The 144,179-nt window shown below is 40.7% G+C and overlaps 1 protein-coding gene across 3 annotated transcripts; it reads left to right on the top strand.

Annotated features, from left to right (window-relative positions):
- Positions 1-47,162: 47,162 nt before the first annotated feature.
- On the top strand, positions 47,163-121,733 carry CHL1 (cell adhesion molecule L1 like). Of its 3 annotated transcripts, XM_065408166.1 has the most exons (26): positions 47,163-47,253; positions 50,315-50,420; positions 52,316-52,506; positions 61,719-61,841; positions 63,244-63,414; positions 66,628-66,675; positions 69,943-70,063; positions 73,553-73,737; positions 80,482-80,613; positions 82,420-82,557; positions 83,580-83,691; positions 84,144-84,310; positions 86,153-86,318; positions 87,917-88,041; positions 91,615-91,716; positions 91,945-92,142; positions 93,254-93,324; positions 97,798-98,020; positions 101,457-101,572; positions 101,733-101,937; positions 102,311-102,433; positions 103,874-104,053; positions 113,729-113,890; positions 114,591-114,722; positions 117,143-117,215; positions 121,517-121,733. In XM_065408166.1, exons 1-26 carry the CDS (start codon positions 47,163-47,165, stop codon positions 121,731-121,733), a joined length of 3,678 nt encoding a protein of 1,225 aa, XP_065264238.1. The 3 variants fall into 3 exon arrangements, with proteins under 3 accessions (XP_065264238.1, XP_065264239.1, XP_065264240.1); XM_065408167.1 differs by lacking the exon at positions 66,628-66,675; XM_065408168.1 differs by lacking the exon at positions 113,729-113,890.
- Positions 121,734-144,179: the final 22,446 nt, after the last annotated feature.

Below are 144,179 nucleotides of genomic sequence, written 5' to 3'. Positions count from 1 at the left end.
CAGTCTTTCACTTGCTCTTAAATTTTTAAACGTGGTATCATAAAATCATGTGAGTTAGAGATGAAAAAGACCTAGGTGATCATCTAGTCAATAGCCCTGCCACTGTAGGATTGTTCTTTACGGTATGTTGATATTTCTTTACATTTCTGTAATTCATATGTATGTAAACAGATATTAATATTGCTTTGTTTTGATTTAGACAGAGTAAAGCAATAGCAGGCTGTAGGAGCCCTCAACATAATTAATAATACAGTCCAACTAACCAAAAAAAGCCCAATTTTCCAGGGCCGCCCAGAGGATTCAGGGGGCCTGGGGTCTTCGGTGGTGGGGAGCCCCCGCCGCCGAAAACCCGGCGCTTCGGCGGCGGGTCCCGGAGCGGAAGGACCCCCCCGTCGCCGAATTGCCGCCGAAGACCCGAAGTGGAAGAAGCTCCGGGGGCCCGGGCCCCACGAGAGTTTTCCGGGGCCCCCGAAGCGAGTGAAGGACCCTGCTCCAGGGGCCCTGAAAAACTCTCGTGGGGGCCCCTGCGGGGCCCGGGACCTGGGGCAAATTGCCCCACTTGCCCCCCGCCCCCGGGCGGCCCTGCAATTTTCTCCACACCACAAAAGCCCGTTTAAGTGAAACCAAATTTTGCCTATCTCAGAACTCCCCAAAAAGAAATCCCCTCGGATAAAGATCCACATTCCCAAGAGAAGTCTCCAGCCTTTCCCGACTACCTGCCCCAATAGATAAGATTTTCAGCTTACTCTAAAAGTCAACAAATTTCAGCTTAGTCTGAGCAAACACAGGGAGTGAATTCCAAAGGAGGAGGGCCCTCGTAAAGCAAAGGAGCAGCAGCTTTCAGTTAGCCAGGTTCTATGTCATTTAGGGTATGTCTACACTGCAGCTGGGAGAGAGCCTCTAACCCCAGGTAGATGGACACACACTGGTGGGGCATTAGCTAGTGAGCTAATAATAGCTGTGTAGATCTTGTGGCTCCAGCAGAGACTTTGGCTAGCCACCTGAGCTCAGACCCAGAGAGTCGGGTGGACTTGCAAACCCGAGCTGCTCCATGGGCCACAACCATCTACACAGTTACTAACCTTAGCCCCACTAGTGTGAGTCTGTCTACCTGGGCTGGGAGGCTCCCTCCCAGCTGCATGTAGACTTACCCTTGGGGCCTGATCTAACTCCCATTGAAGTTGATTTCAGTGGGAGTTGGAAGACCCATAGGGTTTAATGAGTCAGAATCAACCCTTTGAACTCCACCTGGAAATTAACAGACAGCCAGTGAAGATTTTGGAGTCATGTGCTCATGGCATGACACACCATTTAACAGGCAAACTGCCACCTTCTGCACTAGCTTCAGTTTTCAAGCTGAATGAAAGTGCTGCCCCACAGGGTATGTCTACAGTGCAATCACAGGGTGTGATTGCGGTTTGTGTAGACATAGCTGAGCTAACTTTGATCTAGCTGGCTTGGGTGCCAGAGCAGTGAAGTTGCCGCAGCATGTGTTTCAGCACAGGTTGTTCAAACCTGCCTGGAATTCTGGGTAATGAATTACAGGGGCTGGTCCATGATGAATTATGTATTGCTGCCGCTTCACTGCTCCAATACCCGAGCTAGCTAAATTAAAGCTAGCTTCGGTATGTGTCGATGAGCTGCAAGCAATGTAGACATACCCTCAGTCAAGAAAGAGAGTAGATTTGAGTTTAATTTACTAAATTATAAAACTTTTCTTCTAATATGAAAGAAATCTAAATCAAATCAGTTTCACTGTTATTAATCAACTGGCTTCAGAGGAGTTACTCTGGATTTTCACTGGGGAAATGGAGAACATAATCTGGCCTTTGGTTTTTAATAAAGCATTATGTTTAATGTCTTGTAAATCCTTCCCAACGTGCTCTATTATAAATTACCATCATAACTGAAAATAGTTTCCTTCAGTGGTTTTATTTATTAGGAGTTTGCTGCCTTTTGGTAGACCACAGAAGCAATGAACTGAAGGTACAATGGGTATGTTTGCTATTAAAAGAAACTGGAAGCTTTTTTTCAATTAGGTGTTGGTTTAAAGGGGCCCGGCAGTAAAGTTTTCGAGCCCAGTCCTGCTTTTATGGATACAATGGGAGTTTTGCCATTGATGTCAAAAGGAGTGGGATTGGACCCTTTGTTACCCTTTAAAAGAATCTTTTAGAAAGTGCAGTTTAATAAAGCATGTAGTACAATTCTTATTACTACAGAGGAAACATTAAGAGGCACAAAAATGGCAATGTTAAGAAAGTGCTTCTAAAACTTTTCTCGTTTGTGGCACAGTATGCCACCATTCACAAGTGAAACCAGCTCTAGATGCCAGTCATTATTAAATGCTTTCTTTAGCAAATGGGCTTGAAGACAAGCATAGCCACTCATCTCCTTCTATAATGCTAATGCTTTTGACATATTTTTTGTCGTTCCCATGTAGAACTGTAGCCAGTGGACTCCTTGTAGTTTACTGGCAATTTGTAGACCTGAAACTTTATTTTTGTTTTGTGCAAAAAGTATTAAAACGTGGGGAGGGGAGTGGGAAGGTTAGGAGGGGATTGTTCAGCATTAGACTTAACTTGAGCTTAATTTTCCTCTTCACCCTAGTCCATTTTGTGTTCTCACACTTTAAAAACAATGAAACTGTCTTTTCAGAGTCAGGAGTTTGAATGAATGAGCCTGAATTCACTCCTATTGAAGTCAGTGACCAAAGTCCAACTGCCTTCATTGGGAGCAAGAGGATGCCCTGAGGAAGCGCATACATATTGTGCCCTCAGTCTATAAAATATATCAAAAAGAATCACTGCTCAGCCAAAGTAATAAGAACTGGAGAATATGGTTGACGAGGAAAGGTTAAAGAAATTGAATGTATATAGGTTTTTGTTTGTGAAAGGATGATAGATATTTTCACTTCATGCTAATAGTGACACAAGGAGTAAAGGACTTAGGTTATAAGAGGACCCAGTTAATGCCCTGAATTCAGTTGTTTGACACAGATTAAAGATGGTATATGGGATATCAAGAAACAAAGATTGGTCTGGGATGACTTAGGCATCTTCCCAGTCCCCACCCCATAGTCTGAAGCAAACTCTGACCTGATAAACACAGGTTCATGTTTACTCCACTCTTTATATAGTTCAGCGGTCTTTGAGCTGGAATTCACCTGCTCCTGGAATTAATAGACAATGAGTTTTCCTCCCCTGGTGGTAGCTTGAAAAGGGAGGATTTGAAGTGGGTCATTTGCATTCCCCAGGTACTTCCAAGGAAATCCATTTCACAGGTATTGTTCCAAAAACTCCTTTGGAGTTCCTAATACTGTCCTGATATAATGCACTACACAACTGCATTCTTAATACTGTGGGCTCCAAAGATGTTAAACTTAATTAGATAAAGTTCATTCAGGATATTGCAAGTTATTGTCAGTCTGTCACAATAGGTTCGGTGCTGATTCAGCTGGAGGAGCGACACCTACTGCATCAATATCAACACTTCCATCAGTATGTTTGATTTTGCTCGTTGGTGACTCAACCAAATATTGACCAGAACCCATCATTCTTAAGTTATGAAATCTAATTTTAAGACCCAGGTCTAAGTGGATATGGGTTTATAGTCAAGATATCAGACCTTTTAGGCAGTGTATAATACAGGACATGAAATAGACAGTCTATTTTTGATATATTAAAAGAAATCTTTGAATAGAAAAAATACAAGACTCATTTAATATCTTTTATTTGGCCCTGATTTAGGGAGGCAAAGGAGGAATCTCCATAGCCATTGTAGAATTCTTTATATTTTCAGATATTAAATCACATCTGTCTCTGATAACATATATTTCACTTCCCCATTTCACAGCCTGGAATTCAGATATTTATACAGAAGATCGCTTTACATTCTGCAGATGTATGTTTACCATAGTACTAATAGAGTATTTTCCTCCTGCAAATTACAAGCAGAGAAAATTGCTTCAGATACATTCTTCTTCATGGAAAACCCATTAAATGATGCTTCAGGGCCTTAATCTCAAGATAAAAAATTGTCTTTTCTAAAGGTTAGATGTCAGTAGATTTTCACGTCTTAGGAGAACTGAAAGCAAAATCAGCAAGAATAATTTCACTTTATAGGAAACTGAAGAGAGAGAGGACGACCTAAGAACATCTATGCACAAAGTATTCTGCATTATTTTGCTAGTTTGGGCAAAAGTAGTGTCTGAGCAAACCTCCAATCCTCTAAACAGAAGCCAAATCTTTGGATCACATCTTCTCCAGTACTTGCTGGACCTCCCTACCCAATCCCTATGGACTGCCCCCCACTCACTATGAAGTCTCATTCTTTCTGCCTTTGGCCTCATAAGATTGGGAACAAGGGTGTTACAGCAGGTTTGGAAGCCTCACTGTTGGCCAGAATACACCACTTACTGTAACTCTCAGTGTGCCAAGACTGAGAGTGTCAACCCCTGAGGCCAGGTGGGAAATCTTGGGTACTGTGGGGATTTCCTTGAATGTTGCAATGCAAACTGCTATCAAGTAGCTGGGATTTCAGAGTTTTGTGACTGGTATTCATACCCCTCCTTGGGCACACACTAAGTGGTGAAGTGGTTAAATGTGAGTTAGCATAGGGTTTGGCATTAGAAGGAAGAGGCATGCTAATAGCAATGGTTTTTGAATGTGAGATGGGTTCTGTGTCCACTGGGATCACATTTGGGTTCTGGGCGGGAAGGAAGAAATGAAGTGGTTTCTGCAGGTTCTGAGCATTGGCTAAGCTGTAAATAATCAACCAAAAATTTCATCACTTTTTTAAATTTGTCAGTGCCAATTTTAATCACTATACACTATAAATGATCTTTGATCTTCTCGCTTAGTCCATGTAGTATGTCTCTAGCGCAGTTCAGGGGAGTCCTTGTTCCTGTGAGCTAGGGATTGCACATTTCTGTGACATTTTCAGCGGGCAGCCTCACATCCTATCTAGGAGAATAATCACCTCTTTCTCTGCATTAACATTTTGATATGCAGTATCTCTCTGTGAAGTCAAACTTACTAGATGTAAGGCATAATGCAGCATTCTAGCACAACTAGGCACCTGGATGACATTCATTTTTCTTATGCAACATTCACAGAGAGAAAAAATTGAGGTTACAGATACAGTTCGACAGAAGAGCGTGTGATCAGTGTATAATTAGTTTGCATTTCTTTGTGTTTCTCTTTGAGGCAGGGGAATTGCATAACTTAATTAATGTGAGTAATACTAATTATTTTGGATCTGTCAGTGCACATATGATGATGAATAATACAGAGACCACTTTGACACTAAATATGTATTTTTTATTTTTTTCCTTTGTCTTTGCCTGAAAAATCTTACTTGAATTCTTATGAAATTGGATGACATGGATAAACCTGTATTCCATAATTGCTTTTTATTGTAATAGCACTTCTAGAAAACACTGAATTGTGCATATTTCTCCATGGAAAAGTAGTTCAGTCAGTTTTCTATTTTTCCTATAAGTTTAATACTATGCTGACAATTCTCCACTGAGACAACAAGATGCAAGTGGTGAGAAGCTTCTTTAAAATCCTATGCCTAGGCACATATATGTGTGCATGCTAATGGCCTGATCCTACACCATTGGATTAATGGGAGTCTTTCCATTTACTTCCATGGAAGTAGGATGAAGTCGTATGGCTAAGGAAATACCACAAAAAATGCCATGACTATTTAGTTGATTTTTCTTAAATCACTTTGCTTCACTTTCCATGAACATTGGGACAATTGGGTTTTCTTCACATGACTGCTTGTAGAAAGCAAATTTAAGCTCGCATGTGTGGGTATTCACACTTGGTATATTTTATATGGCATGGGGACAATGTTTGACACAACAGGGTTCTCAGTTCCCCACCAGAAACCTATGCACATAGTCATCTAAACATAGAGTCATACAGAAAAGTTACAATAACATAGAATCCTCACACTTTTGTACACACTAAGCAAGCACAGTAACTTAATGATGTACAGAATAATAATGTACAGAACAATAATGTAAAAAAATATGTGTATATTCAGGTTGGTTCTCTGAGTTAATTCCTGGATTAGGACAGATCTGGACATAGCGAATGCAATCCAAATCTAGATTAAAAAAAAAAAAGCAAAAATCCCCCTTTGGGCATTTGCATCTTTTGTTATAAATTTAACATTGCTTGACTGCAATTTTTTTCTCTTTGACTGTTGTGTAATATAAAACTGTGCAGATATGGTTTAGGGGTGCCTATGAGTTTTGTGGGAGATCGAAGCCATCAGGTCTTTCACAAGGTGTTTATTTGTGACTTCTTGTGAACCCCATTCGGCTTTCCAAACTTCATCAGGTTAAATGCATGGGTCCAAAAGGGCTTACATGACTTCAAGCGGTGGTGAGGGACATTGTTAAAGTCCTGGTGGATGGGAAGTCGTTCATTTTCTACAATCCTCTGGAATTCCCAAAGGGTTGCAGTATCATGGCAACAGCACTGGCAACCAAGGTGTTGGGGTTGACTTGCGGGTTCCAGTGATGCACCACATTGCAGTATTCAGTTGGACATCAACAAGTCGAATATGGCTATTTCTGATCCATATTGGTGCACAATATTCGGCTACAGTACACAAGGGCCATTTCTGATGTCTGTAACACTGATACTGATGCTCCTCAGATTGTGCTTGCCAGTTTCTGGACCAGGTTGACCCTTGTCTTTGTCTTGGCAGCTACCTTCTTCAGATGGTCATGGAAGGTTAGCATGCGAACCAGCTTTACACCGAGATAGGTAGGAGTGGGGTTGTGTCACACATTGTTGCCACCGAAGGTCACTTTTAGGGTGCGCTTAGCGTTCCTGTTCTCAAGATGGAATGCAGTGACTGTTGTTTTGTGAGGATTTGGCTTGAGCCTCCATTTCCAGAAATATTCCTCCATGAGGAAAATAGGGGGGAAAATTAACTTATAATAAAGACCTTGGTAGAGTTATGTTACAAATCCAGCTAGACACACATCCATTTAAAACAAAATATGTAATATATTATTTATTATTTCTTTTGTATTGAATGGGTGTGTTTCTAAATGGATTTGTAACATTGCTCTACCAAAGGCTTTATTATACATTAATAAATTCCTTTTTTTCCCTATTAGTGGTTTTGTAAACTAGAAGTTTACTTCCTTTGCCCTTTTTTATGAGGTATAATTACAGACCTACTTTTCAGAGACAGCGCTGAATTTTCTCTAAAATATGCTGCTTTTCAGTTTGATAGTGAATTTTCAAACTGCTGAAACATAAATATTCATACGATTAATTGAAATATGATCTATCTATCTATGTTTAAAAGAGAGATTAAGGACTCAAACCTATGTGACCTCTCGTAGTTTTATTGGTGTAAGGACTGCAGGACCTGGGTTTAATTAGCATAAAAATGTTAATTAGGCTATTAGTGTATTAAGAAGTATTTCTAAGAGAAAAATAAAGATTTAAGCATTAAGAAATACAATGTAACCACATTTAAAAGAAACATTAAGGATAACTTAAATGCACAGTCAAAAAAGCAAACATTGATTCAATAGTCTGTTAATACAAATAAAATAAATTATTAGGGATTAGAGACCAGTTTAGTAAATATAGACTCCAAATGTAGAAAGCTTTCTTGAATTCTGTTATTACTATGTCTTATACTCATCAAGCCTGTCTCCTCTGTTGAAGCAATGAGAGTCTCCAGGGACATCTTTGGCCAAATTAGTCCATAATCTCTGGTAATATTCTCTCTAGAGGGTCTTATTACTAAATGCTCTTACATTTAATGGTATATGCAAAATAGATCTGCACTCCCAGGTTTTGCCACATAATAAATAATCAAGAACTATAACTGAACAGAAGTACAGTACCAGAAAACCTTGATTATCTGAACCAAAGTTACTAAAATTCTTGCTAATCTGAAATTCATTTACATCCCACAAGGCTTTCTTATCAGCATAACCTCTGCTTTTTGAATGGCTCTTTGGATCAGGTCCATATCATTTTTGTGGCTGGGGGCCTGGGCAGGAGGGGGAGGGCAGAGAAAAGGCTTAAGAACTGAGGAACAGCAAAAATCTTCGCTCTGCTTGATTGTCAGAGCAGAGGGTGAAAGAGATAGCGAGGAGCTGCTACATTATCAAGGTTCCCATAAAGCTATTGACTGAGGGCTAGAGAGTGGTACCTTTACTCATCTTTGGTAGTACCTTAATCCATGAATAGGCCTATTGACATGAATGGGACTTAACAATGAGTAAGGTGCAGGCCAATGTGAGTACCACCACATTGATAGTGACTCTGAGGAAGAACATGTTAGGTAGGGAAGAGAGGAGCTCCTGCCATCCCCCCTGATTTTCTGTACTTCCCTCCTGTCTCCTCAGCAGCAGTGGCTCCTTTAGAAATCAGAACCCCCAAGATTTTCAGCTAAGCAGTGTCGTGCTACATGTGGATTCATAGTCACCCTTTAGCAGTAATAAGTATTAGGAGCCTGAGTGGCTGGTCATGTACATCTAGTTTTAAAATGATTTTTGATAAGCACCTCCAGTCACACTTGGGCCTAATAGAGGCCCAGTACAAATTAAGGGCTGCTGGCCCATGAAAGTGATGAAGTTTCAAAAGCTACTCCTCCACAGAATGCTGCATTATAGTTGTTCCACAGTTGCAGGGCCGCCCGGGGGGGAGGCGGGGGGAGGGGGGGGCAAGTGCGGCAATTTGCCCCGGGCCCCACAGGGGCCCCCAGGATAATATAGTATTCTATAGTATTGCAACTTTTTTTATGGAAGGGGCCCCCAAAATTGCTTTGCCCCAGGCCCCCTGAATCCTCTGGGTGGCCCTGCAAAGTTGCTTCTTTACCAAGAGTATACAATCTACTCTTTCATATGGATGGATGCTGGTCTCTGGGGAAGTGGGAATGATACTGAGGTACCACTTCACATGCTGAAAATAAGAGCTGTATTGCTCTCTTTTTCCAGGAAAATTCACATTACTGAATATTCTTAATTCTTCTTCTTATTGCTTCCAAGTCAGTATGCTCTTCTACAGATCCATCTGTTTACAGGTCACAAAAGGAACACAGACATCAACCAGCCTTTCTTTAAATCTCCTTGTAGTGTTAACTGCCTGTGGCAAGGATGATGTCATGATGTACATATGCCAATATTTTAACAAATGTATGAAATGTCATCCTTTTATTTGAACATTAAAGGGCCAGATTTTGAGAAATGGTAGGCTCACAGGATGAAATTCATGAGGTCTATACACCACTTAAGTCCCATTTCATTAATCAAATAAGGCTGAAGTGGGACTTGTCATTATTATGTATTATTATTTATTATTATTTACAATGGCCCCTAAGTGTCCCATTGAAATTTTGACCTCATTGTATTGGACACTCTACAGACACATAGGGTATGTCTACCCTGCAGCTGAGAGGTGTAATTCACAGCTTGATTAGACGTATATGTGTTAGCTCAATCAGCGGCGTGGTCACAGCAGCTCAGGCCAGCTGCTCAAGTATGTTTCTAGCATCAGTTGGCCACACTGCTATTTTTAAAGCATTACCTTGATCATAGCTAGCATGTGTTCATTTACCCACGCTAGGAATTATACCTCCTCGCTTCAGTGTAGATGTACCCATAGTAAGAGACAGGCCATGTCCTGCAGTGCGACCAGTCTGAATAGATAAGACAAGCAAAAGGTGGGAGAAAAGTCTATAACACACAAGCAGAAGATGGGAAACTTAGGCACTAGGAGATTAAAGGACTTCCCAAGGTCACATAGGAAGTCTGGGTAAGAGCAGGGAATTGAATTCAGCCTTCCCGAATCACAGACTATGCCTTAGACACAAGAAGTAAAATCTTCAAAAGCACCCAAGTGATTTCGGAATCTAAATGGAACTTAGACTCCTAAGTCATTCGGGCATTTTTGAAAATTTTACCCTAGATCATCCTTCTCTGTAGTAGTCTTGAGCATACAAGCAAATTTCACTTGGATATTGGATAATTGCACTTGCGAATGACCACAGCTGGATGCATATACATAAAGTTACCCAATCCAAGAAGAGCGTTTGTTTTGGTCCTATTTACAGCCTTTCTGCTTGCACACCACTTATGTGATTAGGAATTATTGGGCCAATTTCCTGTATCATTATAGAATGTGCAATAACACATTAAATGGATTGGAAATAATGAATATTCAACTTCCTAGCTATTAATATGCAGTAACTTGAAAAACCCTCTTTCTGCTCCACATTTCTCTGAATTTGAATTTGATTTACAAGTTAAGGGTACAATGGGTGTCACTTCTGGTCCATTCAGTCCCCTACTTTCTTACTGAAGTCATACATAGACATGTATAGGCTTGTGTATGATCATATATTTTGTGCATACAATTAGAGTTCTAGATGGAGAGGACTGTCATGTCGTCGCCTAGGCCAAACCTCCTCCAGCTGCAGGGCTTTTCCCTACAATATATCTCTGAGAACTATGCCCAGCATAAATTTAAATGGCTTATGTGATGGGGCTTCCAGCAGCAAGTCTGGTGACATATGAATGTGAACAGACAGCCTGGCATAGCAGAACATATCATATTTTCTATGTGCATATGTAATCAATTCATCAGTTTGTCTTACATGAGAGGGCCATGTTGCATATTAACCAGTGGGTTAAACATATGTATAGATGGGACAGGAGTGATAGTGGCATTGGATGGGGAAGACAGTGCAGTGCCATAATGACGTTCTAGGCGGTGTTCACACCCTTTAATTATCTATGGATGGTTATCTCAGTCCTTCAATTCTTCATAGCCATATTTCATTTAACTTTTCATCTTAAATCCTTCCCATCAGATTGTGAATGTTGTTTGATTTGAGGTATTCATATTTGTCTGTAGGTAAGTGCAGGGGAACAGACTGTCCTATTGTGTCAGTACAAAGTGATTTGGACTACAAAGTATAGTCAAATGCTACCTACAGTTTTGAGGCATGTTTCCACAAGATGTAAGCAAAAACCATATAATCACATGCATCACAGTCTGAGTCAGTTCTGTAATAGCCTTACTCAGAAAGCAGTCATAACTAGTTCTTGGCTATTTGAGAGTAAAATAGCATGATTGTTCATTTCCTGAGCTGTCACATCTTGTGTTATATATGTTTTTAGTTATACTGGTGTATAGCAACTCCATTGAAATCGATGACATTACATTGAAGTAAACCCTGTGTTCATGAGAGGGCTATTTCCTATAGATAGTCAAATAAAGTGTGAAATTTTGAAGTTCTCTTTCAGTTTTTTTTTTAACCCTTTCTCCAGCATTAGTTCAGTGAGAATTTTGCTAGAGAAAGGGCTGAATAAAAATTGAGTAAAGACTTAATGATTTGATCCAAAGACGAACAGTTAGGGGAAAATATTGTCCACTGATACTATGCAAGAAATAATTAAACATTAATGCCTGAAGATCAATATAAATACAACTTGTTGGCCTAGAACTATAACATTAAAAACATTGGGTCTTACAACATTTTATTATGCCACACTTTTTCTAAGCATATCTGAGCTTCAGTTTCCTCATGTCAAAGTGAAAAAGAATTTCTTATTAGTTTTTTGATCTCCACATAGGGAGGTTGCACATATTGCTTTCTGCAGTGAAATATTTCACTACTGTACAGCAAACTAACAATTTGGTTTTGTACAATGGCTTGCTGCAGTACCGCAGACACTTAACTAGGTTGTTGATTCCTTTATTCCAATGGTCTGACTTGTTTCTCGGCATACTAGTATATCAAATGGTAAAATTAATTAACTTGTCACTATTGATATATCCTTGGACTTTTCTTTTATGTAGAATGGAGGATATATTCTTTCCAAGTAAATTGACCATCCACAGACGTCTACATTTTTAACATAGACCAGAAGCAGCAAATACGTACTATTCCGCATGGTGTTTACTACCACAAGTAGTGCTATTGACAAATTAAGTTGGCTTCAGTGGAACTACTCATGGTAGTAAGCATTATGTCTGGTACTAAGCCATAATAACAGTACTTCTTGAAATAAGTTATATCATTTGATGAAACATACAATAAATAAATAATCAAGTATTAAGTTAAGGGTTCTCAGAGATGGAGAATTAATATTAAATAATTTATTGTGACATATTAATAAAATTAATCATGTGATTACATATATACTATGGAGGCATGATAGCAGCTCCACAGTTAAGTCTGAGTCTAGCATTTTTGTTCGGAATTTTTGTAACACGTCTGACTTATATCATCTAGTTTGACTTCCTGTTTAACAAAAGCCATAGAACTTCTCCAACGTAATTCCTAGAGCATGTCTTTTAGAAAAATTTCCAATCTTGATTTAAACGTTTTCAGTGATGTAGAGTCCACCATGACTCTTGGAAGTTGCTCCAATGCTTAATTACTTTCACTCTTAAAAATGTACACCTTATTTCCAGTCTGAATTTGTCTAGCTTCAACTTCCAGCTCTTGGATCATGTTCTAGCTTTCTCTGCTAGATTGAAGAGCTCATTATTAAATATTTGTTCCCCGTGTAGGTACTTACAAACTATAATCAAGTCACCCCTTAACATTCTCTTTGTTAAGCTAAATAGATTGAGTTCCTTGAGGCTATCACATGTTTTCTAATACTTTAATCATCCCCATGGCTCTACCCTGAAGCCTCTCTGATTTTTCAACATCCTTCTTAAATTGTGGTCACTGGAACTGGACTCAGTATTCCAGAAACAGTTGCACTGGTGCCAATACAGAGGTAAAAATAACTGCTGTACTCCTATTTGAGATTCCCCAACTTATGCAGCCTGGGCATCCCTGCACTCCTTGATGGGAAATATCCCTGAAGTAATATTTGGCTGACTAAGTAGAAATAATATTTGAGCTCTTTTGGTAAATTTCCTATATGATTAACTCATCCCTGGTGATAAGTCACCATGATAGATGTTCATACTGTCCTAGTTAACCTGTCTGCATGGTAATGTAATAAATGCAGAGAGGCAACCCCCTTTTTTATATGAGCCATACTGCTGCACATGTATGTTTAACAGATATTTCAACCTTTTCCCTTTAAATCCATCTTCATATCAGTGAAGATACTTCAGTTTTGAAAACATGACTTTTATGCCCCAACCTTCAGAAAGACCCTCCCCCCCCCCCAGTCCTCATGTCCACTACTACTTTATTTCAACTCTAAGGAAGAATTGCAACATTTTAGACATAAAACTGAGTCTTTTATTCAGCAGTTCCCCTAACATTCCTGAAAACAGGCCAGGAAGAAAATTTGGACTTGTGAGAAGATCCAAAGAGACTCCAGTGTTTTTGCTTGTACTCAAATGCCACTGATTGCTGGCATCAAATGTTTCATGCTTTATATTATCTGCATTTTCTATCGTAGCTTGGTCATGGGGATACGTGACTGGTATGTTGTTTGTTGCAGCTCATGTTGCAATCAGTTATCATCTATCATTTGCAAAACACACACAGAATCACTGTAACTCTAAATGCTCACATCTAACATTCCATCATCTAGAAGTAAGACCTTTTTGATCTGAAGTTGTGAATACTACTTCTTTTACTGTAGCAGGATATCAGGACGTTGGGAAGTGGAGATGGTTTGAGGAAGAAAATGCAGTGAAACACAGAGATGGCTTTGGGGAATAATACTGTTTTCCTTATTCTAATAATGTTCCTTGTTCAGTGTTAGAGGAAAGTGACTTTTCTGTCAGGGTTTTCTTGCATAAGAGTCCTATAAGGAAAGGATTTTTTTGAAACTATGAATGATGGGGAAAGTGGAAGCATGTAGCCTGATAAAGCACAGTAAGGCATGTGTACACTATGATGGGGTGTCATTCCCCTGCTTGTGTACACATTCTCGTGCTAGCTGGTAGCGGCAGCGGACGCATGGCTGAGCCATGCCAAATACATGCCCACTGGTTTCAGGCGGGTTTGTACTTGGCACATGTGTTATGGTAGTATGCTGCTATTTATACTTGCACTGGCTCAGTGAGAACTAGCGTATGTGTGTGTATACGAGCAAAGGAATCACACCCCAGCTCGAAGGGTAGAGGTAGCCTTAGAGTAATCGGATGCAATGCAGTATTAACATAACTGGCTATCAGACAAGCTAATTTATTCTGAAATTACATGCCTATGCATACATAAACAGTAGATAAAGATAAGCAATTTCTCATATCTTTGATTTGTAATGGGCTTACATGCTGGAAACATTAATGGAATAGTGTACAATAAGATATGAAGAATTAGATGTATAATATGAAGAATTAGGTTTAAATGGCAATTAGATTAATAAAATCTCATGATCACTTCTGTCATTTACTAAAGTTTATGCTTTGCATTTTGAAGAATGTCAAAACCAGGCAACAGCCCTCATTACCGATCATGTTGAAATAGTGGTGAAAACGAGAGATGGATTTATTACAATCAAAAAGAAAAGAAACAAAAAAACCCATTTTCTTTGAGGTCAACATTCTTTATCTCTTCTGCTTTTAAGGGACTTGACCCAAAGTCTGTGGGTTTTGTTGTTGTTGTTTTGTCTCTGCCTGTGCACGCCACAGCATTAGAATGCAAAAGTCTCTTTATAATTGGAATATTGAAAACAAATAATTCAGAATTTTTATGCCACTGCTCACTAGATCTAGTTAGAGAGGCAGAGAGAGTCACAAGTAGCCAACGGCATGAAACAGTGGATTGCCCCTCCCCTCCCCCATGTGAAAACATAACGAGTCCTAATCAAGTTTCCTTCTAAGGAGGAAACAGAAGTGTGGGGCAAATTTCCCAATCCCCTTTGAGCAAGTGGAGCACTTGCAGTACCTCACTGGTGCACAGGAAAGCAATTAATCATTTAAACAGCACTGCAAAGAGACAAGATTTCAGTAGCTCTGCAGGGGTGAGCTGACGGCCGGGATTAGTGGAGGAGTTATTTTCTTTTCTTTAGATGAATGCAGCTGTTTATTTCTGTATATTTAATATTTGGCATAGGTGGCAAGAGGACTGGATAGGCAGCTTACTCAATGATGAGACAAATCATAATAAATTAACAATCATCCAAGAATCATCTATTTCAAACATAAGTCGGTAATATCATAGTAAGACCTTTATTAGTCAAGGGAAATCTTCATCCAGTCCTGCAAACTCCCAATGGATTTGCTGTTGAGCCCTTTGGTGAAGACATCATTATGTTTTGGGTTTCTTGTTTTGTTTGGGTTTTTTGTATGTCAAAACTGCCTTCTTCTTGGTCTGGAATGTCAGGAACTTGGAATTTCATCAAAGAAAGTTTTGACATTTTGAAAACCATACAAGGTTGTTCTGAGGACAGTTGCACATTGAAGTGTGTATCTCTTTTTTGGGTTTTGGTTTTGTTTCATCAAAAAAGCAGGCTGTGCTTTTCACTGACATGTCAGAGTGTCTCCTGACTGTACCCATATTGCTAAAAGGACGTTCATATTTGACATTTAGATAGGAAGAGATCAGTGAAATATGATCTTATCAGGATAGAGCAGTTTAAGGAGTCCCATACTATGGTGGTGCTACAGCAGGAGCTGATAATCAGAAAAAGAGCAGTAAGCTGTTGATAGGCAAACTCATAGAAAATAGCCCTTTATTTCACCTTACATTTTTGTTCTTTGGTGGGAGAAAAAAAATGCTTCCATTTTTATGAACAGTCTTCTTCCTTGAACAGGCCATGACATGTGTGCTGAGATGTGCCTACTTATAGATTCTTCAATTTCTTTGAATTTTCATATATTGATTTGATCTTTTCAGATGTAGTTTAGTTTATCTCCATCATAGCAGTTGCTTATTACGTGAGGGCCAGGACTAGGTGGCAAAATGCATTAGTGCTCTACCCCTTTTATCTTTTGAAAGTTGAGATCAATCCTTAATTTTGTTCACAAATGAAAATGAAACAGGTTATTTCAATCACACATATGCACAAATTTGACTTGATTGGCAGTTTCTAGTAGCCTAGAGCTGTGCTAGCAAGCCTGTACAATGACTTTGTGTGTGTGCCTAAAGGCAGTACTATTAGTCCTCTCACTTTAGTAAGCAGTACATTTACTCACCAAATTAAGAAATAAAAATAAAATTGTATGCTTTCTATAACTTGGCATTAGTTAGATTTGATGCACATTCTGAATTAAATATGCCGTGTAATGATGCATCCTACGTTAGCTGGCTAAGCATATATTGTAGCCAATATTTTTTTCCAAAGATGGATTTGTATTGTATCACTGGTTGTAAAACACCAAGACCTTTCTTGGTCACTCTCCCACTAAAGCTAGTTAGAGTTTTTTACCAATAGGGACTAAGACAATCTTCGTAATTGGGCAGGGCTAAAACACAGAGATTTATTCCTAAAGAATGTGTTTTCTAGAGAGTTTGTATGACTTTGGAATAATACAGGCCTTTCTAATAAAAAGAGTAGTATCTTATTTATGAAGCCAGCCAGTGCACAAGCCAAAAAGAGCTTGGAGCAAAGTAGGTGTATGTGTGCACTAAAGAACAATACGTATTCATACCCCATTGCAAAAGTTAGGACAGTTGCAAATTGAAGAGTGCATATGTTAACACTGGCTTGAGTTAGAAACATCTTAGGCTAAGTTGTGCTCTGGATCCCCATCCCCCCAATCCCCATATGACTTCAATGTAGTTGCAAGATCTTAAAGCAGGGCAGAATTTGACCTTTGGTTATGTAATTCTGTTAGATATTAGCGTCACCCTGCTAGTCAGCAGATGTGGGGGGAGCCCCATTTTGAACACTCTCTGCTAGCAGAATCTCTCCCTACCCAATGTTTTACTCCAATGAAAGGTCAACATCGGGGTGCACTTGCAGGAATTGAGCCCCAAGTCACTAAAAATATCCACCTACACAGTCTAATTGCTAATCACTGTGTGAAACAAGATTAACTTTAATGTGTAAAGATCCACTTAAACCAGCTTACTGGACACACTGATCAAATGTTCTGCTCACAGGGAAGATGGGCTCCTGTGCTATCCATTTCTGGGACAAGTCTCCAATATAGAGCTTTTTCTAGTGATCAGAGCAAGCACTTGGATACTATGGAGACAGATGCTGGTACAGAATCCAAAGAATAACAGAGATATTAATAAAATGAGCTTATTAAAAGGGGGGGTGTAGAAGGTTTGTGCCGGGGCTCGACCCTCCTGGGCAGGAGGGGAGCCACACCGACTCACTACTCGTGGAACAAACAACCAGTTAGTTCAGGACTCAGGCCCTCTGGTGCAGGGGCTGAGCAAACAACAGATAGTTCAGGCCTCAGGCCCTCTGGTGCAGGGGCTGGGCAGCCAAGCAGTTGAGGAGCCCAGGCCCTCTGGTGCAGGGGCTGGGCAGCCAAGCAGTTCAGGGAGCTCAGGCCCTTTGATGCAGGGGCTGAGCAAACAATCAGGGAGGGGAGGCCCAGGCCCTGGATCAGGGCGGGGCACAAACAGTCACAGCTCAGGCCCTGGGATGCAGGGGCTGAGCAGACCAACAACCAGGGAGGCCCAGGCCCTGGATCAGGGCGGGGCACATACAGTCACAGCTCAGGCCCTTGGATGCAGGGGCTGAGCAGATACACAGTTAGGGAGCTCAGGCCCCCTTGTGCAGGGGCTGAGCAACACTCACTTGGGATAAGCCCTGGCTCCGACACCAGAGCGTTGGGTGGGTGAGGGGGAAGCCTGCCACCCGTGAGCGGGGGTGGCAGGGGGGAACGCAGGCCCTCCCACTCCACTGCGTTTCAGCCCGGGGCCCTAGCAGCGGTTACTGCCGCTGCCGGTCAGTGGGGTATCCTGACCGAAACACACTGACATTGGCTCACATGCGTCTGCAGCCTGACCGGGGTTGGCTACCCCCGGGCTACTTCCAGGATCCCCCTCAGGGCCTACCTCGTCCGTGGCACCGGGCCCGGTCCAATCCACCAGCATGGGCTCCTCTCGGCCAGGGCTTGGTGGCAGGTCCGGCAGCTCCGTGGGGAAATTCGGCCAATTGCACTCGGGCGGCTCCTCCGGGTAACAGCAGGGGCGGAGGGGTTCTGGTGCGGCCTCGCCTTCGGGTTGGGTGTGGGGGAGTTCCAAGGGCTCCTCCCAACAACAGGAGCGGACGGGCTCCGGCGGCTCCTCCTCGTAGTGGGCTCGGGGCAGCTCCGGCCAGCTAGGGCAATGGCCTCGGGCCTCAGAGGTATCCCGGCCGGGAGCTCCCGGCCGCACGTCTGCTCCCTGCGGTGGCCGGGGTCTGACTGAGCTCCGGCGGCCGGCTTTTATACTTCCTGTCCCGCCCCTTGACTTCCAGGGGGCGGGAACAGGCAGCGGTGGCTCTGCCCACTCGGGTGCCTGCAAGGGTGCTCCCTCTTCTGGGCAGGAGGGGAGCCACACCGACTCACTACACACCCCCCCCCTCAAGACTGGCTCCCGCGTACCGGGGCCAGGTCCTTCCATTTCCCCTAGGCGGGATAGGAAGTCCGCGTTTGCATGGTCCTTGCCAGCCCGATGCTGAACCGTAAACGCATAGGGCTGCAAGGCCAGGTACCAACGCATGATGCGAGCGTTATTGTCCTTCATATGCATCAGCCACCGGAGGGGGGCGTGATCCGTGACCAGGGTGAACGGTGCCCCGAGGAGGTAGAAGCGGAGGGCATCGCAGGCCCACTTCACGGCAAGGGCCTCTTTTTCTACGACTGCGTAATTCCTCTCTCGGGGGAATAGCTTCCTGCTGAGGTACAGCACGGGGTGGTCTTTTCCATTCACTTCTTGGGATAAGACCGCCCCCAACCCCACCTCGGAGGCGTCGGTCTGAAGGATGAATTGGCGATTAAAGTCCGGGCTATATAGAACCGGCTCCTGGCAGAGGCACTTCTGAAGTGTCCGGAAGGCGGCCTCACACTCTGGGGTCCATTGTACCTGCCGGGGGTGGTCTTTAGTCGGATTTAGTCCCCCACATATAGAGATTTCAGCCTGTGTGGTACTATGGCAAACACACCATTAAAACATCTTTTTAACCCTTTATTAAAGATACAGAACAAGGAAAAACAGTTAAAGCATTTAAAATGTAAAGTATCAAGTAAGATTTTCATTTTGACAAAATCTTTTGTTCCCTTTTCCTTCAGCTGGAGAGTTTTTTATTTTTATTTTTTTAAACCTGTCTGACAATCTGTTAAGATAGTATAAAAGATGGTGACATTTGTCCTTCTGTGAAAAAGAGAAGAAGTTAGTTGAGATGGGCAGGCACAGTCGTTGTTGCTGTTGTTGTTACAGCCCAATTCCATTTTCTAGGAGAAAAAACAAGACAAATACCCTCAGAAGGAGAAAGGAAAGAACAGCAAAGAGGAAATGCAACTTTTGGTTTTAGTGTTGACTTTCACTTGCATTTACTGCTGGAAAAACATAGACACAGCCACTCCAAGATCTGGCAAACTTGTGCCAGCATTGGGCTGTTTAGGGCATTGCTTTTAGTTGCCTCTTTCTTACAGCAGTGTTACACATTGCTGCTCTGAATAACAAGCCCTTAGTCTCTGTGTTATATGTACAATTGGGATACTAGCACTTTCCTATTTCACAAGGTTGTTTGTAAGGATAAATACGTTAAAGACTGTGAGAGGCTCAGTATGAGTATGTGAGATAGGTAAAGTTACATTGAATGTTCTAATTTCAGAAGAAATAGGATGGCTCTTAAAAGTTTGTTATTGAACACTGTTTTTTAATGCAGTTTTGCGGGGGGGGGGAGGGGAGGGGCGTTTCTATCAATCTCTTATATCTTTATACAATAAAGAGCTGAGCAGGAAACTGTTGTTGGGACCATGGAGAAAGCTTGGTAAGTGCCTTATTTCATGGTTCTGCTTCCACACGTCATGGACAAAATACAGAGGACAAAACAAATAAACTGGGATTTTCAAAAGCACCTCTGCAATTCGGGTGCCCAAGCTCCCATTTATTTTAATGGGAACTGGGTGTCCAAATCCCATCAATATCAGGCCTAATATTTTTCCATGTAAAAAATGGTAAGCTCCCTCATCACACATCTCGGACACCCTGGAAAAAATCCTTTAGAGCCTGCTACTGCTCCCATTAAAATCAAAAGGAGTTTTGCTGTTGATTTCAATGGAAGAAGACTCTGGATCCTCTTCTAGGCCCTGATTCAACAAGATACTTAAACAAGTACTAACTTTAAGTCTTGCTGAGTTGGGGTCCTAGAACCCAGCCAAGTGCCCAGGACTTTGGACTAAACATGGGAACCGTCTCTGAACACTGCAAAAGGAAGCACTATATTAGCCAATTAGATTAGAGAGTCTTGACATTTATTCCACCTTTCTGTCACTTGACACTAATAACATCAGGTGCTTTGCCGCTCTCCACAGGTCTCCTTACATATTCCATCTGAATGTTTCACTACCTGTATGTTTTAATATACTTGATCAGGCATAAACCATTCCAGACTGTTATACACTAGGGCATCAGTGCCTTTTTTTGTACAGTTTTATGTCGCACAGCCTGTTGGTCTTTTGATCAATACAGTGGGGTGTTTTGTAATGGGGCGAGGCATGGATGTTCTATTTCTTGCAGAATCTCGGAGGATGTTCATTTTATTTTCACTATTTCATTTTTCTTTGCTACAGAACTGATCTCTTAAAAGACCAGATCAATTCAAGGGTTAATTATAAGTCTTAGCCCCAAATGTGTATCTTGAAACATGTAAAGGTATAAATCAGGATCTCAGAGTGATCTGGTTAGTATTATATGCTTAGGTGAAGGTTTTAAATTATGATAGGTATAATTTTCCTACTTGCTGGTTGTCCAGGTCAGCTGTAGCGAGACTGGTAATGCTAGTATTCTAGCCCTGTATAAAACCAGGAAATTAAACTAATTTAGGTAAAAAGAAACCACAGATAACCGAAGATTCTCTTCTCAGATCCAGCTCCTCTGCATCACTCAGCTGGCATAAAACGGCTGGACTGCGGCTGAAAATTGCCAGCAAAAAATTCCCTTCTCAGAAAGGAGCCCCCCTCCTGGTATATCTGTGCCACTCTCCAGGTCTATATCTCTGCCTTGCCCCTTTCTTCTGTTTGAGTTGGGGGGGGGATAGGGGCGTGGCAAAGCTCCTTAACGGACATTAAAGGAGTAGTGCAACTTAGAGCAGCCCAGCAGCTGCTCTGGGTCACATCAGGAACAACCTGGCTCTGAGAAACCGCTCCCTGTTGCTCGGGCCACCCCTCTGTGCCCACTGGCATTCTAGTGCAGGAGACAATCTGCCCCAATATCTCTATCTTAAATCTGGAACACATTTCTGTCTCATTTTAATTGTCCTTTACTGCATGGCTAGTGTCAGAGACCCCAAAATGCTTTTATCAACTGACTTGACAAACTACAAACAGTTTGTAGGAAATCACTTTACCCAATACTGAAGTGCAGCCACCTCTGAGGTGAAATGCAGTAGCTGCTTTAACAGCACTTTGCAATGCCTATAGATCTAATCAAATAAATCATTAATAAGAGAGCCTCCTGATTACATTGGATCATGAAGCTATTCTTTAGAGTAATACTTCTAAAACCAACATTTGCTGGATATAAAACCTTCTAAACCCATTCTGTTTGCTTAATATTTTGACAACAGATGAAGAACATGCAGTAGCTTTTGGCTTATGCTTTGTCAAAATGATTGTCAGGGAGCTTAATGAGCTTTATGCCAGACCAATAGCTTTAGTAACATATGTCTCCAGGAAAAAAAAAAAATCTTACTCATGCTGGCTGGCCATATAGTACTTCTCAGCAGGAAAGCAGTATCTCTTTGCTTAGTTTATAAATTTAACCTTTAAATGTTTCAAGCTACCTATTTCAAGCTAGGGCTTAATCACCCTTGAATTGAGCCAGTCCATTAAAAAAACTGTTCTGTACTGAATAAAAATTGGAAGTGGTTTCTAGTGCAAATTGCATGAAGTGAGTAAACTGCCTCTTTTTTTTACTAATTTGAACTGTCTTTTCTTGCATTCGTTAACAAATTCCCTTACATTAGCAGATACTGAAATCAGAATTTTGAAAACTGCCCCTTTAAAATAAAAACTCATGAAAATTCTTTCCTTCTCCTTGCATCTTTCACAAAGAACAATTAGTAGATTACATGGTAACTAATTTCAAGGCAGAACAATTACTCTACAGGTTTGCAATATAGAGTGATGTGCTATGTGGTCACTGTTGTAATTTAAAATGGATTGTTTCCCTGAGATGTAGTAATTGCAGATTAAGTGATATATAATTTTGTGAGCTACTTGATAATTCTAGAATATTATGAATGTAATTACTACAAACGTTTACTTGACTTTATCACATAATATTAGTGTCCTAGCTAGTATGATACAACATAGATATTTGAGCCTGATAAAATAAAGTAATGGTGCAGTGGTTACAGAAGAAAACTGCAAGGCATCCAAATATTAATGTTCTCCCTGCAAAAATAAGCATTTTTAATCCATAACAAATGGAAAGCTATGCTAATGGGGTTTTTCCTGACATTTTCTAAGGTTTTGTTTATAAGCATTTATTCTATCTCCCGCTGGTTCTTTGTTTTGTAGTAGTTGTTTCACACATGCAATTTAATTCTCCTTCTCCAAACATTGACAGTGTTACAGTCAGTGTGTCAGCAGTTTGAATAGCAATTCTCTCGACGTGGTTGAGTATGCTGGGAGGAGGATGGCATGATTGACACATATTTTAAGCCTTTTTTGTGCCTTAGGATTAGTAAAACATTAACTGGAAAATCTGTTCAAATGAATAGTATGCAGGCTTGCAGCCACACCACTTCATGCTGTGATCATCTCAGCTTTAGGAGCTAAGTGACCTTGGGCTTGGTACCTGGATGGCAGATCTATAAGGCCAAACCTAGGTGTTTCATAGTGGTTTTGTGATTCACTAGGTGGCATTCTTCCCTGTGAGTCAGTTCTGAACCAGTGCTCCAGTGAGACTTTTGGGGGCAAAGACAAGACTATCTTTCTGAGGAAACTTAAAACCAAGATCCTGACTAGTTGTAATTAAGGAACACATGACATTCTTTGTAAGTATGGTGGTTAATGAGAGTTCTGGCCAAATTCCAGCACAGGTCAGTATCAGTTGGCTACATTGTTCTTCTCTCTTTCTCCTATATTGTGAAGCATTGCTGTGTGCTGCTAACCAGTTGTCATGTTTAGATTTCATTCCTTGATGATGTGATTTCCTGTGCATAGTTTAAATGTAAGTTTTTATCATGTGCTAGCCTCTTTTACAATGAAAGGTGACCTACAATTTTATTGTTATTTCTATGGCAAGTCTAGTAAGTCTTAAAAGTGTAAATATTTGTCTAAATTAGTGTTAAATGCTAAAATACTAAATAAATGGAATGCTATATTATTTTCATTACTTCCTTATGCTGCATAACACTTACTGGGGGGGAGATGGTAGCTGTTTGGTACAACAATACAGGTGTCCCATGGAAGCACTGGATCAGACTCTCCTCTCACAATGGTGTCAATCAGGAGTATCTACTTTGAAATCAAAGGAGATGTGCTGATATAAACATAGAATAGTTGAGAGCAGAATCTGTTCTGTCTGTATGTGAATTTTGTATACATTTGTATTTTTCATGTAGCCTGCTTATATATACACGCATCCCTGCTTGCTACAACTCAGCCTATCTTCGAAAAATGATTATACAATATATCCATCAATTTGGAGAGCTTTAACCTGTGCAGAATGCTCAGCTGTATTAAACAATCTGCTGCTGTGCTCTGCTTCAATGAACCCTCCTTCTCTTTGGCTCCTGGAAGACTTCTGCAGCTGTGTTGGGGATCTTGATACTTTGAGCCTCTTGCTTCTCCCTGATTCTTAATTTCCTTTTAGTTTAACTCCAAATGACTCTCATTGCCCCTTTCCCTCCACATGACTTACCTGCTGTTCTGACCTCACTGCCTTTCCTCTCCCTCACTCAGTCTGTACAGTCCCATGCTTCTAAATGAATCTGCCTCTCCTGCCATTTTGACCACTTCAGCCAGCTTCTGGGACCTGTTCACCAGCTCCCTGTCTTTCCACATCTAATTAAGGCTGCTTCAAAGCCCTACAGAGTAACAGCCACCTCTGTGGTCTCTGCTCTCATTTCCTCCTATGTGCCATCTGGCTTCTTCTTTACCTGCACCTCCTTTTCCCATTCTGAATTATGCACTCATTAATGCTGCTTTATTGCTTGGGAATACCTTCCATACTTCAGTGTGCCACACATCCTATTTCCTACTTTCTGATTCCTCCATTAAATGGCGTTATGGGTTGTTAGTTGTCTCTCAGTGCCCATAACCAGTCATTTTACCAGCAAAAAGACCAAAAACCAAAACACAAGAAAACATCCAAACTGTCTATCTTGCAGACAGTCTGTGCTCTAAGGGTATGTCTACACTACGGGATTAATCCGAATTCATATAATTCGAATTTAGGAAACCGATTTTATAAATTCGAATGTATTCGGCCACACTAGGCACCATTAATTCGGTGGTGTGCGTCCAAGCTACCGTAGTAGCATCGATTTCCAGAGCGTTGCATTGGGGGTAGCCAATAACATCTAATTGCCAATAACATCGAATTGCGGCCACACTAACCTTAATTCGGATTAACAATACCGATTTTGACGCTACTCCTCTCGTCGAGGAGGAGTACAGAAATCGAATTAAAGGGCTCTTTAATTCGAATTAAATGGCTTCGTTGTGTGGACGGGTCAAGCGTTAATTCGAATTAAAGCAGCTAAATCCGAATTAAAGTCGTAGTGTAGACCAGGCCTAAGAGACAAGATGAGGTCCTTCCTTCTTTCTCCCATGCCATCAGCAGGAATGAACGCTCTGCAGGCCAAATTAAGACCCGATTGACACCTGGTCAATCCAGTTGCCTTCAGAGGTATAGCTGACTGGAACATAGTAAACAATTCTGCTGATGCATGTGGTAGTCAGCTCAGTCATTTGTAGGTGGGTTAGCTCTGCAGGCCTAACAGGAACACAAGAAAGTGCAAACCTATGTTTGTCTAAAATTTAAACATGTGATTTTGAATACACACAGGGCACCAATCTGTTGAGTAAGAGTGAGCTATTTCTGCTCAGTCATTTTTCAGGAGTAGAACTGTGTTTGAAATCCAGTTCTCCTGGGAATGCTTCCTCTCTTGTTCCTCTCACATCTCTGTGCTTCTCTCCACACCATCCTGCTCCCAAAACTGTCGTGTCTCCTCGTATTGTCTTGAATTGTTTGTCTGGTGTATTTTATATCGTAAGTTACCGGGGAGAAGGAACACATCTTACTCTGTGAAGGGTTGTGAAAATGTGCAGTGCTGTAGAAATGATTTGTAATAATAATTAGTAAAGTTTAATTATGTAAGTGGCATTTATCATTATTAAATTCAGACGAGTTTTGTTTCTTGTCCTTTGTGTTGATAGATTTCTCTGGTAGCAATTGACATACTGCATATTTTAAGAGAGAGGCCTTTAAGGCAAAGCCAGAGGATACTTGACAGACCTGTTATCTTCACAAGAACAAATGCTGTTTGCAAGGAAGATGGGGATGTGGGGAAGAGGGAGGGTGAGAGAGAGCACCCCGCACAGCAGCAAATATTTAATTAAAATTGCTGCCTAGGCTGACGAGTCATAGCAGCAGCTGCTTAAACAGAGATTTGTCCTTTAAATAACTTCAGTTAAATAAAAGGAGAAAAAAAGGAGTATAGATAGAAAAGCTCAAAGGACATGTGCTGGGGAGCCTGGCCTTCATGCCCATGTGGCAATGGCTCTAGCAGTCAATTGCTCCTTTTTTCACCAACTGCTTTCATTCTGTACTGGAAGGCAGGGCCCTGGGCTGCGGGGAGAGAGTGAGCTGCATGCTGCGGTGAACTGCAGGCTGTGTTCTATATTGTGTAATCTTTACATAAAAAGAATCCATTTGTTAAGTCAAGCTTCTGTGAACAACATACGTCCATGGCTATTTATAACTCATCAGCGTTGTCAAAATCTCATGATTTTGTCGTGAGTCTCGTGATAATTAATGCTTTCCTTAAAGCCCCAACTCCTGGAATCAAGTGGACTATGTGATGATTTCAGCCTTCATTCTTAAATAAAAAGTAAGTTTTTAGCCCTTGTGGTTGTGCAGAAAGTTTCAAGATGTTACCCCAGTCCACTTTAAAGGCTCATAAAGCAGAAGGCAAATAAAAAGAACACCAAATCTATTATTTTGTTACATAACCTTATGATTTTAAAGCCAATCTCATGATTTTTTGTGAGCCTGACTCATGATTTTTGAACATTTGGGGTTGGCAACACTGCTCAATGTACCTGATGCTCAGAGTCTTTCTGGGCCAGACCCTCCAAACTGTTCAACACCTCCTGGAAGTGGATCCATTCCCCCTAACTTCCTTTGAATCCAAATAAAAGAGAGGGTGGTTGGTATCTTACAGAAGGTGCTAATCACCTTGTAGGATATGTTTTGGGATTACATTTGCAACCTTGCAGCCTGATGCTTTGGGGAGCTGAGCCCTGGCAGCACCTTTGAAGTCAGTAGGAGTTGTTAGCATTCAACATCTCTCAAGTTCAGAGATAAATTAAAGGTCTATTTGTCTCAAGGTTTTTGTTTGTTTGTTTTTTTTAATCATGTTTTTGTTTTATTCCCTGGCATTAGGGAGGTTCATTGAATGTCCGATTGTCAGAAACTTGGGGACTTGGGCAGTCGTGGCGCGTGAGTCATGTCTAGGGGTTACAAGAGGAGTCAGATAGACAGGAATCGGTGCCTAGTATCCGAGCTGGAGTTAAAGGTCAGGAATCTGAGCTGAAGTTCCCAACTAGAGTCAGGCCAGATTTAAGAGTCAGATGTCAGGAATTGGAGCCAGGTTTATGTAACCCACACACCTCCTGGGTGTGGTGTTCTGTCTCATCTAGTGGCACTGGGACCACTTAGAGAGAGATTAATGAGTCTACTCTACAGCCTTAGTTAAGAGCCACCTGGCTTTTAGCTCATGCAGTAGAGGCTCATGCATTTCGCTCCAGAGGTCCCAGGTTTGATCCCACACACCGACGACCGGGGGGGTCTGACAGCATTACAGTTAGGAGCGGGATTATCGGGAGAGAATCAAGGCAGGGGCAGGGCTAGAAATAAGCAGGCACAAGAGCTATTACAGTGAGGGGCAAATGCTGATCTCGTTTGCTGGTGTGCTGACTACCTTCCTACCAATCAGGCAGCCTAATGCAGGCCAGCTGCACTCATAACGTTGCCCAGAGACTGGATCTGCTGCAGGCCTGATTCCTGACGCTGACAGTGCTCCAGAGTTTTCCCATTTAATCTCCCTCCTTCCATTTCAGTGCACACTGCATATTAAGAACACCATCATGCAAATATAAGCTCCTGGTAAAATCCATGTAACATTAGAATAGGATACAATCTAAGGACTAGATCAGGGATCGGCAACCTTTGGCACGCAGCCCGTCAGGGAAATCCACTGGCAGGCCGGGACGGTTTGTTTACCTGCAGCGTCTGCAGGTTCGGCCAATTGCAGCTCCCACTGGCTGCAGTTCGCCATCCCGGGCCAATGGGGGTGGCGGGAAGCGGCGGCCAGCACATCCCTCAGCCCGCGCCACTTCCCACAGCCCCCATTGGCCTGGAACAGTGAACCGCAGCCAGTGGGAGCTGCGATCGGCCGAACCTGTGGACGCTGCATGTAAACAAACCGTCCCGGCCTGCCAGCGGCTTTCCCTGATGGACCGCATGCCAAAGGTTGCTGTTCCCTGGACTAGATTCAGACTTTTAGAAAAGTCCTGAGGAAGGGGATGTGAAAGCTGCACCAACTGTGGAGTAATCCCTGAGTCCCTTCTGAGGGTATGTCTACACTACAAGTGGTATAGTGGCCTAGCTGCAGTGCTGCAGCTATGTCACTGTAGTTCAGCAGTGTAGACACTTACTACAACAGTGACGGAGGGTTTTTTTCCATTGCTGTAATAAATCCATCCCCTTGAGAGGCAATAGCTAGGTTGACGGAAGAATTTTTCCATTGACCGAGCAGTGTCTCTGCTGGAGCTTAGGCTGGCTTAACTTTTCACACCCCTGAGTGACGTAGCTAGGTCAACTTAAGTTTTAGGTGTAGCCTGACTCTCAATTCCATCCCTGCCTTCTCCTGAGAGCCAAGGGTTTACTGCTGGCCCCTAGCAGCACCAATCCCCCATGCCAACCAGTAGGGGAATAGAGGTAAGGCTCTGTCAAGTCCCCTCCCATTGTCTTCCCTTCCCTACCCATCTGATCCATGCAGCGGGTAAGCAGGTGTGTAGCCCTGTGTATTTCAGAAAGCTTCTAGACTCAATAACTGGGTAGTCTGTATAGTGTATTTGACTTCCTCTTAATCCTTTTTGAGGGCAAGTTGTCTCAGTCAAAAATCTAGTAGTAAATTTAATAAATAGCATAAAATACCTTGTCTGTGAATATTCCCATATACACCCACGTATACAGGATAACAGCACCTGAAAACAAATCAGTCACTGAAAACATTTCACTTCCAACTCTTAGTGGAAGGGGGCAAATGAATAGTGATCCAGTCAAATTATTTATTTAGAGACGCAGAACTATGAGCAAGTCCTTTTCCTTTCTCTGAAAGATACTGTGTTCATATTGCATGGAAGTCCACCAGATTTCTTCAGCTTAACTGATTGATATCTGATACAGTACTTTGAGGGCAAAGGCATTAATGCAGAGCAATGTTGGGGGTAGTGGGTAAATCAGAGTAAGTTTTGGAAGACACCTTCATCATTAAAATGCTAAACAAATACAATAAAATAAGCCTAAACAAATAGTTATTACTGCTGATGTTCAGAATTAATTTTCATCTTATCAACTATTCAATTCCCCTGAAAGCCTCGAAACAAAATAGGTCCATTAACACCAGCTATTGAAACAAGATGATGACCTGATAAATTGTAATATTATACTACTTAATATAATATCTCAGACTCTTCCATTAAGATTGTATACACTGTACTCTGCTGAGATGTCTGTTGTACCATAACACTTCCTCATATACCTCCTCTGAGATCATAATGGCTCTAAAAGAAGATAAATGCGATATAATAGTGTCATGCACTCCCATTATGTATGGTTATTTTTGTTCCTTATCCTTTATTTTTAAGTTTTAAAGATGTTCCTTGATTTAGAAAAAAACCCGTAAGCATCTAACTTACAACCACAAGCAAGGAAATGCAAAAGCTGAGAATCCATCCTTCATTCAGTACAATATTACATGTAGGTATTAAAGATTTCTTACCTAAGAAGTTGAAACCACCTGGGCAAACTTGCCCAAATTCTGCATTTTTTTTACCCATGGTAAAATTCCTTGTATTTCTGTATATTGCAGCTCCATTGAGATGAATGGGAGATCCACTCATAAAAGAGAACAAAAATCTCTGAGTTGGGCTCTGACATACTATTTGAGGCTGGTGGAAGTGTTGATAGGGAAGGGGCTGCTAGCTTGGGGTTGCTCCTCATTCAGACAAAATTCACTGGGATTAGCCTAAATAAGGAATGAATACGGACTGCAGTATTTGGCTTAATGTGATGTATTTGAAATTTAACTTACACCGTTAAAATATTTTTCATATTATTTATATGGTTAAATGATTAATTTCCATTTGATTTTGTTGAATTAATCCCTCATATCTCTTGTAGTGTAAGAAATGATGGAAGCTTGATGGGTTTGACTTATCAGGAAATGCAAGCACTCTAAAAACCTCTATGAAGCTGGAAGAGCTAATCTTTCGTTACATAGAGATGGGGAAAAATCAGAGGAAAGAAGTAAATACACAAGACTGTTGTCATGAAACCTTCCATTGTTATGAGTGAGTGAATGCAGTTTAAATTAGATCCAGGTGGTGTCTTGGTGGATTTCACTTTCCAGTAACAGCATTACCTTTAGATAGAAGAGTGCTATCCGTATAAGCAGAGATTTGTGCCGATTTTTGATGTTAAGGTCTGCTTTGTTTTAAGATTTCAGAACTAGAAGCAGCCAGCATTTTCCTCTCAAAATCCTCGGGGAATGTGCTGAGCTTGCTTATTCATCTATTTCGTTGGGGGGAGGGAAAGGTTGTGAAAGCTACTTTCATATCACAAGACAGTAAATTCAAACTCAAGACTCTGATATAAAAGGCAACAAACAAAACCTGCTGCCACCAGAACAATGCACCTTGCAGATAAGACTGCCTGCCTGAGTTATCTCAGAAACAACTAATATCTAATGGATCACATGGGAATAATAGCTATTTTCTATGGTTTATAGAGGTAATTCATTTGTAATTAAATACCTTTTTCTCCTATAGTCAATGTCATCTAGTTGCAAGTGCAGGGAACTCTCGAATGAACACAAGCCCCATGCTGTGAAAATCACTACACAGAATGGAAACCTCATTGCTGTACAGTGGTTACCACCACTGGAGTCAAATGATTTTCATGGCATCAGAATTGTTTCCATACTGTGAGTTGCTATGTATTTTAAATGGAGAGCTTATGTATTGCACTTTGCTATTTTATTTTTCTCATTTATTACCTGATAAAGTACAATGTTCATCTTGTGATGAACTTACAATAGATAACATATATGCATATGGGAGGAGAAAGTATGCTATTTTAAACCAAACTTTACACTGAATGAACAATTAAATCTGACTCCAATACTGCAAGAAGTTATGCACAGGTATACCCTTTTCACCACAGGCACCAACTTGGTCCTTTCCTGGGGGATGCTTGACTCCTGTTCTGTCCCAGGCCCCGCCCAACTCCACCCCTTCCCCAAAGGCCCCACCTCTGCTCTGCCTCTTCCCGTCCCCTCCCCTTCCCACCCCTTCCTCTTCCTGCCCCTGCCCTGCCCCCTCCCCTGAGCGCACCCCACCCTCACTCCTCCCTGCCAGTGCCTCCTGCACGTCACTAAACAGCTGATCCGCAGCAGGTGGGAGGTGCTCAGAGGAAGGGGGAGGCATTGACTGGCAGGGCCCACTGGCAGGTGGGAGGCACTGGGGGAGAGGGGGAAGAGCTGATAGGGGGGCAGCCAGTGAGTGCTGAACACTCACCATTTTCCCCTGTGGGTGCTCCAGCCCCAGAGCACCCACAAAGTCGGCACTTACGCTTTTCACTACATTGTGAAGACACTGGAACACTTCATTTCTGTCTGCCTAGTGAGCATCTTGTAGAGTATGGGTCTTAATGGCTAAAACAAACTGTGGGAGCTTAAAACCTGCTCCTCTTACTCATGCACAACTCCAAATAAAGCAGCATGTTACTTCAATATAATATATTTATTTTTAACCATAGAAAGGTTGCATTGTCATAATTCAATGCAATTAAATGTACTGTGTTTTAAAAAGCAGAGAGACTGGGGAGTAGGAGGGGACAATAAGAGAAAATGCCGTTGACAGAAATTTATTTTCCGATCATGACAGTTTGCATCAAGTTCATTTGGTAAAATCTGTTGTTAACCATGTCCGTTGGAAAACAAACTGCAAACTGTTTTTATCTTCTGTGCGCTGTTGACATTCCATCATTTCTAGTCATCATGCCCTATTGATACTTTACTTTGTATTATACTTCACGGTTGACCTATGAGATAAAATGCTAATCGCTGTTGAAAATTTCAATTAACATAAAACTAGTTTCAGCCAGAAAGGTTGTCAGCTCGCTTCCTCGATGTCATATTATAAGTCAAAAAGTAATAGCAAGAGAATAATGGAACACATTTATATTTTTAAAGGCGGAATGTGCTCTCAATTATACCCACAGAGCTCCAATTAAGGCTGTGTTGGTATCACTGAAGGCACAATCTGACCGTCCATTATTTGTAGGCTTTTGAAAAAGCCAGGTGTGACGGGGTTCCTAACGGGATCCCCGGGGTGCAACCTGGGACTGTGGGACCACTGTGCCCCCTTAATCCCCTTAACTGGGCTGTCTCTCTCAGTGCTTTGCTAGTGACAAGCAGCAAACCCCTCCAGGAGCTGTTATCACTCAGCACACCAACATGTGGAGCCCCACACCCAGCTGGATTGCATGAATGCTCCCAGAGCCACTCATGAATCACACAGAGAAAGGCACCAGCCAAATCCCTGCAGCTTCCAGCCTTGTACCTCAGGAATATACCGTCTTGCACTGCTCAAGATGAGCAGTGCAAATTTATTAATTAGTTTACCAATTCATCAATGGAAAATGGATTTACATCAGCCTTTGCAAACCTGTGCAGATTTACCACACACTTCAGGTAAACTTGCTGGTAAAGATAAACAATAAAAGAAGTTTATTGACTACAAAAGATAGATTTTAAGTGATTATAAGTGATAGGCAAAAAGTCAGTGGTTACTAAAATAAAATAAAATATAAGCACGCAGTCTAAATTCTCAACCCTATTAGACTGGGCAACATCTAGATTAAACAGTTTTTCTCACCCCACTGGATATTGCAGTTCATAGTAAACAGGTTTCACCCTTGAAACCTGGGCCAGTCCCCTCTGTTGGAGTCTTCAGAGTGTCCCTGTTGCTTGCAGCATAGATGGGGACAGGAGAAAGGCCAAGCATCTGGCCCCTGTGTTCCATTTTATACCCTTAGTCCAGGCATTGCTTGGAGAACACCAGTCCAGGCATTGCTGAGTCCCCAGGCAAGGTTGAGCAATTCCCCTGGTGTGGCCTTATGCAGGTGAGTCATGGTGGACAATGGCTGTTGATGGTTGTTTGATACGCGCCCGGGCGTTAGTTACTTTCCTTGGCATTGTCTCTGGAGAGCTAGTGTCTGGGCACTTCCCAAACCCACAGCATATTTTTGTGACAACCATAAAACACATTCTCATAACTTCATATGCATTGATGATATACATATTTAGATGCAACAATGGGTTTCAGCAGATCGTAACCTTTCCCATGATACTTTATATGGCATGATTTATATTCAATATCACAATTATATGTAAATGAGGAATATGGGGGTTACAGGGTGCTCTCCTAAGGTATAGAATGTCGCATCAGTTTGATAATATTCCTTTTTAAAAACTATTGTCCAATCACTTACTGTATGTTTCAAACAAAATTAAAAACTCCATGCCTGTACATTTAAATCTAATGGGCCAAATTCTTCTCTGGTGAGTTTCACTGATTTCAACAGAGTTACACCAAAAATGAACTTATCTCAATATCTTTAAAACAATGTGATACAACAGATATGCTGTGTATTGTATAATTAATTTACAGCTGAGAATTATATTTGTAATCATGTATATATTTGGCATGGAGTAGTTTTTTTTATAAGAAGTTGTGTAAGTACAGATAAAATGTATATTGTGCCTCCATACTATAATTTAAAATATCTCACAGTTACTGTACACTGGGTCTTTATTTGAACTGGCTTCAGGTACCATAACATAAGTGTTAATCAGCTGAATACAAATCAGCTACATACATATCTATCAGAAGCTGCAACAGATACATGGGTCCCATTTACTCAATGTCTCAACTGATTTAAATGGGACTACTTAGTAACCTAAGTTTATGCACATGCTTAAGTACCTTTCTGAATAGGTGTCTCTAATAGCAGCATCAGGGAGAATTTGGCTGCAAAGTATTATTGTGTTTCAGTATAATCTTAATAACTTGGATATCTACCTCAGTGGAGGTACACCTATTTATGCCATTTATCACCTGGCCTCCTGTGTCATAACTAGTGTTACATGAAATATTCACAGTGAACAATATATTTCTCAAATTTTACCTTTATTCCTATCTGTGAATATTCCTAATACAGATCCTGATTTCCATGTGTTTGTTTATTGTTTGAAATTATTCAGGGAATGTTCTATGGTGACATGTTTAAGTGAATGGACTGGATGTTGTGACAGACCCAGACCAGTGGGGTACAGGAGTCTGGTAGAGGGCAAATATACTGGCCACTGGATGAACAATGTTCTGTTCCCTGAGTGACCGGAGCAGGGGCTGCCCTAGATCAATCAGGAACCTGCTAGAACCAATTAAGACAGGCAAGCTAATCAAGACACCTGGAGCCAATTAAGAACTTTCTAGAATCAATTATGACAGGCAGGCTAATCAGGACACCTGGTTTAAAAAGGACCTCCCATCAGTGGGGGGTGGGGGTGTGTGCAAGGAGCAGGGAGTGAGAAGGTGTGCTGCTGGAGGAGTGAAGAGTTCAAGCGTGATCAGGCTTCAGGAGGAAGATCCTGCAGTGAGGATAAAGAAGGTGCTGGGGAAGTCCATAGGGAAGTAGCCCAGGGGGTTGTTGCTGTCACGCAGCTGATACAGGGAATATTGTAGACAGCTGCTATCCACAGGGCCCTGGGATGGAACCCGGTGTAGAGGGTGGGCCTGGGTTCCCCCCATCCCCCCAACTCCTGATCGGACACAGGAGGAGTTGACCTGGTCTGTGAGAAACACCAGAAGAGAGGGTCTAAATTGGAAAAGGATCTGGCCTGTCCTCGACCCACTAGGTGGGACACAGAGACTGTGGGGATTGTTCTCTGTTTCCCCCATGCTGGCCAGTGATGAGCTTAGGGTAGGTCTACACTTACCCGGTAGTTCGGCGGCGAGCGATCGAACTTCTGGGTTCGACTTATCGCGTCTTGTCTGGACGCGATAAGTCGAACCAGGAAGTGCTCGCCGTCGACTGCGGTACTTCTGCTCGGCGAGAGGAGTACCGCGGAGTCGACGGGGGAGCCTGCCTGCCTGCCGCGTGTGGACCGAGGTAAGTTCGAACTAAGGTACTTCGAACTTCAGCTACGTTATTCACGTAGCTGAAGTTGCGTACCTTAGTTCGACTTGGGGGGTTAGTGTAGACCTGCCCTTAGCTGAGTGAATGGCAGGTTTGAGCCACTAGCAAAAGTGGCCAAACTGAGGACTGCCGTGAATCTCTGAGGCAAGCAAATCCGCCTATAAGCGCAAGACCCACCAAGGCAGAGGAAGAACTTTGTCACAATGTGTATTGTTTACTGTGTGTATAGCTTTTACGAGATGATGCTTCAAACTCAAGCTGTTGTGACTGGACACAGAAAGTCAAATGTTATTCTTCTGATCCATGATAGCGTGAGTGTTACTCTTAGAATTAGGTTTCCAGTGTGAATGTCCATGATTGAAAATTTGACATTTGCTTTCAGTAAATTACATGAAATACATGGTTAAAATGTACTGCTTTGTCAAACATTCCGGTGCCCAACCCCTTGCTCCATATTCATGGAAAGTAAGCATAAAAACAGGGGAATTTATTTAAAATCAGATTGAAGGACTACTTATGAATTATTCTTAGCAGTATTGACCCAGATCCAATCATAATACACATAGCATTGTTTGGTCAAGAAGACTGAGAGGCCCAAATCAATACTGACTGGTTTTCTTTATAAAATTATCATCTCAGCAGCGATCATGTGTTGCCCGGAATGTTGCCTACTGCTGCAGTTCTTAGGGACACAAAACCCCATTGACTTAAGAGGAGTGAGCAAGCTGAAAATAAGGGGATGATTTCCCACTGAAGGGGTAACTTAAGTTACTGGAAAAATATTCCAAGCCTTTGTCATTTTAAGACCTGATCCAAACCCAATCGAAGTCGATATAAAGAACTGCAGCGGATTTGGATCAGGCCTGTAAAGAGAAATAAGTTATTTTTGCAAAACCAAAGGTTGTGTGCTCTTTCGGAACATGCACTCCTAGTCGCTAATGAGGACGGGAGACTACGTATTGTCAATTATTGTAAATATGAAAAACCAGTCCATTAGTGATCATTAGAATCTGTGTTTTCTGAGTCATTTCTTTAGTTTTCAATCACCACGGGTGTGTAAAAGGCATGAAAGGCCTTAAAAAATAGGCCCCTTGTAGGTTGTAATTTAGCAGTGCAGTGATTCAGCTCATAGATGTCCCAAACAAATTAAATCACAGAGGCTGTCAGAGGCAATCATAAGGGCAGAACAGTGACCACAGGAAAATATCAACTACTGTAGACAGCTTTTTAGTAGATTGAAAGCATAGGTTGCAGTATACTGTGAGCCTTTATAAGACTTCATTTTAGGATTATGTGCAATGAAGAGATTTAAATGCACAGCAACAAGTCACAAACATACCCAAACATCTCCATTACATAGTCAATGACTATCATCAAGATATTTATATTTTTTCTCTTAGAGACTTGAGATGAGTAGGCAGTCGCAAAGTGAAAAAACTTCAGGAGTGGTATATGACATTATCTGAAGTAACTAATGAACACACTAAAAGGCACTGAATTTGCCATGGTAAAATTATAACTATTTATGGACATAGGCCCAAATTTTCAATCCAGTCTAACCAGGTCTCTGGTTTTGTGCCTGTAGTTTGATTGGCACAAAGTTGATTGGCACAGATATCTAAGGCCAAGATGTGCAAAAATGGGTGGTTAATAGGGTTGCCAACTTTCTAATAGTATAAAATTGAACATCCCTGCCCCGCCCCTTCTCTGAGGTCCCGCCCCTGTTTGCTCCATCCCCCCTCCCTCTGTCGCTCGCTCTCCCCCACCCTCACTTTCACCGGGCTGGGGCAGGGAGTTGAGATACGGGAGAGGGGACTCTGGCTGGGAGGGCAGGCTCTGGGGTGGGGCCAGGGATGAGGGGCTTGGGGTGCAGGAGGCGGCTGGGGCAGGGGATTGGGATGTTGGGGGGGGAGCAGGCTCCAGGAGGGAGTTTGGGTGCAGGAGGGGACTTGGGCTGGGGCAGAGGGTTGAGGTGCGAGAGAGGGTTAGGGGCATGGGGTGCCGGTGGGGCTTATCACGGCTCCTGGGAAGCAGCCGCCAGGTCCCTGCAGCCCCTAGATGCATGGGCAGCCAGGAAGGCTCTGTGCGCTGCCCTTGCGCCCGCAGGCACTGCCCCTGCAGCTCCCATGGGTTGCAGTTCCCGGCCAATGGAAGCTGTGGAGCTGGCCCCTGGGGTGGGGGGCCAGCACATCCCTCGCCCACGCCACTTCCCGCCGCCCCCATTGGCCCGGGACGGCGAACCGCGGCCAGTGGGGGCGGCGATCGGCTGAACCTGCCGCGTCAGCAGGTAAATAAACTGGCCCGGCCCGCTAGGGTGCTTACCCTGGTGAGCCGCGTGCCAAACGTTGCCGACCCCTGATGTAATATATCTAGACTTCTGTAAGGCATTTGACTTGGTACCGCATAATATATTGATTAAAGAAATAGAAAGATATAAAATTAACATGGCATACATTACATGGATTAAAAGCTGGCTAAACAATAGGTTTCAAAATGTAATTCTAAACAGGAAATCATCGTTCAACTGGTGTGTTTCTAATGAGGTCTTGCAGGGATTGGCTCTTGGCCCTACGCTATTTAACATTTGTATAAATTACCTGAGGAAAAAACATAAAATCATCACTGATAAAGTCTGCAAACAACACAAAAATTGAGGGAGTGGTCACTGACAGAGCAATCTGGTTTGCTTGGTAAGCTGGGTGGAAGCAAACAATGTTTTATTATGGCTAAATGTAAATGTATAAATCTAGGAAGCAAGAAAGTCGGCCATACTTAGATGGGGTACTCTATCTTGAGAAGCAGTGACTGAAAAAGATTTGGAGGTTGTGGGGGTTAGTCAGCTAAACATAAAATCCCAGTGTGATGCAATGACCAAAACGACTAGTGCAGGGATCGGCAACCTTTGGCACCTGCAGGTTCGGCCGATCGCAGCTCCCACTGGCCACAGTTCACTGTTTCGGGCCAATGGGGGCTGAGGGAAGCGGTGCGGACCGAGGGACGTGCTGGGCACTGCTTCCTGCAGCCAGCATTGGCCTGAAACGGCAAACCACTGCCAGTGGGAGCTGTGATCGGCCAAACCTGCAGACACTGCAGGTAAACAAACCGTCCCAGCCCGCCAGCGGCTTTCCCTGATGGGCCGTGTGCCAAAGGTACCCAATCCCTGGGCTAGTGCAATCCTTGGATTCATAAAGAGGGTGATCTTGAGTAGGAGTAGAGAGGTTACTTTGCTTATGTATCTGGCACTGGTGTAACCATTGCTAGAATACTTTGTCCTGTTCTGGTGTCCACAATTCAAAAAGGATGTTCATAAATTGGAGAGAGTTCAGAGAAGAGCCATGAGAACGATTAAAGGATTAGAAAGCATGCCTTATGAAGATAGGCTTAAGGAGCTAAATCTAGTTATAACAAAGAGAAGGTTAAGGGGTGACTTGATTATAATCCATAAGTACCTACATGAAGAACAAATATTTAATAGTGTGTTCTTCCAATGGCTGGAAGTTGAAGTTAGACAAATTCAGACTAGAAATAAGGTGTAATTTTTTAACAGAGTAATTAACCATTGAAACAACTTTCCAAGGGTCAGGGTGGATTCTCCATCACTGACAAATTTTAAATCAAGACTAAATGTTTTTCTAAACGATATAAGTGCTATGAATTAATTTGGGTAAGTGCTACTGCTTGAACTATGGGAGGTCAGACTAGATGATCAGAATGGTCCCTTCTGGCCTTGGAATTTATGAATTTATAATAAGAAAGGATGGTACAAAAATTTAAAAAATATAGAAAACATAAGAACTTTATATATTCTAAATACTTTGTGCTGATTTTGTTAAATCTTTAAAAAATGTTGTTTGGGTAATTGTTCTGAAAACTACTATGATGTAGGCGGAGATAGATGGAGTTTATAGGGCCACCCGGCAAAACAGTTTTCTGATGGTTAAGTCATGCATTGACTCTAAGTGAGAAATCTAGTGAGACATCAGTGGCCACAAGAAAAAAAAAATTCCCTTAAATACTTAATTCCAGGAATGACAGAAAGGATCCTTGGCGCTTATGGAAATATGTTCTCTGCCTCACACCTTGGACTATATTTCTAATTTAGAGGAATATTTTAACCTCCATAAGAATTTACACCATGAATTGTTTTCAGAAGACTGGCAATATCCAAAATAGGCATTGGATATAGTGTCAAGTGAAGGTTATTTTTCCCTAGCATTGATATTGGATGTCTAAAAGCTTTCAGGGGAAGTGGTCCCTATGATATTGACAGTTGAAGAAAGAGTCAGCATGGAGCTCACCTTCCACCCTTGCCAAGTGTTTTTTTTTTAATATTGTAGCTACAGAATACAGTAAAATCCTTCCAGCTGTTGCATTACAATGCAGCCAGTGCTTCACTAGCATATTTAAATCTCTCTTGCTCTCTCTCTTAGCTAATGGGAGCTCACAGGCCAACACGACATCTCACCTGCTCACTGCATGGAAAAATGCCAACTTAATGACCTACACATGCTCAATGGAATTCTCTTTTCCAAAAGGCCCAATCCCCCATAAGGGTCATTATCAGTAGAGTTAAACTCTGTGTGTCCCCCTGAATCATGGTCTTTAAATATACTTGTTCCAAGCAGCTAGTGTGTGAACCAGTGAGGGGAAAATCTTGCCCAGTGTAAATATCCAAACTTCTTGACTTATTGAAATTATCCAAACCACTCAGATTGTCTTCAAGACCTGATTCATCCCAGGGGCGGCTCTATGTATTTTGCCACCCCAAGCACTGCAGTGAGGCGGCTTTCGGCGGCGCGCCTGCGGGAGGTCCGCCAGTCCCATGCTTTCAGGGTACCCGCCGCCGAATTGCCGCCGAAGTCACGGGACCGGCGGACCTCCTGCAGGCATGCCACCGAAGGCAGCCTGACTGCTACCCCCACAGCGACCAGCAGGCCGCCCGCCGCCGCTTGCTGCCCCAGGCACGCGCTTGGTGCGCTGGTGCCTGGAGCCGCCCCTGGATCATCCCTCACCCCGCCACCTTCCATACAACAGACTTCTTCCAAGAGGCCTTTTTTCCCTCCTCCCCCAGCCTGTTCACCAAACATGACCCACTCCCCCTGTTATTAGTTCTCAGTTAACCTCAGGCCAGGAATCATGCACAGAAGGGGCAAACGTGATTGGGGAAGGACCAACATTGTATAGTGTGTGGCAGAGGTCAGTTGAGAAGCAGAACAAGTCGCAGTGCAAAGTGCAGGGAGTGTGGGGCAATTAGTCCATTTTAATGGGTGGAGTGGAGCAGAAGGATACTTCAGGCACTTCATGAGGGGAATTGTGGAGGGAATGGAGGCAGAGGAGCTCTTTTGTTAAAGTGAGGAATAGAACAAGAGCTAGAAGGCTGGGGGCAGGGGTGACTCTGTTTGAGGATGCAAGCCGTGGAGAGGGAACATTTGTCCTTAATTCATTCTAAGAGGTTGTTCAAATCTAGTGTGCTCTGGGACTATTCTCGTTAAGCACATGAGATTTGAGTTAAATGGTAGTCAGTGCCCTTTAGAGGGGATCCCAAAATTGGTGGGGTCACAAAGAGATACCCAAAAGATACAAGAAGGAGACTATATATAAAAACGTCTTCTAAAACTAGCCACAGAGTGGGCAGGATATGTGTATGATTTCCCAGCACATCTGTGCCACTGTATTTGACATAACTGAAATTCAGCACTAGTTTTCTTTTGAGCAGAGAATGCTACTGTTTTGTGATTTGGACAAATGTTGGCTGAAGCAGCATTTTTATCTCTTCTGACTATGGTCGTACAGGAGCGCCACCAGCTTTTCTGCCGCCCTAGGCGGCGGAAGGTCCTGCCCCGAAATGCCGCCCCCCACAGAGGCAGCGGAAGGTCCCACAGCCGAAATACTGCCACGGTCGCCGCCCCCCAAATTGTAGTGCCCTAGGCGACCGCCTTGGTCACCTAATGGGTTGCGCCGGCCCTGTGGTCGTGTCTAAGAAAGAGCAACAGTAGCTCATTAAGCGCCTGTGGCATATAGTCCTTTATCTTTCCACATATTGTATAACTAAATAATCAACTTCCTTCCTTTCTATTACTCTCCCATCTCATATCTGGGGCCATGCCTGAAGGCGGTACTTTCTAATTACTGATGACTTTTATGTATAAACCTTTTAACATATAAGTTACTGGTAAATTAAATCTGAACCTCGCTAACAAAAAGGTCATCTCTGAAATTAACCATTACTAGGCTTTGGGAGTCCAGTAGTTTCATTAATATTTGCTGTACTGTACAGAACTTAGAGATGGAAACTTAAATATTTTAAAAGGAAACAAAGTTGCTGGGCTGATGATGGATTTAGCTGTACAATATAATTTCATTTGGTAGCTGTAGAGCAGTAATCTGAGTTTTTTTGGCTGTCACTCTGTTAGTATTTATGAACTATTTTAATACAGTAATTACATGTAGTGAAAATTACTCCCTAGGTTTAGGAGACAAATGGAAATTTAATATTTTCTCTCATTTGATTGCCCAATATTTTTACTACATGCTTTTGGAAAGGGTCATATACAATACAGGAATCTGACACTGCATGGTTCCTTAATAAAACTGGTATGTTGAAAGATTTGTTCATTGTAAGTAAAGGACATCTCATTAAATAAACAAATGAGCTGTCCTTAAAGCAATCAGTATTTACTATTAACTGAACAGCATAATAAATAATGAATTGCAGGTAAGGAACTATGGATAATTATCTGAAGTGAATTCAAATTATCTACTTTAAGCCTCGGGCAGAGAAAAGAGAAAATAAAGAGAGACACAGAGAAGAGGCTAAGGCCTAGAATATATATAATTCATATACAGAGCAGTCATATTGTATTTTGTTGTGAAGAAAAGTAGCTCTAGTGGGTTTAGCCCTTTAGTCAGTGGTAACGCAATGGGTTCCTTTTCCTCCAAGTCAGCCCCTTCTGAGCAGACTCCTGAATAAAACTCATCACAGGGGAAAAGGGCAGCATGATACCACTTTGACAAAAACACATTTCCAAGGCAAGCACTTTGGGGCTGCTCTAGCTACCAGCTTGGTGAATTGAACTGTTAATTTTATCAAGTCCTAGATTTTGCAAATCCCTGCTTAGCACATAGCAGACAGCATGAGATTGTTGTACTTTGGCACAAGAATGACCAAAACCTTGCACATAGCTGCCAGGTTTTGTGCAGCTATATGTGTGATATGTTATGCAAATGATTTAATGAGCTAATCTGCACATTTACAAATAATTTGCATATGACACAAACTTCTGCCCCAAGTTAATGTGTGGGTCAGACATGGTGGTGGTAAGCTGGCGAGTTTCTATGGGTGTTCTCTGATCTGGAGGTTTTCAGGGATTGCTAGATTAGGTGGATGGATGCTGGAGTGTTGGGGTTGGTGGATGCTAGAAGGTAGGTGGAAGGGGCTGATGATATCTAGCTTAGCTGTGGGCCTGAGACATGACTGGGCTGCCTACTGCATGACTTCCATGCAAATTGCCTAATACTTGGCAGCCTGGTCTACTTGTCAGCTTTAGTAAGGTGAATCATTTGCCCCCTCGCTGAGCAGACATATGTCCTAACCTCCCTGCTTGACCACTATCTTACTGTTCGGAGCTCAGTGCAGAATGGGAACTGGCAAAGATGGAGAAGGGCATGTCTGAGAAGACATGCTTTTAAGAGCTAGCCCTGTCACACTGAGGTACTTAGCTCTTGATCCTTTCTTAGACTTGACACCTGCTACTGTGCAAGAGTGGCTGCAAATAGGCAGCTGAACAGAGTCAAATTCTTCACCCCTAAGGAGTACCTCACCCAGGGCTAGGTCATCGCTTTGAAATCTGCCTTAAGCAAGGGGCAAGGCAATTGCATTGCCCCAGGAGCAGCCCTGGAAGCCTACTGTTACTTGGAGAATCACAACCTGCCTCCCAGTCTTCCCCCGCCTGCTCTGGGGAAGAAGTAACCTGTTCTAGGCCTGTACCCAGCATGTCGGCTCAGGTACATGAGCCAGCACACTGGAGAGGTGATGGAGCCAAGGCTGTGCCCATTCCTAAGCTCCTCTGATCCCTCTCCAACCAACCTGTGCAGGGATGTGAGGAAGTGGCATCGTTACATCTCCTTCCCTGCACCCTTTGGTGTGGGTAGCTCCCCTGGAAAAGTGGCAGGGGACACTCTATGCTCCTTTACTTCATAGAATCATAGAATATCAGGGTTGGAAGGGACATCAGGAGGTCATCTAGTCCAACCCCCTGCTCAAAGCAGGACCAATCCCCAGACAGATTTTTACCCAAGTTCCCTAAATGGTCCCCTCAAGGATTTATCTCACAACCCTGGGTTTAGCAGGCCAATGCTCAAACCATTGAGCTATCCCTCCCCCTTGTGTAGGTGTATAAAGATAGTGACAGTCTAGCCTAGTGTACTTCTTCCTATACGTGAAGGTGTGATAAGCCTTGAGAATCTGACACACTCCCAAACCTAAATCAGAATTGAGTTTACAAGGATGGGAAGCAGTTTGGTCATAATAGTTCTATAGAAACCACACACAGCACAACTAAAATAATGTCACTGTTACTCTGCCTGTTGATGTGTTACACTCATTGCCTCTCGAGTATCTTGCCAGATATTTATCAGTAGGTAAATACTCTTGAAAGATGCTGTTGTTTAATTCACGTCTCAGCTGGGTTTTACCTCATAAAACAAAACAAAAAACAAAAATGACAGTGGGCTCAACACCGCTGCAATTGGCTATTGCCTCAAGAAAATATAGCATCATCCATCTCAATGTGTTCACTAGTTCCCAGTGCTGGTGCAGGCAGCATTCTGCATTAGTATTCAAAACAGGGGAAGAGAGAAAGAGAGAACTAGACGAACCAACTAATTATAGTGGTCTGCAGAGACAAGTCATGTGATAAAAGATTATGTCTCCACTCTAAACATTTCTGTCTCTCTATAAAAAGTAGTATGGGTGTGCTAATGGACTAGGTAACAGAAGCCACCTAAACCTTAGCATCTTCCTTGGATTTAACCTGAAACTTGATTAGATTTGATACAGTTCAGATAAAGGGACACCTCCTTTCCATGTCTCCCTCCCAACATGCTACCTCAGTATGCTTCTGCAACTCTGGCTCCCTCTACTTTGAATTTTCTCCCAGATGTCAACGAGTTTGTCAGTATGGATACTGGACCTTGAGAACACTATATGCAAAAGTTGGGCTTTGTTACCAGTAACATACAACTGGCAAGCAACTCTCTGGTCAGATGTTTGTGAGCATTGTAACAAAGTCATACCGGAGAGCTACCATGGAGTGGTGGAAGGCAGATATATCAGCCCTAGAATGGTAAAGGCCCTTTTCCTCATGAGCTGAAAAGAAGTTACCTCAATTAAGGGCTGTCTGTGACCTTCCCCCCGGACCCCCACTTCTGGTGTGTGAGAGAGAGGGAGGAGAAACGAGAGAGAAGCTGTAGAAGGGCTAGTGGCAGTTGGGAGAAAAGGCTTCTCCTTGGTGGAAGGCTGCTTTCCTCCCTATGGGGGGAATCAACTGAGCTAATGGACAGTTTGGGGGAGGACTGGAATCCGAGGCCTGCATAAGAAGCCAACACCCCAAAGAGGGGGCAAGGAAAGATATTTCTTTTTTGTGTTATGAACGTGCTTCTTTTTGTTTGGCCGAAGAGTACTCTGTGGGCCTACCCCGGGCCAACCCTGTAAGTATTGAAAAATAAACCTGAGTGAGGCATAAAAACTCTCTAGAGTGGGACTGATTTACTTCAGCCCCTTCCCCCCTATCGCTAAGTCCCATGAGGCGAAGGAGGTGCCTTGTCACAGTGTAAACTGCAGTTCTTCTGACCACCAAAGTTGCATTCAGGGCATACATTCGTTATAAATAGCACTGATAAAAGTCTTGATTTATTGCCTGTAAGCAATTCTAGGTTTTTTTCTTTTTTCTTTAAATGCATCTCTTTCCTTCACCGGTAAAGACAGGCACCCTTACTACAGCAAGTCCAACTGTAGTAGCAAGTGTAAGTGAAGAACAACTCTTTTGAAGTCAAAGGAATTACACCGGTGTAAAACCAGTGTAAGTGAGATGAAAACCAGAAATAACACATTTAATACACCTCTAAAATATAGCTAAAATAACTTTCTGTGCATAAAAGTGTCAAACTTCAACATTCAACATTTTTGAGCCTTCCAGGCCTAAAGACTGGTGCTGTTGATCCTAATGGAAAGATGGGAATCTCCTCTTTTCACTGATTTAAAGATTCCATTCCTAGCTGTAATGGACAATGAGCGATCAGATCTTACAGCTGCTAACAGAAGACTTAATATTGTTCATGCTGAGCTAAAGCCCATGTAATCTGAGGTAAATTTTCACATTTGAGAGAAGAAATAGACATTTTTGTGGCAAGTTGATTTAAAATATGGTGGCTTGTTGAAGCTTCTCAATGGTTTGGATTGTTAGAATAAGTTCCTGGAAAGACCAGTTAGTGGATGTAATATAAACCCTTCTCATATAGGTTTCAGAGTAGCAGCCGTGTTAGTCTGTATCCGCAAAAATAACAGGAGTACTTGTGGCACCTTAGAGACTAACAAATTTATTAGAGCATAAGCTTTCGTGGGCTACAACCCATGCATCCGAAGAAGTGGGTTGTAGCCCACGAAAGCTTATGCTCTAATAAATTTGTTAGTCTCTAAGGTGCCACAAGTACTCCTTCTCATATAAATATTTAAAAGTGGCAGTACTCGAGTCCTGCTGGAATGCTCCGGGACACTGTTCTGGCCCTTTTTGGGGGAGCCACAACAGCGTCTTACAACTATTCTGGTACTCGTGTTCTGGCACTTCTTGAATACAGCACGTCCTCTGAAAAGTGGATCTCTCCTGCGGAAGAGTGAGACTGGGATTTTGGCATGAGGCTTAGCAGTCAGCCTCTTCCTTTGTCTCTCCCATGCTGCTGATAAACTGGAGAGTTCTCAAAGATTATTAGAAGTGTGAAACCGCAGTTCTGATTTTCAGGGGTCTCTTGTAAATCTTGTTTCCACTTTTATTTTACCAGCGTTCAAACTCCCTGACTTTCACTTCCAGATTATTTTCCTCCCTCTAAATAGAACTCAGTCAAAACCTCTACTTTCCACCTGGCTTTCAGTCAGAACCTTACAAAGCTGCTGAATTCACCACAATTCCCACCATGTTATAAACCAATGGCTTATGACATCTGTCCACAAGTGTTGCAGGTCAGTCAGATATTCCCCTTTTCCCTCTTGGGCTCTTTAAGGCTGGCTGGTTGGCTTTCTTCGCTATTGTCTCTCTTTGGGTAAGGGAGGAAACAGATTCCTCTGTGTGGAAGAAGCTGACAAACCTCTGCAGGGGAAATAGGCTGTCTGTCTTTCCTGCCATTTGGCAGTCAGCTGCTGCTGGTCCCTGAGCTGGCTTTTACCTCATTCTTGATCATTTCTTGCCTGAAAGTTGTCCTGTCTGGCATATAGTGGTGATTGGTACCCTATAAATACTGCAGATAGAGATACATAGATAGCTAAAAAACATATCAGCCTTGTGTTGGTTAATATTTATCTGAGATACCACAAGCACTATTGACAATCAGAATTTTCCATACACCTGCATTTTCAGAACGGTCTCTTTTTACTCCTCTGTGAGTAGCAATTAAATGCTAATTAGAGATGAAAAGTTTCTCCTTTTGGCAGACTCCTGACATTTTTGTCTTGTAACATATTACCCTAAGATGGATAATGGGGGGTGTAAAGCTTGCATATAGTAGTATTGGGATTATGGAAGAAATGCAAAGGTTTCATAGGATGGTCCTTAGTAGTGAATCAAATTTGTTTAAATGCCCTGTTTTAAGCATAAATGAAAGATAAAGAACATATGAGATTTATGAATAGGGTCATTGGAGTACAGAATCTTTCTCATTAGATCTGTTACACTGCTTTCCAACTAGCACTAGTCTCAATTAGAAAAATTTATGAACTGGAATGATTACAAATATACCCATCCGTGCTCTTAAACTCAAAGCAAAAAGTAATCAGATTTTTGTGGTATAATTAATGTGCATATATTTTTTCTGTTGCTATAGTTTTATTATAGTACCTTTCAGAAGCAAAGGGGGAAACTGTACAATTTAATACACCTTTAATATGCTTACATTTTTGCTTTAGCTCTGAACCCTTGAGCGTTGCTTTAATTTACTAACCTCGTTAAAGCCAAGTTAATATTGTGAGCTAATATGGCTCTTTCTCCTCTTTACTAGATTTGCAAGTTCACATCCTTACGTCTGAGTTGAACTGAAGGTGGGAGAAAAAACATTCTTTCATTCTGTTTGGACTTCCTGTTTACAGAAGAGAGATGGAGATACTATTAAGCACAAAAAGGATCAACATATGTTTGCTTTTCTTTGTATTAAATTTGGCAGCAGGTATTGAAATACCATTATCAGGTGAGTTGTAGCTATTTACTGAACACTCTGCTTTCTTCCCCCCTGAAGAACACTTTACTTTCTCCCCCGTTTCAGATGTTCCGTTTTGAATTTTATTCTGCCTTAACATGGCCTTTTGGGAGTTTATACATGATCAAATTGTAATTTACTTTCTTCAGACCCATTTAGATGCTGCAGTAAACTTATCTAGATAGCACATCACTGACCTTTGAGATCCTATCCTCTGTTCTGCTCAGAAGTTTCAGTTCTGTCCTGTGCATAAATCTCTCCTTTTGGTTGAGAGTCTTTCTGCAGCTGATCTGATATACATATCCATTTATTTATTTATATGCCTTGCAACCTGCTGTTTCATTTTCAAAAGGGAACATACGTGGATCTCTTGGAATAGTTTTATCCCAGGAGAATATTTCCCATCACTTGAATGCCGCTTGCAGGAGCACCTACTTTACCCGTGTCTGGCCACGGTACACATCAAACGGCATATTTTACATAGCTGGTTCTTCTTCAGTGCATGTGTAAAATATGTAATGAACCTCATAAAAAGCCAATCCCACTGAGGAGGTCAGTGGAGCTGACTAAAGGAGCAAGGGGACGAAGATTTAGCCCCCCAAACTACATTTCATCATAGGCAAATAAATAAGGCTGATTACACACCACAGTTTTCTTTTGGAAAAAATCTTATCCCATTAATATTTGTGTTAGATAAATTGTCTCATCAATTATTCATAAAAACAGAACAAACCTGGCCTTTTTTTCTAGGCATTCAGGGCCCGATCTTCAAACATATTTAGGCACCTAACTCCCATTGATTTCAATGGGAGTTACGCCCCTAAACTCCTTTTTGGGATCTGTGCCTCAGACACTGAAGCCAGGAGGGTCATATAAGTAGTTTCAAAACATGTTGGGGCTCAGCTATAAATTTAAGGCACTGGCACTCTTTAGGGCACACCCCTCCTTCCCCCCCAGGCCCCAGCAAGATCTCTGAGTGACCCCATGCCTCCCAGCAATCCCATCTGCAATGGAGAACGCACTTGCTAGGAGTTTCAGCATACACTCCCTTCTGTAGCTAGCTAGCTCTACATACCAGTGCACGGAGGCAGTACCCCTCCTTCCTTCGTAAGTGGCTAGCCCCAGTGGATAGCCAGGAGCAGTCCTGGCACTCAGCTGTGTACAAGATTGCATTTGTAGCCAAGTATGGGACAGGTTCCTTGTGCAGTCACCTAAACATAAGCAACAACTCTGGGGAACCATCTGTCCCTTAATTTATTTGAATGAAGCATTTTATATTTTAATAAAAAGGAATTATGTCTGAATATTTATAAGCTAGTGGGAAAGGGTGGACACAGTAGAGATGTAAGGGGTTCGATACGATATGTGCAGCAAGATACTACATTTTGTTTGAGCTTTGAGCTTCATAGCCTGGTCGACTTAAAAGTGAAACCAGAGAACATGTTAATTTTCTTTCTTGTTGTGTATAACAACCAATGTGATGATCTGTTATCCCAGTTTACAGTGCAGAGCACAATCTCTGTTGTGTGTCTCTTACTCAACACTTTCATTTCCATAGAAGTCAGTGAAACATCATTGATTTCCTGTATGCATAGTAACGATGCACATTCATGCCACAGATGAATGAAAACAATATGTATCCATAATGGACCCAACGATTTACCATGTAGTGTATCTATGTGTAGTTTAAAACATGCCAGGTTATTAATTTAATCTCCTTCTTAAACTTGGTAAATTCAGGCAAACATGAAACATTAATGCTCTAGCAAGCAATGTGTAGGTATTGACTGACTTCTATGGGAATATTTCTATTGTGAGTGATAGCTCATCATTGGATTGCAATAAAATATATGTAATATTAATGCAGGGCCGGCTCTGGCTTTTTTGCCGCCCCAGGCAAAAAAGCCTCCCGCCGCCCCACGCCCCCCAGCGGGGAGCGCGGCAGGGGAGGGCGCCGAGCCCAGCCACGGCCCCATTTCTCCCTGGCCGGCCGGAGCGCCGCAGGGAGGGCGGTGAGCCCGGCCAGGGCCCCGCTCTCCCCGACCGGCCGGAGCGCCGGGGGGAGGGCGGCGAGCCTGGCCGGGGCCCCGCTCTCCCCGGGTGAGCGCCGCCCCCCTCCAGGTGCTGCCCCAAGCACATGCTTGGAGGGCTGGTGCCTGGAGCCAGCCCTGTATTAATGGCTATGTTCAGAAATGTCACTAATGAAATGGACGGCATGCTCTGGGAAGTGTATAATCATCCATATTCCATTTTATTTAAACTCACATGTATTTTGCACATATTTGATTTATCTGAGGATTCGCCACCTGCTTGACTCATTAGGAGTGAGGGGGGAAAGTATTTTCTTCTAGTCACCTGGCTTTAAAAAAAATAACTCACAAACTCTCATAAAACAAATCAGAGCTCAGTATAGTCATGAGCATTAGAAAGTTAGCCTCCACATTTGTTATCTTTAGCTTATGTTGGAAGAGACTGTGGTCTCTCTTATGACTCTATGAGCCGGAGTCATGCAGGGACTTAGAAGCAGGAACACCAGCTATGTTGCAACTTCTTGATGCATTGTGCTTTCAGACTGGAGAACAAGTTATGATGTTGTAGAGGGGAGAACATAGGAATGGCAGAGCAGAATTTCTTCTGCTCATGCAGCTCCCATCACTGTTCTACAGGAGTCTGATCCAAAGCCCATTGAGATCAATGGAAAAACACTAAATCACTTTAGTGGACTTTGAATCAGGCTCCAGGTGAAGATCAATGCCTGAGGAGGGTAGGACAAGAGCCATATAATTACTCCATCCCATTATACTCCCTCCATGTCATGGAGTTCTGTAGCCAAGTGCTTTCCAACCTCCCTTTTGGTGCTGAGACGCTTGAAGCACTGACTTCAGGATGCTGACAGTGTTTTTATCATTAGGAGAATATGTATAAAAGTGCATCTGAAATGTTTGCCGGGATAATGTAATGGGGTCTGGCAACTTTGATCCCTTTAAATAATCTGAACTGTGTTTAGTTCTCTTTGAATAGCTCTTGATCTAATCAAATGTCTTCTGTTCAGTTGCACAGGTTCCAACAATTACAGCGCAATCCATGACCCAAGTTGCATACCCTTTTGATGAAGACTTTACAATTAAATGTGAAGCTAAAGGAAATCCACAACCCATGTAAGCGTTTCTTTAAACTAGTGGCGTAATCAAAAGTTTGTTTTCCTTTTCTACCTGTTAACTGTTGCCTAAACATTGTTCTCACTTGGCAGGGAAAGGGAGAATTGATGCACACTAATCTGCTCAGAATCTGGGGGATAAATTAAGCTTTGTGTTCCCCATTAGGCCACCCAACTTTTGTTACTTGATCTCTTCCACTCACTCCATGAATAGGGATTAACATGCCTTTTCCTGTTTGGAAATGTTTCATTTCTCAAGTATGTGCTAAATTTACCCCCAGGTTCACACAAGGCTGACTCAGGAGTATTACAAGAGTTCTGAGGTGTGTAATGGCAATCGAAGCTGTCAACTTGCTTTTCACACTGTTTAGCCTCCTCTCCCCCATGAAAATACCAAACTCATTAAACCACGTGCCAAGTAGTCACATTTACATTTAATTTGATATTTTGTATGTGCCTAATATCACAATAGTTTTCTCAAATATAAGCACAGGATAATATTTTGCATCCAATATTTTTAATATAAATTTATGGGATTTTTTGGTAATAAAATACTCTGTGAAATTTTACCAGTCAGGTTGTTTGTTCAATATGGATTAAATAATTTATTAACTAGCTGGAGCTCTGTGTATGTGTGATTGTGGCTGTAGAGTTTTGACATTCATTACTCCACAAAGTGAGCAAAGTTTAAAACTTGGTGGTTTGTTTGTTTTTTGTAAATATTACTGTTATTTTTTTATTAAATAAGACATAGTCATTTTCAAGATGGCTCTGATTGGAGCTGTGCAGTAAGTTAACAACTAACTTGCCCTGTTTCATGTTTTGTTACTAACTGAAAGGTCATCCTAGGTTCACTGTTGCCGAGGTTTCCTAACATTCTGAATAGGATAGGTCAGAAAACAGAATGTCCATTCACTAAGACATTCTGACATTTTATTGCTCATTCTGAATGGGAGTAAAAAGTCAAAATTTCCCACAAAATAAAATTCAATTTTTTTTTTATTTGGGACCATCAAAACTTTTTGTTTCAATAATATAAAAAATAGTATAGAATTTATATAGATATATCTCTACACATAATATTATATAAAAGTCTAAATGAAACATTTCATTTTGATAAGATAAGTGTTTAGTTTCCACTTTATAATTTCAATTAGTTCTTTACACTATTGAAACAAAACGAGAAAGTTGAGAGCCAACAATTTCTTCAAAATCAACGTGTTCCTGCAAAATGTCCAATGAAACTGCATTTTCCAATGAAAAACTGTTCAATTGGAAATTTTTCGACCAGCTGTACTTCTGAATGCACCTGGCCCAGTTTCAAACCAGCTTGGAGTGAGTTATGGGTAAATAAGGTAGGTAAAGTTATGGGTTTGTGTCAAAATCACACCCAAATTGAGGTTTGTGTCAAAATCAAAGACCACTTGAAACATCTCATGTTTATGTGCCAAACCAAGGGAAACTCAGTGGATTCAACTACATTTTTCAAATCTACACAAGCCAGAACCAGTGAAATTGTTTGTTTGCATGGACCCCTCCCAACGAACAGCACCAAGTTTCTCATAGCTCTGGTTCTAATCCAAATTCTGTAGTTCCTTTCATTGTGGCAAGTATTTTGAGACTGTGACTTTCATTTATTGTCCTTGCCTTCAGCCCGGATTAATATTTTTGTGTCACAGTCAGTTATCTCAAAGTAGCGTGCTCAATAGGAGAGCTGTGCCCCATAGCTAACATTAGTTACATTTCTCTTGGGGCCTGTTCCAGCACCATAAAAGTCAAAGGGAATTTTGCCATTCACTGTAATGAGTTAGGATTGGGTCCTTGATTACCATTATGCTTGTACTACAGCACATTATTTTCCAAGTCCTTATGTTTAATGTTTGTATTACCTTTCAGTTTTAATTGGACTAAAGATGAGAAACCATTCAATCTACTATCCGACCCCAGGATAATTGCATCCAAAAATTCAGGAACATTTGTGATCCAAAATCAGGGGATCATAGCTGATTTTCAAGGGAAATATCGTTGTTATGCTTCAAATGAACTGGGAACTGCCATGTCAGAAGAAATTGAAATAATAGTTCCAAGTAAGTTTCTCAAATGAAATGCTGTTTCTTTTTGTTGATAAATTGCATAGTCAATTGCTTGACCATACTTTGGTTGATTATTTCTTCATGAAATATACTCGAGACCAAATAACCAATGTCAGTCAGGTTTATTAATATGGTATAGGAGAAAGGTTTGATATGATACTAGTCTCCAAAGAACAGCCCTGTGCAGTGCTGTTACATTCACCTTACGCAGAAAGTGTGCGCCCCAAGTTACATATTTCAGCTGATATCATTTATATGATTTTATAAATTACATATTTCTTTACACGTCACTAAAATCCAACTAATCAGTTTGTTACAGTTCCCTACCCTGTTGTTCTGTTCCTTCGTTATCTTTGTTTTGGATATTAGCATTCCAGTTACTAATTTGTGAAGGTATATCCCTAGCTTGTACTAAGACATAGAATAGATGTATCTTGATTTTGACAAGTTTCCTAGCTGCTTGTGCCAAATGCTTACTTCAGCAAATACAAGGTGTTATTGGGTACTTAGCATAAGTAAACAGGATTATGGTACAGGCTAGTTTAGCCTACATCACTGTTACAATATTTGTGGTTAATGTTGTTGGTGCTTAATGCATGCATGTATGTATGTATGTATGTATGTATAGCCAGCATATATTAGTCAAAATTTTAATGAAGGGAGATAATATTAGATGCTATCTCAGTATAACAGTGAAGGTTGTTGTCATATATGGCATGCTATGATATTTATTTATTCTAGTGGGCATAGTGATATCAGCCTAAAAAGTGAAACTGAAAGCTATAGTTATTAATTTTCAGAATGTCATATATTTCTCCTAATGTCCTCCATATCTCTTAGGGAGCCCTAAGAAACCGTCAAGGTTTTTCTCTGTTTAACCACAATATCCTCAAGAAATGTTCTAGAAATTACCATCCTCCTAACCAAGAATTCCTGTGGAGCTGTTTGCCACACTTGTGAGTCAGTTTGACAGGCCCTTGCAATGCAGCATTCTGATATTTTAAAGCGCTGTCATCATGTTGTGTCCAAGCACCACCATGTTGCAACTTAATGACATTGTGTCAAACCATTATCCTCTTGAGATGTAATGTCCCAATGGGATGACTTTTCACGGGCCTCAGAACTGATTTCAGACTTTTTGAATAGTGAGTCACTTCAAAAAAACACCTATGATCTGGGAATCCCGATGTGGTAGTCTAGCATATCGCTAGCTACTTCGTAATCACTCCAACCACTTGCTATTGAGTGGTATGAGGCACTTCTGTGTCCCCCTCCCCGCCCCCCGACTCACTAAGTTTGTTCCTCAGCATTCCCAGCTCCTGTTTGCTAGGAATTATTTACCAAATCTGAGTAAGTAGCATGGAAGTTCAAGATATTACCACTGAACCATCAGTACCTTCTAAGTTTTCTAGTACAAATACTAAAGAACATCCCCAAAACAATTTAATTTAAAAGGAACTGGATAAATTATGTACATATTTTCACAGCTATATTAATTTGGAGAGCATTTATTATTCACTGATACTTGCTGAATACAATTCACCATGCTTTATCTCTAGAGAATAAGCCAGCAGGGCTGTTAGTACAGGCTTTTTTAATGGCATCCTCAGGAGAATTGAGTGTTCGGTGGCAGAAAATGATTTGCTTTGACTTGACTATTATTTCTCTACTGAGGCTATGAAAATAAACACCTCTTTAATGCCTTTTCTTTTCATTTTTCATAAAAGTCATAGCAGTTTTTTGTTCTGTGTTTAAAACAGCAATTTTGCTCATTCAGTGCCACCAGTCATAGTACTTTGCATTTCTATAGCTTCCTGCTATCAAAAGACCCCAAAGCACTTGACAGACATAGGTCCCGCTGAGATCTGCATGTGATGGAGGCCCTCCATGTGCTGATTTCAGCCTTTGCCACGGAAGGGAGTGGTCACCTATCTCCTTGGCAGTATTTCTGGCCATTTGAGTGCAGAGGTAGCAGACAATAGGGAACATGCATCATTCTTCTACCAGCCCTGTAGAAAAGTTTATGCAGCCTCTTTCTGTGCCATGGGCCATCTCCTGAGAAGTGATCTAAAGGCATCTATAAATAGGGGAAAGCCTGGCAACATGGCTTCATTGGAGCTGTGCGGTCACAGAAGCTTAAAAGAGTCTGAGAAGGAGACCCAGAGAGTCCACATAAACAGTTCTGTATTGGGACAGACCCCCCAAGATACACAGGGAGCAGAACCTCTTGATCTTTCTGTGGGGACAAAACATTTATTTCTCTCTGTCTCGATCTCTATCTATCTCTGGTTTTATACTGCTGCCTTTACCCATAGTACCTTCTGCATAGAATCAGAAACAACAGTGATGTCCTTGGTGAACTTCATGGAGTCTGTGGAACTTCTTCCTTTTCAGGGAGATTCTTTCCTGATTGAATACTCTGAAATGAAATCCATGAGAGGAGTCTCCCAGGGTTTTCTTTTTTACTGACCAGCTTTTATGGATATATTTTTTTTTTCTTGAGAGGTGTGCTGTATACACTAACTAGCCAGTTAAGCCTCATGACACCCTGGCCACAAAGGTCAGGTGTGTATAGATAGGAATTACTTCACTCATCACTAAATTGCAGCTGCCTGTAGGGGTGTAACTCATCAGCACTGCACAACAGTTTGACTCGAAATTGTATTTTCAGTTGAACTGAACTGAATGTCATGGTGTGAGTTAAAATGACCTAGTCATTACTGGAGGGGAAACAGTAGTTGTTTAATGTCACCCAACAGTTTTGGGCAGGGTGAAAAGAGCAACATTGCCATTCAAAGCTCTAGGCAGAACACAATTATTCACTTTGGAATCTGGCCAGGGCACTGGGGTTGATACCACTACTCATAAGAAAAGTGCCGGGGGCCCTTTAATTTCCCAAAGTGGTGAGAACGTCGGTTTTATGTCCCTTCTAAAGTATGTCACCTCCAGCAGTACAAAGTCTTCTGATATTCTGGTGATCCACTGACCCTGATTCCAAAAGAAGAGGTACTTAAATATACAAAAAAAAGAACACTTTTCTTAGTCGATGCCTGTTTCTTGAATTTTGGAATGTGTAGTTGAGGCCACATGTGAATAGCTTGATACGTGCTGGACAAGACTTCCGTCATTGCAATAAGGGTGCTCATATTAGAAGTAGATTTCAATTCCCTTTATTGTATTGAACTGAATTGACCAAGAACTGTGGCAGAATCTCAATGCATCTTTATCTAAGCATATGTGTATGTTTCGTGTCCATAAACAATTAAGTGAAAAAACAGGAATTGCGGATTACTATATAGTGCGACACATATTAAATGCCATAATAAGACAAGGATGCAGACAACAACCACTGTACTACTGAACTTAGAATTCTGTTACTTTAATTATTGAATGGGCCCAATGTCAGAAGGAGAAATTGAATTCGGACTAGAAATTTAAACCTTGTGTTTAATTGATCACAAAGTAACACCACCTTGTTGGTGAAATGTACACAACATCCATTTACAGTATATTTATAGTTACTTTCCTTAAAACACTTAAAACTACAGGATGAAAGCATAGCATGAAAATAAATTAACCAAGAAATAAATTCACTGACGGTATCTCACATTATCGATTGCACAGTCCACCTAGAAGGCAAAGCCTGTATCTAAAATTTGAAAAGGCATACTGAATTCTGTAGTGAAGAGACCAAAAAGATTCTTGAGTTGAGCTAAAATAACAATTAGCATTAAGGCACTTTGCAAAGGTGAATGATCAATATTATCCTCATTTTACAGATGAGAAAACAGAGTGGCTAAGTAATGGAGCAAAGTCACACAGCAGGTTGTGCACGAGCCGGGAATAGAACCCAGTTCTGTTGGTCATCCAATTTACCAACTAATTCACTGTGATTATTTTGACCATCCTTGAGTCATTTATGGGGATAAATGCCCTTCTTCTTGGGAAAGGGTAATAGCGAAAACCTTGTAGGCAAGGACTGGCATCTACCCCATAGTAAGATGCCTTCCTAGATTGACAGCCAGCCATTACATTAGTCAGTTTAGTGTGGAAATTAGAAATCATTCCATAAATTAGCAGAATCATCCTTTGTAAACAGTTCAAGGACTGTAATGAGAATTACTAATTTAACTCCAAACTGCACAAGCCAGAACTGAAATTGATACACTGAGACAGATCTCAGGCTGTGTCCAAGCTGTGCTCAGCACAGTGCAGGTGGAAGGAAGTTATAAGTCACATTTATGTACTTCTGGTTTGCCGGCCATGGGGTTGATCCCTGGCATAAAGAAGATCAACCTTAGGGCTGCTCTACTTACTGCTGATTATCAATGGCCAAGGAATGCTCTGGGTATTGGGGATTGCCAGGGAATAGAGATCTCCTGGCCATTGTCCCCTTAGCAGTTCTTATTCAAGACTGGGCAACAACAGTGTGTGTGTGCTCTCTCTCTGTCTCTCGCTAGTCTGCTGGTGCAAAGTTGGTATAATCCTGGTGGAGTCAGCCAGTGAATGAGTCCTTCTATGCAGGTATATGAATCGGCCAATGAATGAGCCCTTCTGTGCAGGGAATATATAAAACCATATACCTGCATAGAAAGACTCATTCACTGGCTGAATTGCATCTGAGAATCTCCTCAGTGCATGCTTCTCCAGCACAGCTTCCCAGTGCTAACTTCAAATGCAACCCCCCCCCCCCCCCACACACACACACACAAAACGAACAGTGGGCCTTTTCTGATTCTCTTCTCACTTACACTGGTGTAAATCCACAAAGTCAATGGAGTGATACCCATGTACAACCAGTGTAAGAGAGTAGAATCAGGCACCTTAATTACATCCTTCTCTAAACAGAGTTTAGACTAAAGCTGATAACAAACAGTTACACTGAGAATTTGTCTACACCATGGAGCCTATGTCAGTACAGCTATGCCAGTATAGCCCATAGTTTAGACAGCGCCTGCACCAACAGAAGTGTGTGTGTGTGTGTGTGTGTATTGGAATGCCACCACCCTGAACAACATTACCCAAGTCGACAGAAGAACTCTTCTGTCAACCTAGCTGCTCCGACGCTGGGGATTTTTGCAGCATAGCTGTGTCACTAGGGTTTTTGGTTTTTTCACACCCCTGCCCAATGAAACTATGCTGACATATCATTAAGTGCAGGCTAAGCATGAGTAAATCTGGACTAATCCCACTAAAGTTTAGAGTGTAGTGAAGTGACCTATGTAACTTCAGGTTTATACCAGTGAAACAGAACAGACTCAGGCCCAGGATCTATACTAAAAACACTCATTAGTTTTAGCATAAGATTCCTCCTCATTTTTCGCTGAGATTTTGAATTTTCTGAACATAGGAAAATAGGAGAAGGGATCCACAAGACATTTGCTGAATTTTTCCTCTCCCCTGCCCCATTTATCAGTGGTATTTCAAAACATTCAACTCTAATCTTGAGTTTTCCAGTAGCGTATGGTCATTAAATCGCAAGTCACTTTTGGGATTGGCTATGTCCAGGTTCACGACAGTGAGAGAGCAACAATCTATCACTGCTTGGGTCACCATCAGTCACAAGCAGAGAACTTGGGCACAGACAAATTTTGATCGTTATGTGTCTCACAGTTTAATAACACTGTGGTATTAGAGAACTCAAGATATTACTTCGGCAGGAATTAAAATGTGGCATGAGGAACCGTTCCCAAGACAGTTCTGAGTGTGTTATATATCACAGTGTGCTTTGGGAAATGTTTCCATAAGAGCCAGAATACAGGTGGACAATTTTTCATCTTGTGGCTCTTTTTTTTTTTCTCCTGCCAATGGATTGTCTGAGCCATGATAGGATCCACCTGCTGGCATTTCAACAGGTCATTCTGAGGCCCATTATACAAGCTTGTTCTCCCCCTGTGTAATGAAAATGTGAGATGGAATACCTTGAGCTATGAATGATTGTCTGGCCCTGCTCTTTATGTCCGTATGTAGGCAGTTGCCTGTAATATCGACATGACCTTTTTGGTAGATGTCATGGCAAACAGATTGATTGATTTCCAATTTCACATCATCCATTTGCCGTATGCAATTTCAAAATCTATCATCAAGCAGTACGTCTTGCATAGAGCTCAGAACCACTTACCAGCTTAGCTCAATTATTATAAATTCTGTGATCAGCCACAAATTAGTAGCAATCGTTTACATAATATCCAAGAATTAAAATGATGAATACTGCAAAAAAGTTACACGCCTATATGCACTTAGGAGTGATATCACACAGCCAGTTCTTAAGATAATGTTATGCTCAAAAGTGCTGGTGGCTGCCTAGATCATGGAGTTGGTTGGGTTGATGGGTGTACTAAGAAACTTCTATTCAGGCTAACTGTGGAAACCATTCAATACCCGGGGTATACTGATAACTGAAACAATGGAAACCAATGCCCAGGGTCTGCACCAGCAAGGCAAGCCTAGGCAGTGGTCTGGCCATGCTGATTAAAGCTGATAACAAACACAGAGGCAGGACAGTGACTGAGGTAGGGTTGTGCATGTGTGCATGCACCAGACAGAAAAGCTCTGATAGTGTGTCCCTGAGAAAAAGATAAAAAAGAGAGCTTCTGGGTTAAGTGCTGGCTGAAAGAGACTTGGAACGGTGAGCCAAGAAGCTATCTCCTGTTGTTTTCTTCTGGTGGCAGGATTACATCAAAGAAATAACTGACTATCAACAGTTTCTCTTAATAAAAACAACCCACAGTGTCCCAAACTTGAGTAGCTGGTTGGGTCACAAAGGAGTAACAATATTATCAGCTTTTTTGGTTTTTAATAACTCCCAGAACACAGAATGTAGGAGAATTTCACCTTCCAGCTGATTAGACAGAGTGGGCCTCAGCAAGAGAATCAATTGGAAGCTGACCTAAATTCCAACCTAATCTGTTTACCTGGCAGGTTGACTCAGGAACTGGAATTGTCACTGGGTGTACCTTACAGGACTTAAGGAGTGAAGAAGCTATTGGAAGGAAGCTAGCTGTAGTATTCTCTCTATTGTCTTTCATGAAGTGGGTGAGATTCATGGGATCTCCATTTTATTGCTTGTTAGGGAGCCCTACTCTGTTTATAAACTGGAGATTTAAAAAATTGTTAATCTTTCTGCCAATAGAAGATTGGTAGATATAATTTCTCATGATCCATGGTAGGTGTGAGAACATTCCTTCCATTTTCTCTTATGGCAGAGTAATGCCTTCCCTTAGGCCAGTGATATCCATACACAATTCTTACTCAAGCAATCAACACCATGTTGTAATTGTTCCAGTTCAGACTAGCTAGTGTTACCACAGAAGGAAATTTAAGAAGAAACTGTAACTCGGAAACACTTCTCAGAGTCACAACATGCCCGTTCTGCTGGCATACATGTTGTAGGGAGGTGGCCCTGCACAGGAGCGGCGCCAGGGTTTTTGCCGCCCTAGGCGGCAGCGCTCCTCCTCTGAGCATTCGGCGGCAGGAGTCCTTCCGCTCCGCGTCTTCGAGGCACTTCGGTGGCGGGTCCCGGAGCGAGTGAAGGACCCGCCGCCGAATTTCCGCTGAAGACCCAGAGTGGAAGGATCCCCCCGCCGCCGAATTTCTGCTGAGGGCAGCAAAATACCGCCCTCCAAATCCTGCCGCCCTAGGCAACCGCCTAGGGTTGCCTAGTGGAAGCGCCGGCCCTGGCCCCGCATAACCCACACACATCTCTCCCCTAATCCCTCCCAGCTACTTACTCAGAGTGGGACAGGAAGTATCAGGCATACAGCCTCTGTTTTCTCCTCTGCACCCAAACTTAAGATGCAAGTAGGTCCTGTATCCTGCTTCATCATGGAACTACATAGACCACAGTCTCAATCTATCTCGTAATATTTGTATGCAAAATCCCCACTAATCATTCAGTTCCTTAACTGTAACCTACTCCTAGACCACGGGCCAGATCCTCAGATGGTGTAAATGGAGTATACTGTTTTACATCAGCTGAGGATCTGGCACAGATGAGCTTTGACATTTAAACGTGTTATAATATGCAGTTGCGTTGCACTGGAGTTCACATTAATAACTGGTATGCAAAGCTGGCACTTTTTAGTATTTCCCTTTGGCTCTTGATATTTCATTCTTAAAACTATTGCTTAATTATGTATTGAACTGACAGCATTGCACCTTGCACCAGTTTTAACTTGCCTCAAATGTAAGCAGGATTCAGTGCCTGCCCTGAAATAGTCTCAACTTGGTTTGCTTAAAGAGTGGTTACATTTAACAAATGAATTTGTTTGTTGCATTGTGGCTTCTCTATGCTCATTCCAGGATAAAATCTTGCTCACCTTGCTTGTGGATGTAGTACCAGTGCCTTCAGTGGTGGTGTTCGCATGAGGCTGGCAAACAAGATAGAGTCCTCTGCTTCTGTTTGCAGCTGGGCTGGTTGCTGTTCCCGTCCTTTATACACAGTCCTTGTGGGTTTCCACTGACTTCAGTGAATTTTGGTAATTGAATCAGGTCCTAAACTATTGGTTCAACTGGTCTATATTTAAGAACCAGGTCCATTAGCCTTTGTGCATGTGAGTCAAAAGGACTGCTTAAATGTACAAGGATAGCAAGATCAGACCCTAAAGATTATGTAGGGTCAGTCTGCAGCTGTGCCACAGCAAAGCTTGCACACCTGAGGGGGGGGGGGAAGCAAAGATCATCCTAAGCTACCTTTCTACCTCTTCTAATTCTGGGGCTGACTGAGCACCAAGCCAGCCCCTTGCTCAAGTTATAGCAGCTGCCTAAAGGCTGCTCTATGTTGCATTGCCTTATAGTTCCCTGGGAGCCATTATGCCAGCTAGGATCATCAAACCACAGTCCTGCTCTTGCTAGCCTCCAGCATACCCCCAGAGTAGTGGACGATAGAGGAGAAATGTGTACTAAGATGGGTTGATGTAGAGTCATACATGCAGATTTTATGCCAGACTTCCCCTTAACATCACCATTACTTTGCTTTCCGTTACACCAGTTCCTTTGTTCTTTGTGTATTACAAACTCTTTTGCTGGGATCTTGTCTTCTTACTCTTTTTTCAAAAAAATGCGTAGCCACTTTTTGCTTTTATGCACATAAGAATAGTACTTAATGCAGAGAACAAAAGGAAGAATATGGGGTAGATGTGCTGTTTGTATAAAAGGGGGCTAAGGATAAGAAAATGAAGGAAATGGTTTGTTTGTTTTTGTCATAGGTGTACCAAAATTCCCAAAAGAAAAGATTGAGCCAATTGAGGTAGAGTATGGTGATGCTGTGGTTTTGCACTGTAATCCTCCCAGAGGAATTCCACCTTTGCATATCTATTGGATGAATATTGGTAAGTAACATTTGATGACACAACACATAACAGGCCTTTCGTAAAATACCTGTCCAAGATCAGTTTCATGACAAATTCATAACTGATGAAAATTATAAGTGTAAGCGCTAAGGAAAAATATATGGGTGGCATTGTAGGCAACTCAGTGAAAGCCTCTATTTAATGTGTAAGAGCAATTGAAAGCACAAGCAATATTATAAGGATGGAAATTCAGACCCCATGAAGTCACTGGCAAAAGTCCCATGAGTTTTTAAAGAATGGGATATAAATAAATATTTAAAATGTTATAATGCCATTACATAAATCAAAGGTATACCCTCAATATGAATATTTTGTTTAGATCTGGTCACTCCATCTCAAAAAAGGATATAGCAGAGGGATTTAAGAGATAGGTAACAAGAATGGTTAGACACATGGAAAGCTACTGGTAATAATGGTACAGAAAGGTGAATCAGGTCGTCTTCTGCACCTTTCATAATGTATATACAATGAAACTGGAAGGCAAAACATTAAAGTTGAAGAAATAAAATACTTTTTAACATAACACATACTTAACCTGTGAAACTCATTGCCACCAGATAACAATGAGTGCAAGAGCTCAGCAGGGTTTTAGAAAGGGTTAGGCACACACAGATAATCAGAACATTCAGTTACAGTAAAGTGGATAAAATATACCAATAGTATAAACCATCCTGCTTCAGAAGGCAAGCCAACCATTAATTGACAAGATTACGAATAACCTTTCTCTATTGTCCGGTTATTGCATAATTGGCTATTTTGGGGGATTCTGTCACCTTCTTTAAATGTCCAGGGTGAAATCTTGGCCACATAGAAATCAATGGCAAACTCCCATTGACTTTGGTGGGACTCAGATTTCACCCTTAGGATTTATCACTATCAGAGACAGGATTCCAGACTAGATCGATAGACAACTGCTCTCATTCCACATTTGGCTGGTTTGACACTGAGCCAACAAAACCTTTGCATGTCTAGGAGTTACATACTATAAGGTGTACTTACAGGGAAGATAAGTTTGGGTTCTGCACAGTGGAAACCTAGAAATCAAGGCATCCGTGGCAGTGCTGCAAGTCTTTGTAGCACTGAAACTTGCTGGGATTTTCACTGCATCATCCCCTAGTAATTACAGAATTAAAGTACAGGAACAAAACTGACTTTCCAGAGAATTCAGGCTGTTTCTGTAGAAAGTTTACTTAGGTTCTTGTTTCATAAACTCCCATTCCCATGGCTGTAAAAGGACACCGAGATTATGGTTATGTTGCACCTCTTTCCTCTTTTGCATCAAAGTTCCATTCTGCACCTGAAAGCAAACACAAGACAGGAAGTGTAAATTGAGGGATGGCTAGATATTATTACCATATTATAATTATTTTTTTCTTGCTAGATTTACAACACATTCCACAAGATGAAAGGGTCTCCATGAGCCTTAAGGGAGATCTGTACTTTGCAAATGTGGAAGAAAATGACAGTCGAAGCGATTATTGTTGCTTTGCAGCATTTCCCAGGCTGCGGACAATCGTTCAGAAAATGCCAATGACACTGATGGTTACACGTAGTAAGTCTTTTAAAAATTGTTTTAACTCCCCCTTGTCACTGAATGAAAAAGTGTGCCATGTGTCTAACATGATTCTCTCTGAAGAAAATACATGTTAATATGCTTATTCCTATATTATAAGCCTTGCTCTGAGAGCTAGATCCAACCGATAAAAAGCTTCTGCAGTTATTGGGCTGCAAAAGCGCTATTGTCTTCCTCCTGTTCTCCACAACTACGAAATCTAATCACGATGCATCAGGGAAATCAACTCCCTTCTCAGCCACTGAGTGAATCATTAGGCATTCCGTACTGCCTCTTCCCCCAAGCCTGGGTTTGCCTGGATATGGCAATCGGGCTCTGGAGAATGACATTAGGGAGCTGCAGTTAACATGATCAGGGAGTACTCCAGGTGTCCTATTATGCAGCAAGGTTCTTGCTTGGCTGACTGGATATTAGAGAACTTCAAAATGGCCATAACCTAGAGTTCTTGGTTTGTACCTGACAAGTCTGTTCCTGAGCTCAGCCATGGACAGCCAATGGTACCATTTGCCTTCACTTCTATTAATAGTAATCAGAATATTACAGTAGTGCCCAAGCACCAGCCAAGGATGGTGCCCCACTGTGAGAGGAACTGAATGAACAATAGAAAATTATCCCTGCCCACTTTTGATAGGTGCCCAAGAGAAGGTAGAAATCAACAGAAGTCGTGACTGGTCCCCCTGTCTCTGAATGCACAAAATCACCTGTCACTTAGAAAAAAGCCCCACAAACCCCATTATTTTGTAAGTTACAAAAGCATCAACTTTCATAATCTTGGGGAGAACTGGGTGTCAATACTTTCCCAGTCACAGGAAATGTACTACTCTAGAGCAAGAGGAAAACTTGTTTGCATGGCTGCCTCTAGTAAGAAGTAAAAAGCATGGAGGAATTGAGCATAATATGGCATGAAAGGAGCTTTGCATTTCCTGACTGAAAGGGCGAGTAGGAGACATGGAGCTGTTCGTTTTCTGAGTCGTGGCCATTGTAGCTACCCAGTTTTTTGCAGATGAAAAGAACACCAGATACGTCAAATCTTTTCAGTTTCCAAAAATGAGAAAAAGGTAGTTTCAGGTACTATACCTGCACGTGAGTCCCATTGCCAATTTCATGGTTTTGCAATTACATTTTCCTATATATTTATTTTTTCTTACTCTTTTTGCTCTATCAAAGTTCAAACCAAACAACAAAGGAAACAAAGTGACTCTATATACAGAATGTACAGGAAACAGTGAGATTGTGTTTTTGAAAGAAGCCAAACAAACAAAAAGAAAATCAGAGATAATATGGTAGGCCACATTCTCAGGTTGTGGTAATCAAAGCTTCATTGAACTCAGTAGAGTTATGACAGTTTACATCAACTGAAGATCTTTCCCATTTTGCTTGACTCATTCCGTTGCAGGAATTTTAAGTGTCACTTGCAAGAATAAATATGTTAAAAATCAATTGAGAATATATATTATTTTAGTCTGGCTTTGTCACCCTTCTGGTTTCAATAATATCTGACTTTTGGGGATTTATGTTTCCTAAAAAAATCAGGGATATTTTCTTCCCAATTGAAAGCCTCAATATTTAACTTACAAGTCATATATTTTCTTGCTGGGGCAAACAGATAAATAATTAATAATACCAAATTCATATACCTTAATACTTGGTTAATCCATCATGAGGCCTCAGCTGTAGTAATGTGTCTAGTTCTGGGTGCCATATTTGAAGAATGGTGTGGACAAATTAGAGTCCATGTGAGCAAAAAAATGATAAAAGATTTAGAAAACCTAAACAATGAGGAAAATTAAAAATAAACTCTAGGCATGTTAAGTCCTGAGAAAAGAAGACTGAGCGGGGACTTGATAACAGTGTTCAAATATGTTAAGGGCTTTTATAAAGAAGATACTGATAATTTTTTCTCCATATCCACTAACCGTAGGACAAGTAGTAATCAGCTTAATCTGAAGCACGGGAGACTTAAATTAGATATTAGGGAAAACTCTCTAACTGTAATGATAGTTAAGTACTGAAATAGGCTTCCAATGGAGGTTGTAAAATCCCTGTCATTGGAGGTTTTGAATAAGTAAGACAAAAACCTGTAAGGGGTGGTGTAGGTCAGTGGGGGTACGCAGAGGTCTTCCACGGGTACATCAACCCATCTAGATATTTGCTTAGTTTTAAAACAGGCTACATAAAAAGCACTAATGAAGTCAATAGAAACTAAAATTTCATACAGACAATGACTTGTTTATACTGCTCTATGTACTGTACACTGAAATGTAACTACAATATTTATATTCCACTTGATTTATTTTATAATAATATGGTAAAAATGAGAAAGGAAGCAATTTTTCAGAAATAGTGTGCTGTGACACTTTTGTATTTTTATGTCTGATTTTAGAACCAAGTAGTTTTTAAATTAGATGAAATTTGGGGGTTCCCAAGACAAATCAGACTCCTGAAAGGGGTACAGTAGTTTGGAAAGGTTGAGAGCCACTGATCTAGGTATACTTGATCCTGCCTCAGCAACAGGGGCTGCACTAAATGACCTTTCAAGGTCCCTTCCGAACCTACTTTTCTATGATCTATGATGCTAAGTTTTAGGATATTAATTGTAAGTAAAATATCAGAAGTAAATATTGTATTCTATAGATGTTTAAATGTCTCCAGTCACACACACATTGGAGGACTTCATCCTGCAGGCTTTGGAACACTCTGGCCTCAGGGCAGTAAACCACTTAAGTACATGCACATTACTGTTGAAGTCAATGGGATTATGTATGTACTTAAAGTGAAGCACATGCCTAAGTGCTCTGTGGGATCGGGGCCAGAGTGCCCCTACTGAGGCATTGTGTCTGAGAGCAAGAAGAAGCAGATAAATAACAAAGGAGAAAAGATTAAGGATAGACTCTTTTAATGAATGCTAGGAACCTACCAATCTTATTCGACATAACTCTGATAAAATCACTTTTTAGTGAATCTTTTCCTGAGTTTTACATCTTTTTAATGCTTTCTTTATACATACAGAAATTCATTGTCTGTGTTGATTTGCATTATATTCTTTTGGTGATTTTATATAAAATATATTTACATTTCCTTTAAGGAAGTATTTTGTGTAGGTTTCTTTTGTTTGGTTGACGTTTTGTTTGTTTTGACCTTTTAACCTATATCAACTATTCCGTTTGCATTTGGTTTTCATTTTTATTTCAGTTAAACATACTAATGACTCAAGCTCACCTAATGCTGCTGTTACTAAGGGTGAGTTGAATGTACCTGTTTGTTTCTTTGCCTTTGAATTCACGAGAATACTTAAGAGCCACTTAATGTGTTGGGTAATTTGAAATTTTAGTAAAATGAATTATTCTATCAATTTAGATGAAATACTGTTACTGCTTAGGAAAAACTTTTAACACGTTTGCTGGGTATAAGCAGCACATGCATCAATATTGACTCAGTCTTTACTATCTTGACTGAGGTCTGAAGGATTTTTCACATTACTGCATCTCTCTTCGTTTGTGAAATAAAGAGCTCAGAGAAGTGGTCCTGACAAATAGAAACTATTTTTTAGAATAGGCAGTTTTGCTGATCAAGAAAGTGATTTCAAGCTAGATGAAAAAAACCATGAAGGAATTATATGACCAGTTAGAATATGCTGTGATGTTTAATGTAACAATAGCAGAAAATATGGATAGGATTGATAAGGGTGTGTAGCTAACAGAATATATCTGGATTCTCAACCCAAATACTAGAGCTTGTTGGAAGATTTTAGATGAAAGTTTTCTATTGGAAAATGCTGTTTTGACAAAACTGAACATTTTCACAAAATGGATTGATTTTGAGGAAATTTTGTTTCTTTTTTTTAAAGGAAAAAGCTATTAAAATGTTTAGATGTCCTGTTTCGATATTTTTGGATCTAGAAGTTTTGTTTTTTCTTTATGTATCATAAGCTTTTTTTTCTAAATTTACTTTATTTTTTTCATATTGAATCATAAAGGGTCAATATTAAAAAAAAGGGGTTGAGTTTAGTGAAACAAAATGTTTCAAGTGACTCAAAATGATATTTTGGGGAGGTATTTCATTTTGTGAAAAAATTCAAAATTATGGCTTTTTGTTCCAATTCGGGTACAAAACAAAAACTTTTCATGAGAAGGAAAATCTATTTTCCACCCAGTTCTACCAAATACCTTATTTTTCGCCAAACATGGTTAACAAGAGAGAATATATTTTAAAATTAAGTCCATCATTTCCAAAACTAACTAGTGATTTTGAGTGCCTCAGTTTCTGGAGTGCCCAACTAAGAACACCTGAGAGGGACTTGATTTTTCAGAAGACTAATGCTGAACAGTTTCTGAAAATCAGGCCATTTTCACGTGTCTCATGCTGGACACCCAAGATTGCTATTCATGTCTAAAAATCTAGGCATATGTGGGTGAACATTTGTGTACAGCATATGTACTCACTGGTATGTGTAGTGCACACGGTACAAAGAGACCCAAAGCAATTAAAGAAGGGGAGAAGAAAACTGGCTTGTAAGATAGAAATGATCTATTACCAAATTATCAGTAAATCGCTTTTCTTGAAGAATCAGTAAATATTTGAATGACATATTGGCTATTAATTATTACTGAATAGCCGTTTAACAATATAAATTGTTAAAACGTATTGTCAAAGAAACAATTGATTTTTTGTTGGCAGTCTAGAGTAAATGGTTATCTGAAACCCAGTACAGTAAAAAGGCGTTTTGTTATGAACAGTGGCTTGTTTTCAAGCTGTATTCCCAAATGCATTCTTGAGTTATTGTAAATTCTGCAACTGTAGAGGGAAGGAGAATTCTAAGTTGCTGGCAAAGGAGAAGAGATATGATATCAGCTGAGATTTAGAAGACAATGTAAAGTTAGTGAAGGGGAAAGGTATTAGGAAGACTGTTCCAGATGGCAAGAACAGACAAGGAAAGACTCATTCACCACCGTTGGTCAGAGTGTGTGGGCGAGGGGAGAAATAAGGAAGCAGAGAGGAGGCAAGTACTAGCTGAGCAGGCAAGAGAATAGAAAAATGGTCCATGAGAGGGGCTGGAGCAAATCCGCCGTAGAGTTTTTTCAAGGCATGGCAGGAAATTCTGAACTGGTTCTTAAAATTGACTGGGAACTAGGGAGGTTGTTTGAGGATGAGGCACAGGGCCGTAGCAACAAAGAACGTGGCCCCCTCCGAACGGTGGCCCCCTCTGAACATATGTCCAGGCGGGGCCCCTTACAATGCAGAAACTGGAATGCGGTATTTATTTTGCCACTTTTAGGGGCCCCCTTCCTTGCGGGGCCCCCTGCGGTCGGAGGGTACGGAGGGCGCTCGCTACGCCTCTGATGAGGCACACTTCTTAGGGCATGTGAGGTGGGAAGCCGAAATCTTCGTAGGCTGTCACCTGGAGAGATGGGACTTGGATCTTAGTTTGGAGGGATTAGAAGAGATTTCAGCAGAGTTGAATCAGAGCATCTGGCCCAGCCACCCTGTCACCCGGCTTCTCCCCAGCTTCCAAAAACTCGCTGCCACACCCAGTCTTCTCTAGGATGGGTTAGCCTCTTACCGTAGGCAAGTAAAACAACAGAGAACAGCCTTTTAACTCTTCTTTTCTCTCAGGTTTCCGAGTCACCTCTCAGAGGCGTCTCTGGTGCTGCTGTCCTGGCAGCATACCAGTTCTAGTCAGCTCTGCTTCCCTGAGCCCTGAGACCCTTCCAGGGACCAATCACAGGAGTTAGCTGCACTCAACCATGGTTTTCCTTCCTTTCCCTAGCCATGGCCTGTCTCAGTCATTCCCTTCCATCTCCCATTTCCTCCCCTCTGGTAACACTTAATAGGCACAGGGATAGCCCAGGCCCCTTTAATTGGCTGGATTGGGCTCACCTGCTCTGACCCAGGGGAGTTGGGCCCAGTTCTGCTCAGAGGGACCAGCTCCCCTGTAACACACCCCTTCACCCTATACCATTTGGGAGTCATACTGGTGCAGCTGCAACTCCGGCCCTTTTAAGAGTGCCATATCCCAACCAACATCGTCTGCAACCAGGAGCTCTTGTGCCAACATAATTCAGGCCCCCTGCACATCTTCTGGGTTGGTTTGCCTCTTTCAGACATCAACAGTAGCAACCAGAGAGAGAATCCCCCACTGTTGTATGACTCTAGCCTAAGCCATTGCCCACCCCTGAAAGCTGGGTGGAAAAGAACTACTCATGAGAGTAAAGTTGTGTATCTCTTTAAGGGTTTGCAGGTTCAGGGCTCTGGTTTTGAGGGAGAGAAGTTTCTAATTTTATTCCTGTTACTATAGTTGTGTTTTGAATGTAAGTAAAAAAAACAGAGCTGTAGGTAGGTCCTTTAGAAAAATACCACCAATATAAAGAAAATGAATGAAAGAATATTCCAGAAATCTTCCGACCAAAGCAATATTTTTAGCACTGGTTAGAGGGTACAGAATGATTCAGGGGCATATGTTATCACCTTACTGCACAAGGTCTGATCCTTTTCTTTTCTCCTTTTTAGCTAATTTCATCAAGGAAAGAAAACCCAAAATACTGATACCACCTGAATCTTCTGGTAGCAGCTCCTCAGTTACTGTCATCAAAGGGGGAGTTCTACTGCTTGAATGCATTGCTGAAGGGCTGTGAGTACTGCACCCACTTAACCTTCTGAAATAAAGTTAGAGTAAATGGAAGCACCTTTAATAATTCTCCAACAAAGTATATAATTTTACACAAAATCTTCATGCAGTTTCTCTTTAAATAAATTGTACTTATTGAAAACTGGCATAGAGTTACAATGGAGAAAGTTTCCTGTTGGAGAGTGAGTAATGTACAGGTTATAGACAAGTATAACTAAAGAATCAGCATTTACCATAGCAACTGGCATATCACAGTTATTTATCCATCCTGTGATCACTGATTTTGCAGATATTCCAGTATGGTGACCACTGAAAATTATTATTCTTTTTTGAGTGCATTAGGAATTGATTCAACTTCCACAGTTTGGACTCCAAAAAAAAACAAACCTGTTTTTCTTTTCTAGCTTGGCCAGTTCAGAGTATTGATTAAGTATCAATAAATTCCTGAGCTTTTCCACCTTCAATGAGATTTCAGTTTCTTGAGCATCATCGTACAAGGATTCATGCCTTCCATGATGCCCATTCAGAAACAAACCCAACAACAGAGTAAAAGACTAGAGGCATTTGACATATCTGGCTTCAAGACTAAGCTTGATAAGTTTATGGAGGGGATGGTACGATGGGATAGCCTAATTTTGGCAATTAATTGGTTTTTGACTATTAGCAGGTAAATATGCCCAATGGTCTGTGATTGGATGTTAAATGGGGTGGGATCTGAGTTACTACAGAGAATTCCTTCCTGGGTGTCTGGCTGCTGAGTCTTGCCCACATGCTCAGGGTTTAGCTGATCGCCATATTTGGGGTCGGGAAGGAATTTTCCTCCAGGGCAGATTCCCCCACCCCTGCAGCGTGGGGCACGGGTCACTTGCTGGTGGATTCTCTGCACCTTGAAGTCTTTAAACCACAATTTGAAGACTTCAATAGCTCAGACATAGGTTAGGGGTTTGATACAGGAGTGGGTGGGTGGGTGAGATTCTGTGGCCTGAGTTGTGCAGGAGGTCAGACTAGTATTAGTATTAGTACTAGTACTAGTATTAGTACTGGTAATACCATAGTGCCAAGGAGCCCTAGTCCTGGCCCAGTAGTACCCCATTGTGCTTGCCACTGTACAAAAAGACCATTCCTGCCCCAAATAATTTATAGTCTAAGACAAGATGCAACAAATAGATACAGACAGGCAGGGGTATGCCATCTTTCTTATTGCCATTAGCGCAGGATGGAAAATGAGTGGGGAATGGGACAGTCTAAGCAGACATGATTGAAGTGCAATCCTCATGATGATGATGTGGCATTTAGCTGTGAATACCCCTCTAGGCCCTGATTCCCTTGAGTGTGCAGGGGTAACTTGGCAACCATACAGCAATACTTTCATCAACATGGGATCAAGTTTACCTATGCCCTCCATCCTGATCACCACTTTTTACTTATGCGTGCAACTTTCTTGTACTTACTTGTACTTATGCGTGCAACTTTCTCCCCAAAAACAGTTGCGTAGGAAAACTAGGTAAAGCTTAAAAGCCCTCCAACCATTAAACCTAACAGGGAAAACACATTTGCTCCTGGGTGATGTGTGATAGAGCTCTCTGTTGAATGGGTGTTTAAATCATCATGTTTACAACCTGTATTGTTGAACTCCACATCCCTGTGTGCTCACTGTGATTAGCAGATAAATGATCCATATTAAAGCATGTGCAATTATCTCCCACTATAAACCTCAAAATCAGGGTGTTTATCTGCCTGAGCAAACATGTTCAGGGCATCTTGTTTGTCCATGCTTGTTTGAAAGGGCATCACTCACTCTTTCAATAGACAAGATTATGACTTTGCAATTGGTTGCCATTTTCTGAGAGCATGTGAACAACTCATCTTTGTTGGATTCATTCCAAGTAACTGTAATGGACTTTTGTTCCTTTTTGCAATACATCCATGTCTAGTTCACTGCCACCTGTGCCAGTGAACTTCCTTTTTATCCAGTGGATGGATTCTTTAAAAAAAAAATTGTGTGTAAATTTTATGCTCAGGAATGTAAGGAACCGATCACGTTGGTTGCAACAAGGACAGTATGGGAACTTGTTCTGCACATTTCCTCATAAAACTTTCCCCATGTAATAATTCAAGCAGGTAGGAGAAAGGAAAGTATACTTCATAAAAATGTTAAAACGGAATGAACACTTTACATTTACATTTCATTCAAAATTTCCCATGACCTTGGAGAAAAAGTACTTCCTCTTTCAAGTAGATATAAAAAAGTTGGGGTGGGGATGAATTACAAAATGTGAGGGAGTTATCCCCACTGAAACAAAATACATATTTTTTTAATCAATTTTTTTTTGTTTTTAAGATTTACATCAAAACATGAACAAATTAGGCCAAAATGGAAAACAAATATCTTGTAGTCAAAAAGGTACTTTTCTTTGGAAAAAAAAATAATGAAAACTTTTCGATGGACTCTAACTATATTCCCCCAACTTACCTCCCCTCACAGCTGTTCTATGCAGTGAGCAAATGTCAATGAGGAACTAGATTGGCTAGATTGAGACAAGTATCAAACTCCAAAAACGAGGACCAGTCAATCAAAAAATAATTAATGGCAATAAATATATTGCCACTTTGTGATCTCGGAGGATTTTACCCTGATCTTGAAAATGGCAGGCAACCTCCTCTAGATGGTACAAAGATCTAAACTGGTGTTGATGAAATGTAAGGGGTTTCATAGTATCTCTGTTTCAGTACTATATCAGGGATGAACTCTCTTGCAGAAAATTTGACACTTGAACTATTATCCATGCTGTTCATAAAAGAACATAATTTCTCGGTACCTGGGGCTTTGAGTAACTTGTGCCTGGGCATTCTGCCATCTTAACAGATGGACACAAGAGTAAGCAGATATGACACTGACACTGTTTATATGCATCATGTGTGGTGCTGGGGTCAGGAAACCCAGCTGGGAATGTTCAGACAGCAATCTGTCCTGTACTTCAGTGTCTCTGGTTCTGAGCAGGCTCCTAACTTTCTAAAAATATAAAGTAGCATTTTTCAGCCAGCTGTGACATGTGCTTAGCCCTGTCTAATCAGGCAGAGTACAGAGCAGAGTTATTTTAATGAAGTCTTTACCCCCTTGTCTGTCTGCAAGAAGTCCCTATGGAACAGGACAAAACAAGCTTCAGTGCCTCTACTACAGTTCATGCCAATATGTTTACAAGAGATGCAAACCTGTTTTGCGGCCCACTGTCAGCTATGAAGGATTTGTTGTACTGGTCCCTTTTAACCAACAGGCAGTACAAGCTATGGACAATATCAAACCTCCAGCCAGGATGTTTAATAAGTAAAATGGGTAGTTATGTGCACAAAGGAGGGCCATTTTGAGAATTCTGAAATCATGATCTTGCAAAGGAAAATGTATAAACTTCAACATTCTGTAGTTATACTGATGTGAAATGTTACAACTTCTTTTTTTTTTTAAACTCAACATCTACTTTCTTTTTCTGCTAGCCCAACTCCGCATCTTAATTGGATCAAGGTTGGTAGAGATTTGCCCAAGGACAGAGCAGTGACAGAAAGTTTTGGAAAGATTTTGATGATAGAAGAAGTATCTGCAGCAGACGAAGGCACTTATGAGTGCACAGCAAGCAATTCTGTGGGGAAAGCGAAACATGAGTTTCAAGTTCACGTGGAAGGTGCCATTTACATTTTAATGGGTTTTAGATTTTGAATAATAAACAAACAGGGGTGTCAGAATCTCTGCCGGTATAAATCAGCACAATTCCATTGAAGTCTCTGGAGCTGCATTGATTTATACCGGCTGAGGATCTGTCCCAATGATTTTATATTTGCACAGTGTAGCATTAAATTTCATGTAAAATGATTATTTTTTTCACAAACCATGAAGATTTTGTAGCATGGGAAGTAAAAATGGTAATATATTCAAAAACAGTAATCTACACTATAGAGATATGCTTTAGTCAAGCACAGGTTATTGGATTAAATTCTGGCATGTGTTATGCAGAACTCAGGCTAGGCAATCTAATGTTCACTTTTGGCCTTAAAATCTATGAAACTATCAGAGGTATAATTTATTTATTTTTTTAATGTGGGAAATATAGTAACTTTGACTGGATCTTGCACGCTTTATTCAAACATAACTCCTAATCTGTAGAGTAAAGTCTGTCTGATAAATCCAAAGCATCTTGCATAGAAAGGAGAAATTAGGAGAAACAATCCTGGCCTCAATAATGGGAACATAACATAGTCACAAAGAGTAATCTCTGTGTTTTTAATTATATTTGCCACCATTTGAAAGGTGTCAGTGATGTCTTAGCTAGATTACTGCAGTTTCCTTGCCCCGCTCCCCTCCAGGTTTCTCAAAATATCACAGTTGAACAATCTGCTTCATTTCCTACCACAGGACTCTGATCTTTTCTCTGGCTCCTTCCACATTGTATTGAAACTTCTCAGCCTCACTTGCAGGACTTTACTGCTACCTATATTTCTGCCACAGTGGTACACTCAAGTGCTCATTTTTTACTCTGCTGATTTTGCTTATCTTTATGATCCCTTGGCCTCATCTTCTTCAGCACCCAAATTCTACTGTCACACTACCCCACACGTCTGGAACCACTCCTTCCTCTCCAGTGCAATTAGTGACACTATTCTTCTTTGAATCCCTCACCCATGCCTACTTTTTTCCCTGCCATCACTGATTTTCACTAGAGCACTTCCCTGTGACATTCTCATCCCTAAATGAACTTACCTTGGGTCATCAAAAGAGATGGAGTGTCCATGATCTTCAGCGTCAAAAGCACAGGCATGAAGGAGTAACTTCATTAGCTGGTAGAAGTAGCCAAAGGTCATGATCATGCACACTTAGCCAGACAAACCTTCACAACTTGTAATATTAATAAAATACTAACAAAGTTAACATAACAGGACAATTTAAGTGACTATAACTCTGACTGCAGGAGCAAGGGAACTCACTATCTACTTACTTTTCCCCACTTGATCTGTTTTCTAACCCCTACTAATTTGCCTTCCAGCAGTTATTGACATCCTCACTCATTAATGTTATCGTTACTCCTGTACTATCTGTGTACGTTAGCCCGGGGGCTTGTCTAACTTTAGATCTGCAAACTGTATCTCTGCTTCCACAAAGGCTAGCGAGGCCAGCGCCTGCCAGGAAGATGCCATCCCAAATTGCTGTCTCCAGCCCTTCACTAAAATAATACATTGTTGAAAAATTGCTCTATGAGTGTCACCCTTGCTGACTCTGGATGGCTCTGTTGACCTGAGGTGGCTGAACCACATGAAGGTTTTTATGGGTCTGTTTCAGCCTTTGGTTAAGAGACCTGGTTCTTTCTGTGCAGGCCATAGAGGTTCATGCTTTTAGACCAACATGTCTGGGGTTCTATCCCCATGGATAGCAACACCTCCCTTCCTGCCCATGTGAATCATTTTACATGAGCATCACATTTGAAGTCTCCTAGTGTATTTTCTGGATTTACTTAGTTGGTAAACTCCCTAGGCCAAGGACACTGTCAACTCTTAACAAACCATAATTAATAATAAAGCACAATGCCTTTCTTTGCTTTTGCAAGGCAAATAATAATATGATGATAGCACCTAGGTACCCACATCAGGAATTAGGGCACCACTGTGTAATGCACGGTGTATAACCAGGAAAAAGTCAGGAAGCTCAGGAACTGACGTGTCCAGTACAAACCAAAGGAGCCACAAGCCTCTAGTTCTTGAAGTTCCCTACACCCAGTTTAGCTTTTAGTCTATGCTATGACAAGATGTACCATTTGGATGAGACAAACAAATGGTGGTGGGTGGAGCACAAGTTAATGGAGCAAACTATCACACAATAAACAGAAGTCTCAGCTCACCGCATACCTAGCCATTGGCAGCTAGCTTCGTAGGCATCATGGCAGAGGTTCAGTCTTAAAATAGTGACTTATATCATATCACATAATAGCATAACATAGCACATAGCATAACATAGTAACTTAGGCCTGGTCCACACTAAGCCCCCAGTTCGAACTAAGATACGCAACTTCAGCTACGTGAATAACATAGCTGAAGTCGAAGTACCTTAGTTCGAACTTAAAAGTACTTACCGCAGGTCCACACGCGGCAGGCAGGCTCCCCCGTCGACTCCGCCTACTCCTCTCGCAGAGCAGGATTACCGGTGTCGACGGCGAGCACTTCCGGGATCGATTTATCGCGTCTAGACAAGACGCGATAAATCGATCCCAGAAGATCGATTGCTGGCCGCCGAACCAGCGGGTAAGTATAGACATACCCTTAGTTACTCCACGGTAACTCTTTTGAAATCAATGGAGCTTGCACTGATGTGTGCATTTTCCTATCCATTGTTTGTTTGTTTGTTTATTTGTTTATTTATTTATTTATTGGCGAAGGCGAAACTGAGTGATAAAACCAGCCAATGTAGTATCTTACAATAGGCATCATGCAAACTGGGTGGGTTAGGTAACAATGCAAAACATTTCCATTGTAAATCAAAAGTGAGAAACAATCTAGGGTCAAAATAAAGTATAGAAAAGCGTTGCCCCATAGTTACACAGAGGATGAGTAACAGAATGAGTTTGCAGATAAATGCCTCTTCTTCAGAGTTAATAGGGCAATCCAGCCCCAGGACCGGGTAGTATGTAACTTTGCTGCTTCAGGAACGGAGTAGCAACAGAGTGTGAAAGTCACAATGGGATTTCTGCTTCCCATTGCTCCAGGGCACAGGGATGTTCACCATCCCCCTTTCTGTAGCAGGTTATTGCTCCATGTGTGCATTGGGGGACCCACTCACTCACCACCTGCTCAGAGAGGGACTATCAGCCTGCTGGCAGTTGCTCTTCCTCCTTCCATCACTGTGACAGCTCCAGGGATGTGGGTAGACCATGCAGGAGTGTGTGATGACTCCTCACTCCCCCGTATTGCTGTGTCCAGGCACACAACAGGACTCTCAGTTCCCCTCACAGAGCAGAGTACAACATTTAGTGATGTTATCATTTGGTAATGTTACTATCAGCTGTGCTAATGTGGCTGCTGTTTGGGGTAAGACACCCAAAATAGCGCTGGAAGGAAGATACTGAAACATAATTGAAAGACTCGGCGAAAACATTTTTCACTTGCCGTGAGTAAAAAAGAGACTCCACTTTGCTGAGAGAAATGTGCTCCTACGCTATTAAGCCATCCACATCGGCCAGCTGCTTGATTTTAATCTTCACTTCCCCATCTCTCCTCACTTCTCCATAGGCAGGCAACCAGAGAGGAAGAACAGCCTTTCAGGTATCTACACAGCATTTTGTCACATGATGTGACTGTCATTTGACACAACCCTGTTTTGCATAATATTTATTTCTCTTCCTGAAAGTGGGGAGGAATGGGACACTACAACCTGGAGAGGTTTCAAATGCTCCTGTCATGGAAGTTGCTGACTCTTAGAAATCATTCCAGATGGGATGGAACGTCTCTACAGTAGCTGAATATTTTAACAAGCTGATCATGGTTTTCTCAATTGCAGGAGCTTCAAATAGTAAAATACAAGGGAAATAACATGAATTAAGTTGTTCAGTATGTTGACCACAGGGAGAAAAGCTTTGTGATGAATTATTGTTTCTGTTTGTTAACCAGCAAGTCCCCCAAAACCTAAAATCGCTATTGCCATGTAAAGGATGCTTTTTATGAGAGCTATTAAACCCCTCTCCCCTGCATATAACTAATGTCTGTTGATGTCACTAATAGGATTTTGATCTATTAGGAGTCTCCTCCCATGCAACACGTTAGGCACAACTGAGCCCAAATATTCTCCTTTTCTAGAGTTTCAAACCAGTAAATGTCACTAACATCCATCACTGAGCCACCTGTTCAGTCCCATTCTCTCTCTGGGCACATGACGGGGTCAGATCCTCAGCTGGTGTAAATGAGTGTAGTTCTATTGGCTTTGGTGCAGTTACGCCACTTTATAGCATCTGAGGATGTGACAGATTTTCCACTAAGAATGTGCATAGGGGGAGAAAATTAAACAAGTAAGAAAAATTACTCTCCATACTATTAACTGGCACTGCTCCTCTGCCCATTCTCTCTCCTACTGCTAGAGTATAAATCAGGATCTAGCTCTCATTTCCACATTGTGTCATACCTGCAGTTCCTCTTGCATGTCAAAACAAAACCCATCTTCATAACAGCATTCTCAAGCAATGGCATTTGCATGCAGCCTATTTACTAATCCTACAATAGTTTGAGGGCCAAGATTCAGACAATTATGACAAAGCATATGAAAAATGTTCAGCCAGCAAATTGTTTGACTGCTTGAACATTTTAATCTCTCTTTTTGAAAAGCGATGTAGCCTGGAACATTGGAACGGGGACAGAAAAAGCCCGTTGTTTCTGTTTGAGCAGAGTGAGGTACTTTTTTTAAAAAACAACCAACAACAACTTGTCATGATTTCAAACACTTTTATTTATTAAATATAATCCCCCCCACATTTAAAATGCTTATAACCCCGGAAGCTTTTAACTAGCACAATGTCTAACATCATAACCCTGATCTTGGTTGGGGTGTCTAGTCTTTATCCTCAGAATAATAGTAATTAATAATAATATAATAACTAGGGGCATCATTTAAAAAAACATGCCAATTGTAATCACGACCCCCATATTCGCAGCCCTTTTAAAAAGGGTGAATTGCCCATGGAGGTGGCTGCCTTTACTCATCTTGCTCACACAAATCAGCAACTTGATGGTATAAATGTGGGATTTTGCAGATGCAAGTGGTACATGTTCATATTTTGATGTTGCATCCATTGCATTTGATATATTAATAGGCAGCACAGTGCCTCTTCCTAATAGAGAAGGGCTTCTCTAGTGTCTTCATGGTGTAGACTATATTTTAACACTGAGATTTTCTAATGGACACCTATAGACTCACAATTACATAACATCGATGAGGCAACTCTAGCATTTTCTTATTTGAAAAACATTAGGAAAGTACTTAGGCTGTGTATTTTTAGCTCTCCTTTAATTCAGCTGAGCAACTGGACACAAGGAGCTAGCACCATGTGGCAGGCAGTCTCTTTTGGATTATCAGCAGTTCTCCATCGAGAACCAGTGATCTTGGAGTACATTTTGGGAACCTTTGTATTAGAGTATTGTCACCATCTTATTTCTGTCTTGGTCCTTATCTTCAAGACCCTTAATGACCTGGGCCCAGAATATCTAAAATATTGCCTAAAGCTCCAGGATGGAGGACTGTGGTTAACAACTCCACTTCTCAGTCACAATGGAACTTTCTACCACAAAGGTACAGCTGGTCTATGCAAGAGACAGAGCTTTGACTGATTCCATACTGTGGAACAAACTCCCATAAGAACCAAGGATCTCCCCACCTTCTGCTCCAGGTGCAAGACGTGCTGCTTTGACCTTCTCTAATGTGAACACATAGCAGTGTTTACATATTTAAGAAAGAAAAGGAAAACCCTACCAAAACAAACACTAACACTACACACTCAATTCTCCTCATTAACATAAACATAGTATTTACTTCCTGTTCTAAGAACAAGGAAATATGGCAGTGCAGCACTGCATCTCTGGCACCACCATGTGGGCAACTTTTAGCACTGTTGACTTTTGAGTGGTGACAGCTCTATCTTGAACATTTAGGGCCTGTTTCAAAGCCAATAGAAGTTAATAGAAAGACTCCCATTTACTTCAGTGATCTTTGGATCAGGCCCCTGGGATCCCAGTTGTCTGACTATTGTGAGGATGATGCAAAGGTGTCAGAAACCACAGGAAACCTCTCTGGCCCATGCAGAGAGATAAGCTTGGATGCAGCCCCTGCATTCCCTGAGTCATCAAAATATTCTCAACACTGCAGGTTCTTCCATCACAGACCTATATCCAGGTCCCATTGAAGTCAATGGAAGCCACACAGTCACATCCAAGGGGAGGATTTGGGTTGAATAGATATTTGCATTTTGGTTACATTAGTTACGTTACACGTCCGTTGTTAAGAGTTTCATATTGAGGGTGTTTCTGAAAATATCAAACCAAGCAACATTGCCATTTTCACCAGCCTTCCTGTCCCCAAACATTTAGTTTTGCACTTACAGCTGGGCATTTTCACTCAAACACTGTCCACTTCCCACAGCCTCTCCTTGGCATTTAATTTCGACAGACACCATCTAAACAGAGGAGAATGGTGTATATATTATTTTAATTTCTCTGGTAGAATGATTTTATAACTCAAAATAAAATAAGAGAATATATTTATCCTTTAAGAGAGAACCTGCTCTGCAATAGTTGATAGAGTGTGCCATCTGCTGGAAGCCATTAGTGATAGCAGCATCGTCATGAACTTTTATTCCTACTAGTTGTAATGTCTGCTGATGTGTTATTTTTGTTCTTAACAGAACCTCCTCGGTGGATAAAGAAACCCACAAGTGATGTTTACAGCATAGAGTCAACTGCTTTGCTATTGTGTGAAGCTACTGGCAAGCCCGAGCCAACTATAAAGTGGAAACGTAATGGGATGCCTATTGATAGTAAGTACAGGATACAAAATAGTGTGCTCATGTTACACTGACAGACGCTGGTTGTCGGTGGGTGGGATCGAACTGGGGACCTCTGGAGCTTAGTGCATGAGCCAAAAGCCAACTGGCGGTTAGCTAAGGCTGTAGAGCAGGCTCGTTTAACTCTCTCTCTAAGTGGTCTTGGTGCCACTAGATGGGACAGACACCACACCCAGAAGGTGTGTGGGTTACATACTTCCCCTAGCTGAGGAAGCACGTCCCAAGCTTCAGAGTCTTCCCAGTTGAAATCCTGGATGAGCCCCCACTTGTAATGCCGACAGACCTCAGTCGTTGGCGGGCGGGATCGAACCGGGGACTTCTGGAGCTTAGTGCATGAGCCTCTACTGCATGAGCTAAAAGCCAACTGCTTGTTAGCTAAGGCTGTAGAACAGACTCATTTAACTCTCTCTCTGAGTGCTCTCGGTGCCATTAGATGGGACAGAACACCACCCCCAGAAGGGGTGTGGGTTACACTCAGCTGGACAAGATTAGCATATACTATACTCCCAGCACAAAAGTTGGTGCATAACTCCAAATGCATCATATGATAGTTGATTTGTCTGGTTTAGCCAAAGTGAATACTTCATGGTGATAATGAAGGGAGTAGAATTAAAGTAACAATAATATGGAAGCTACAATTGTAATTTAAAGCCTATGGCCAGTCAGTGTATGTTTCTCATCTTTAGGAACATGGATCAGAATCTTACAATACTAGGGCCCCGCTAGGACTCATTGACTAGCACAGAGATAAGCCACAAAATGGCTGAAGAGTAAAGGCCCTGCTCCCTCCTTGTTCCTCCCCTGGCACTATCTGCTTGAATAAGGGTAGGGAAGGGCTAGGCCATGTCCGTCTGTCTCTCTATCTCTCTCTGTCACAGACACACCTGAACCAGACAGCACATCAGGCTGTATGCTGAACCCCTCTAATGAATTCTAGCTGAGAAAATCAGAATTCCTCCCAGGGACCCAATCTGCAGCATGGCCCCTCCATTCTCACTCCAAGTTATCCAGGACACTGTCTATCCCAGGGATAGGCAACCTTTGGCAGGCGGCCCATCAGGTAAATCCGCTGGCGGGCCGGGACAGATTGTTTACCTGCAGCGTCTCAGGTTTGGCCGATCGCAGCTCCCAGTGGCTGCAGTTCGCCGTTCCAGGCCAATGGGGGCTGCGGGAAGGGCGGCCAGCACGTCCCTCGGCCCACGCCGCTTCCCGCAGCCCCCATTGGCCTGGAACGGTGAACTGCGGCCACTGGGAGCTGCGATTGGCCAAACCTGAGATGCTGCAGGTAAAGAAACCATCCTGGCCCGCCAGCGGATTTCCCTGACAGGCCGCGTGCCAGAGGTTGCCGATCCCCGGTCTATCCCATCATACTGTATATAGGTGTAAAGAACATACAGTATGGCTGAAATTCAAAGTTTTGTAGGTGATTTGGACATTCTTTTAAAAGAGACCTGGGTAGTCGGATGCCTTAGGTCCTTCTGGAAATCTGCACACACATATACAAAATATAAACCGTGCTATTTCTGTCATAGGTCAAATGTCTCTGTAGATAAACATTTTACTGAAAGCCAAGCTATCCACTTCTTTTTCTCCCTGGGAATGATGACATGTGCAATGCTTTAGAGCCGCTTTCTGGTGGTTGGGGAACTGTTAGCCTAATACTGAATATGCAACTTGCCCTTTTGGCTTGCCTCTGAAATGGAAGCAGTTCAGAGATGCTCTGTGAACTCAAAGTAATGCTCATTCCTCATCCTACTGACATGCTTTGATTTCTTTCAGAAAGGACCTATAGGGGCAGAGTCTCTGCCGGGGAGATCAGCATTACCAACTTACAACTGCAGGACAGTGCAGTGTATCAGTGTGAGGCAACTAACAAGCATGGCACCATCCTTGCCACTGCCAATGTGAATGTTTTAAGTAAGTACTCCACAACATTAGATTATTTATGGAAAGGATGCTGTTGCCAAGGGACCCAATCCTGCTCACCCATCACTGCTTGAGGCTAAATCATGGGAGTTAAAGTTTGCACGATTAGGCCCACAGTTGTTAATGCTTACCAAAGCTGGCAGTTGTTCTATGGCTTTCATCATTAATCTCAGGATTCTAACAAGTTCATTGTAACTTTGCATTGGTCCAAAATTTGAAGAGATGCTATTTATTGTGTAATCTGATTCAAAGAGCCTGGCATCACGTGCACTATATTATACGTTTAGTGTAAACACAAAATGACTCGTGTGTATACTCTATTTTAAGAATGGTGCCTCGCTCAAAGACTTCTATTAAATAAAACAATAACGGATAGTTGAGTTGAGACCGATGGTGTGGAACCGGGATTGTGCCCTTAACTGTACAATTATATTATTACACAGATCATTAATCTGGAACTTCAGTTTTTATTACCAATTTGTTCGTTTAAGAAACAATCATAATGCTGGGAATTGACTTAGTGGAAGCAGTCCCCATCGGCAGCAGAACCAATGTAGTTTCCCCATTTCTGGAGCATGTCCTAGGCCCTACAGCCCCGGCATGTCATAGAACAACCTCCTGTTGTCTTTCACAACAAGGTTTCCTGTTGCGTTTACACAGTGGTGCTTGAGAGGGAAGCCAGGGACTAGCTCCAGAGAAGAAGCATGGTATTAAGAGAGAGTATGACAGTGAATTTCTCATTAAGTAGATACACCAGCCATTGATCCTTATGAACTGGTGGCAGTAGCTGTCGAAGCATCTGAGCTGCAGTTGCACTGAGCAGTGGTAGAACAGCTGGAGGCTCCAGAGATGGAATGATTCCCTATTGTGCAGTTCCCTCTTGCACCAGCCCAGTTACTTGAACTCATTGTGGTGCTAGTGGTGGGAAGGGCACTGGAAAGCGGATCTGAGAAATAACATGTTTGATTCTCACTCCAAAGCATAACACAGCTGATTTACATTCTGTTTTGCAGATATTGCTCCATTAGTGCTAACCTCAGACAGTGAAGATTATGCCACAGTTGTTGGTTTCAATGCTTTCTTGCACTGTCAAGTTTTTGCTTCACCTCCCGCTGTCATTATTTGGTAAGCCATTGATAACTGTTTGCCTGCTGCTCGTTTTAAATCGCTGGTTTTATATTGAACATGTTATTTAGCTGTACAAACACATTGAAACTTTTCAGTCATCATGTTTGAGTTAAATTTAATAATGAATAAGATAATATCAGTATGGTGGACTTAAACAAGCTTTTTATCCAAGGATCTCAAGGCACGGTGCTGTACGAAGATTAATAAAACCCCACAACATCTGTTTGAGGAAGGTATTGTAATATCCAATAGGCTGGTAAACTGAGACATGGTGCGGCTAACATGACTTGCTCAGAGATATTCAGTCACTCAGTGACATAGCTGGGAACAGAATCCAGAAATCTTCATGTTATTCCTTTGCAATAATCACTAAACCTAGATTCTTCCTGGTGTGAAAGCCTGGTTCCAAGACTTTTGAAAATAATTGGTAACCATTATTATACTGTTAGGATGAGGGATGACAGCACAATGCCACTTGAAGGTCTGCGGTACACGGTATATGAAAATGGCACCTTGGAGATCAGAGAGACAAAGAAAGAAGATTCTGGGTCGTACACTTGTTGGGTGACAAATTTGGTTGGAAAAAGTGCAATCACTGCCAATCTGGGTATCAGAGGTAACTTCTCATTTTATGAATAGACACATCTTTGAAACATGTTAAGTCTTTAGAGAAAATATATTCCAAAACAGAGGTATATTCTGCTTCTTGTAATTGCTTCAAAAATTATCACATGGTTTATGGACAATACTTGATTTAGAAGGACCCAGTCCAGCAAAAGAAGCAGCATCATGTATGGATGATGCAAGGGACAACTATGCAAGGTTTCATGCAAGGAATGTGCAAGAATCAAGACAAGGTATGCACTCTTGCATATATAGTGCATGGTCCTTCCCCCATGAATGGATGATCCTCACATTGTCCTGGGCACTGCAAAAAGAATCACAAGGCACAAGGAATGTGGCTTAACTAGGTCACAGCTTTATTAACGCATCTGGGAACTATCTGGCAATAACTTGTCCAGTGCAGATCAAACTTCCTTCTGTAATCCATACCACCTTGGGGAGGACTGGCCTCATCTCATCCCCTTCCACACCATTAACCTGGTCCCAGCAGCATTGCTGCAACCCCACTGTCATCCCCCTTTTTGATTGTTGAGGGCATGGGTATTGGGCCCTTGCTGTACCAGACATTAGGAACCTTCCACCCCACTCCCCACTTCTTTAGGGGTTGTCTTCTCCAAACTCTACCACTAATTCCAATTTTTCAGGGGATTGGACCCCCTAGTGCATGAGTACCTGCACTGGGCACCTGCCAAGTTTCAACAACATGAGTGATAACCTCCTCTACCCTCTCAAATTAGAGTAGGATCTGGGTTTTGGAGTCTTGCTGTGGGCATTATGCTAGCAGCCTTTTTGAGACCGGGAAGGAGTTTTTTTCCATATTCCTATATTGGCCTGAGCACCGAGGGGGGGGAGGGTTTGCTTCCTCTCAGCAGCCCAGAGACTCAGTGGATATGCTGGGTTTGTAATGTTTGGGTTTTGGGATAATTATAGCATTCCTGTAATGTGTGTTACCTTTAAATTACTGATGTATACTTTCAGCTTTAACTCCATTTTAACACAGGTTTTGTGGGGGGTTTGTGTGTGTCTTGAAATGGAGGATGGGGTTGGACAGATACAGTTGAGAACATAATCTAAAGTCAATGGGTTGCACATGTTACAGTGGGTTTAGTGTAGCCTGAAGAACGACTAATGATGCATGAGTAGGAAAAGCTGCAGTTTGACTCTGAGCCAACGATGATTTTGCAGGTTTTGTAGTTAGGGAACAAAACAAAACAAAACGAAAACCCTTCTTTTTACTTGTCAGCTGGACACAATTGTTTAGAAATTAATGAGAGACTATAAATATGGGAACACGGAATGAAATGTTCACAAAGCTACTTTTCACTGTATGGCAATGTAGCCAATTGCTTTCCATTACTTATTCTTCTGTTTTTTCATTCAGACTGATTTTAAAATAAAAAACTAGATTGATTGTGATATTTTTTCCCCCACTTGACTTTAATTAGTTTGTAATTTTCTCTGGGTCATTGCCAAAGTCTATTTGAAATAGGATTGGGCATAAAAATCATAGTCAAGTTTTTCTCTCTCATTTATTTTGTCACATACTCTAGCAGACCATTAGCTAGGATGTTCACCTGTGATATTTTCCTATAAACTCCTCATTGGCTGTATGATCCTCTTTGATATGAATTGAACTCAAAGGAAAATGCTTTTATAGTACACTAAATGTTAGCACAACCTCAAATCAAAAATATTCCTCCTTAATTTGACTAGTATGCAGAAAAACTACAGTATATTGCTCCTATGATTATTTTCTGCATTTGAATTGCTTGGTGAAAATGTAGTACAATCACCTGTATATTGCTAATCAGAATATCTTTCTGTGATCAACCAGATGCTACAAAACTTGTTGTTACTCCTGAAAACCCGCAAGTGTTGCAATCACATTCAATTTTATTGAAATGTCAGTCTGAATATGACTCACACTTGAAACAAAGTTTTAAATTATCCTGGAGGAAAGATGGAGATGAGTTGCAAATCAACAGCACAGAAGATGGCAGGTAATCTTGATAAAAACCTCTCCTTGTTTTGACTCTGAAACAATACTGTGTTATGTGTAGCATGGTTAATTTTGTTTCCTAGGCAGGGCCGGCTCTAGGCACCAGCAAAACAAGCTGGTGCTTGGGGCGGCACATTTTTAGGGGCGGCATGGCCGGCGCCAGAATGCCGCCCCTAAAAATGTGCCCCGGCCGCCCTAGCTCACCTCCGCTGCTGCTGCCGCTCGCGCGCCGCTGCTCCCCCTCCCTCCCAGGCTTGAGAGCCTGGAAGGGAGGGGGAGACTCCGAACGGCCGCGGAGCGGGCGCCGCTTCTCCCCCTCCCTCCCTCCCAGGCTCTCAAACCTGGGAGGGAGGGAGGGGGAGATCGCGAGCGGCCGCGGCGCGCAAAACAGTTGTTTCACGCGCCGCTGCTCCCCCTCCTTCCCAGGCTGTCAAGCCTAGGAGGGAGGGAGGGAGGGGGAGAAGCGGCGCCCGCGCCGCGGCCACTCGGATTCTCCCCCTCCTTCCCTCCTAGGCTTGAGAGCCTGGGGGGAGGAGGCAGGGCTGGGGATTTGGGGAAGGGGCGGAGTTGAGGTGGGGCCGGGGGTGGGGTAATTAAAAAACGGGGGGGGGGGGGGTGGCCAAAATTGTTTTTGCTTTGGGCGGCAAAAATCCTGTTCCTAGGGATAGGATATTTTTTATAACGTTAAGCCCAGTCTGTGCATATCATAGCTGTGCATGCAGCACATATTTTTATGAATGCACCTGTGTTCTTTCAAATATTTTAAAGCTTTGATTTTTTTGAACCGAGCTACGCAGGTAGATTCCTATGTACGTGCTATCCTGTGGTGCAGTATGTCTCATTTGGCAGGTACACTGCCCAATGAAATACTAAACGTGGCTGCCTACGCTTAATCCAAGTGTGAAATGCTGGCTCCACTGCAGCCACTGGGAGTTTTATCGTTGGCATCAGTGGAGCCAGCATTTCACCCCAGTTGTTCAACGCTCGGGTGCTAGATGCTTAGCAAGAGTTAGAAACATTCGTTTAAATAGTATACCTTAAAAGCAGTGTGTTTCTGAATGGTTGTGTCCTAAGCATAGGAATGAAGGAAATCAGGGCTGAATTTTGCTCCCCGTATAGTTTTGCCATTGAATTTGATAGGATTAGGATTGGGCCCCTAATCCTATGAAGTGTCTGGAATGGACAATTCTGGAGGATTAAATTCCTTTATTTTTTAGTCATGGAAGAGATACAGCCCCCCATGCCGCACCATGTAATATGACTGAGCACATGCATAAAGAACGAGGACCAGATCCTCATTGAGGGGTAAATCGGCATAGTTCCATTCAAGTCAATGAAGCCATCCCATTTACTCCAGCTGAGGATCTAATTCTGAGCTCTAAATTGCTACAAAAATAATATTCTAAAGTACAATGTATAATATATCTGCAGCTAAGTCACAATTTTAAATAACAGACATACGCCACCATTGTATTATTCCAAATGTGTCTTATCAAAGGCGTGCATAAACAGGCCTTCAGGAAAAAAATGTCTATCCATAATATGCTTCTCTTCCAATTCTCTCTCTCATGCTTATGTAATTTCTTTTTTGTCCTGAAGGATAATTACTGAAATGGATACATTGTTCATATCACGTGTGACATTCGAGGATCAAGGCGTTTACACCTGTGTGGCTAGTACATCCCTGGACAGTGTCACAGCTGAATCTCAATTAATTGTCCTTGGTAAGTAATTTTTTCCCCCTGGTTTGCAGACTACATCCAAAAAGTTAAACAATGTAGTGATTCAGACCAGTTTTTCTACACACAATTTATAGAACATCAGTGGCCTGATTTTCATAGATTCAGAGCACCTGCAGCATCTATTAATTTCGATTAGGACTATGCTTTCTCAACCTCTGTGAAAACTGGGCCCCAGAGCACAATATTCTGATACAACAACACATATAATAATGTCCTTGTTGAGTGCAATTCATCATTTTCTCTTGTGCAAGAGGCAATCACACCAGCTGCAGGAGCTGTTGAAGGCTGGAAGCTCTAGTTGCATTGGTGGAAAAGTTATGCTGTCACTTTGCAACCTCAGGGGGAGGATTCCTCCATTCCAGCTTCCACGGAGATCTCCGGCATGCAGCCTAGCCACTTGGACTGTGCTGGTTCCAGAATATGATATTACAGGGGCCACCCATGAGAACTTATCCGTTTTGACTTAGATATATGCATAAGTCTACCTTGCTATTTGAATACACCGCTTCAATTATGATTGGGAATACTTATTCTGCAAAAATAGTGAGGCAGCTTTATTTTGTTATCTAAAGTCCTGAACCTAAGGTACCTATATATCCCCCACTACCATAGTATCTGAGTGCCTTACAATCTTTAATGTAGTTATCCTCACAAAATCCCCTGTGAGGTAGGGAAGTACTATTATCTATGTAATAGTCATTTACTAAGGGCTATTGTCTTATTTGCTCTGGCTAACAGAGTCTTTTAGTTCAAGCATTTGAGGCTCATGCTTTAAGATCCTGAGGTCCCAGGTTCAATCCTTGCCTCTGATGGCTGCAGGCTCATCAGTCTCTATATGTGGCATAGCCATCACGAGAAGGGGACAGAGCACCACACAGAATGGGTGCAGTTACACCCCCATTTTACAGAAAGGGAACTAAGGGCTTGTCTACACTTGAAATGCTACAGCAGCACAACTTATGCCAATGGGAGAGGTTCTCCCACATCAGTGTAGGTAATCCACCTCCCTGAGAGGTAGTAGCTAGGCGGGTTATGTGAGTTTTTCACATCCCTGAGTGACATAGGTAGGTTGACCTAACATTTTAGTATAGACCAGGCCGAAGGCACAGGGAGACTAAGTGATTTACCTAACGTCACACAGGAAGCTAGTGGCAGAACTGAGACTTGAAACCCAGCTCTCCCAAGTCCCACGCTGGCACCATAATCACTGGACCAGCCTCCTTTTCTCCTGACACTGGTATGGACTGCCTGCTGCTCTGCCCATGTGAAACCCTATTGAAGTCATGGGTGTGGTGACCTGGTGCACTGACATGCAATCCATTGCAGAATTGGAGCCTAAGTACCTATCCAAGGGAATGTTATTTTAAGGGCAAGCTTTTGTTTTTGTTTTAATTTAATTCATTAATTTTCTTGGCAGAGGCTGCAGCAGGACTTAAATCACTCACCTGCAGGGTTTTATATTTACTTCATGCTTTAATGATAAATGCTGGTTTTCAATAAAAAGTAAATTAACAACATGACATGCCTTTTATTTACAGTACTGTATTTTTATACTACTGTGTAATTCAACATGTTTGTTGACTATTTGTTATACTACTTATGAAAATTCCATGAAGGGCTATATTCCCTTTTAAAAGTTGACCTGCTTGGGGGGGAAAAATGGTCTTGATCCTTTTTTGTTTTTATTATGATGTATAAAAAATAGCCAGATGGGGGTTTAAAAAAATCTGTGTTTTTCAAACTAACAATTCAAGCTTTTTCTGTCCTTGAAAATTCAGTGGTGACTAGAGAACTAACTTCACTAAAAACAAGACACCACAATTTGAGCAGGAAGGAATTTTTAGTTGGACTGTTTAAAGCTGTTTGGTTTTGTTAACACCCATCAGTGACTAATGGACATATTGGAGAACATCTTTTTTAAAATAGAGGACCGTTGTCTCTCCAAATAAGATCTAAGAACTCACAACAGACATGCTCTGAGACACCAAGAGGGCCACTAGCAAAACTTAGGGAGACCATACTGGGTATTTCTGATATTTCAAAGGTGTAATACAATTGGGGAGGAGAGAGGAGGTAGGGTGAGGGGAAGAATGTTTCTAGCATTCTTTACACATCATATGCATGGTAAGAAGGCACAAGCTCACTTTTTAAAAAATCCTGTGCCTTCGCCTTTAATTTAGTTTACAAAAATGCAGTGTCAGTCCTAGTTTTAGCCAATTATAAAGGTGACTTGATTGAAGCAAAAGGAGGATGAAGACTTGCTCAAGGCCTCAAAGCCCCGCTTTAATTACTATGTCACACAGCCATAGATTAAAGTGATTCCAGGAGATGGAACCATTTCCACTTTGAGGTTTGAAGAACAGGTTCATAATGAACATAGTTTTATTTTTAACATGATTTTTTTTATTTCTTTCGTGGGTTTTCTTGTTTGTATTTAGATGTTATTTCAACAAACATACTACACCACAATACTATTGCTATGAGAAATTGTTTTTTCCTCAGACCATATACATTTCGTAAAACGGATGGTAAAATTGACAAAACAAGTCTCAATAACTGATGAAGATAAACATCTGTCAGTCTGAATGTGCCTGTATTAAAAGCATTCACTGTAGGATATACATTTTTCACAAACATACGTTATCCCAAACCATAGATCGTCTCTATTGCCTCTTATGAACTTGTTGAGAAACACAAGGTCATTCTGCAAAAATGTCTGTCCTCCCATGCTGTTTTCCTGCTCTCCTGCTGGTTAATCCATCTCTGTAGATGCTATATTAAAGCTTTACAAGTCAGATTCTAAACTCCTATATAGACAGACCTTGATATGTAGCTCTGAAAATCAGCTCTGACACAGACAGTGCATATGATGAAGCAGTAGCTGGGGTTGGAATGACCCTGCTGAGAGATTAAAAGTCACTTTTGTGGCATCTAGATGAGAGATCTAGCCAGGTTGTTATTTCATACTCACCATCATGGCATCTAAGCACCCAACTGGCTTTTGTCCTAGCCTCTAGATGGATCATGAACTGAGAAGCTGGGTGATGAACTTTCTTCTCCACTCACATAGCATAGGGTTAAACTGGGAATCCATCCGGGATAATTAATTTTCTCCTCCCACTAACATTTAAGGGTGTAGGTTTAATATCTGGTGAAGTTCACTCTTCTTCCCCCATCATTGCAGTTTGGACCACAATAAATAAGTGAAGCAAATACAGCTTTCTGTTCAAAACAGCACTGAGATATATTCATTGTTATATAGACTTTGTGTTGATTAAGAAAAAAGAAATCTATTGCACTAGTTATTATAATAAGAGTACATGAGATTTCCCTGAAAATGAATATAGCAATTCATAAAATCAGAGGATCCACTTTGTGCTTATATAATATGGGTGGGATTTTTAAAAGTGATTGTTGCTGGCCTAACCAAGACGCCATTGAAGTCAATGGGAGTTTTACCAAAGCCTTCAGTTAGGCCAATGCACAGCATGTTGAAATCTTACCCTAAATACATACAACTCACCTTCTTTCTGCTATTTTCTCTTTATTTCTTAGATGTTCCTGACCCACCAGAAGAGCTACTTCTCTCAGAAAAACAGAACAGAAGTGTTAGATTGTCCTGGAAAGCAGGAGTCAGTCACAACAGTCCCATTTATGGTATGAAGGATTCTAGTACCATCGTCTTGCAATTAGTTTGTCATTTATTATGTCATTACCACTAGAATAAACATATAAGGTTCATATACATACTTCATTGTTTTTATTTTTGAAGCACCTTTGTTATAAATTTATTTTCTTCTGTGCTTGCCATTGAATTTATATGAGCTTTAATTCAGAGTTATGCTTTTGGTATTATCTCTCTCATTTTTATTTTTCCCATTCCAGAGTCCATTGTAGAATTTGAAGCGAATCGTTGGGAGCCTGGGAAGTGGCAGGAACTCACAAGAATCCCAGGGAACACCACAACCGTTGTTTTATCATTGGCTCCTTATATAAATTACCAGTTCCGTGTTATATCCGTTAATGGTGTTGGAAGAAGCAAGGCTAGCACATCATCAGCACGCTATGAAACACCTCCCACTGGTACATACTGTCATCTCATTTCCTGGCTATATATTTTCTAGCATAATGTTCAATGCAATTTGTTCCATGGGGGGTTGAAATCAGACAGGGTTGCTTTCAGCCCAGTTTAAGTGATCTGGGACCAGATTTTTATACTTTTGCAAACCTGAACAACACCTTATTCTATGTTTCGTCCCACTGAAGCCAAATGGGTCTCTATGAAGATGTAGTTATATTCAATAGTCTCTGAAAGAGAGAGGCCAGAGCTGTGACCCACACCAGCCAGAAGAGCTGGTACCCTGCGAAGGGGAGCATATGCCACACATTTGCCAAGGGTGGCACAGCAGCAGTGATCTCCTGCACCCTCTGAAACTCTGAAGCACATCATACTAAGTCAGGCACGATGGTCCAGGGGCTTCAGCTGGTTCTGTTCCTTAAAGCTACAATATAGCCCTTTTATATGAAAGCAGTTGCTAGATAGGATCTTTAGCAAGATTTATGGTGAGCCTCCCAGCAGCTCTGAACTTGTCACAAATCTCCATTCACAACACATTTCTCATTGTAACACAAAATGACTGGTTCCTGAAAGTACTTGCAGAGGCCAGCTGTTCAGCATTGCATAGTAATTTGCATTGCCCCAGCAAATTTTTTTTATTTTTGCTTTAGGTTTTGTTTTTGTTTTTTTTACGTATATCGTCTCAGCTTCTTCCACAGCTTTTCAGCTCTGTGTCACACACTAATGATACACCTTCTGTTTTTCCATTCCCAACAGGGGGAATGTCTCTTCAGAATAATCCCCCTACATCTGGTACTCTGAAATCCAAAAAGTCAGTGTAGAGATATCGACTAAAACTAACCAAGAAAGCTGCTCAAGATCAAACCATATAAACTACATATTTGTTCACTAACCCTCTGTTGTGTCAAGTCATTATGTTTAATCATGGGTTCTTTATGTACATGTTGGTTAGTAGCAACAAAGCCAAATCATTTCAAGTAAGGAAATTAGCCTGGCACTTTTCACATCTACCTGGTTGTTTTGTGAAGATGTAGGGCATAGGGCGGGAGGGGGAAAAAGACAGGATTAATAAAGGACAGATGGTGTAAACTAATTTTATTCATTCTACTGTTATAGCTCCAGACAAGAACCCAGAAAACATCCGAGTCGAAGCTTCTGAACCAAATGAAATGGTTATGAAATGGGAGGTAATTTAAAAGTTCCTATCCGTGATACTATATGTGAAATGATTTCTCCTTTCAAGCTGAAGATCCTGTAGCATTACTGAAGTTATCAGATCATGTTAAGAGAGTACCCACATTTTCAATATGGGTTTCATGGGTTTCTTCCTGCTATCTGTCTTCTAGTAGTCATTAGTAACTCCTTGGATGAAATCCGAGGACCACTGAAGTCAAAGGCAAAGCTCCTATTCACTTCAATGGGTCAAGGATTTCTTTCCTTCCTCTACTGTTCAAAAATACATTTTTGACATCTATGTGACAAATGCTATGGAAAAATGTAAGAAGGCCTGTAATACACTAGTGTGTAGTGGGGAGAAGAAATCCCATATATAGTACATATAGCAAGAGCTGGAGAAGGTCATTAGTGCAAGTGTCAAAGGAATCTGTAGAAGTATTGAGGACAGAATTACAGCCTTCAGATTTCCAGACTGTTTGTCTGTAATTTATGTGCCATCTGTTCAGAGGGATATATTTTCTCTTTAATTCCAAACAAGTTTTAATAATTGTAGAAGGAATGTATTTTGTGTAACATTTTGCATTGGATTTGGAAAGATTATTTTCCACCCTGGTTCTAGCAGAAATGAACCATGCAAATTTCCACAACCTGAATTTTCATTTTAGGTTGGGTGTAGAGTGACCAGACCGCTCGATTTTATAGGGACTGTCCCGATTTGTGGGTCTTTTTCTTATATAGGCTCCTATTACCCCTCACCCCCGTCCTGATTTTTCACATTTGCTGTCTGGTCAGCCTAGTTGGGTGTAGCCCAGAAGTGAATGTGACCCTCTAAGTCTATTGACTATTACTTTATTGTGAAACTTCATTCTACAAAATATTCCATAGTCAGTGAGAACAATTCTATGTTTATAAGCAGTTGCATAGAGGCGCAGACAGCATATGTTGTTGTTAATTATTTGTACTGCTAGCTAGACATAATCTCTGCCCAAAAATTTTACAATCTACAATTCAGTTGTAGCACAACAATTAAAGGTGAGAATGGAGTGGGATTGGATAGGTTTAGATAAATAAGAACAGACAGGGATTCTGGGTTCATTTAGACTATTTTTGGAAACAAATATTTTTATTTAGTTTGCTTCTTGTAAGCTTTGCAGCAGATCTTCTATGCCTGATACATACCGAATGCTTTATTTCCAGCAGACAAGGACCAGATATATACACACACTGATTCTGCAAAATGATGTTAATCTGCCTAGTTTGGATTAACAGATCAGATGAGCATTAGCAATAGGATTTTCAGCCAAGGCTTTGCAGCATTAAGCAAGATCAAAATAATAGTCGAGTGGGGCTGACATTTAACCCTAAACTGGAATTTATTTTCCAGCAGTAAATTTTATTTTCTTATTTTCTTTTTCGTGCGTTAGTAAATGATCAATTTTCAAAGTACCGTTCAGGTTTTAGTCAAGGGGATTTACAAAATTAAATCCCTGTGGAATGCTTTGGCAATGCAATGAAGAAGTCAGAATGTAAATATTGATGATCATTTTAAACAGTCATGTGCTCCTAAATATTATGCAAAATTGTTAATAAATGACAATTCAATTAATTACATTATTAATGTAATTAATTAAAAATTAATTCAAATTAAGTCAATTTAAAATGTGATCCAGCAAATACTTTAAATATAGAACAGGAGTACTTGTGGCACCTTAGAGACTAACAAATTTATTAGAGCATAAGCTTTCGTGGGCTACAGCCCACTTCTTCGGATGCATTAGAGCTTATGCTCTAATAAATTTGTTAGTCTCTAAGGTGCCACAAGTACTCCTGTTCTTTTTGCGGATACAGACTAACACGGCTGCTACTCTGAAACCTTTAAATATAGAGTTCATGTGATTTGTTGGATTGGAGCTATAGTGTTTATTTTAATGCGTCTTATATATGGAAAAAATGTTGATTGAATTATTAACATTTTTGTGGCTTATATACATTACAATTAAATTCTAAAAGTAGTTTGACTTATAAAAACACATTGTTCAAGTCTAGATCTGAGCAAAATTTTTTGCACAAAACTTTTTGTGTCAAAAAATACAAATTTGGCGACACTGAAACATTTAATGAATTTCTGTTAATTTTGCCAAATTGTTTTGGTCGTAAAAAATTCTGAAAAAAAAGTAAATGTTTTGAGTTTTTCTAAAGGAAACATTTTGATTTTTTAGGTAAAAATGAATGTTCCTTTCAAAAACATTTTAAAATGGTCAAAACTGAAATATTTGATTTTAATGAAATATTTTTTGTTCAACCTGTTTTGTTCAATCTGGTTCCACCACAAACATTGTTTTAAAAAGTTTTTTGGAAATGCCAGTGAACCTACACTCCCCCACAACAACTGAAGTAAATGGCAGCCTTTCCATTGACTTCAAAGGCTGCTAGATCAGACCCTATAAGGCCTGGCGACTGAACTAGCCTATCAATAAGGGTGAACACCTCAGCTTTTTGATGAAAAATGGCTTGTTTTTTGTAAATGAAAATGTTCTGTGAAACTTTTCATCTCTTCCTAAATTTTCTGATTTCTAAACTAAAAAAACAACAACTGAAAAAAATGCTTTAAAAATTGAAAAGATTTTATGCAAAGCCAACCATTTCTTTCTAAAATGTCTACAGAAAAGCCATACCATTTTCCAACCAGCCCCAGCTGACATCATTTTATGGATTCATTCTTTCCTTATATCACAAAGAGGTTCCTCAACAAAGCAGTAAAAAAAAAAATAAAAATAAAAAATTGAAGCACAGCTATTACCCGTTAAGTGTCCAGATCTAGTTGAGTGGAGAGTGTGTGTGTGTGTGTGTGTGTGTGTGTGTGTGGTGGTGGGGGGGGGGAGGAGTGGTTGGTGCATATTTAAAATCTTATAAGATAATCTCAATTTATTCATAAATGATCTGGAGAAAGGGGTAAAAAGTGAGGTGGCAAAGATTGCAGAGGATACTAAACTGCTCAAGATAGTTAAGACCAAAGCAGACTGTGAAGAACTTCAAAAAGATCTCACAAAACTAAGTGATTGGGCAACAAAATGGCAAATGAAATTTAATGTGGATAAATGTAAAGTAATGCACATTGGGAAAAATAACCCCAGCTATACATACAATATGATGGGGGCTAATTTAGCTACAACTAATCAGGAAAAAGATCTTGGAGTCATCGTGGATAGTTCTCTGAAGACGTCCATGCAGTGTGCAGTGGCAGTCAAAAAAGCAAACCGGATGTTAGGAATCATTAACAAGGGGATAGAGAATAAGACGGAGAATAACTTATTGCCCTTATATAAATCCATGGTATGCTCACATCTTGAATACTGCGTACAGATGTGGTGTCCTCATTTCAAAAAAGATATACTGGCATTAGAAAAGGTTCAGAGAAGGGCAACTAAAATGATTAGGGGTTAAGATTAAAGAGGCTAGGACTTTTCAACTTGGAAAAGCAGAGATTAAGGGGGGATATGATAGAGGTATATAAAATCAGGAGTGGTGTGGAGAAAGTGAATAAGGAAAAGTTAAGTATCAGAGGGGTAGCTGTGTTAGTCTGGATCTGTAAAAAGCAACAGAGAGTCCTGTGGCACCTTTAAGACTAACAAATGTATTGGAGCATAAGCTTTCGTGGGTGAATACCCACTTGCGTCTGACGAAGTGGGTATTCACCCACAAAGGAAAAGTTATTTACTTGTTCCCATAATATAAGAACTAGGGGCCACCACATGAAATTAATGGGCAGCAGGTTTAAAACAAATAAAAGGAAGTTCTTCACACAGCGCACAGTCAACTTGTGGAACTCCTTGCCTGAGGAGGTTGTGAAGGCTAGGACTAAATCTCCATGAATTTATCCAGTTCTCTAAGTCCATTAATGGCTATTAGCCAGGATGGGTAAGGAATGTTGTCCCTAGCCTCTGTTTGTCAGAGGGTGGTGATGGACGGCAGGAGAGAGATCACTTTATCATTACCTGTTAGGTTCACTCCCTCTGGAGCACCTGGCATTGGCCACTGTTGGTAGACAGGATACTGGGCTGGATGGACCTTTGGTCTGACCCAGTACGGACGTTCTTATGTTCTAATCTAAATTTTAATGACCCTACTTGCTGTGCCACATAAAAATTCGAGATAAGTTGTGTTTTACTTGTAATGAAGATTACATATATTTATATTACCATAAAACTAAGAAAACTTGCAGCAAAACCTGTTAGTGCATTCTATATGTAGAAAGATATACTTTAGTAATTAACCTGTTTTAAATCCAGCTGTTATTCTCCCATGCTGTTCTAAAAATTATAACACTTTTCCTACAGCCATCTTATAAACAACATGATGGGGAAGATTATTTTTTTCTCGCAAAATATTGTAGTGTATGGCTTCAAAATTATTCTTCACTTAATCTGCCATTTTATGATTATAGCAACAAAGGCAGATCAGTATCCCTTTAACTTCTTTTGTAGCCATTGAAACCCATGGAGCAAAATGGACCAGGACTGGAGTACAAAGTCAGCTGGCGACAGCAGGGAGTAGAGACAGACTGGAACGAGGAAACTGTGAAAAAACATTCCTTGACATTGAGAAATACTCCTACCTTTGTGCCTTATGATATCAAAGTCCAAGCTGTAAACAATTTTGGATCTGGTCCTGAACCAAATGTTACCACTGGACATTCAGGAGAGGACAGTAAGTAACTGAAACATTTTTGTAAAAATATATGGTGTAGATGATCCTTACATTGCAATATAAATCGATAACAAGTATTATTAGACCTGCTCACAATTAAAAATGCTTAAATGTCACTCACTAGTGATCAGCATGTTGGAATACTAAAAGAAACAGAAGTATTATGTGCCAGTTTCCTTACTATGAATTTTAGCTATCAAGGGCTTCATTTTCAAAAAGGTCAGTTATGCTTGCATATACAAAACTGAGTGTACAATTGCTTGCCTAAATTGGCACCTAGTCATGGCTCCAATCCAACAAAACATGTTTAATGTTAAGCACTTTAACCCATTCACCTCAAACTACAGGGAGTAAAATACTCTACAGGTAGATGCACATATTCAGTTTGTGGGCATTTTAGGATTAAAATAGACCATTCAGCTTCTGCATGCCAAAAAGAATGCGGGAAGTTGCAAAAAGAAGTGGCGTATGCCCCTTCAGTGCACCCCTGGGGTGTAGGGTATCCAAAGGCGGCAAGAAAGAGGATGACTATGGCTCCTTGACACAGTTTACAGAATGGGCCAGCCACACTGAGGAAAGCAGGTGACACTATCTTTAAGGATCCCCCCCTAAACATTGAGGAATGTGTCAACACTAGAGTTGCAGTGTTTCCAAGTAGTATCACAGCCCTGCATGTGCAGTCGACACCTCAGTATATTTTACATTCCATATGTTGAGTACATTTTTGTCCGACACCAACACACCTATCCTTTCTGCATCATGCAAGAAACAGAGTACTTTCTCATGAAATGACCTTCACAATCATCCCTTTCAAACTGGATCTATTTGTCCTGCTTCTAATATGTACAGTTTGCAGTCACACCAATATTCTACTCAGTATTATTGCTTTTTATAGAAACTACTCTTACAATTGCGAGACACAGAGTCCCTGATTTTTTAAAAGGGTCCCAAACAGGTCTTTAATTTTGCAAGTGCAACTTTGATCTTTCAAATAACTGAGGATCCGGTTTTGTTCCTGTCATAATTGGAGGCCAGCTCTCAAAGTGAGGTCCATCATTGACAACAAGGTTCTTTCCAATGTCTGTACTGTGTCTTTCTTCTTAAATGACTGCCTTGATACAAGCAATCAGCATTTGTGCCACAAACATCTGTTCATAGATTTAAAGCCCCTAAGGGACTGTTATGATGTTTGCCCCAGTTTCCCAGATAAGCATATTTGATACTTTTTTTTGTAATATCAGCATCAGCCTGTGATACCAACAATCTACCTGTACCTGCCAATCCCTCACACCACAGTGCTCTTTAGTAATCATGTTCCTCCAGTGAACACTAATGCAAAAATGACAGCACTAGTGCTGGGTCAAAGCTGGTGGAGTTAATACAAACATGCTTCTGGCTACTGTAAGATTGTGGAAGTCCCTGCTACAATATCTAGACTATTGGACAATAGTCCTTCTAATTCCCCCTGACACTATATCATATTTTTTCTCCCCTCTGTTGTTTATAGAATCAATGTATAAAAGACATTGGGAGGATTTATATTCCCCAGCTGCAATGATGAAAAGCCAAGATTTCCTTCAGCAGGCAACCCAGTTAAGCAAGAGCAGCAAAAAATCTTTTTAGGATTTAGGGATTTAAATCTATGAGGGAGTAAACACCAGTGTAGCCAGCTAGCACAGGGAGCCAAGATTCCCTGATACAAATGACAAATGCCCAATGCATTAGTCATTAGCAGCAGGGGCTGAGGACTACTGGCAAGCAAGGGTCAGAAGTGTCTACAAATGTACATGTTTCAGATTTTGCAGCTTAATCTTATTATGTAAAGTCATGCAGTTTTCATCCCATGTCTGAAACCTTCAAGTTGTTTTCCTAACAGCAAAATGGATGGACAGCTTGAATGGCCTACAAAAAAGCCTGCAAGAGATTAGCCAACTGAGACAACTGTTTACTTTATTACTTATTCAAATGGACAAACAACCAAAATCCTTCTTTAATCCATCATGCTGTGCACTACCCACTGCTGAACTGAATTATTTTGTAGATGTGACTCCAGGGCTGTTCCTCCAGCCTCTCTACTCTGACCCTCTTGACATGAATTTAGTCTGTGCCCCAAATAGGTGCTATAAAAGCCATCATTATCATCATCAAAACATTTTAAAAAAAAAAGGCTCAAAAAGGAAACTCTTATGAACATTATACAAAGAAACTAACCCTCAATTAGGTTTTGTTTACGGATTCCGCTGAATGACCTGTTCTAAGTAGATGAGTTATTAATGTTTGGAAAGTAGCTCTTTTACATGGCCAGTGATTTTTGTCATATTTCATTTTTCTGATAGTTTGTTAATTTAAAGCCTGACCCTGTAAACACTTACTACTGGGAGTCTCAATGAGACTGTTTATGGCAGTAAACAATAATCATCCCCTACTCCCTGGTAGTGAGTGCGGGGTTGGGACATGTGGTTTTTCACGGTCACAATATTAACACCGAACATCATATCACCTGGTAGATAGTGAAAGTAAGTAAAAAGGGAGATTTCTCTGTGTGTGTTCAGTTTAACTTGCAATGTGCTTTCTATGGACCTGATCCTGTATCCACTGATGTGGCATTGACTCTGGGTCTAGTTATTTCAGATGCTGGAGTAGATTTCTTGATGTTCTGTGGTGATTAAAACCCTGCTCTTTAACCAGTTGATTTAATTGTAAAAGAAAATTGCTTAAAGAAAGAACTCTAACTCCTCATTAAAAAAAACACAATCTTAATCACAATATTTTTTTTATCCTCACTGATACAGAGGTGATGGGCCCCCATTTGGAACTGAACTGGGGAAATCTCCAGACTTCAAAGCATGAGTCTCTATAACTTGAACCAGGCTGGGTAGCTGGGGGACACTATGATCTTGTCTACGCTTGCCTACCTTTGGTGTGGCGTGTAGGATATGTGTAACTACACAGCACAGTGAAAGGAAGGCTACATCCACACTGCCTGCAGTGTGTAGCTACAAGTGACAATAAAAGACACCGACATGGGGGAGGCAATGTGGAAAGACTCCGGAGAGCTGCCAAAGAGTTTTCACTCTGCCAGAGACTTTCACTGTGGCAGGGAAAGATTTCAGCACTCCCTGCAGCTGGAGCCTCTCTCTGTGGTGGGGAAAGGCTCTGACAACAGGGAGGCCGTGGGACGCGACACTGCTAAAAATAGCAATGTAGACATCAGAGGCACTGCTTTGGCATGTAGAGACCCGTATAGGGCACACCCTCCAGATTTCAGGCATGTAGGGCTCTTTACCGTACTCACCATCTGTGCTGCTATTTGTACCCATGCTAGCTGGGCATGCAGTGTCTGTACTCTATCTATATGTCACTACAAGTGTAGAGCTACTCTTTGAAAATAAATCCTAGGGAGTATCCTTAGTATGTAACACCTACGTATTTACAGTTCCAGATGCTGCTCCTTCAAGTGTAATGGTGGAAGTGATGAATAGTACACTAGTTAAAGCGATCTGGTCCGGCATTCCAAGAGACCGTGTTCGTGGACACTTAAAAGGATATAAGGTTTTCATAATTTATTCTTTAAATAATCCGATGTCTTTTCATGCTGTGTTAGTAGAATCCTGTCTAAGTTTAAAGTAATTGCTGTGAGGTTGGGGGAAATCAATGCAGTGTTCATCCCCATAGAACTTAATCTGTTACAGAATTGCCCTTCTCAATACAGGTCATTTGGTGGAAAACAAGGAGTTTGCTGGACGGAAAACAACATCGCCCAGACAAACACTTCCTAACATTTACAGGAGACAGAAACTATGGCATGATTCCTGGTCTAGAGCCATTTAGTGAATTTCACTTAACCGTTTTGGCTTTCAATGCAAAAGGAGCTGGACCTGAAAGCTCTCCAACCATATTCCAAACTCCAGAAGGAGGTAAGAAAAATTAAAATATGGGGATGGAAGAAATTAAACAAACATCTTCCTTGAAACCAGACCAATTAATTCTATTAAGAACTCTGTGTGACTCTAAATTATTATGCTGGAATAAAAAAAAAGGGTTTAATACAATTATCCAATAGAAGGGTCCAAGTCTATTCAGTAAATGGGAGTTAACAAGGCTGAGGACTCTCAAAAGGTGTTTAGCAGGCATCTTGCTGAATCAGATCCTAAGCATCTAACATATGTTGACTGAGAATTGTACATATTGGATGAAGTTATATGCCATACTAACAGGAATGTATGTAGACTGAGCAGCTAAAATATGATCTACATTCAGTGAAACTAAGCTAATTCCTATGTTTTCCAGTCCCTGAACAGCCACATTTTCTAAGAATACTAAACTTTGATAAGGACTCTGTCACTTTGTCATGGGGTCTTCCCAGAAAACCAAATGGCTTCCTTACTGGCTACATTTTGCAATATCAGATAAGTAAGTACATGTTCTACTTTGATGTAGACTTTTAGCAAATAGATCGTATTTAAATCAAACATTATTTTAATATAAAGTTATTTAAAATAGACTAACTTAAAACTAATCCTTTTAAATTTTAAGTAACAATTTGTTCAGCACAGAAAAAATGTTCCAAAATTACAGATGTTAGTTTAGCCTGCTGGGGGCAGGCCAATTCCATTTTCCAGGGGAAAAGGATTTCAGCATATTCTTTTTCCGTCTAGATAAGCTCAAAGTGCAATCATGATACATTCAAAGACTCTCAGACTAATCAAATCATGTAATAAATGTTTTCAAATTCACAGACAGTTAACCCAATAGTTAAATAGTGCAGAGAAAATTTATAGCTGTTTTTAGAAATGCACCTGACTTTTCAAAGAAGAAATAATTTGTGATGATAATGCATGAGTCATGTGCATAGGCTTAGAATCTTTAAACACACATAGTTGGTACAGCTGGGCAAATAATGCAAACTTTTTTTTTTTGGTGAATATTTATTCAGAATTTTTAATGATTTCAATTCAGCAAATGCTCTCCTCCTGTTTGTAAAAAAAAACCCCTACATTTAGAATCAGGGTAATTACTGCTGAGTCATGTGAGCAAGTGGGTCCAATGATGTGTAAGCAGGATATCAAGGAAATAGAAATGTTTCTTTGGGGCCGGAAGGAGCTAGAACAGATATGGTTCTGGAGCAGCCAAGCTCAGGGAGGAAAGTTTATGTAGAATTATTGTTTATGAGTTACCAGTACAGCCAAACACTGGGGGTAAGTTTGGATATTAATTCAATGTACTCTGTTGAGGATGGAGTGGGCATACAACACATGTCGCCAAAGAAATTGTTTGCTGTGAACTTTTTGCTCAGCACTGATCTTTACTAAGGCAACTGCACTCTTACTTTTGTAGTACTTTTATAGGGGTTGGATGCTCTCCATTTTTGGAGAGGGCCAACTATCGGTGTTCAAGAGGCCATTCCTTATATAGCAGCCAGCTACTATATTTCCTGCAAGCACCCCATAAACTTGCATCATGGCTGCAGGCCTACCAAAGTTTAAGGACCTAGGTAGATGTTTGGGAGTAAAATGAAAATCCAAGAACAGTCTCAATTAATGTGCATTTAGGATTCTAGACAAACATTTTGCATAGCTCTAAAAGTCAGGCCTTTTTAGTAACTAAACCTCTAGAATCATAGAGCCTTTTCAACTATCATAATACCCAATCGTGTAGTTGATTGATTTAGACATGGTAAATCCCATTTGAAGACTCACAAATGTATCAGGGTAGTAAGATATACATTTATTTAAAGTGCCCTCCTTCCTACTTACTGTAAACTGCATCTTTTCCATCAGCTTTCTTGACACATGCGCATTTTGGTAACATTTAGCTGCCATGCCTGACTGAACTCTATTGTTTCTCTTTCAGTAAATGAGACAGATGAGATTGGAGCACTGAATGACGTCAATATTACAAACCCTTCAACTTTCAGCTGGAGGTTTTCAAATCTGAGCTCCAGCACCAAGTATAAATTCTATGTGAAGGCCTGTACTATAAAAGGCTGTGGGAAACCAATCACAGAAGAAGGACTAACAATAACAGAAGGGAGTAAGTTAATGGGGGTATAATTTAATGATGAGAAGTTTTAATGATAATGGAAAATCCATTGAGAATATTCCAGCTTTGACATTTTCCTCTCTAATTAGAGGAAATTGTTTGCTTTTAAATTTGCTTTGCCTTCGCACAATCAATGAACTTTTAAATGTAGGAATCCAGGTACTCCAAAAACACAAAAAAGGTTTAGCTATTCCATGTCACTATGCAGCAGCTTCAACCAACCAATCAGCTCAGCTGATTTTTATCAAAACTAGCAGCTTGCATTTAGTAACCACTAACAGGAAGTTGGAGAACAATAAAAAAAACATTTTCAATAATATTGTACGGCCATATTCTGCCCTTAAATGGACATTTTGGATTCCGAGAAATATTAAAAGCCATGTATTGTCATTTGAGGGCAGAACTTGGGATCCCACAAATCAAGATTAACATAAGGCTAACAGTAGTGCACTTGCTCCATACATAGCATTATTTCCCCATAAACTAACACAGTGAAATACATTTGTAGGCTACTTGCTGTCCTCCTAAAACCCTAACGTTCAATGATTTACAAGAAAATTAGAAGAACAAGCCAGTCTGTCTCATTCAACTGAAATAAAACACTGTGCTCTGCAACTCTGAAAGTTCTACTGTACCAATGAACAAGTTCCTAGATATTAATCAACAATGATTGCTTTTGACATACCACAGCAAAGGACAAAGAATGTGATAAGCAGAAATGGCCTGGCTTCATGATTTTTAACACTGATGACATATTGTAACCATGTAACGTAATATCTTAGCTGACTTTCACCCTGCATAGTCTCTTCAGGTGCTGAAGCCAAAGTCCAGTTCCTGGCAAAAAATGATTCTTAATCCAGTAGCAAGTAGTTAACGTAGCAAGCCTGATTTCAGGATCCAGTCACTAAGTAGCGGTTAAGGCCCCATCTGAGAAACAGACACCCCATCTCCTTTTGTCTTCTTCCACATGATTTAATCCTTAATATCCTTAATGAATGTTTGTGCATAAACACTGGTTGTGCATGTGATGCCTCTCAGTATCCTTCCGAATCCATGCATGGATCTAAAGACAAATTTCCCACTTTTGCATCCCATACAGAATGTCAAATATTGCCTACCCAATGATGAAATCAGCAGCTCACTTAATTACATCTCTCTCTCTCTCTCTCTCTCTCTCACACACACACACACACACACACACACACACACACACACACACACACACACACACACACACTCGTGCTCTCCTTGGACTTCAGAAAATCTCCAGTCATACTTGCAGTCTGTGAGAAATTATTTCCATGAATCAACCTACCCAGACCAGAGTACCGCATCCAAATCTGGGTCCAGGATTCCATCTCTAACTAATTCCACACATAAACATATTCCCTTGCTCATTAAATCATTCAGGAAAGTTCTTAAGATACCGGCAGATACCAAGGTGCAAAATATTCTATTATTCTCCCTTTGTAGTTCATGTGGACTCCCATCATCAAAACTGCTTGAATGATAATGCTGCCCTCCTAGACCCAATACCTGATAGGTAAGGTTTTCTATCACAGACCAGTTCTTATTTCATTTAAGTGAGCAGACTCACTGTAGGCTGGGTTATTCTGCCACATTCTTCCCCTCAGGTAACTGGCTGTGGTTGCATTACTATACTGATCAGAAGGCTGAACTGATGCCTTTTCACTGACCTAAGTCAAGCCCACCCATACACTGCATACGTCCTCCAAAACCACTGTGCAGCTGTTTCAGGGCCATGCAGAATCTGGCGCTATATTAATAAAGGGCCTCTATTTCCAGCATCCTTTTTGTTCCCCCTGTTTATTATACTATTAAGGGAAGTGTGAATTTTTTGCTGGTAGATGAGATTAATGGCTAAATTGAAAAAGATAACTTTAGAAATCAGATTAAAATGGGTTAGAGTTTTGTTTTTGACAACAAAATTTATATATCTATATCTATAGATATAGATATAGATATAATTAATTTTATTTTATTTTATTTTATTTTATTTTAATTTGAGCCCAGAAAAATACAGTGCTTCTTCATTAGCCATTTATTCTTGTATTCTTTGCTGAGATCAGGAGTCCTCTATTTGGTCATTTAGGATGTTGTTATTAATTTTCACAACCCTGTGTAACATGCTAGGTTTTAAAAGGATCTTTGTTGGTAACGCTGTCAGTAACATATGGCTAGGAAACATGATAAATAGAAATTTTGACATTTAATTTTCCCCTTGTTTTCTTTCTTTTCTTTCAAAAGATTTTGTTGGCAATGGCAGCAAGGGATTCTACTAAAAGTCAGAGCAGCAGATTGCACATCAAATAGAATAGCATAACCTCTGTACATTCTAAGGGTTCTATTCTGCTGTTACTTTTGTGCCCTATTCCACAATTTTTTCAAGTAATTTAAATGAGAACCACGTGACAGTTCCAATGTCCATCCTTAGATACAGCTCTGCAGCTTACACTGAAATCCCAGAGGAGTTTTATGTAATTATCTGAAGGCTAAATTGGTCCAGACTCATTTAAAGTATGCAAAATCTATGTTGTTTGGCTGAGGAAATCACACACATTTCCGTGACTCTCTCATTTTTTGAGGTTAGGAATAGAGGGCACGCAAAATACAAAGAGGGTGATAAAATGTGTAACTATCTCAGTTAAACAAGTTACACAGTCTCTCAAAAAATGGAGTGTTTTCAAAAGTCAAGGCATATCAGTTAAAGTTGCCCAGATTTAAAGTGGCAGATTGAAAGTGTGGTTCTACTGTGGAATGAGACTCCATAAAGTAACATTCCATAATATTCAATGTGCTCCATTTTCAAAGAAAAAAGATGCACCTCTCTTATCTATTTTAGAGCTTCTGTAGCTCCCATGACTCTAGTATATCCAGCTGTCACAGGCTACATTGTGGGCTTTGTGAAATACACTGTCCCAGAGAAATACAGATATCTGGGTGGGTTGTGGATAGGTATTCAGTCATGTTTGGCTCCTGGCATATTTGACCTGACTTTATAATAGCTATATTAAAGTAAATACTCATTTGTTTCCCATTATATCTGAAAACCAGTGAATTTATGCATTTTAACCTCAGGGGAGTAGGTTGTGCAGGTTGTCCTATAAGGAATGTCAGGCCCCAAAGCTGCTTCATACCACAGTTCCATGGTGAACTTCTGCATCACAGCACACGGGGAAGTGGGAAATGAACAGGCTGGGCTAGGGGAAGGGAAATCTTCTGTGTTATCCCTCAATGGGCTAGAGCAGCTTTCTGCAGTCATTGCATGTCCTGGTGTGGAGAGAATTCCCCATCAGCCCAGAGCCTTGCTTGAGTCAGAAGGAGCCATTTCTCTATAGTTCCTTTAAAATGTGGTTCTCCTCTGCAATCTGTGTGCCTAGGGTCAAATCCAGTACTATTAACCAATGGTCTATAAGGAGCAGGCCCCAAATGTAATCCCCCATTCATACCCTGCCTAACATTACCCTAACACCAACAGCACTAATAACTCAATCCACTATGTAATATACCGTCAATAGAGGGGAAGATTTCTTAAATCAGCATTCTAACCGAAGTGAATATTTAGTGGCAAAATATTTAGTGGTTGCACAGGTGATTGATAAAACACTGTGCAGAACTTGTGCCTACTGAGTTGCATGGAAGAGTCATGGGGAATCACAGGGAACACTCCATTTGTACAAAAACTCAGATTAAGGCCTTTCATGACTAGAAAAAGATGACTCACAGTCGCACTCGAAATTAATCATAGAATCATAGAATATCAGGGTTGGAAAGGACCTCAGGAGGTCATCTAGTCCAACCCCCTGCTAAAAGCAGGAACAACCCCAACTAAATCATCCCAGCCATTTGTCAAGCCTGATCTGAAAAACCTCTAAGGAAGGAGATTCTACCAGCTCCCTAGGTAACCCATTCCAGTGCTTCACCACCCTCCTAGTGAAAAAGTTTTTCCTAATATCCAACCTAAACCTCCCCCACTGCAACTTGAGACCATTACTCCTCATTCTGTCATCTGGTACCACTGAGAACAGTCTAGATCAGGGGTCGGCAACGTTTGGCACGCGGCTCGCCAGAGTAAGCACCCTGGCGGGCCGGGCCAGTTTATTTACCTGCTGACGCGGCAGGTTCGGCCGATCGCGGCCCCCACTGGCCGCAGTTTGCCGTCCTGGGCCAATGGGGGCGGCGGGAAGCGGCACAGGCGAGGGATGTGCTGGCCCCATTGGCCCGGGACGGCGAACCGCGGCCAGTGGGGGCCGCGATCGGCCGCACCTGCCGCGTCAGCAGGTAAATAAACTGGCCCGGCCCGCCAGGGTGCTTACCCTGGTGAGCCGCGTGCCAAACGTTGCCGACCTCTGGTCTAGATCCATCCTCTTTGGAAACCCCTTTCAGGTAGTTGAAAGCAGCTATCGAATCCCCCCTCATTCTTGTCTTCTGCAGACTAAACCATCCCAGTTCCCTCAGCCTCTCCTCATAACTCATGTGCTCCAGACCCCTAATCATTTTTGTTGCCCTCCCCTGGACTCTTTCCAATTTTTCCACATCCTCCTTGTAGTGTGGGCCCAAAACTGGACACAGTACTCCAGATGAGGCCTCACCAATGTCAAATAGAGGGGAATGATCACATCCCTGGATCTGCTGGCAATGCCCCTACATATACAGCCCAAAATGCTGTTAGCTTTCTTGGCAACAAGGGCACACTGTTGACTCATATCCAGCTTCCCATCCACTGTAACCCCTAGGTCCTTTTCTGCAGAAATCCTTTTCCCAATCGTTTTGGGTTGCCATAGGTTCTCGAGTTTCTTTTTCAGTCACCTAGAGAAATTATTCAATCAGTCATTTTAGAGTTTGAGGGGGTTTTTTTGGGGGGGGGGGAGGGAGGTTAGATGTAAAACAGGGATCATTTTGTTTGGAGAATTTTTACTAATGGTGGAAATTACTGCCGCTCTGTAACATTTGCATTACACTGCAGAATAATTTTTTTTTTAAAGTACAGTTTCAAAGTTAAATTATATTTTCAGTTTGGTGTTAAAATGAATGATTGGAGATTAGCAAATTGTGATTTAGGATCAGCAGTTTTTTCTCTGCTGTGATAATTATGAACCTGGGTGTAGAATTTATAGATTTAACATTGTTTAGCTTTTAGCTTTTTTTTGTATTTTTAGAGAGGGTTGATTAAATATTATAGGCTTATCTCAGGCTTAACTCCATGAAAGAATGTGTGCTGTTTCTGTTTAGAAAATGATTATTACTTCTACCTTTTTATTTAGGTAGCATTTCTTAAACTGCCCCCAAAACATTGACATAAGAAAACCTGATGATCAATATTGCTATACGTGTAATTAGCCACCTGAAATGATATACAACATAACATTAATATATATTTTAAATGGAAAGAGAAACTCCTAAAAAAAAGAACTAAATCCCTCTCTGATATCCAGTCATCTGACTCAACAATCTTTGTTGCCAAATTTCATACTATCCAGAGCTACCAGTGATTTGCAGCATTGACAAGATACAGAATTATGTATGTTACAATGATTAGTGTACATACAAAAATCCAAGTGTTAATGAAAAATCCAGGCACATGAAACAGTAACTATTGCTATAATTTTCAAAGGAGCCTAAGGAAGTTACATGTTCCAATCTCATTATAATTCAATGACAATTGGGCACCTACTTCCCTTGGGCTTTATTTAAAATCCCAGCCTGAGAATACTAACCTTTATGACATCTCTCAAGATCATGATAGTAGCCTCTCATACAATAAGGTATGATCTTACTCAATTCTCATTTGCTACCCAACATTCTGAAAGACTAAAAACACAGTTTTCTTAGCCATATAGAATAACATCCTAATAGAGAGAATCATTTCTTGAACTATGACCAACTGATTTATAGGCCTTCACCACTACCCCATCATTTATACAACTCCTCAGGCAGCCTTCTGCCCTCTCAAGCCACACTGCTGATCTGCACATGGACTGGGAGCAACTCTGCAAGCCCTGGTGGTACATACGAGCTTTTCCTGAACCAGGGCAATGGTGATCACCTACTGCTATTCTAAGCATCACAAGCATTACCTAGTGAATCCTTTCTATAGTTAAATACCATCACACCTCTCCCACCTGTTACAGCCAGTAAAACTGTGGCCAGGAGCAAAAGGTAAACAGAAACAGAAATGGTGGTAAGACAAAATGAGCTAACCTCTCTTTTGTGCTTTGTCCAAAAGTCCAACAACCCAAAAGTCAAGGTGTATGGTCTGGGTGTCAAGCTAAGCAGGATGGCCTACTAATTTTCATCTAATGGATTTTAAGGATGTGAGGGTAATTGTAAATTACCAGTAAAAAAAGCTCTCTCCCAATCAGCACGAACTACCTCCTGGAATACAAAAGCCCAGAAGGTAGAGTGTAATTATGATGCATATTTATAAGCTTTTAATAGCCATTCAGTAGAGGAAAACTGATGAAAGTGTAGTTTAACTTTCCATTTATTCCAGGCAGATGTATTTAGACAGGTGCTGTTATAAATTAAAATATTACCTACAATTATAATACAACTGTAAGATTGCCAATCTTTTTTTTTAATAAGTGAGTTTCATAACAGATGTGCTAACTTTTGGAGAACTAGCACTATAGTACGTCTTTAGGGGAGGTTTATCTTTGTTTTCCCATTATTCCATAGGTTTCAATAAAAAAAAAAAAGTATGTTCCATTGTTCTCATAAATCTCTAAATCCAATAGGAATATTGTAAAATTGCAGTTCAGTGTTTAATGTTCATGTGAATCCCATGATATGGCTGATAAATAGTAGTGGGGAGATGACAAATGCTGGTGGTATATTTTTATTACTAAAGCTTATTTCCTGTATTGTAGATTAAAAACCTAACCTAACTGCTCTCAGTTTTCTGAAGCTAATTTCTGCTGCGCACTGACCTTTCAGTATATCGAGTAAACATTTCCTTACCAGTATATCTTTGTTTTCCCTGCTCAGGATTCTACACTATTTTTTCTAGTCCCTCTACCAATCCTTCCCCAGTTACCCATTATTTCTTTTCTATGGGTATTATACAGTATTTAGTTTTATAATGCAGACCAGATTTACATGGAAAGAAATCACACACATGCAATCTCCACTGGACTCCTATCTTACATTTTAGAATACAGAAAATCCTTTATACAACATTGTGGTGCCAAATATCAAAGGTCGTGCAGAACTCATGGTGTAAAACTTTGTTCCCAATCAGGCCATCCCAATAAGGCAAAACACCCAATCCCTGATCCTGCAAAGCACTTAAGCACATGCTTAACTTTAAATAAGTGAGTCATGGCATTAAAGAAATTGACTTCAACGGGACAACTCACATGTTTAAAGTTAAGGACAAGTTTAAGTGCTTTGCTGGCTTATGATCTCAGTGAGTAGAGCTACCAGATCAGACCTATGCTGCATACAAAAACTTCAGGACCAGACTCCAAAGAGAAACTGCTGAGCTCCAGTTCATTTGCAAATTTGACACCATCAGATCAGGATTAAACAAAGACTGTGAATGGCTATCCAACTACAGAAGCAGTTTCTCCTCCCTTGGTGTTCACACCTCAACTGCTAGCAGAGCACCTCACCCTCCCTGATTGAACTAACCTTGTTATCTCCATACTGATTTATACCTGCCTCTGGAGATTTCCATTACTTGCATCTGAAGAAGTGAGGTTCTTACCCACGAAAGCTTATGCTCCCAATACTTCTGTTAGTGTTAAAGGTGCCACAGGACCCTCTGTTGCTTTTTACAGATTCAGACTAACACGGCTACCCCTCTGATACTGGTAAATAAGACTACCTTGTCTGGCCGACATCTTTAAGTCTTTGATGGCATTTATTGACCAACAGGATTAAAGTTCACATAGAAGAGCTTTATTTCTTGTTACTTTATGGGTAGCTTTTTTATGAAACACATTGTTCTGACATCCTGATTTTACAAAATGTAATTAAAATTTACCTGTAATGTCTTGTTGCTTAATTTGCAGTTTGATTAAAAAATTATAGCTCAGCTTCATGTACCGTAGTTCATTTTGTAAAATGTACCACTAGATGGATTAAGTTATGCTAATACACTGTGCTTCACCATCAGCATTATTCTAATTGAACATGTTCCAGTGGTCTACTAATTTAACTACTTATTGTAATATATGTATACTTGCCTTGGAAAACGTATCATGTCCAGCACCTTTAACCATGTCTATCCACTCTTAATCTCTTTTTCTTTTCCTTCAGCTATCAAGAAGGGCTAATCGCTCAAAGCTTTTTTGTTTGCTTGCTTACCAGTTTCAGTAGTAATCAGCATTGCTTTATTTTCCGTGTTATAAGCGCAAATTGGTCGAGCAGTTTTTGAGCTATGCTGTGTGTATGAGTAACCATAAGATCCCTTTAGTTAGTTGACTTTAGAATGCTGACCAGCTAAATTAAGCAAATGAAGCAACTGAACAGAAGTAAAAAGGCATATGTTTTAATGCTTTCCTCCAAACTTTGGTGTCCAACGCTAGACCTGGGCATGGTTCTACTAAGGCCTGATTTGAAAGCCCATTGACATCAATGATTCTGAGCCTTTCTGTAGACTTTAACAGACTTTGGATCAGGCCCTAAATGTGGGTGCTGTTTTACATTCCTTGTGTAATTTTAGCAAAAGTTACTGCTTAAAATCCTGAAAGAGAGGATCAGTTATGATTCATTAGTATGACTTATACTATACTGTATCCAGGATGAGGGCAAATCCTTCTATCTTCACTGCAGTGAATAACAGTTGCTTCCTTGTGCAATAAGCATTAAATACTTTTTTTTTTTAAAGCATACACAATAAACCACTTATCCTGCAGTCCTGGATTCAGGTAAAACACCTATTCATGTCAAGGAGAGTTTTGAAAGCAAAAGGAGTGCAAGACTGACTTTGTTGGAAACCCACAGAAAAAATTGACTGCAAATACTTTTCATATAAATAAATATCAGTTAGAACATGTAAAGATTGTATATGAAAATCCATTTGAAAGAAAACTTCAGGTATACCTAAAAGAGAGCTTTGTTATAGCTTCATTACAAATGTGAAATAAACGGGGACAAGGAGATTTATTGTCTAAGGAAAATTTGAGTATAAATCCCAGTGTAATTGTTCGTATAAGAGATGTAATAATCTGTTTCAGGATAATATGGGCCTCAGTCTTGTCCCATATACTTCAATTCAATGGGAGATGGATCAAGCCACAGATTGTGTAAATAAACCCAGGCCATATTCAGTTGTGTTTTTTTTAATTAAGCATTCATTAGTTAAAGCAGATCTATAATCCTATATGTCATTCCTTCAATATTTACTTTGATCCTGCAAATTTAAAACAAACCCTTCATAAATCTCAGGATTATTTCAGTTTGACACTGATTTTATCCTGCAGAATATCAAAGAGCAAGTACAGAAAATGCTTTTCTCCTTTTTTTTTCTTGTCTACCTTAAAAAATAAGATAAACTATCCAAAAGCAAATGTTAAACATATTCATGTATGCTGTTTTACTATCACTTGTTATTTAAATAATTTGTAACTGTGCATTTCAGAATCCTGCTATTGAATTAATAGAATTAATCAATGTGACTTGACTATGTACATTTCATAGGTAAAGGGATCGGGAAGATTTCAGAAGCAGTAAATCCCACCCAAAAGTTTCACCCCATTGAGGCACTTGAGTCCGGAACTGAATATACAGTTCGTCTAGTGACTAAGAATTGGGTTGATAACAATAGCATTTTTGAAGATGTAATTGAGACGAGGGAGAGAGGTGAGATATGAAACCATTTAGGGTGATAAATCCACTGTGATAAAACAAGATTATTTTATTTTTAATTTTTCAAGAAATAATGACATTACCTATTATGTGGTGCAATGAAAGTGAAATCTTAGCCTCTTCTTGCCATGTACTTCAATAGGAGCAGGAATGAGTCCATCATTTTTCAATTCAGCCTTGTATTTTGTCTTCCCAGTAGTAAATAATGACATGTAAATAATTTCCAATACATATTATTTACAGGTTTTAGCTACCATGCCATTTTAATAGGGTAGGTGCTGTTACGTTTTACATCTTCAATGTGGCTAGCTGAGCAGTTTGCATGTATCCTAAACACTTTTAACTCTATTTCTGTCGCAAAACTGCTTGCATGAGAGGCTATCAATTTCTGTCCAACTTTCCTATTTGGCATTAATCCTCTAAATCAAATACTCCTTTGGAATTACTTATATATATTATGTTGCAGACACTTTATTTACTTAAATATGAACATTATTCCTCATACCTATTATTTATGTCCTGTATTTTTTTCTTTTTTACATTGAAAATGTTAGACTGAAATCAGTAAAGCAGTAAATAGCAATAGTTTGGTGTGATTCAGGTTTAGTTCAGAAAATATTAAATGGTGTCTTTTTTGGTTAGGATAGTCTATTTTCCTCTCATTAAATGTTTTTACTTCTCTCCTTTTACAAAGCTTATGCTGGCATTTATGAGGGAATTTCCACCCAAGGCTGGTTTATTGGACTGATGTGTGCCATCGCTTTGCTTACCTTATTGCTGCTAACGATGTGCTTTGTCAAAAGAAATAAAGGAGGAAAATACTCAGGTAAATGACTCTGTTGTCCTTTTTGAGATATTTATATAATAGCAGTCATTCTTCACACAAATAACTTCTTATTTAAGTGGAAATGCCTCAATATTTTGCCTTCGGTCCCCAACGGTTGAACTCATACCAACTGGAATACAAAATTTGTATGTGACTTTTAATAAATATAACATTGAGTGAATTTAAATAAACATTAACAAATCTTTACTCAGCTGATGAGATTCTGTGCTCCATTTGTAAGAGGTGCAGCACAGAACACTCACCCCAGAGGAGGAGACACTATAATGGCTTTAAGCCACCTTTGAACCTTCCTGATCATGGGCTTCTCCGGGACTCCTTGGTGTAATTGAGACAGCCATGGGGGCCTGTCTAAGTTACAACATCCTCCCCGTGTTACTTTGTGTGCTGCTGCACTGTTCAGAATCAACATGGGGCTGTGATACGGCCCCACTCCTAGTTCTGCTCCCAGAATGCTCCATGACTTGTGAGGGGGTCATTGGGAGGCAGATTGATGGGCGCACTCTGTACTGCCAGTGTAACACTGACAGACCCCGGATGTTGGCAGGCAGGATTGAACCTGGGACCTCTGGAGCTAAATGCATGAGCCTCTACTGCATGAGCTAAAAGCCACATGGCTCTTAGCTAAGGCTGTAGAGCAGACTCATTAATCTCTCTCTAAGTGGTCTCGGTGCCACTAGCAATCTTGTCACTGGTTAACATCTGAATAACTTTTCTCTGCTTAGAAAGATAGGGGTTTTATGCCCCAGAGCGGCCCTATGGGTTTCATTGTTTTAATTAGTGAGGGTATTTTACATGTGATTCAGGAAGCAGTTTCTAACAGAGAAGGTTTAGGCCATGATCCTGCATCACTGAAGTGAGTAGGGGCACCAATTTGATCATCATATTGATAGATGGTCACTTTTCATCCAAGGTCTGTCACATGGAAATTTTGAGATTATGCCCAAGCAGGTTCACCCATTGTCAGTAATTTGATATGAATTGTGACTCCTTAAATGTCCTCTGACTACATCTAGTCATTGCATTACATGGGTTGTTTGAGCTGCGCAATTAGAAATCTCTGTTCCATTTTTCTCCAGATTTTGTATTCCAAATTAAACAATAGGAATATTAGAAATGTGATAAGAGATATAGAAGTGAAAATTAAAGGCTGTGGGAGTTTGATAGTATTAGACTGGTGGTGGGCAACATGTGGCCCATCAGGGTAATCTGATTGCAGGCCGTGAAACATTGTGCTGACGTTGACCGTCCACAGGCACTGCCCCGTGCAGCTCCCAGTGGCCATGGTTCGCCGTTCCCTGCCATTGGGAGCTGCGGGAAGCAGCGGATTAGCCTGATGGGCCACAGGTTGCCCACCACTGTATTAGACACTACAATAATTTTCATTATACCCACAGGTTATAACGTTAAAATGCTACATATTGCCCCTTACTCAGGTGGGGTTACAATCCAGCCCTATATGTTGTTGTTTCACAATAGTAGTGGTGCTAATTTTTTTTTATTTATTTCATTGAGTACACAGGGGACCGTGCTAGGGGATCCAGTTGCAGGACTGGGGCCCTAACTTGTTCACACAGGGCCAGATTTTTATAAAGGTACTTAATCTGCCTAATTCCCATTGATTTCAGTGGGAACAGTTTGGGACCAAAATTCCTTAAAAGATCTTGTCCATATTTACTAGAGCTGCACGTGTTTATTGGACTAAAATCCTCTAATTAGCGTTTTTTTGCATGTGCAGTTACCTATTTTATATACCTAGTTATGATAATTGTGCGCCCACAATGTTTTTTTTCCAAATCTAACCACAATTAAACTAACTAGGATAAAAGTAATAGTGGCTATAATATGCCATTCTGTAATGCATGTAGATCATCAGCAGAAATCAGGAAAAAAATTCCCACCTGGTACTGCACAATTAGGTTTGTAAAAAAATTACATGGATTTTACACCTTCCTTGGAAACATCCTGAATTACCCACTGATAGAGACAGGATATTTGACTAGATGCACCTTTTAAATCTTTTTTCCAGTGTGGCAATTTGTAAATTCATATTCCAACTAAATAGTGTCATAATGAAATATACATTATGGTTCCAGATATAGCCTGAATTGCACAGGAAAGAAATGTGTTTTAGTAAAAGAAATTGTAGGAGCTGCATTTTCAAAGCAATGTACAAGGATTTAGCTGCAAACCTCTGACTAGGGTCCTTGGGAATTAGGCAGCTACCCCATTTTACACCTCTTGAAAACATACTCCTCTGTGCAATGCAAAACACTTAACTAAAGTTGTTGCCCTCCAGTTGTAGATAATGATTGACAGTTTTCCCATAGAACCTGCCAAATATAAAAATGATACATGAAACAGCATGGTGAACAGATCTATTCTTTCTTTCATTTGTACAGTGAAAGAAAAAGAGGATTTGCATCCAGATCCCGAAGCTCAATCAATTAAAGATGAGATCTTTGGGGAATATAGGTAAATATGATCTACTATATCAAATGGTTTTTTTACAATATCTTCACAAGTATTTCTTTGATGTGTTTTTATTATAATATGCAAGTAACACTATTTTTTCATTTTCAAAGCAAACCCCATGGGAGTGGATGATAATATGAATGTAAAGATATATCCAGAACACTTTAATCCACCCAAGTTATGATATAGGTAATTTTTGATGGAGTAGCCCTATTTTTCCATCTGTTTCTTATTTAGCACCTTATATATATATTGTTATATAATGTTTATATTAGGCCTAATCCAAAGTCACTGAAGTCAATGGAAAGACTCTCATTGATTCCAATGGGTTTTGATTGGGCCCTTAGTAACATGGGGGTTGTTCATTCTGCTAAAGAAGAGAGAAAAATTTAAGAGACAGAAAATGGCAAATAAATATTAGTACAGTAGTTTCTGTATAAGAAGTAAAATAGTTACACTTGGCTGCATTCAAGACTCAAAAAGCTAATTAATTACATTATATATTTACATTACATATGAAAAATACATCGTTGTATGAACCATATTGGAATACTGGTTAACTAGCTTTTAAAACACAAACGTTGCTGGCTAAATCCAGTATGTATACTAGATTATTTACAAAGGATAAGGGTTTTTTCCTGCATAATTTCATCTTTATTTAATTTTTAATGCCTTCTAATGGGACAGATATTTAGAAAGGTAAGAATGTCATGTGGTTAGTAACTTTCACCCCCAACTCCAGCTTGTATTTTCTAGAAATACAAATACTGTATTTGGGAAAATGAGCAAGACATATTTTGTATATTGATTATGAAGAGACAAATTTTGGGGCCAGTTACTAATATCCTTATTCAGTCAACATTACTAATAACTTCAATAATAGTTTGAGCTAAGTGAGAATGGCAGAATTGAACTTTTATGTTACTAGCTTAGAAGCCCAATCTTGGGCCCAACAATTTGGAAGATTTTTGTAGCATCTACATCCACTTTCCATTTTTCTCTGGTTATTTTTTTTTTCATGAAAAATGAAAACATACTTGAGACATCTTTATATCTCCTGATTCTAATGACCTTCAGTCCCCCTGAAGTCAATAGAGTGGGACTGATTAATGTAAAGTAACAGGCTAGTATCTTTTGATTAGCCCACAAAATAGCAGGTGATCCTATGGCAGTTTGAGCACCTCCTATGAGGTGCCTACCAACTTCAACTCCCACCGAAGTCAATCGCAGTCAAAAGTGCTGATCACATCTTGGAGGAGATGCTTAAGACTTCAAAGTGCTGGTCTGAGAGGGGCAAATGTGTGGTCTAATGCAGGGGTCGGCAACGTTCGGCATGCGGCTCGCCAGTTTATTTACCTGCTGACGCGGCAGGTTTGGCTGATCGCGGCCCCCACTGGCCGCGGTTCGCCGTCCCGGGCCAATGGAGGCGGTGGGAAGCCGCGGCCAGCACATCCCTCGGCTCACGCCGCTTCCCGCCGGCCCCATTGGCCCGGGATGGTGAACCGCGGCCAGTGGGGGCCGCGATCGGCTGAACCTGCCGCGTCAGCAGGTAAATAAACTGGCTCGGCCCGCTAGGGTGCTTACCCTGGCGAGCCGTGTGCCGAACGTTGCCGACCCCTGGTCTAATGCCTATCCTGAATATCTGGTCTTGGAACAGTCCAATGTGTGACAGTCTCTATATACCATTTATACGGAGCAAGAGTGAGAAGACAGCTGGGTTGTTGAGGCTGCCTGGGCTCCTAGAGCTGCAGTGTGAGGGGGTAGCCAGCAGGCAGTGCCATTGCATTCACATCTTGAGATATAGTTCGGTGAAGTTGTGCACAAGTTACTTAATTTTTATGTGCAACCATGGTAAGTTGGATTCATTTGTTGGTTCTCCTGAAATCACTTTAATAGTACCATCTAATTGGATTATCTCGGTCTTGACCATTTTGTGTTTGGATATGTACATAAGATGATTTACTTCAGGTCATCATTGGACATGAGCTTCTTTCTAGGAGACATAGATATCCTGGAGATGCACATGGACGTATTCTGCTGTCACTTTCTTCATTGTAAAGCCAGTGGAACTCCATTGATTTTAGTGGAGTTACCAGACATACATTGGCATAAATGAGAGCAGGAATATGGCCCAGTTGCCTAATGTCTTAGTGATACCAGTAACATCATGTCTTTGACTAAAAAATGCTATTGCTTCTTTGTCCGTTTCTAATAGTATAAGAATTTCTAGTAATATTATTTATATCTTGTGGCAGTTAGGAAACATCTGTGACAAACTGCCGGCTTTGTTGAGACAGGAAATGCTGGGCTTTCCAGAATATACAATAACAGGCTCATTGCAAGATCTCATGGGATTTCCCATGCCATTTCCACTGAAAAACCTTAGTCAGAAGATACACTTTCCTTTAGACTTCACTGTTTCCAACACTTTTTTTTTGTAGCAGCCTTACACAGGCCCCCATTGTAAATTGCCTCTTTTGACTGCTTCTTAGTAATTAGGTGTTGTGTCTTATTTACTATTTTTGCCATGCGTAATAAAAAAGGATGTTAATTAATATAGATTAGTATAAATTTGTTAAAAATAGCTTTGCCAAATAACACTAGGTGTCTTTTAACACTTCATTGAATCATTCCTTCATATACATATGTAAATTCAGAGTTTGAGGCTGGAGATGTAACAATGTAACCAATGGGCAACTAAGCCATGATGCTGATAGGTCCCATTAGACAAGGCTTTATGCTTTCCCATCAGGTCAATAAAACTTCTCTCTGATATACACAGGGTTGGCTCCATCACTTTATAAAGATGGAGTTAGTTGAAAAATGGAACCGACCCTTTGTGAAAAATGTTGCAAAATAATTGTCCCCTTTGTCATGGAAAAATTGGGATATCTTTCAAGCAGCTCTGCTGTAAAGGGAATGGCCCCGAGCTCTGGGCTGCTCAGGGTGTATTTGGCACAAATCCAGAGTCTGGGGCCTTTGTGGCTCCCTAATCCTTAGGTGTAGCTGAAGAGAGCACAGCCTGCCAACATAAGGGTCATTCCAGCAACTGGGGATTAGCCAATATGGTAGTAATCCAGCCACAAACCCTGCATGGGACCGCGGAAGGCTCAGTGGTGAATTAAGTGCGAAGCCAGAGCAGCCCAAAATAGATTTGGAGACTCTTCCCAAGTAATTCTAGAGCATATGAAATGATGGGCTCTTTTGTACTGAATACAAACGGTATGAAGAAGTGAGGTTTGGGCCTGATGTTTCAGAGATGAGATGATCCACATACATTATGGCATGTGCAATAACTGCTACATTACAGATGGGTGTTTGAGGCACACAGCTGTCTAGTGAATATAAATTACCCACTTTATGTAATTCTGTGCCCCTGGATGAGTCTTCAGCACTGAAGTCAAACCTGGCACCTCTGCATCTGAAAGCAGAAGAGATTCAGCTCTCTTACCCAAGGCTGTAGCAGGCTCATCAACCCCGATAGCATGGCCCAGTCATCCCTAGATGGAAACAGTGTCACACGGAGTGAATGTAGATTATGACTGTGCAGTTGCTAAATAGATAGATATGCAAAATGTATTTTTATTTATTACTCAGAATAAATAAAAGTGCCCACCCAGCACCATGCCAATCATTTAAAGTTCCAAAAACAGTGCTCACCCCTTCCAAAAAGCAACAAGACACAATAAAATACCAATACGCCCAAACATCAGACTTTACCTCAATCCACGTACTCCACTTCAAAGGCTAGGTGAAACAAATGAACCCTGTAATGGGCAATACAAGTGGCTCTTTGCTTTGTAAAATAAGACTCTTTATGCCTCTCTTTAAGATACAAAATAAGGTACAATGATGAACCAGTAGAGCTGGTTTTCAGCTTTTCCTCTTTTCCCCTTCCTCCTCCTTGGGACCCTTCCCCCCCCCCTCCATTTTCAATGGCAAAAGAAGGAAAGGGGACAAAAAAGGAAAAATAAAAACTGTTTGCAAACCATTCTTTTCAGTAATGTTTGCATTTTTTGTTTTGTTTTGTTTTTTGACCTATTCCACTAAATTCAAAATTACAAAAAATGCAAAATGCAAACAATGCACAGAGCAGGGTGCATTAGCTGCACCACATCCATTGACTTGACCTAGAATCAAGTGAATAGTGTGTTTTGTGCAATGTTTTGAAACTGTATCCCAATCAAAATGTATCTGATTCCCTCTTCCCTCAATATATCTGTTTATAAAGGAAATGAACAATTGCTCTTGTAATTGTAATACAAAGCTAGATTTTGGGAAGATTTTTCTTTATTTCATAGTGACAGCGATGAGAAGCCACTCAAAGGCAGCCTCCAGTCACTTAACGGGGACATTAAAGCTACGGAAAGTGCTGATAGTTTGGTAGATTATGGAGAAGGGGACCAAGGGATGTTTAATGAAGATGGTTCATTTATTGGCGCTTACGCTGGATCTAAGGAAAAAGGATCAGTCGAAAGCACTGGAAGTTCTACAGCAACATTTCCTCTCCATGCATAAAATATTAACATAAATGATTAATTTCAAATTTCCGTATTTATCTTGACTAGTAATCAACTATTACCATATGTGATCAGAAGTAGGTTGCAGAATGAATCAGTCAGGACCCCAACCTCCAGGTAATATGGGAATTGGTCGCTGCTATCAAAAGATGATTTTTGAGACTTTTCAGTCCTGATTGTTCAGGTGTTTTCATTCATAAAGAACAGGTGAATAATATTCTCACATTCAATATATACCACTCAGTCTGACCAAAACCATAGCTTCTCAGTGTTACATATGTATATAGATACTTGCTACCCTACATGTTTCTCTATATAACTTTTCTCTTTCTTGTATGCTTTGTCACTTTGTATATACATTTACATCCAGTATTCCCTAATATATAATGACCTTAGCATTGTGGAGGTCAGAAGGTAGTGGGGGTGGGAGAAGGGAGATTACTTTAATAATTAACACCAAGAAAAAATAATTGAAAACACTATAGAAATACATTCCATATATTATTTAATGTTCATGAAGAAGAAGAAAGTCTGTTTAAGTAATTCTAGAATTAGTGGCTAGAGCTGATTGCAATTACTTAGAGAAACAGCTTTATCCAAAAATAATTTGATCACAAACTTGCTCTCAAAAGAAACAGGTATCTGGTATCTAATATCTTCTCTCCAGTAACTGTCACTCTTTCCTTAAACAAGTTCAGTTACACTCGTTTTCCTTTGGCAGAGGATAACGAGGCTCATCCCACATCTGTTCTATGTGTCAGTGAAGCAGGATCAGGTCTTTAGACTACTAAAAAGGCCACCTGAATCTGCCTCCCAAGATCCTTGAAAACTGCATTTCTAAGCAACTGTTTTTTGTCTGCCTTCTGTCTGTATATTTGTATGCTAGCATACATTTCAGGAATGCATTGCACATATTATTTGCAATTTTGTGGTAGTGATGTTGGTCCCAGGATACTAGAGAGACATGGTGGATGAGGTAATATCTTTGTTTTGTACCAGTTTCTGTTGGGGAAAGAGACCAACTTTTGAGCTACACAGAGTTCTTCAGAAGAAGACGTTGGTCCAATGAAAGACATCCACCTTGTCTCTCTTGTACATATTACGTTAATATTTACATAACTGAAAACACAGACTGGTTTTATTTTGAAGTGAGAAATGATCCAAGCACGAGTCTGTATTGCTATGTAGAAATAGAGGGACAAACTGGGTATAAAACAGTTAGATATTAGCTTTTCCTCTTTCTTTTGGATAATACTTAAAAAATCATTGTTTCTCTCTCCAAAAAATAAACCCTGAATATTTAGGTATTTTTAAAAAAATTATTTTCACATCCTGCATTGTTCCTTTTTTAAAAAATGGATTACATTAGAGTTTCTTTTCTACATGGTGTACTGAATAAGGTTTAAAATTCCCAATGGAGCTGTTCCTTTCTCTGCTACTTATTCCCATTACAAACTCAGCAAAGCTGCACTGTGCATGTTTGGCCTTTTTATATTTGGTCTCCCAATTATTTTAAAACATTTTTGTTTTTTGTTTTTGCTTTTATATTTTGTTAACTTCAGTACAGTGCAAATGTTCCTTGCAGTTCTATGTTGTTCTTTTAAAATGGTTGTATCTGCAATTACAATACACTTTAGCCATTGTTATAAGGAGAAATCTTACTATATAAAAGCTAATTCCTGCAAAATCTTTTATACATGAGTAGTCCTTAGGCAAATAGATCCATTGATTTCATTGCAAGTACTTCAGTGGAAATAATAGTGTAAGTAAAGACTACTCACATGAGTAAGGGTTTGCAGGATCAGACCCAGAATTACAACTTTATGAGCTGCATGATGCACATTGTTAAATAATTATAACACTGGTTTTAATTTTATACAATACCTAAGGGACCAGCTCCCATTCATGTACTTAAATGAAGTGGCTTGAGCTTCAAAAGTGCTCAACAACCATGGAAAACAATGGTAGCTGTTGGGTGCTGAATCCTTTTGAAAACCTGGCCCTAAATCTACCATCTATTTGGAATAAAGGCCAATGGGACTACTTATATGTGGCTTGTAGGAATATGATATGGTCATAGGTTAAAATAGTTAGCACAATATCCTGTATTATAATACACAATATCCTCAGATCCCTAAAATTGGGAGAATTTGACAAATGTCTCACTATTTGTACTGTTTGTTTACTTTATACAGTTAATTCAACTTGATCACTGAAAAGGGACTGGTCAGCTTTTGGGACGGTTGGGGGGGGAAGAGTCTCACACACATGGCGTCTGGCAGGAAACTGAAACCTTACATCCTGTTCCAAGTCACATACGGTGACTTTTTTCAGGACTCCAGACAAATTACCCAACAGGATGAGTGTTCACTAGTGCATGAGAACCTGAAAGTGAAATAAACAGAATTGCCCAGACTTGTGTTACAATTTCAATTTGTTGCTAGTCTGTTCCTAATCCATTTCACTTTTAGAGTGCTCTGCACTAGCACATGGCTGCAATGTTTGGTAGCAAAGGAAAGTTTCCTTGCCTTCTCAATTATTTCCACTGGATACTCTTTTTAGAAAAAAATAATTTAAATTTTTCTTGGATTTTGTAAACATTAAATTTAGTCTCTTCAAACATTAAATTTAGTCTCTTCCCAGCCTCTAAAGAAACTCTTAATAGGACAGGGAGAGCCCCTAGTTAGCCTTATCCAGCAAGCTGAAGTAATAAGTCCCCAACCACCACTGCTTCCATCCACAAATTACTGGCCTTTCTAGTTTGTTTTTAATGGTCCATTGAGTAGCCAGAAACTCTCTTCTTCTCACCTACTGCTGTGCCAACTTCTGTAGGTGGTACAAAATCCTCAGAGAGAAATCTGATTGTGGAGGAGGGAAAGGTCCAGGCTAGGGTGTTAGAGTGTATTAGATAAGAACTCAATTACACGAGTCTGCCTTCTCCTTCTGCTCCCCATAGCTACTAAACAACTCCTCTGTGCAAAGGGTTTGGACCTCTGATAGGGGCAAACCTTTTAGGATTGTGGGCCACTGCCATGTGCAAGTTTGGATGGCTGCTCACACATTAGGCCCGATATGACCCATTAAAAGTCAGCAACAATATGCATTTTTCTTGCCCTTACAGGCTGTTCGGTTTAACTGGAGTCATTGTCCCAGAAACATCTATGTTAAACAGCCACAAATTTCAAACCATGTTAGTCGGACATCCTCTTATCAAATAATGAATAAACATCCTGTACTATCACTTGCTCATTTGTAGCTTAAAGTTGCTGACGACATTCCTATGATGTGCTATTCATCTGTGTCGGTATGAGTACTTTTTCTATTATTTTTTTTTTATTCAGACTCTTAAATCTTAATGTTCGTGATTCATTATGCCTCAGGGCCTAAAAATCACACTGTGACAAAAAGATGTGCAATGAAATTTTTTAAATGTGCACTGACTTTTTAGGACCCTGCCCAATGAATATTAAACAAATGTCTGAAATTCCCAAAGATTCTTGTCTCTGTCTAGCTCCAGTCTCTTTCTTGAGTAATTCTTTTTCAGCAGGGATTTTTTTAAAGGCACCATTATGTCTACTTTATATCCTGGAATGTACAGAAGGTTAAAATATGCTTCCAAAAGAGATGTCATTTTAAAAGCATAACAGTTTATACTTTTGGAGCCAATTTTTCCTTTCGTTCAAAGCAGGCCAGTTCCATTCATTTCAACGGGGTTTGGTGTAAAGAGGGGGAAATGTTGACACTTACGTTGCATTTAAAGTATTAGCACCATAAATATAGTAGCATAATTAAGAGAACAGGTATTTCTGATATTTTTCAGTAGTGCTTGAAATCCTCTTAATCAAATAACATTTTGGAAATCTGTAATGATTTTTCATTTGTTACATACAAAAACCCCCTCCTACGTTAACTACTTATTAAAACTGCATACACTGAATAAGACAGGGGTCTTGTGAAAAAAATGCCATGTGAGCATGTTATATATATATATCATAATACATACACACACGAAGGCTGAATTAAGGTTGCATATGAAACCTTAATTCTGACCTTTCCTAAATTTTCTGATTAACCTTAGATTAGAATGTTAATTCTATTATTATTTTGGCATGCTGCCAACATTTTACTGACAGCACAAGTCACAGAAGGGTAATGGTGATTTTCAGAAGCTTATATCTCAGCCACATCTGAATGGAATTTCATCTGACAAAAAAAAGGCACTTCTCTGGCCCCAGGGGTTTCTCCCTGATGAATTTCAAAGGCCCACTTTAAACAATGGAGGTGATAGAGCTAACTCAAAGAAAAAGGTTGCAAAAATATTTTATAATTAAAAGTCTTAGGTAAACAAAATATAGGGGGTCACTACAACTCCCTGGTAATAGGGACCAAATGCTTTACTCATGTTGGATATTCCTAGCTTCCACTAGTATTCCCATTTACTCTAATACTACATACTCATGGAATATGGCCCATTCAACATGGGTACGGGTATTAGAATCTGGCCCTAGTGTATTAGAACAATACATTTTAAAATATGCACAATCCACCCAACAAAGTAAGCTTGCATAATGTAGTAGTCTTAGGAATGACCTCCCTCTCCACTTTAGTCTCTTGTGGTGTCTGTGAGCTCAAGGGCACAAAGTCCAAAGGAGTTAATGCACTTTAAAAACCATATTCCCACCTCTGTGCATTCTCCTATTGACATCAGTGGGATTCCCCAGGAGTCTTAGCTACTGGATTCCAATACAGGATAAGTGTCTTGGCCATGTGTCTGCTTCCAGTGAAGACAATAGACAAGTTCTTTCCCCCCATGAATAAATCAATATATATATATTGGAACATAGACTACAGGACTGGAAGGAACCTCCTGGGTCATGGAGTTAAGTTCAGCAACCCCATCATATAACTCCATTAATAAATGTATTAAAATTACAGTAGTTAGGTTGTTTAGTATATATAATTAATAGGAAATCATATCTTCTGTAGGTCAGCTTTCAACATGATGCAGTGGTTCAGGGATTTGTCACTTTTGTCAAACCATGTGAGCCAATGATTCTCATGTAAATAAAAGTTTGCAGGATCAGAATTCCCCCCCCCCCCCAAGTGAATTAAATAAAAACGATCAGAGTGCATCTTTCCAGGCTTTTGACAATAATTTTACACATAGCTTTGGAAAACAATGTTAGTTAATTGGGTACTTTTATTCTAAGCCTTGTATACATCTGAAGAGGCATTTCATTGTAGTCAATCATGCAATCATAGTTCTACAAATAAAAAGGATATTTAGACACGCTGTATATAGTGTATCTCAATTATTTTAAATAACAACCATGTAAGAAGAGAAAAATTGAAGGGAATCATTGTTAGGGCTTGCTGGCAGAAATTCCATTAACTTGACAAAAGATCATGCCCTCAAAAGCATCTTTTTTAATGTTTAGTGTTTCAGAATAAAGCATATACATAATGTTTGCCATTTGATCTCCTGACTATTGGTACATGTTTATACTTCAGCACCATATCTTTCATGTAAAAGTTTTGACTATCATATCAAGCTTTGTTATCTGCAGTAATTCAGTTTTCATGCAGGAACCAATATATGGGTATGAGCCAAAGCATACTGTATTTTTTATTTTACACAAGATATTTTGTTACTTCATGTGAAAAGATCAAGACAAATGTGGTACTAAGTTCACACTATTCCTTTTTTTTACTAGATGAATGTTAATGTAAATTTATTAAGGTTTAGAAAAATGTGTTTGTACTGTAGTTGCTGTTTGTATCATGCCTATGTACATGTATGGTTTTAAAAGATATTTTCATTATACATGGAATTCAACTTTGCTAATAAAAGTTTGACTTGATGTATTCTTCAACTGCCTAACTTGTGATCAGCACACTTTTTTTTTTTGCTCTTATGTTACTTTCTCAGGAATTTTGTTTTGATTTTAAATTAAGGCCAGATCTTCAGCTTGTGTAAAGTGGTGTAGTTTTATGGGCTTCAGTGGTGCAAATTATACCAGCTGAGGATCAGGCCCTAAAAAAATCTATTGACTTTACACATTTGAACATATGCATCCACGCCATGGAAAACAATGAATGTCTCAACAAGAGGCACATTCAAAATCATAACTCTGCCTTACTTCTACTGTATATAGTAGTACATTATACAGTATTATAAATGCACTGTAAGTTGTTAAGATTAGGTACAAGAAAATGTGATCAGTGTTTTCAAAAGAACTGAAAATCAAGAGAGTGAAGGGACATGTGGTGTGGGGAGATAAAGCCATTAATTCCTAGCTTCCAGCATACAGGCCAACATTTCTGTCTTCTCATTTTGGGCCTAATTTCTCGAGGTGTTTAATACCTGCATCTTCCATTGATTCCAGAGGTGAGCTACTCAAAACTGGAGAGGAACCTGAACCAGAAAAAAACATATCTATTCACTCCTGAACTTCAATGGGCTCATTTAATTCGTAATGCAACTTCAGGAATGGTGTCCACAGGCAAAGTATTGAGAAATCAATTGTCACACATAAACCTAGCACATATAAATAATATATCTTAATAGTTTTAACAAAGTGGTGAGCAAACTGTTCAGAAATGTCATTTTACCCAGCACAGAAATGCATTCATCTTTAGTATGGAACAATATATCTGTTTAACAGAACATATCAGATCTGCACAAGGAAGAAAAGAATACTTTATCCATCCAGAATTGGTGGAATAGAGGTAGACCGAATGGGCCACATTAGACAGTGCTTAAACAAAGTTCACTAGGACCGTGCACATGCACAAATATTTCTGTAAATGTTTCAAAAGACATTTGAATATAAAGTCCACCAGACACCCAATAATTCTTACTTTCATCTTTGTATCCTTTACTCAGGAAGAAACCTAGATATTCTAAAGTCTGAGTCCCTATACGAAGCCAACTAAAATGAATGCTCTTTCTTTGCAAAAGAGGACAGGAAGACCCAGATTCTCAAAGGTATTCAGGCTCCTAACAAGGGAAATCAGGAGCCTAAATATCTTTGGGGATCTGGGCAGAAAAGACTAAAAGTATCCTAAAATTTCCCAGGCCTTATTCTCTCCTATTCTAAATTCACTCCATAAAGTTACCCCTACCCTTTTTTTTTAAAGATTCAGTGCCCAGTGGTTTCTTCAGATATCCTCAAAGAGGATAGGTCATCCAATCTGAGGACAAAAAATGTACTACATGACCTGAGTTAGACAATTACACACCGTAAATAGCAAATTCCAAGTAGCAGATACTCAAAAGAGTACTAATTACTAACAGCTGGCAAAAAACTCATTGACTCTAATATTAATGTAAAACTTATTTGTCAAACAATTATAAATAATAAACCAATTAATTAAAAATAAATCTGTTCATGAACAATGACAGATTTAATGGCCAAATTTGATTAATAAATTGCTTGCAACAAATAGTCACTAGTTCTAGTCTCCAGGATATTCATCATACTATTTTAAGATAATATTCTACACATTAATCTGTGTTATGAATTTATTGGTTCGGTGAAAGCAAAATTCTCACTTGTTTTCTCCCCATTGGGTTTTCAGCTATTTCATTTTAATAGGAGGAATTCAGGAGTTTTTTAACACATTTTCCAGCTGCATAAACTCAGAGAGCTTTCAATGCAAATATGAATACAGCTAGGAATATAATAACTAGTATTAACCTTTCAGGAAGGTATCAAGGACATTCAAAGTTTTGTTATTATTATTCATATTCCAATATAATGAGAATTACACTTTTTTCAATAACATAATGGAGAGGAAAAGCCTTACAATCATGTGCTCCAGTGGAGTGAGAATAAAGATGCAACTGCTACCCTCAGATGCATAAGCTACAGATTTTGATTCACTTCAATCCACCGATGCCAAACCTGGAGGTCCTTAGCACAAATTAAAGGAGAAAAAGGAGGAGAAACTATTTTTATTAGACTTTTTTTTTTAGGTTCAGAGTAGATAGAGTGGCAACCTATTAAATTAGAGCATGATACCTCAATTCCTTCAATGTCCTGTATAGCCAGGCTAAAAGGACCCCAACAATCTTATTTCTGATGCTCATTGTATTCTTTCTATTGCTCTGTATGGTCAATATTTCAATAAAATCTCACCATTCCTGACCACTGCCATTTGCTAATAGTCTTGAAAAAAAGCTCAGTCTGAAAAAAGTCAATCATAAGATAAAAATGTCACCAAGCCATTGTGATGGATCCCAGGTTCCCTGACTATGTAAGCTCCTCAGGTTTTTAAATCAAACTTCAGTTAGTCCTGTGCTGTTTTTGCTCTGTACTACCTGCCAGAACCGGAGCTGGTGTAAATGGATCTACACGAATTTACACTCGCTAAGGATCTAGTCCAATAAGCGTCCACATGAAGATATGTATACTTATTGAAATAATTGATTAAATGTTTTCTATTTGATTAATAGACATCATGTGCTATATAAGTAAATAAAATTAAATACATCTTCTTAGTATACAGAGTATGGTATCACCCACTGTCTCCTTCATCTCCCTGTGCTAAATACCAATCAGAAAAGGCCAAGGTCTACTGTAGAAATCCATTACAAGAATTGTAAAAGTTGCATACGGTGGTGTTGTTTGCTGTAGCACCCATTCCATTTCGACTCCAGGCAAAAAACATCATGCATTCAGTTGTGGACAGCTATTCAAAGTCAGGAAAGGCTTGCCAGAGCCAGATCTCAGTTATCAAAGAAGGAAGATAGGAAGAGAAGGAAACATCCACTGAGAAAATAAATTCTGGAAGTAACTCTCCTGAATTTGTGCTGTAGCTAGAGCATATATCAAGAAGCAAAGCAATGCAAAAATAACAACTATAGAAAGAACAAACACAAAGCACAATGCTAAATAAGATGATAACCATGCAAGCACTTACTCATGTTCTTAACTGTATTCAAGTGAGTTGTCTCATTGACTTCACTGGAACTTCTCATATGCGCGTTTGCAGGATTGGGGCCTATGCCAGCATTCTCTTCTTTGCTGTTTTTTTTTTTAACACTGGTCCAGCATAAACTGTCTAGGGTTCATTATTTTCCTAACTTACCATGTAGATTTAAAGCCAGGAAAGGACAATGCATATCAGTGCTGAAATATCATTGAGAGGGGACATACAAGTCAATTGTAGCAAAGTTATGGAAACAACAAACTTGCGTGGAAAAGAAGCTGGAGATGGAAATAGGAAGATTCAAGTTAAGGGACCAGTGAACCTCTTATTCTGGTAAGTAGTTACTCATACAAGCAGCACATTGAAGTCAGTGAGATTCCTTGTGTGTCTAATTTCTCCCTATTAGGTGTAAGACTCACAATCTGGCTCTAAATACATAGCCTGGAGTGTTTGTGTGTGTTCCCCCAAAGCTTAATCACACTTTGCATATGGATCATAAGAGTCCCAAAAGTTAGCAGCTGTTTATATTTATTTTATTTTATTTTTATTTTGTAGAGTCATATTGGTTTTCTGTAGTTCATGGTGGGAAGGAGGGGATAGGGGACTGGGGGGAGGTGAGAGACCAAATCAAATGGCTCTTCAGTAAAGAGTAACAATGAAAATCAAGTAAGCTCTGAAAAAGAGCTCTGTGTAGCTCAAAGCCTTCTCTCTTTCACCAACAAAAGTTGGTCCAATAAAAGATATTACCTCACCCACCTCGTCTCTCAAGTAAATAAACATTCGTCCATATCTGATGCTTTTGTGGAATGATGTTCTCTTTTAGTGTGGGTCTCAGGCAATGAAGAAGGGCCAGATTGTGACTGACCCTTGTGTGCGTGGCAGAGTGGAGGGCACACAGATTTGTCCTCTTGGCACACCTGTGCAAAGACAGGTCACATCTGCAATCCAGGCACTGAAGGGAATGGAGGGACTGTGCCCTCCAAGTACCACTACAGGTCATGCATCATGCTAAAGAGGACAGGGTGGAATGGAATTAGGTTGGGTAATGGCCTCACCTTCTTGCCCCCACACTGAGAAGGGAGCAAACTCCACTACAATGTAGGCTGGTTCTGCCTATCCACACCCACAGTGCACTAAACTCTTTAAGCGTGTTCTCTGAGGAAAGCAATGTGAGATCTAAAGCAAGTTGAAGGAGGTCATGTTCGTTTCACTGCAGAGATGTGGGCCAGTGCTCATGAGATGGATTACATGTCACTCTCACAGCACCATAGAAAATGTTAGCCTGTTAGCTCTGCAGTGACGCAGTCAGACAAAAAGAGCTTTATTATTCTCCCTTTGATGCCATTATCATGTATTCAGGGTGGATGTTCTATATGCAGGTGGTGCGATATAGTGCTGATATGCAGAACCCAGAAGCAATCCACAGGGACTTGCTGACCCTTACTAGCTCTCCCCAGTGTCCTTCATATAGAAACTTTTTTTTCCCCAGTGTGCCTTTCTGGAGATGGCATTTTAAAGTTTTGGAGACAAGCAGCCCTCTAGTGGTCATTCTGCAACTGGTTGTAGTATCTTCCTGTCTTCTAGCTCTTAACAGGATACTGGGCTAGATGGACCTTTGGTCTGACCCAGTACGGCCGTTCTTATGTTCTTAACTCCTATTATTTTCCCCTTTTTTTTATTCCTGAGATGAAGGCACAGGCTCTCAGGAGGTACTGTCACTGTTTAGCCACAAGACTGGGGAAGTCTTCACTTTTGTTAAAAAATAGTCTGTTAAGTTTACATTTCTTGCATTGCATTGTTACACAGCAAACATTATACAATCGTTGCACCATAGTGTTTATGTTGTCTACCTCCCCGGAACCTCAGAAGATGATGGTGACAAGGCAGGCAGTGACAGCAGATTGGGGCAGAATATGTTAAACAATTTGTTATAATCAAAAGGGACCTATTTTGTAATTTGTGGGGAATAAAGGAATCTGTCACCTCTCAGGTGAGTGCCATAAGCACTGGGCTATTCTCATGTGGGGTGATTTCAATTTCTCCAGTTCAAGCTGTTTCATTTTGGATTAATAATGAAAGTTTAATTGGAGCAGGAGGACTGGATCTTGGGGCTCCCACAACCTGGGTAAGTGATGTAACTGCCAGACAATAGAATCATTCTTATGCTTGCTTTCTCTCTGACCCAATAACTCTTTAATTATTTAATCCAAAGTAGAATAGCTTCAACAGGAGAGACTGAGGGAACCCCATATCAGACGATCCTATTGCTCAGTGATTAAGTTACTACCCTGAGAAGTGGCCAAACCCTATTCAGATTTCTTCTACCCATCACACAGAGGATGGGAGTTGACCAACTACTGGTCTAAATGTTATTAGGGAGATCCTCCTCCATCCCCTTTCCAAGCTTCTTGCAATAAAAACCTTAATCACCTATCTCCACTGGAGTATTCACAGCTGAAAATCCAAGCAGAGATAGGTGTCTCCTTTGTGGGGGCCACAGATGTGTTTAAAGGAAAAGGTTCAGGGAGAAGTGCAGATGGAACTTCAATAAGAGGGTCTAGAGGAGCCAGAAAAGGGGCTGCAGCCTTGTGCACTCCACATAGATCTGTGCCAGGGTCTCCCTCTCATTTCAGAGGGTACAGGTGTCAGAGGATTCCATGAACTGTGCCAAATACACACCCATCTTTATGGCTCCATGGAGGAGCTGCCAACCACAAAAGGGGTGTAGTAGCCCACTTTGTCCTTCCCAGCAAGAAGACAATGCCAGATAAGGGAGAAGGAAATTGTGTGGGGGCAGAGGAACGTGTGGACTGGTGGGGTGCTAGGTTCAGATAGTTTGGATAAGCTTTAAAACTCTGTCTGCCTCCATCAATAGATTTAAATGGAGATTCGTAATGTTTACTCCTGGGGGAATTCTGCGCCACTTCACAATACAGAATTTTGCAGAAATTAGGGTGTGCACAGAATTTCCTTTCCCCCACAGAAATGGGCTGCAGGGCTGCTAGCTGCCACTAGGGGCCGCTGGCCGCAGCAGAGCCCAGCTCGCACGAAGAAGATACTGCTGGTGGGAGGGAGAGGGAGCTATAGGGTTTCTGGCAGCTCCAATTCCCAGCATGTCCTGAGGGAAGAAGAAGGTGGCACACAGAAAACTCCATGCAAGCCTGGGACCAAGCATCAGGCTGTATCTTCCTCTGGATCCCTAGGCTCTGGAGGAACGGGGGGGTCTGAGCAAGGGGGATCCCTATGGCTGGACTCAGGGTGGGGCAGGTATCTGGGCCGGGGAGGGGCCTGTGGCTGGGCTCTGGTGGAGAGGGATTGTGGGTGTCTGGCCCCCCAGCTGGGATCAGGGGTGTGTGTGTGAAAGGGGCAGAGAAACAGGAACTGGGTTGTCATAGGGTTTTCTCTTTAACTCTCTATTCCTGGGGGAAATTTTGTGTGTGTTTGTATTGTTACAGACATACTTGCTGACAGGTATTTTGAAATAATTTACCAAAATGAAAATGGTGTGTATATAGTGTTATTTTGACAAAATTTGCAGAATTTTAAAATATTGTGCACAGAATTTTTAATTTTTGGCACAGAATTTTTAATTTTTTGGCACAGAATGCCCCCAGGAGTAAATGTTGAGGCTGGTTTACAGTGTGCTTTATTATGTGATGTTCCTGTTTTGGGACTGGTTTGATTCATAATAGTGTCTATGGTATAAGGGGTCTGAGTAAGAATTTCAAAACCCCTTAAGTGACCCAGGAGATCTTAGTCCTATTGAAAGTGAGTGGGCCTATGATGGATGTACCAGGCCTTTGTGACCCAGAGTGGTGAAAGTGGGTCCTCCAGGCTGCCTAGAAAGATTGCATTTACTGGACCTGGAAGAGAGGACCTGAGAACTGTAACCCTAAGATGATGTGAGGAGATAAAAGGACCAAATAGAAAGAGGCCCAGGGAAAACAGCAGCAACTAATTAAAGGAAGCAATATGTGGCTGCTGTATATAGGGTCTCTCGGCTGGAACCTGGTATTGAATGGACCTGGTGATGTGGCCTAAGTTCGAAGTAGAGAACAAGGCTCCTTTGCAGGCCTAAGTGAAGTGCTAGATTTGAAGGGCCCAGACATAGGGCTGAAGATGCTGGTTTGGACAGTTTGGTGACTTCTTTGCTACCCTGGTAGTAGTTCATATTGACTCTGTGACTTGGCTGGAGGGTTGAGCCACTGAAGACCTGCCTAGTGAGGTTGGCAACTACAGGGGTGCCAGGAGTGGGAGAAAGATTGCAGCGCCACACCCTGCTGCTATGAGGCACTCAGGAGGTGGTTGTCCCCATCACAGGGACTTAGACTCCTAAGTCAGTTGGAGGCTTTTGGAAATGTTACCTTGTCTCTTCATATGTGCAGTGATGACTTCTGTAACTTACATAACAGGAGCTAATACAGGGTCGGTAAGGAGAATTACTAGTGCTTCTACTGTGGTTAGGTTGAACTACTGCACCATGTAACATTTCATGATAAACATTATTGCTGTTTTATTATTTATGGCTGTTGTGGTAACTCCCAAAGTCCTCAATTAGGATCATAGCCCTGTTGTGCTAGGTGGTATAGAAACATACAGTCTCTTTCCCAAAGAACTTACAACCAAAGACAAGATACTGCAAGTTGGTTTAATGAACAATAGGAGGGGCAGGGGATGGAGGACAAGGGTAACAATAATAATAAAAGAAGAACCTGATGGTTCTTAATCATTTAAAATTCACATCATCTGACACTGACTCTCCCACCCTTGCTCCACAAACCAAATCCTCACGAGGCAGTTGGTTTCTTGTAGATGTCACAGCAGAAGTGGGTCTTGAGAAGGAATCTGAAAGTGGAAATGATGACTATTGGAGGGTGGTCATTCCATGGGTGACAGGCAGAGCTTAGGAGAAAGTGTAAGACTGGGAGAAGGGAACAAATGTGTGGTTGAGGCTGGCATCATTACCAGAATGGAAGTAAGTGAGGTGATGTAATAAGAGACAAGAGTGGACAAGGACACTGTGATGTCACACATCCCACTATGGTATAAATTACCATAGTGTCAACTACTTTCTATCATTCCATAGGACATGTTGCATCAGCCACTGTGAAATCATCCAATGCATATGGAACAGTAGTCAATTATCAGCTGGTTTCTATTGGCCAAATCCTGCATGGGCCAAAACCCAGCTTGGCTGAGTAAGGTCTGAATAAGGAGTGCAGGATTTGGTCCTAATTATCAGTAATGGATTGCTAAATGTTCTAAAACAAATCTACCTTATTATTTGCCTCATAGAAAAAAATGGTAATAGTATTCCAGAACTGGCTTCCAAATACACTTCCTTCCTCTCATTTTGAAACTGTAATTCAGTGGCTGGAGCACTAGATGAGGTGGTAGGAGACCTGGGTTCTATTCCCTGGACTGCTGTTGCCTTGCAAATTACTTTGCCTCTATGTGCCCCAGTTTCCCCACATGTGAATATGGGATAATAAGGCTAATTCTCACCTTTCTAAAGTGATGTAATACAGAAATATTCACCCAAGCATACAGGGCCGGCTCTGGCTTTTTTGCCGCCCCAAGCAAAAAAACAAAAAAAAACTGTGCGGGGCGGCCGGAGCCAGGGTGCAGAGGAACTCCCTGCGCTGCAGACGTGCCCCGGGCGGCGTAGTGCGCGCCCCAGCTAGCGGGGGAAAGGGGGAGGGTGCAGGGGGGGGAGAGAGAGAAGGGGGGCGGCCAGGGCTTCCTTCAGTGGGGCGCTCGCCACGCGGCCCCTCACACCGCGCCGCCTGCCGGGAGGGCTCCACGCCGCTCCGGTCGGTGGGCAGGGAAGGACGTGGGCTGCCCTGCCGGGTTTGCTGCAGATCTGGCACCGGCTGGGGCAGACGGAGTGCGCAGCCCACTCCCAGCAGGGCGCTCCCCTCCTCCGCGCCGCCGCCCCCTACAGGGCTGCCGGAGCGGCGAACCAAAAAAAACCAACAACCTGCTGGGTGGCCAGAGCGGCGAAGCGGGAAAAAAAAGGATTGGAGGGAAGCCACCCCTTAGAATCTGCCGCCCCAAGCACGAGCTTGCTCGGTTGGTGCCTGGAGCCGTCCCTGCAAGCATATAATGCCTTGTATATGTAATAACCTGTATTCAGGTCTCTCCAAACCTTGGGTGGGGAAAAATTCTCAGTAGAATCAACCCAGACTTTGGTTCCAAATAAATAAATCTGTATCTAATCCCTTTTTTTTTTTTTTTGGCAAGAAATATAAATCCATGTAATTGAAAGGAAGGCCCTGATTCTGCAGACATCTCCAGGAAAACAGGCCCTGTTGAAATCAGTGGAGTTCCACGCAGTTGCAGAGTAGGATTGGAGACAAAAACATTCTTTCTTATGTTTCACTCTTAACATGCTGACTTTGAAGAGATGAAGACATAGGATTGGCCTGGTAATCAGAGTTGAATTTAGAGATGGCTGAAACAGCTTTTCATTAGCAGCTGGCATTCCAAATTATTGAGAGATTAAATTTAATTCACTGTGGTTAGAGATTATTCACTTCCTACGAAGAGAAAAAAACTATGCATCCCTCAGGTATCTAATTTAGTTCTTCATAAGGGAAGGCAATTAGAAGACTATTCCAGAGCCATCAATGTTTTCTGGTGGTCAGAGATTTGTAGAGTTTGTATTGTGCATTGTTTTTAACTGTGCATAAAGAAAAACAAAAATATCTTTTATTAGTGATTTTCACAGAGAACCATTTATCGAACAATAACAGCCAATTTTCCCAGGACTCCTATGGTGGCAAATGGGCCTTTCATTATGAATGATTCCAAATCAGTTTTGCTACTGCTGGATACTAATCTGCTATTCAGTTAAGGAAGTCCATAACGATTTGCTTATTGTCTGTCTCTAGAACCCACTGAGTGTAATTGGAAGTGCTGTGTCTCTTGAATCACCTCCCCTTTGAAACAATACCTCCAATCACTTCTTATTCCATCCCACACCTCTGTATCACCAAAATAGCCCTTAATGCCTCCCCCACACTGCTGATTAATTTCTGTTCTCTCCTATTGACTGCACATCAGGAGTCCTCCTCTTGGCTGATTCTTTAGCTTCCAGTTCTACTGTACCCAGAGGGGTACTGTCTGAGTTAACAGGGACCCTCAATGTTATGTCCCCTCCCTCTATTGCTTGTAAGCTCCACTTCCTCCTCTTCATTACATACTGAGCTCACAAATTCTTCATAGTTGTAGAAGGGGCTGTGGGGTCAAAATCATTAGCTATTCTGAAGTAAAGATATTTCTATAGTTGCTAACTGAGATCCCATATACTTCATGTTATCTCCAGATTCACAACTTAAATGAAGTGTCTGTTACTTTCGATACACAGCAGCCCCAGTGAGTCAGGGCTGTCCAGCCCTTCCTTCCCCCTCTCCCTTATGGGATACCTGAATAATGCTTCCCTTCCCCTTTGTTCATGGGTAACTGAATCAACAATGGGAGGAGACTCTGAAACTCAGGTTCTCAAGAAGTTTTCCCTCATTTGCTGAATTGTCATTGGTGGCTGGTCCCGTTCCATCCTACCACTTTACCACCACTGCAACCCTTCAGTTGTCCAGCCTCATTCTCCATGTCCACTTTGGTTCTTCCCCATGTATGCAGTGCTTACCTCCCTTCCCAACGTCTTCCTTCTTCTTTTATGAACTCCTGTGACTTACTCTAGAATTTCCTTCCTCTCATTCCTCTCTCCCATGTCAGAGCTATATGAGTGCTCCTTACCGCCTGCCCCACAGAAGCCATATATAGACTAAGAAGTATCAAGACTTGTGCCTATCACCGCCCAGGTGACTTTGTTTTCTGCACTTCATATCCTTTCTCCTCCTCCTCCTGTGTGTCTTCCCATATGTCTGCATAGCGCTCAGCACAGTGGGCACTATCACAATGTAAACAATAAATCCTAATTATTTATGTTTTACAGTTTAGACCCTATTGCCTGCTCCAGTCTCACAAACGGAGATTATGATAAAGCAAAATCAGTTTATCAATCAACATTTCAAACTCATCTATTTGGTGGTGCACTGAACACACACTGCTGTAGGGAATATACAGTACTTTGCTAGTTTTTTTAAAGGGACATTTTACAATTACCATCTGACCCTTCTTTGCTGACAATAATCTGAGCTGTTACCTACTTTAGCTATTCATTGCTTGGTTAAAATTAACGGAATAAACATATTAGTTTTTTTTTCTAGCATGCTGCATATCATTGCTGCCTCCTATTGTGCTGTGTACCACTAGATTTTCTGCATGCAGAATTAAAGTGGGTGGTTCTTGACTGACACATTAAGTAGTTTACCTGAATTTTTGAGATGCCTGAGACAGAAGTGCCACTGAAAGTACCTTTCCTCTTTGTCTTCATTTTCTTTGCTGCATAGGGTATAACCAAAGGTGGAGAAATTGCCTCTTAAGCATCACTAGTTGTGATCAAGATCAAAGAGGCACCACATCAGAGTGACAATGCTAATGCACCAAAAGGATTTGCTGCTGTTGGAATAACCTCTTACATTGCTATTTACAATATAGGCTGCCTAGCTAAACCAATGATTGCTAGATATGCTGGGTCCTGACCAGTTCTAGAGTGACCACTCTAAACCACACACCAATAGGTATGAGAGACTCCTGTGCTGCATTCCATGCAGGTGTTCAGGACATGACTCCCGGCAGCGGAATGTGCTGTCCATCCAGAGTTTGTGCATCTAGTGTGTGGTTAAGGTGATAGAATCTGTTGCTAATTCAACTTTGGGATAATGAACATTTACATGTAAAAATAGTTTCAGAAGAGGGAGACAGACTGAGATAAAATCTGAATGGGAGAATTTACCTAAGCAAAATGCCCTCTGTCAAACCCAAACTCTGTGATCACATGGTGGGAGACAAGCCTATCAGGAAGACAGGAGAAGCTCCACGTGACCTCTCTTTCAGAGAACATCCACAAATAAAGAGCCACTTCAGACTCTTCAGCTCAGGGCTCAATATTTTGCACAACCCTAATCCTAGCTGATTCTTCCAGGGGAGGTGAGAAGAATCCCCACCACCATTGTCCCTGCCAATGGGGAAGATTCCTTCCTGAGTCCTGATCTGGTGATCAATTTAATCCTATGCATGTGAGCAAGAATAACCATGGTTAATTACCCCTCCACATTTTCTTCTGGTGGCGTGTGTGATTTTTTTGTTTTGTAAGAAGCTAAACCTCGTATATTTAAATCTTCATCCAAAATAATGGAAGAGATCCTGAGTAAGTTTTTATCTAATTGCATGGTTGCATCTATTCTCCCTGTCTCTTTAGTCAACAAATAGTGGCTGGGCCATGATATCCTTCCTGCTTGTTATGGTATACGCTAAGTTGTGAATCATCTTTATGCTGTGGTACTTAAAAGTTCTACAGAAACTAGGATGAAAGATGTGGCTCTGGTGGTAACCTCCATTAGATGCAGTCCTTCTTTATTCCCCCTCGTGACAGAGAATTGTCTCTCTATGGGACCTGGTGCTATTGCCGGGCTCATGGATCCCCTTCTAATTGCTTGTAGCACTCTCTGTTGCACAATTAAATTCACTGGAACATGCATCTCTGGTTGGGCACATGGTATCTAAAGATGTTACTTATGCTTTAGAGTGAGTCATTTTTATGATGATTTGTTAAATAAGTGCAAATACAGTGTCAAATAAACCAGTGTGTAACAATTGCTTTATCCTTTTTGGGGACGTTACTCCAGGTAGTCATTCTGTGCATTTATTTTTCTCTGAGCAGCAGTTTATAAAACTGTGCGTAATATATAAAAATCACTAAGCTATTTAAACTGACAATGTGGTAGTAATTTACAAAAAAGCATGAGTGTTAGCTAATTTTCTAATAAACACATTACATTTAGCCAACTCAGCATGGAATTGAGATGCCATTAAGTAAGTAAATCAACCTAAAGTGCAGTGAAATCAGACAATTTAACACACTAATTCATATAATGTGTAACAATATAGAAACACTGGCAAGAATTGATTTAACAGCTTTCCCCCTCCTCTATAGCTGGTTACTTGCAATAGCGGTGCAACTCCTAGCCCTGACACTGTCACTATTGCTGCTACAGGGACTCTAATTTTCTGAAGCTTACACCTTTTTCTGGCCCCCTCAATGTGTATCTTAGACCAATGTATACCTTTATTCTCCCTTAAGCTTATGTCAGTGGCGCTACTCATGTGAGTAATGGTTCACCAGTGCATTGTTGCCAACATTCAGCGTTTTATCACAAATTTTGCAATATTCATTGCTTTTCTTAAATCCCCAGCTTCTGGAGTCTCATGATCCCATGAGACTTTCAGATTTGGTACTAAAAAGAAAAAAAAATCTCCCTCATGACTGCAGTGAAAACACTGAAAGTATGAACTCTAAAGGCTCAAACTGGAAGGCATATGAAAGAACCCAAAACTAAGGATTTTTTTTTTAAATCTCATGATTTAGGGGGGGCCTGACTCATGATTGCTGAATGCTTGGGCTAGAAAATACTGCCAATGTTAGCAAGGGGTACACAATATGGCTCTAATTTTGCAAAACACATTACATATATACACTTTTGCTAGTCTCTCTACATGTTTACATAGCTTTTGAACAGCTCTGCTCACAGACAGCAGTGCTTGCTGAATGCTAAAATGCTCTCACATCTCTAATTTAACTTCCCAGCCAAGGAAAAGAAACTTTCAACTTTGGCTCATTTCATCAGCCTGTTTTGAACCCACACTGTATTTTCAGGTTCTAGACAGCTTGACAAGACATAGTTGAATCTTTCTTCTTATAATCAAGATGATAACCACTAAAAAATGATATCTTTCACGTCAATGGAAAATGCAGATTAATTCTTGCCATAATTATCAAGTCTTTACAGAGTAATTGCATACAATTATCTGTCTGCTGTCAAATTTATTTTAGTAATCGACTGCATAGTCCAGGAGTTAGAGAGACAAACTTTGATTATTGGTTCAATTAGCCTTAAAGCACCATTCCTTTTCTTTTAAAGACACTTTAGTCTCCCAGGTGGTCAGGGAAGTTACCATGAACATTGATAAATTATGCTCATTTTCTTAGACTGCTTCATAGTTTGATTTTTAACTGATTTAATATGTGTCTTGATGAGGTTTTTGATGTGAGTATTGACAAGCTCTACGCTGCTTCTTAGACTATTCACCCATCTCTCTTCCTTGAATGAAACTTTCCTTAAGAAAAAGAGCCTGTTAGCTTATTAGAGCAAGGCTTACTGCTGACACAATCATATGAATTTTGGAAAAAAATTACATCCCACTTTAATTGCAGTCTTACTAAATGATATCACTTCCTAGATATGACATTTTCCATTTATAATCTTTTTGCACAGCAAAGAATCCAGTTTGTCAAAGCACTTAGTATGTGCATACATGCTCTGCTGAACTGTGGCTTAAATATCCAGCTCCAAGTCCCTGTTCAGAGACTGGCTCTTGGCTCTGGTATTGTAGACTTACACATGAAAGTAACCTTGTACATCCAAAGAAGAGTCCCACTGAATTCGTTGATGTGGGTAAAGTTACTTATGTGCGTAAGTGTTTTCAGGATCAGAGTGTTCTTAGACCTTAGTTAAGGAGTATATTTTAGGCCCAAAGTCATATTAGTAAACTGATGAAAGAAGAAAAATAAATCACACTTGAGTCTGGTCAACATTGGCTCTCTGCCTGAGAAATCAGGCCCAATCCAGTGCTGCTAAGTGCCATCAGCTGCTACTGATTCTCTCAAACTCTGTGTATGTGGGTGTGAGACAGAAGGAGTGATGGTTCTTTGTACTACTTGATTGGGCACCCTACCTCACAAGACCAGCATTGGTCATACTCAACTTTTTCGTCCTCCATTTTACGTGTCTACATGTGTGCGCATACACGATGGAGGAAATAAAATGGGTAAAGCGAACAGATTTGTTTTCAGCTTTTACCATAGGAGAGAAAATAATTAAAAGAAAGCCCTAGCATGGAACAGATACCTGGACACTGTCATATTTTTAAAATAGTTCTTTAAATCAGACGTTGTCATCATGTCCTGCCATTCGTCTTGCCTTTTTCAGGAGTTTAATCCGGAAGCATCATCAGGTTAAATTTTTAAACCCAAAACTTTGTGAAGGTAAATAATGAGCATAGTGTGACATATGTCTACCTTTCACTTAAATTTCTGCAAAACAAAACATTCCCTCATGATGCAAACAGCAATCTCTTTTAGCTTCTTAGTTTCTGATGCACTAACAACTTGAAGGTTTTCTACTGAAAAGGAGAGAGAAATGCAACCAAACTATGATTTGATACCTTCAAATACCCTAATAGTCATCTTCAGTTCCCACAGATTTATTTCAGCCATTCCAAACCCCTTCTACTTTTTCACCATATACAGCAGAAAAGAGAGTTACTGTAGTTACATGGGGCAAACAGTCATATGTGTGACTCTTCTGGAAAATGCTTCAAGATCATTACAACTACTGATTGTCTGCTTGATCCTGTGTCATTTTATATAATAACAACTTGTATGATCTCCATAGCTATGTCCTCTATAAAGATTTAAGGGCATATTGATTGTAAGAAATCACCTGAGCATTATTATTTTCCTGTGTTTTCTCCCTCTGGATTAAATGACAATTTTCCCCATCCATAATAAAATGTAATCTAACACTCTAGTCTCTGGTTGTTGGGTTTTTAACTGTACCGCAACATCTATTTTCACTGTCTTGACATTTTTAGGTTCCAGACCATATAAGGATTTGGTTGATTTATTTATGAAATTAGTTCCTTTTTTTTTTTTTTTTGCAAGTTTTCCTCCCCCGATAGCTTTGCCCGCACTTCACTTGCTCTATTTTAAAGGTATGGATCAGAGCTTCCAAATAAGCTTTTATACAGAAAACACATGTTTAAACAGTGCTCCTAGATGATAACTTCTCAACACCTTAACAATCAGTAGGGAGGAGAAGTGGGAAACATATTAGCTTTTGATGAGTCTCTGACTGAATCCCTCCATGGGAGGTAAGAGGAACAGGGCCAGAGTCTCTTGTTTGGTTGATTTGAGCTCTACCACTGGCTTATTCTACTCTAAAGCCAGTGTAACCAGCCCAGGTAGAATCAATCCCATGTAAACTGGATTTTCAGAGCCAGCATTGGGCGTCTTATACCAAACCTTCTCCTTACTACAGGCATAGCAGGGGAAAGGGGTTTGGTAGGAAGAAAGTGGCCAGGGTTAAGTTTCTCCTGTGCTGTTTGGCAATTTCTGGCCCCTTGTGGTCTATTGCAGCCAATATTAATTAGAGCAGCCTGAGGGTTGCTCTAACACAGGGCAGGCTCTGTAGAGAGCTGCAGGAGGCTCACTGCAATGGGAAAAAAAGAATTGTATGCTGTCTTTGCATGAAAACTCCCTTAACTGGGCTCTTGTGAGCCGTACTCCAGTATCTAGCCCAGTAATATAAGATGGAAAGAGTTGTGT

The sequence above is a fragment of the Emys orbicularis genome, chromosome 7, assembly GCF_028017835.1.
Source record: "Emys orbicularis isolate rEmyOrb1 chromosome 7, rEmyOrb1.hap1, whole genome shotgun sequence".
Lineage (NCBI taxonomy): Eukaryota > Metazoa > Chordata > Testudines > Emydidae > Emys > Emys orbicularis.
This window is presented reverse-complemented; position numbering and strand designations above follow the sequence as displayed.

What these genes read in the sequence shown, in the direction of transcription:
- CHL1 (XM_065408166.1), top strand. Translation starts at nt 47,163, where the DNA reads ATGGAGATACTATTAAGCACAAAAAGGATCAACATATGTTTGCTTTTC. An exon ending in AAATGGTTATGAAATGGGAG is followed by an intron (nt 93,325 to 97,797) that starts GTAATTTAAAAG and finishes CTTCTTTTGTAG; the next exon opens with CCATTGAAACCCATGGAGCA. An exon ending in CATTTTGCAATATCAGATAA is followed by an intron (nt 102,434 to 103,873) that starts GTAAGTACATGT and finishes TTTCTCTTTCAG; the next exon opens with TAAATGAGACAGATGAGATT.